Source organism: Onthophagus taurus, chromosome 7 (genome assembly GCF_036711975.1).
Source record: "Onthophagus taurus isolate NC chromosome 7, IU_Otau_3.0, whole genome shotgun sequence".
Taxonomy (NCBI): Eukaryota; Metazoa; Arthropoda; class Insecta; order Coleoptera; family Scarabaeidae; genus Onthophagus; species Onthophagus taurus.
The window spans coordinates 23,023,746-23,161,031 of record NC_091972.1 but is presented as its reverse complement, the minus strand read 5'-3'; the positions used below and the strand labels follow the sequence as shown (position 1 = coordinate 23,161,031).

At 34.5% G+C, this 137,286-nt stretch overlaps 4 protein-coding genes across 6 annotated transcripts; 1 reads left to right on the top strand and 3 right to left on the bottom strand.

The window, feature by feature from the left end:
• Positions 1–4,781: 4,781 nt before the first annotated feature.
• LOC111425127 (ADP ribosylation factor-like 6) lies at positions 4,782–5,671 on the top strand. The gene is made up of 2 exons (XM_023058908.2): positions 4,782–5,152; positions 5,208–5,671. Exons 1-2 carry the CDS (start codon positions 4,969–4,971, stop codon positions 5,600–5,602), a joined length of 579 nt encoding a protein of 192 aa, XP_022914676.1. The 5' UTR covers positions 4,782–4,968; the 3' UTR covers positions 5,603–5,671.
• Positions 5,672–5,875: 204 nt separating this feature from the next.
• Positions 5,876–22,153, bottom strand: LOC111425119 (uncharacterized). 2 transcript variants are annotated; one of them, XR_011640918.1, is made up of 5 exons: positions 21,745–22,153; positions 21,543–21,688; positions 12,760–21,481; positions 12,575–12,694; positions 5,876–12,521 (listed from the first exon to the last, which is right to left on the bottom strand). XR_011640918.1 is itself a non-coding variant. In XM_023058901.2 (3 exons), exons 1-3 carry the CDS (start codon positions 21,871–21,873, stop codon positions 20,555–20,557), a joined length of 1,176 nt encoding a protein of 391 aa, XP_022914669.1. In that variant the 5' UTR covers positions 21,874–22,135; the 3' UTR covers positions 20,472–20,554. The 2 variants fall into 2 exon arrangements, 1 of the variants encoding a protein (XP_022914669.1); XM_023058901.2 differs by lacking the exons at positions 5,876–12,521; positions 12,575–12,694 and having other exon boundaries at positions 20,472–21,481; positions 21,569–21,688; positions 21,745–22,135.
• Positions 22,154–52,675: 30,522 nt separating this feature from the next.
• LOC111425110 (uncharacterized) lies at positions 52,676–64,750 on the bottom strand. 2 transcript variants are annotated; one of them, XM_023058890.2, is made up of 3 exons: positions 64,596–64,750; positions 55,496–55,606; positions 52,676–55,433 (listed from the first exon to the last, which is right to left on the bottom strand). In XM_023058890.2, the coding sequence occupies exons 1-3, from the start codon at positions 64,713–64,715 to the stop codon at positions 53,004–53,006; spliced, it is 2,661 nt and encodes an 886-aa protein (XP_022914658.2). In that variant the 5' UTR covers positions 64,716–64,750; the 3' UTR covers positions 52,676–53,003. The 2 variants fall into 2 exon arrangements, with proteins under 2 accessions (XP_022914658.2, XP_022914659.2); XM_023058891.2 differs by lacking the exon at positions 64,596–64,750 and adding an exon at positions 59,986–60,120.
• An 18,662-nt stretch (positions 64,751–83,412) lies between these two features.
• Positions 83,413–136,969, bottom strand: LOC111425103 (uncharacterized). Its single transcript, XM_023058880.2, has 4 exons — positions 136,713–136,969; positions 116,162–116,272; positions 85,535–86,489; positions 83,413–85,440 (listed from the first exon to the last, which is right to left on the bottom strand). Exons 1-4 carry the CDS (start codon positions 136,836–136,838, stop codon positions 83,498–83,500), a joined length of 3,135 nt encoding a protein of 1,044 aa, XP_022914648.2. The 5' UTR covers positions 136,839–136,969; the 3' UTR covers positions 83,413–83,497.
• Positions 136,970–137,286: the final 317 nt, after the last annotated feature.

Below are 137,286 nucleotides of genomic sequence, written 5' to 3'. Positions count from 1 at the left end.
GAAATAAATCAAATTTTACAAATTATCGACCAATTGCACTAATGCACTAATTGCAATAGTTTTTGAAAAGCTTGTCCTAAAAAGACTGAGATTACATTACCAAGAACCAAATACTTAACTAGTCCCAAAACGGTTGTATAAAAGGCAGATCTGCAATTTTCCAGTTATTAGAACGAATTCAAACTGGAATTAATAACAACGATCTTAACAGTTGTACAGGGTTAGTCGGGGAGGTATGGATGATTTGAAACAACAGTTACACACTCATATTTCAACGAAACTCAAATTTTATTTTTTCAATGTGTAGCTTGAATGTTGCCATTAGAAAAATTAAAGAATTTCTTGTGTTATTGTTTCACTTAGGGCTTGAAGTGTACGTGGTTTGTTTATGTATACTCGTGCTTTGAGGTAGCCCCATAAAAAAAGTCACAAGGTGACAGGACTCCGGTGACCGATAAGGCCACTCCACATCTTCACGCAATGAAATGAGGCGTCCAAGGAAGGTCTGCCTTAAAAAGTTCATAGCTGCTCTCGATGTATGGCATGTCGCCCCATCTTGTTGAAACCATACAGTATTGAGGTTATTACTCGACTACGTCTCCATCGTTACTAATAACTAAATGGCTCTTTATCCACCAAGGTTCTCCCCACCCTGCGTGGCGCCACGTTCAAATCATCCATACCTCCCTGTCTTAAGGGGCCTGTCCACGGTCATGCATGCATGACGAGCATCGCAAGCTATCATGCAAGATTGACCGTGGATGGGGCTGCATAGACGGTTTCTTTGGTATAAGAAACGGCATGAACAGCATGCATGATGGCCATGCTTGACCGTGGATAAGCCCCTTAACCCTATATAATGATGGACGTAATTAAAGCATTTGACAGTGTCCACCATGACATCTTATTGAAGAAATTGCAACTTATAGAAATACGTGGACTAGGAATACGTAGACTGAAACCCAGAGATTCATGTAAACCAGCTTTTGAACATTATAAGATCTTAATATTACCATCTTTATTAATTTTAGAAACGGCTAGGTATATTTGTAAAAAATTACTGTTCATTCTTCTCCAAATACGAGGAGAAACACTGGTATTTAACGCGAGGCGTTGAGCGGTCTACCTAGTAGCACCGAAAACGGAATATGGTAAAATACAAGCAAGCGTAATTCACTTTTGTGTTAAGGTTAACATTCCAAATGAATTAAAAATAAAACTGGCTATCTGCATCAAAAAATACCTTAAGAGATGTTAACATAAAAACTTATATTCGGTAAACGATCTTTTTAGCGAAAAATTGTGAAATCTTTGTAAAACATACAATGTATCTTTTTTTTGTGACGTTTTCTGTGCATTGGGCATTTATGGAAATAAATATTATTATTATTTATAGATATTAGCACGTCCTGTTTGCCTACTTGAGGAAGATTGTCCCATTCATGAATAAAGGCCAATCAAAGTTCATCACATGTTATGGTACATCGTCTTACACGTCTTTTCAGTTGGTCCCAAATATGCTCAATAGGACTAAAATCCGGGCTATGAGCAGGCCAGTAAGTATATTTCAGGAATACCAACTTCTTCAAAGTACTGCGTCAAATCCACCATAAGGCATCATGCTCTTCTGTGATCTCTACGTCTTTTGTGAGGTGTAGTAAGCAAACGTCCTGGAGATGAATTGCAAGCTGTTAAATCATTTTCCCTTACCCGTGACCTTCGTCGAACAGTGGTCGCTCCTTTTGCTTGTCAAAAGCTGGTTTGCGTTCGATCTCCCAATACAGAAATTGTGACAAAGATCTTTTCTGGCAGTTATTTTTTTTAGCACCTGTACCGGACCGTCGCTGATAAGAATCTGTTGCAAGAAACCATTCTTCTTTGCACACTTAAACGACTAACATTTAATTGTTTTTTCACATCTCATTGATAAGACATAACCTCTAAGTAAACCAAAACCATGTGCTTCGTATCGCTGTAATATGCCATTTGTCATGACACCTCCACAATCTTCATAATGAATATAAAACTTATCGATAGCACTCATTCTTTAATATAGAAATATGAATCTGAAGATTCAAGGTTCAAGAAACATAACAATGGAATAGGAGAAGCTAAATCACTGCAAAAATACTTATGCCGGGAAGTGAAGTCAAGGTTTCTGTGCTGTAATATGGAAAAGATCGTTATTTAACTTTAGGGGTAACACCACTGTAACCGACTGCAAATGACGCCTCTTTTTATAATTGTATTTAACGAGTTACACAACATAATTAAATTTCGGTGTTGCTCATCTTATTAATACAGGTTTAGTGCATTAAAAAATATGGTAACAATAAAATGTTGAATATGGCGGATTCTTCAGCAGTTGACGGAAATGCTGCATTTGAGACCGCAGCCACTGGCTAGCAGTATAACTGCCATAAATTTTTGTCTGGAACAAAACAGTTTTTCTAATATTTTCTTAAGACTAATATCTGCGGAAGTACTACGTAGTCGTTTTTTAAAATGTTGAATTTTAACAATTTTATAGGATTATTAAGACTAAGGTCTGCATTTTTGCTTAAATAATGAAACAAAGTTGGCAGTAGCTTTAACAAATTTTTAATTTATCGAAAAAATCCTACGTACTTCGCTAGAGAAAGGCATTTTACATTTTCTGTTCAAACAAGAAATCATTCGTTTAAAAATTGTTTGAGTTATGCTGCTAGCCAATTTGAAAATCATAGTTTTGAGAAAAACGCATTTAAAGTTTTAATAGTGAATATCTCTAGATTTAGAGCGAAAATCTTTTAGTAATGATGAATCTGCTATCCCAGGACCATAAAGCTGCCCTTCAACATTGCGGATGTCATCTTCTTCTTGTTTTGAGGATTTTATTCTCAAACGAGCTTCTTTTGCTTAGACAGTAAGTGAGCGTTGATAACTTTATACGTTATTCATCGGCTTCTATCCAAAAATGGTAAGTTACTACCTATAGTGATGCCTAAAACTTGCATTATATGCATAACAGTGATCATTTCGTCGTTAAATTGTCTCACAACAATATGCGAGCAAATGTCCAAAATCTTTTTGCCACTAGAAGAACTTTTAAATGTAATTGCTCAGACAGTTGCGTTAAAACTGTCATTACTGTTCTGAGTAAATCCACCCAGCAACGATTTAATAATTCAATTTTGAGATCATTATATAGAGGTTTAAGCTCTTCGAAAATTACCAGTAGCATCGATGATTTGTGCTTATATTCCGCCAGTTGGTTTTTTGATTTCGCAACCTGTCAACTACAGAACTACGCTACGAATCGGCACCGCTCGGACACCTTTCATGTTGTGGCTGTTCGTTTGTGGATGTTTGATGGTAAAGGATGGCCCATATTGCCTCTTTCATTTTTTCGATGGAAACGGAGTTTCTTCTAATTGCTAGCCCGTAATAAATTGTCAATTTATCGATTTATTTTTCAGTCAGTTTTCTCTTTCCTCCCAAACTTTTTCCTAGAAACTAACCCGTAGAGCGACGAAAAACTTCTTTTTCTCCACGACCCATCTCCGGAAACAGTTTCACATTCGGCATCGCTTAATCTTTTTTCTTCTTGTACTACTAGTCTAATGGCTATGATTTACTGACAAATAAGACCAATGTTTATGTTTCACCCAAAACATGCCTGCCTATAGACTTCCACAAAGAAAGAGAGAACTGCATCACAGGGAAAGAAATACAACAGTACAAACGTAAACACAATATTCCAACGATATAGCTATCGCGTATGTGCGTAGGACGCTTAATTAAAAAAACAATTGATATCTGTATAAAATCTTTCGGAGGCGATTTTTAAGACCTTAAAGAGTATTTTAAAAGCAAAAAATAACAATCCATATAGTGAACATTTTACAGTGGTGTTACCCCTTAAGAACGAAAACATCGAGGCCGTACAAAACAATTATAATACAGTGAGTTCGTAACGTCATGGTGCACTTTTGACTGGTCACAGAAAAGCAACAAAGCAAGATAGAAATGTGAAATCTTCACCAAATAAAAGAAAACGTCTACAAGTTTTCGTAGTATGATGTGGAAGGGTGTGCGCGCACATATGTTGTAAAACCACGAACTGCGCAGCAGCGGACCAGCCCACGTCAGTCGAGATGATGTATAGAGAAAGGTTGAATGGCTTGCTAAATTCGAATACGTGGCCAAAGTGCAACGTGATAACCATGGTTAATAACCATGGATGATAACCACGGAGAAGGTAGAACGAGAAATTGGATAGGCCATGCAGGAAGGAAAAGGCAAACACGTAGTGTACCAGAAGCAAAGAGTTAAGTTATTATTATAGTTATCAGTTATAGCATATCATAATATGCGACGGAGAACATTTGAAGAATTGTTAACAACTTGGAGTGTTGCCTTTGGTCAGTATTTTCATGTCGTCTGTCAGCACGGAGTCAATAGCTTCTCGACGTCTATGTTGAAGACAGCATCCTTTGTCAATATGGAATTTGCTCGGTTTGATTTCGATCAACACGTTTTCGTTTCCCAAAACAAATTCTATATCGAATGTATATTCTTGTGACAGCACACAGTTTGGCTTTTACGATTTCTAAGCATTTGCTTAGATTTTTGACACCAGGTTTGTACCCTTATCCAAATCTGTTATTATTTTTTTGAATTAATACAACGGTTTTGGGTACAATTTTTTATTAGATAAACTTGCTTCAAATAAGTATAAAGAATAAATCCATCTCGAAATTGGCATTTTTTAAGCGTTGGCATTAAAATTTTGTTGTAATCGGTTTCACAATATTTATATTTTCTTTTTAATTAAAAGTCCAAAAGATTTCTTTTTTATTATGAATGACATATTAAATCCTGCTTGTTTATAATTCTTTCGATTGGTAACCAACACGATACCCGTGGGTATTGATTATTTCAGTACCTGCATCTCCAAGTTGTAGACTATACAAACATGCAGCAGACATGGGTCTGTTTCAGAAGCTCGCTTTTTTCTTGGGTATTAAGAAGAAGGAGGTGAATGTGGTTGTGATCGGATTGAATAATAGTGGTAAAAGTACGGTTATTAATCATTTTAAAAATGAAGAGGAACGAATCGACAAAATGGAAATTGTGCCAACTGTTGGGTTCAGCGTTGAACGTTTTCAGAGTAAGTCAATAATTGTATTAAATACCTTTCGTTACTAAACACAAACATTTTTTAGATCAAAACTTAGCTTTCACTGCATTTGATATGTCCGGTCACGGTCGATACAGAGATTTATGGGAGCATTATTACAAAGACTGTCACGGAATAATATTTGTGGTGGATAGCAGCGATCGAATGAGATTGGTTGTTGTAAAAGATGAGTTGGATTTGCTTCTGTCACATCCGGACGTATGCAACAAGAAAATTCCCGTTTTATTTTTTGCTAATAAGATGGATTGTAAGGACTCTTTGAGCAGCGTAAAAATTGCCGCTGCTTTGGGAATGGATAAAATTATGGATAAACCTTGGCACATCTCAGCTAGTAATGCTTTAACGGGGGAAGGATTACAGGAAGGTGTTGAATGGTTAACACAACAGATCAGAGAATACATTAATAACAGAAGTCCTTAACAGAAATGTAATATTAAAAGGGACAAAAATGTTGTTTGATTTGAATAAAATAAATTGAATATGTTTTTTTCTACTTTTTTAATTATTTTTCTGAAGCTATCATGAATTATAAATATTTTTCTTGCTTTTTACATTCATACACAGTCTGTTTGCGATTGTGATCACAGATTTCTTCAACCTTGCGTTGGTAGTGCCTCCAGTCAAAAGCAACGAAACAAAGAAAGTAATTCGATATCTTGAAAAGGCTTTTAAGTAAGATTCAAAGACTTCATATTTCATATTATTCTTTATTCTATAAGGTACAAACAGCGTATAATACATCGTCACAAAACAAAGAAAATAAATTACAATTCAAAATTTATAAAAAAATCATTAATAGAATAAAATTCTCCTTCCTGTAAAATTTCTTTCACCGTGGCTTTAAACATTCTGGAATTCATTTCCCTTATCTCCAATGGTAATGCATCATATAATTTCACCTCTGTAAAATTGAAAGATTTTTGTGTTCTTGTTGTCGGATGGTACGGAATCGCCAAATCTCCTCTTTGACGCGTACTATAATCATGCTTGTCTGAGTTTATGGAAAATTCTTCTTGATATTAATGAACGTGTTTAACACAAGCAAGTATGAAGTAGTTAGCAAAGTTTTCGGCACCGTAAAAAAATGGGATACTTTCTTCATTTAACTCACTATAAAAAGATAACCGCGAATCCGAAAATTTTCAAATTAACATATGTTACGTAGACATGTTCAGTAATTACAACAAACTTTACCGCAATTTTTTTATCGAGTGAGCTGTTGCGAAGATATCGATCTCTAAAGTGAGGGCCCTGACTTTTGGCACGGAGAGTAGGAGAATATGATAAATCACGAATTCAAGAACAGAAAACTATGTCCTATCCCTAACACCAAAGTCATTACGGAAATCCAGTAAAGATATGGCAAAGAACAACCCCAACCATTTCCTTTACTCCATGATCAGCGGATGTTGAAGAAAACACACTGTATCTGCATACACATTTAAATCTGCACATGTGCCCAGAACAGCACCTTGAGAGAAGAGGTATTACCGAACTACAACCGATACTACTCTAAATCCTATCTGTCCATACAATTCTAGTAGCGATAAATTTACAGATTATCTGGTATTATCTGCGTTTTATAACTACACCTTTCCCTCGCTTTACACGAGTTTAGTCGCTGAGTGTATAGAAGATATAGAAGAGAGGTTACAGAGGGGACAGAACCGGGGAGTAGTGGTGGGGGCGGAAAAGATACATTAGCATATGCACATGGTGGTAGGTGGTGGTGACAACAGAGGCCAAAGAGTTAAAAGGGATGATGAGCTCGATAGAGATATATTTTCAGAGGAAGGGTTTGGAGGTGAATGTTGAAAAGACGAAAAGTGTAAAATACTACAAGGGCGGTAGACGGAAAAGGGAGAAGATAATGGGAGGAGGGATCATATTATTAGGCAGAGATTTGGAAAGGCAAGTCGATTATTGGAGCAGACCCAGTAAACAAGAAACATCTGTGCAATATTTGAATTTTAATGTACAGTGAATTAAATGAAACATCTTAGAACTACGTTTCATATACGTGACAGATACGATTTTTACGAAACGTATCTAAAGATATGTATCGAATACATTTCAGTAGTAATATTTATGAAATATCATTAAAATATGTAGCAGAAGCATTTCATTTGAAACATTTCTCTACAAATGTATCTGAAACATGTCTGGAATATCTTCATCGCGGTCAGCGTCTTGTTCTATTGTGTATTTTGTTCTGTTCTCAGTTCGAATCGTTCAAATGTTGGTTTAAAATGGCGCAAGTTTTGTATAAGTAAAGTATAAGAAAGTATAAGTAATAGTATAATAGTATAAGTATAAGTATTAGGATATGGAGCTGGATGGAAACGAATATTTGGAAAAGATTTGTGCAGGCCGAAAATAATGTGTGATGATTGGTGAGGAGTGTGATAATGTATAGAGCGGAAATATGAGGGTGGACGGAACACAAGATGGTGGAGGAGATCCAGGAGAGATATTGGAAGTTGATCCTGGGGTTGAGCAGGGAGACTCCGGAATATGTAGTGAGAGAGGAGTTGAAGCTGAAGAAGATGAAGGTGGAAATAGGCGGCAGGGCGATAAAGTACGAGGATGGGCTGGAGCAGAGTAGCGAGTTTAAGTTATGGGTAACAAGCAAGAAGGGAAAATAACACCAGAATAGCGCACTCAACAGAGGAAGTACAAAGAAGGGGGAGCGCAGGGTCAATACTGTGGAAGGAGTTGGAGAGTACAGATAGAGATGTGGCTGTTATCTTTGAGTTTTAAATTAATAAACAAAAAGAAGTAGGTTAAATGATTTTTAGGTTAAAATGACAGGTTGACAAAAGATAGAACTGGCACTATACGTTAAGTAGACAATACATATAAGGTCAAATTAGTGACAGTATCGGAAGGGCCTGGTAGTACGAAGTAAAATGATGTTCGAGTTATTAGTCAGTTGAGTCCGTGATTAATAACCGTTGTGTAACTTTAAACTAAATAATGTGATTTGAGAGGAGGAGGAGAGGGTATTAAGGTGAAGTTGTATTTTATGTTTAGTTTTAGTTATTGTAGGCTATTGTATTGTATACTGAAAGAACAATAAATGATATTATACACATTTACACAATTATTACATGAAAACGAAAATAAATTTCGAAAGGCAAAATTGCATGCACTTGCTGCATCTGAAACTCTTCAAGTTAGGAGCTTCAGTGTTTTGGACTGTTTTAGAAGGCCATCATATCAGTTTAGAAAAACGTAAACTCATTCTAACTAAAACACGTTTAGGCTATATTTTGATGCCTGCAAATAATACAAAGACTACATCAAGCAATCTATGTTCCTTATTACATCAGATACATGCATTTTGTTAACAAGAAGAAGTGGCAGCAATCGACAACGCTTCCACGATGGAAGCTGAATGCGAAAAGGTATTCAATGACACAACAACAGGAGATATGAACGAACGTTTTGTGGAAAAATACCATTCTTAGAAAAATTAGCAGGAAATTCACGATCAGATTAACGAAATGTCAACTTCGAAAAACGATTAAGACAAAATTCAGTATTAGCACAACGATACACAGCGTTTATGAACTAATATAAAGCACGTTTGCTACTTACCTCACCACGCAGTAGTAAAGTTTAACTACCAAATTAAGAATTAAAAAGAATTATTTGATGAGTCTGCAACAACAAATACTGGCCTTAGCTTGAACGACGTACAATTGAAGAAGGAATTGTACAAAGAGAAATCTTTGATATTTTAATTCGATTACGGAAGCATCGATATGTAATCAGCAGATATTGAAAAAATGTACAGGCAAGTGTTAATCAAGCCCACACCACGTAAATAACGGCGAATATTTTTGCAAAACGACGAAGAATTAGCAGAACTATGTCGTATTTCTGCTTACATTGTAAGATTCGTGCATAATTGTAAATTTCCAAAAGGGAAACGTGTAGATCAGATAACATTAGATGACATCAAGGTCGCAAGTACTCTATTGAGAATAAGCCAAGAAGAAGCTTTCAGAAATGTGACAGATTTATTACATATTAATAAGCATAAACCATAAAAAATAGATATTTGAACTATTTTTGTGCTAGTACGTGTACTGTTTAGAAGTTTGGTGAAATGGCTCCAACAAGCTCCGGTGAAAAGGATATCATGTGCGCTATTACCACAAACAATCATTTTATTAAATTTAATGTTATTATTATTATTATTGCTGCCGGGCCGAGGAGAGCGGCCCCTCTCGTTACCGCGACCTATAAGATCTATTGTAACTTTAGCCCTCCAAAGGTTTAGGGCAAATGTAGGTCCTTGATGAACCTTAGTATTGTCCAGAGGTCTTGAACCTTTATGTCGGTAGGTAACAGGGGAGTTTTACCGAAAATGTTGTGTCTTAGAAGGCCTCTGGCTACCCAATTGCACAGTATATGTTCAGCAGTTTCTGAATCGTCGTTGCATAGTCAACAAGTTTGATCCTCAGCTTGTCCAATGTAGAAGAGATGGTATTTTAGGGGCGCATGGCCGGTCAGGTAGCCTGAGAGCGTTCTTAGATCCTCTTTGCTGAGGCATAAAACCTCTTTGGTTTTGTTTTGCGACGGAGTTATCATACTCTTCGCTTGTCTGTGACCTGGAAGTTCTTTCCAGCGTAAGGCTATCTTTGAAACCTCCCAGTTGTTGATTAATTGGTTTAGGTGGCTTTTTTGTAGTCCACAACCAGGTTGGGGTCCAATGAAGAGCGTGTTCGCTGCCTCTTTGGCCAGCTTGTCCGAGTTCTCATTGCCCTTAATGTTGCTGTTTGTGGCTATTTGGTTCACTGATGCCCATGCCGTCGGTGTACCAGGCTAGGGCTCCTCTTTTTAGTTAAGGCCCTCCCTTCGCCCAATCATCCCTGCTTCTAAATATGCCCTTATACGGCTGGTTGAAATTGTATTTTGTCGGTATGAGGTCCGTTTTAATTTCAATCAGGTGATTTAGACATGGGTCCTTGAGGATTTCAAGGTGTCTTGAGACCGAGTAGGGCTTCCAAAGCAGCCGTCGGACAGGATCTCATTGTACCCGTTATGTTAAGACATACTAACCGCTGGATTTGTGCCAGCTGTTGTTGTGCTGTCTTATATTTTATTTTTGGCCAGCATACCAATGAGGCGTAGGCGACCATGGGTTTGATTATTGCTATGTAGGCCCAATGAGCCATTCGTGGTTTGAGACCCCAGTTCTTTAATAGGAGCCTGCGGCAGATCTGGTTTGCTATGATGGCCTTTTTCCTCACCTTATCTAAGTGTGAGTTCCAGTTTAGTTTACTGTCAAGTATTACCCCTAGGTATTTAGCTTCTGTTTTGAGGTTAATAGTTCTGCTTTCAATGGAGAGTGCTTGTATTTGTAGCATCCTTCTCCGAGTGGAAGGGACTATTTCGATTTTATTGGAATTGATGCTGAGCCCATTGCTTCTACACCAAGTACTGGTGAGTAGTAGGGCTTTCTGCATTAGCTGAGTTATGATTGAATCATATTTACCTCGGATTGTGATTACCAGGTCATCAGCATACCCTTGTATCTTAAATCTGTTTTTAGTTAGGGTGTTCATCAAGTCATCAACTACCAGGCACCATAATAGAGGTGATAGCACTCCCCCTTGGGGACATCCTCTTAACGCCTTTGTAGTCATCGACTCGTCTCCCAGACTGGCTGTGATCTGCCGACTTTTCAACATGGCTATACACCACTTGGTTGTCGATGGATTTTACGTTTAGAGCCTTCTCTATGGATTCATATGAGGTGTTATCAAACGCACCCTCTATGTCTATGAAAGCACATAGGGTTATCTCTTTGGTTGCAATTGCCTCCTCTAAAGTGGTAAGTCTGGTAAGCATGTTGGCTAAGGTGGAGTGGATTAGTGATAAGCACTCCATTCCTAAGGTATTGATCGATTACCTTTTCCATTCCTTTGAGGAGAAATGAAGTTAGGCTAATTGGTCTGTATGCCTTGGGGTCCGCGTTTGAATGCCTACCACCTTTAGCTATGAAGACCACCTTTACTTTTCTCCATAGAGTGGGTATATAGCTAAAACTATAGCTAGCTACATATAGGGATATTATTACTGGGAGGTGTTCTAAGCCTTTTTGCAGAAAAATAGGCAGAATTCCATCTCCTCCAGGCGATTTTAGGGGCTTGAAATTAGAAATGGCCCACCTTACTCTGTTGGGTGTGAAAACGTTCCCAGCTATGCTGCGAACATCTGCGAATAAATTTAATGTTATTACTATAGGTACAGGGTGTTAATGAACAACGTGCAGATATTTCAGGAGGCAGTAGTACTCGACAAAATAGTAGAAAAATGCTAATAAACATGTAGTCAAAAATGCGTCATTACAGGGTGGTTACTTGTACATTTTCTAAGGTTATTTTCCTCAGGTGTCTTGAAAACGGTGGCAGATAGGAGAATAACGCATCAGACCAAAAAGTTAAAGAAAAGCATAGGGAGTTTAAATACGATATTAAAATTTATACAGGATCTTCAAAGAAAAACTTGCGGATGGTATAATAATCAGGAACACGTAAAAATGGGACACCACTAGTAGTGTGGCTGACGATTTTGTCATATTATTGTAGAGATTCCTAAACATTAGTAAGTAGAAATTTTAATTAGAATGTTAACATTATTTAACCATGAAAAATAAAATGAACATAACATGATATAACTATTGCAAACACAAAATAATGTTATAATATTAACATAATATTTTAACAATGCAATGACATAATTAAAAATTGAGATCACTATTGCTTCTTCAACGATGAATCAAAGTCTTTATCATCTTTTTGTTCTTCATAAATATGTACTTGAAAGCTCACATTACTAACATATCCATTAAATTGCACTAATTAAATGTTGAGTATTTGAATTGCACTGGTACATGTGTTCAAAATTATTGCAATATGATTTTATCTTTTTTCGAGTAACTATAATGAATATTTTTAATGTACTTAAATTTTTTTTTCTGTTTTGTTTATTCTTAAGAAGATTTTGTAGCTTAATATTATGTAAAAATAATGCTTTTAAATTTGTCTAATTGAATTGTTTTTGACTATGTACTTATACTTATTGAGTTCACTAGTTATTGATATTTCCAATTTGAGTCCAACACCACTACAGGGTTAATATTGGCAAACACTTGCTTAGGTGGTCCACAAACCAGATCCACATGTGGTTTAGTAGTATTCAGTACACTTGGCTGACTATGCTTTGGATCTTGCTTCTTGTTCGTATTGCTTAATGGTACTTGAATATTTAAATTAGTTTGTTTATTATTGATCAGTAAATTGGAATTTGCTGAAATTTCTTGTTGCTAAAAAGTATATATTAATAATGTATAATCATTTGATGTAAAATAATTAGTACATCAAAATTTTTAAGGGCTCTTTCAGTAGCTTGTGCCTGTTTCCGAAACTCAAATATTCTCAAACACACATCACAACACGGTTTACATACATATTTTGGAAATTTATCCTCAAATAATATCTGCAAATAATATTAAAAATTACCAGAAAATCTTTATTGTAATCAAAATGATAATATAGACTTACATTTGTACCAGTACACTGCAATATGCAGGTTCTCAAGTGATTAATGCCAGCGCATGATGTTTTCGAATAAAAAACGTCTATCAAATGATTTGGGTTTAAACACAAACGGCACACCTTCAAATTGCTCATTTTGGGGTGAATAATTTGTATAAGATGTGAAGTAGTTACGATCTATATTTTGAGGTTAGACTTGACAAACTGTAAAATGGCCGGTATTCATTTGTTTAAACAAAATAGCAATTAAGACAGCATTATACAAATAAATTAACCCTTTATAGGGCAGATAATGAAAAATAAAAAAGTTTGCTTTTTTTTACATAAACCTTATTATTGGAGTCTTATAACAATACAATTAAAGAAAAAAGAAGGAAAAAAAACTCTAACATATTTTTTATCAGCAGGTTGATATTTCGACCAGTGACCTACTAGGAAGAAGACTGCAGGTATTTGAATACCGGTCGAAATATCAACCAAAATTTCTCAACATAAGACAACATAAAATTTGAAAACTGTTTTTAGAATTTTTCATCTCGGTGCTACACAATGCACATCTCCGAGAAGTCGTGTTAGTTGGTAAGTGTTCGCCAACATTATTCATTCTTATAGTATTTTCCACAGTCATCGATCTTCCATCGACTTTTTTCATTTTGTTTTTGCCAACAACTAACCATGATCCCCGTAATTTTTTTGTTGTAAACTGTCCAATTAGTTGATTTGCGAGTATACTTCTAAATATTAGATGTTATTTTGCTTTAAATTTAGGTTGACTGGTAGAAGCCCCATGTTAATATAAAATGTAAGAGTTTACAATACTGGCATCGACTATATAATAAAATAATTTTAGCCACCATTTTCGTGATTTCCAGGCTATACTGTAACATGAGTGGAGTTGATCAAATCGATCAACTCCACCCATGTGTTGATTGTAATCGTCAACACTTTTAGGGCATTGAACAGTGACTTTGACACCTTCCTTTGTCATTCTGTTGACATGTGATTTTTCAAGAGCCGAATGTATCGTAGAGGCGACCAATACACATTTTGTTCCCCTGTCTTTCCATTTGTTGACAGTTATATTGCTGGTGCCAACAGTATCAAATTCACCTGATCGGAGACTTTTGTCTGGCACTAAGTGTTCTTTCGGAAAGTTTTTTCTATTTGACCTCAGCGTTCCGCATCCGAACAGTTTTCTGTCAAGAAGCTTTGATAATAATGAGAAACTCGTAAAAAAATTGTCAAAATAAATGCAATAGAATTTGTTTTCGAAGGGCTCAATTCTAGTAGTTTTCTCGCCCAAGGAGCCCTCTTCGTTGCATTCCTTCTTGCCTTCATATACTGAGAAATACAGTAAATATCCAGTCTGTGAACAAGCCCCTACCTTGATTCCTCTTTTAAGTTGGAGATTGTTGTAATAAACTCCTGGACAAAATTAACGCACCACTTACATTTTTCCAGTATTTTTTAATCAACTCTTTTTTTACACGATTTTCAAATAACACGGTTCATCAATGCATTCTTTTACAGGAATTTTTTGTTATAGCACGAATCCCAAAAAACATTTTTTAATTCTACTTTTGATAGCGTCTTACAGAAACTTATGTATACAGTAACAAAATACAATGGGGGAATACCATGGTCAGAAGTCGGTCGGTTTATGCCTACATGTTTATAACTTGGGCTACTACGGGGAATACCAGAATTTTATGATCACTTTTTTTCTTTATCTCGCTGTGCTTCAACTTGAACACAGGATTTCGTTATTCAGTACTTATTTTGTGTTAAGAGTGGTCAGTTTGTGAGACGTAATAAATAATCTCGATAAAGTTCTAAAAGTGGATGTTTAAATTAAAGTTTTTTTAATTCGATGGTGAAATTTCCGGTGTATTATATGTAATGATGATAACTCTTTGCTACTAAAAAAGGTAATATTGTGTTAGATTGTCGCTTTAGAAAAATTCTTATTATAAAAATTCCTTATTGTTTAATAAAATGCCTAAACAACAACTTCCGAAGAGACAAGCAATTTCCTTAAAAACTAAAATAAAAATCTTAGACTGTCTAAAGAAAGGCGAAGGTCGCACATCTGTTGGCAAAGCTTTTGGTTTAAACGAAGCGACTATAAGAACAATTAGAAAAAATGAGAATTCCATTCGACAATCCGTAATTTCGGGATCGAAAGTAAGCTCCAAAACATCATCTTATAGTCGAAATCCTATCTGAGAGAAAACGGAAAAACACATGGTGTTTTGAATAGAAGATTTACAGTCAAAAAGAATACCTATTGATGGGAAATACATAAAAGAAAAAGCACTTAGAATATATAACCAACTTCAGGAATTGGAACCATCAACAAGTCTTCAGGCAACGAAGAAACTGGCATTTAATGCAAGTGAGGGATGGCTGACAGGTTTTATAAAAAGACACACATTTCACAATGTAAAAATAAAGGGAGAAGTAGCATCAGCAGACGAAAATGCTGCAAAAACCTTTCCGGATAAACTAGCAAAAATCGTTGAAGAGGGCGGTTATACTCTAGAACAAATATTTAATGCCAACGAAACGGGATTGTTTTGGAAGAAAATGCCCGAAAGGACTTACATAGCAAAATCTGAAAAATCAGCTGGCGGTTTTAAAGCGGCCAAAAATCGAGTGACGTTCTTGTTATGTAGTAACGCATATGGTGATGAAATGTTAAAGCCTTTGTTAATCAACAAATTTCTTATGCCACGAGCATTAAGAGGTAAGAACATTAAACAACTTCATGGCGAATAAAAAGACATGGATGACGACTGATCTGTTTACAAATTGGTTCAACAACTGCTTTGTTCCTGAAGTCCAGAAATATATGGAAGAAAAAGGTTTGTAATTCAAAATACTTTTGCTCGTTGATAATACGCCCAGCCACCCAGTGTTGGATCATCCAAATATTCAATTGCTATTTTTACTGCCTAATACTACCTCTACATAAATCAAACGTTTAAATATATTTTAGATTCAGTGGAAGAAACAAATTTGACTGTTTTGGAAGCATGGAGAAAGTTTACGATTATGAATTGCATTACACTTGCTTCTGTTGCCATTAAACAATTGCGCCAATCAACCTTAAATGCTTGTTGGAAAAAAATATTGCCAGCATGCGTCAAAAGTGGAAGTTTTGTAGTAGAAAAATCAGCAGTGTGTTCTGAAATTATAACTCTATCAAATACAATTGGTGGCAACGGTTTTAACAACATTCAAACGGCTGATATTGATGAATTGATGCAAGAAAGCCCTTTGGATGAAGATGATTTGATCGAATTTATGACAATTTGTGAAAATAAAGAAATCGATAATGACAAGGTAGAAGATGAAGTTCAGCTATTAACGGCTGATTTAATTCACGATGGCTTGAAATTTGCAACAATATTTTCTTACTCATGATCCTGACATGGAGCGTGCATTGAAATTTCAACGCAGTCTTAAGTTATGTGTAGCTGGATATGAAGAATTATATAAGCATATTGAGAAACCAAAAAAACAGCAGCTAATAACCGACTTCACAACAACAAAAAAACACAACAGAGACCGTTAATAACGAACGAAATTCTTCATTTGAATTAAATCCGACAGTTGTGCTAGACATATCCGACATATCTACTGATGATGCTGATAACGCTTTTGGTCAAGTCCGTAATAAACGTGCACGTTTGTTATCAAGTAGCGATGAAGACTTGCGAAATTGATTTTTATTTCTAATTTTAGTTTACATTTTATTGTTATGTTGGAGTTTTGACTGTACACTATTTTTTTTAAACTAATAAATAGCTTTTCTTTTATAAATATATAATATACATTTTATTATAACTTTTTTTACACGATTTTCTTTTGCACGGTTTTCTAAGGAACGTATCTACCGTGTAAAAAAAGAGTTGGGTGTAATGATACGTTGTAATTTACTAGCTTTACTGCTGGTAGGCTATGGATCTTCTTTGACATTTAAAACAAATATTGACAAAGAATAGTTTTTAAGGTTGTTTTTACGGTATAAACCGTAGTTAAAATCGCTTTTGATTAAAACTCTCTAGTTAGGCAATTTTTCTGTAAGAGTGAAGCTTTTGCGTGTGATTGATTTTGACATACATGTTTACAGTTTCATCTACCTATTTTACCGGAAGCTGTTGCAACTATAGACTCGATTAAAAGCGATTTCACTGCTTTTCAAACGCAGATATATGCCAATTTGGAGAGAATTTCACGAGTTTTGGTGGATCATGATAAGCGGGTCGATAATTTGGAAGAAGTCGATGAAATTGTTTGTTGCTTCATAGGATCACGGAGAAAAGCGACGAATCTGATCACGATTTAGAAGCTAATGTGCTGCAAACTTTTTCAAAATTGAGGATTCCTGATTGGATTCCAACGATGTCCATCATCGATAGATGTCATAGGCTGGGTCGTTTTGATAAGGGATCGACAAGGAGCCGACCTATCATCATTAAGTTTGTTTCCTACTGGGATAGAGCGTTGGTATGGAGACACAAAAAAAATTTTAAAGGTAGTAACATTCTCATTACCGCGTCGCTATCAAAGCGACGGCTGGATGTTTTCAAGGAAGCAGGTATTACTTTTGGAAAGGAATAGATACGTCGTTTAGTATCGAGCAACTTTGGATAAATAGTTTGTTGCGGTGGTGTAGATCTTTTTGTTGGTTGCGTGTATAAACCGCCTAACTTTAGTTACGTAAATTTTCTCAATGAATTTTAAAATTCTATTACAAATTATTTAAGTATGTCGGATAAAATTGTTTGTTGTGGCGATTTCAATATTAACTTATTAAATTTCGAAAAAAGTGATACCACTGATTTTTTGTCTCTGATGGATTCATTGAGTGGAACCCAGCTCATTGATGCACCTACAAGGACGGCGAGGAACTGCATATCATTAATAGACCTAATTATTACTTTTGATGAGTCTTTAATTCTGAGTAGTGGAGTTATTGGCTGTGACGTTTCCGATCACTTCATGGTGTACTGTGTGATGAATGTGAATGTTCCTAAGAGTGTTCCACTTTATTGTTCAAATTTTTCGCTATTTGCATATTGTTTCAGCTTCACTATGCCATTCTCGCAAATTATAAAGTGGTGATATTTAGTTATACCTTTCAAGCAAGTAAAATATTCTTTTAAATATGATATCCAGTCGTACCATGTTACTTGTTTAGCCGAAACTGGCTTGTTATGGCCGCTGGGGAACGAATCGGTGACACATCTCATCAAATCTCTATACGTATCGATATTACTTCGAGCGTATTTACATTTAAGATGCCAAAATACATATCTGGTGAAAATTTAGTATGGCCCGTGAGAAGGAAATTGTATAAAATAGACTTCTCCATTCCACGAGCCACAATAGGTATGCCAGTACCATATTATTTTTATTTTGTCCCACGCAATTGTCGGCGAATAGAACGAGATTATCACTTCTAACCGAATTTTCTAAATAATGATGAAAGCTACTAACGACACAGTTAGGAACTTTTCCAATGTCATCGTCTTCATCTATGAGATAATTGTACTGCTTTTTCATTGACGATACCAAATACAGCACATTTTCTCAGCTCCTTGAAGTACTGGGTAATGTACTGTTTGGGCAAAGTCGAATGATAGTACTTGAGTTGGATCTTCAGTGGCTCACCATGTTTGATAACAAGTTCGTTGATTCTTAGCTTTTTCAATGTGATCGCAGCAACTGCTTTTTCATTGCATAATATCGCAGAGATCATCCGCAGGTTTCATGACCGTTACGTACGGTATGTACTTTATCCAAATTCTACTAAAAGATTTGTAGCTTAATAACATTACGTTCGTTTGAATTGAGCGAAGAGATAAAGAGTCTATAAATTGATGATTGGTTCTCGTTTGATGAGAGTTTCAATACCCGAAAATCTTTAAAATTCGGAAGTCGACCAGGCAGAGGAATTGCCATTCGTTCTCCAGTCGCTTTTATGAAGTCAACTAACTTTTGTATCACTTCGGGCTTAAGAACTGCTGGATTCGTACATGGCTTATTTGTCAAAGCATGTATCCTCGGAGTCACGCCTTTACTATTGAAATACTTCAATAAATTTTCAAACCGACGTTTACCGCAATCGTAAATAAATAGAAACAGCTGTCGGCAAATAGGTATTTTGAAATACATGAACAGTACCTTACTTTTTGAGACTTCAGATTCTTTCCTTACTCCATACTTCTTTCGCCCAGATAATTCAGAATACACCTTTTCTAACTCCTTCTTCAATATTCCTGCTTCTATTTTACTCAGAATGACCAAGTCTTGATCTCTTTTGGTTAGCTCTAAAAATTCCAATCTGGATGGCTCAATCATTTCACGAGGAATTTTAGAAATACATTTTCGGGTACAACAACGATTTTCATTAAAGAATTGGGAAATATTATTGTATTCCTTAACATTAGATGGTCCTAGCTCATCTCCTTCGATGTCGACATCAATATCCCCTTTGGAAATAGAATCATCATTCTTATCGAAATACATTTCGTTAGCAATTTTTAATTCGTAACTATTACGCTAACGAATAATCTAACATTGAATACTTGTGTAAAAAACTAACGCGCAGTTACTACAAACTTCAACGGTATTTATCTCGAAAATAAATTTTCGCACATAAACCCCCTTTCCGTAGTCCAGGTCACATATAAAGATAAATTTCTGGAGCAATGTGCAGCCTTGTCATAGTTAATCATATGAATGCATTTTTTTTTAACGTTCAGAGCAAGAGAGAGAGAAATATTCAAGAAATTGTATTGTCGTTGTGGTAAGACAATATATTGTACTACAATCGTGTCTAATACGCGTTTATGATGAGCAGCTCCGTGTGCAGAAGGTCTTTGGTGAACGAAATCGCGACGCTGCGTCGTCATTTGCAGATTTTCATTTAGAAATACGTGAAATGCACTGAAGCATACGCTTTCTTACAATGGCGTCTAATACGCGTCTATGACGAGCAGCTCCGTGTACAGAAGGCCTTAGGTTCATTTTTGGAATCCGGAAGTATGACAGAATCTCACAAAAACTTAAAGATGTTGAGTGGCACAGAATGGATACCCGTCGGGAGTTGCACAGTTTGCTTTTGTTTCATAAAATCGTCACAACACATATACCGACATACTTGTACGAGAAAATTACTTTTAAAAGGGCAAACAATGCTCTACCAAAATACAGAACCTCTTTGTTTCACAGATCACATATATAAGTCAAATGGAACGTTACCGTCTATGATCAAAAAACTAAATATCAATAATTTAAAAAAAACGCTATATTTATAAAGATAAATTTCTGGAGCAATGTGCAGCCTTGTCATAGTTAATCATATGAATGCATTTTTTTTAACGTTCAGAGCAAGAGAACGTTGGGACGCGTCTAGTCTTAATTAATATTAAGTTTATGTTTGTGGTAAGGTTGGCTGAACAGATTTTATCTGGAGCCCGCCTATTGCACAATGCCATTTTTTTCTTTTCGTTTTTTTGTATTGTTAGGTACTATTTTTTGATTTTTTGTTGTTTCAACATTCTAGTATACTCTATATCTACAGTATAGATACAATTTTTGTTATTATTATATATTTTTTTTTCTGTTGTATTCAATGTATGTGCAATAAAGACATTTATTATTATTATTATTGTTGTTTGTTCTCTTTACTCTGGAAATAAAGGCAGTTTATTATTATTATTATATATTTTAAAACTATTTGAACACATAAACACCTTATTTCCTTAACATAATACTGCACACGAGTTATTTACTTTAAAGAGTTTTTATGAAGATCAATAACGTTACATCCAATCCATGTATAATTCAACGGTGAATCTAAATCTTCATCTTTTTTTCGACTTTTAAAAACATGTACCTGAGGAATTTCATCATAACTATATTCTATAGGTATATGAAATATTGATAATTGCCATAACAGATTTTCAAGTACAAAGCATTTATCTGTTTTTTTCACTATAATATTGGCACTGAAATCTGTATTCACACATTTCGTAGCGTGATTTTTAGCGTTTTTGGAGTACCCATCATAAATGTTTTTAATATAATTAAATTCATACGAATGAAAAAACATGTTATACGTGAAAACATTTACTTTTGAAGTCTGAAACGCTGTCGCCGACTTATCATCGTCTTTTAATTTATTTAATACTGAAATTGATTTTGAACGTTTACGTGGTTGTTGCGTTGTAGTTCGGAGTGAAGTTTTCCGTTTTTTTTTACACGTCAAATAGTTTTCATCTTCATCACAGATATTATCAATCTTATTATAATTATTTACGCAGCTTCTTCGAGTTTTAATATTGCATAATTCGGAAGTAGTATTAGTTTTTAAATGAAGCAAAGAAGATTCAGAATCCAATTGGTTTTCGGATGCATCAGATTCAACATCGGAATATTCATAAATCCAAAATGTGTCCAACGTCACCACAGGATTCAAATCATCCTTTAACACTTCATTTGGTAAAATGATATTCTTATGTGCTTTTACAATATTCGTTACACTTGGATGAACTGCGTAATCATTATTTGGTAATTTGATACTTGTGTCTTGTTTTTCGCTGAATGATGTGGTTAATCGTACTTCAATGTTTGAATTTTTAATCAAGAGGCGGTTTAAATCTGTTATTTGGATTACATCTACTGGAAAGTTGTAGCTTACGGATATTTGTATTTGCTGAAAAATATGTATTATTACTGTATAAGTTCTAAATGACAGTTTTAGAATAGTAATTAACTTAATCAACAGCTTAAAAATAATTACTTCAAATTTATTGAGGGCTTTTTCGGTGGCTAGTGCTTGTTTTCGAAACTGATATAATCTCAAACTCAGATCGCAACATGATTTACACACATACTTTGGAATGCTGTCTTCAAATAATATCTGAAAATAACATTAAATTTAAATTTCGCATAAAATTGTTCAGTGTATAGACTTACATTTATACCAGTGCATAGTAATATGCAGGTTCTAAGGTGATTCACCCCAGCGCACGACGTTTTTGAATAAAAAACGTCTATTAAATTATTAGGGTTTAAACACAAACGGCACACCTTCAATTTGATCATTATGGGGGCAGGAGCAATGTAATGTAAGACATAAATATAATTGTAAATTCGTATGCTATGTAAAATAATTATGATAAAAACTTTGAGGTTAAGACTAAACGGTTCGCTTGGGTTCGAATATAAAATGGCCGAATATAAATTTTAATATCTTTATTCTCTATATAGAATTAATTTCTCGTACAGGTAAAGTAAGCTTTAAAAACAGCTTTATTATTAAACTACACTAAATAAAAAGTTAACCTTTATCATTATTTATGTATGTATGTCATACAAAAAGTGATCTTTTTTGTAAAAATTCGTGTAATTAATTTTCAATTCTTTAATATTGTGTTTAGATAATCGGGTAATGATAAATATCAATCATTAATACAATGTTTAAAAGTAAAAAGACATTGAATTAATTTAGACAAAAAAATGCAATGTTGCCGGTTATTGGTAAGCTTGTCAAATTTTAAGGTTAAATGTCAAAACAATAGAGGTTATGTGCTGGGATATGTTAATTATTAATTTTTGTAATTCGCGATGGTAATGAAAGCTATAACAGTACTCAAACGGGTGCTGTAATGAGAGTATGTAACATTTTATGCAACCAGTTCAAGTTGGTGGCATTAGGTCATTAATTTTTCTAGTTGTCAATGTGACAATTTTTGTCTTTGGATGTTTCAATATGTTCTTATAGTAGACGCCACGAGAGCTGGCAGTAAATCATCGTTTTCCGTTCTTACAAATGCCATACGTAGTAAATTAAAATTCACAAACCGCTAAAGAGTATGATGTGTTAGAAAGAGATAGCATTAGTTTAATATGTCTGCTGTACAATTCAAATAGCCACGTCGAAAAAGTATGTCTGTTCTTTTAAGGGATGTCACTCTATAATTATAACCTGAAATTGAAACGTCTTCTGAGCGTTGTCATAAATTTGTTGACATTTTTAAAAGCCGAAAATATGTTTTCTTTGAAAGGAAAATCATTAAATAAAAAATCTATGATGATGTTTATGAATGTTTTAAATTATTTTCGGCATACATAGGCGAATGAAGGAGAAACTAGAAACTTAGAGAAAAGTGCTACTGCTTGCGGAATTTCCGTAAGAACCACTTATCGAATCAAAAATCGAGTTGAAACCGCATCATTAGAAGGAACCTCTGCATCCTCACCCCAAAAAACACGTAATAGGCAAAAAGTAAGGTCGACTGATATTGATGACTTTGTGAAAGACCCCATACGTCGTAAAATTTATACAAACCACAATAAACTACTTCCTGTTACTGTAAAATGTCTCAAAGAGGAGCTTCGTGAAAACAATGTCTTCAGTTATTCAGCTACTAGCCTAAGACGGTGCTTGAAGTCTATAGGATTTACATATACCATTGACAATAATAGAAGAGGTTTGATGGAGCAACCGCATATTATGTCTTCACGTGCAAAATTTTTGAGACTATATATGGAAAATAAGACTTCTTGCTGAAGGTTCAGCAAGAAGAAGTTGGCATGATGACAATAAAGAATCTATTAGAAGAAAAAATATTAGTGAAGGAAAAAGATATATTGTTCTGCATGCTGGTAGCAGCGAAAGATTTATTGAAGGAGCAAATTTATTGTTTGTACCTACTTCAAAAAAAAAAAGTTGATTATCATGATAACATGAACGCTAATTTATTTAAAAAATAATTTACAGAACAATTGCTGCCAAACTTAGAAAATCTTAGTATAATTATCCTTGATAATGTATCTTATCATCCAAAATTAATCCAAAGAATACCCGCTACTACATGGCGCAAGGAGGAACTTCAAAGTTTTTTAAAAGCTAACAACATTGCATATAATTCTAATATGCTTAAAATGGAACTATATGCGTTAGCTAAAGATGCCCAAGTTACCCAAACGTATGAAATTGATGAATTGGCGAATGAGTGGGGCCATAAAGTGTTTTGATTGCCACCTTATCATTGCCAATTCAATCCTACTGAATTAGTTTGGGCAAAATGTAAACTTTTTTACAACCAGCATAGTGATAGCGATGGATATGGTGATGATAAGGTTTTGGCAATGTGGTCAGAGGCTTTGTCACGCGTAAACGCAGAGGAATGGCGTCATTACATTAATCACGTTGAGAAAGAAATGGAGTCTTTCTGAGTATTAGAAATCATCTGGAAAGAGTGCAGGCGCCATTAATTATTAATTTAAATCAGGAGAGCAGTGATGATGAAGAGGATGATATGGACTAATTATAAATATTAAATAAAAATTATTAAATATTAAATATGAAGTAAATATTAAATTAATTTATTAAATATTAATTATTATTAAATAAATTAATAATTACATAAACTTTATTATAAATTAATATAAACGCTTTTTCGCTGGTTAACCTCTCCTATCTTTGACAATGTTTGACATATAACCTCTATTACTAACATAACCTACATTCAAATGTATGTGGTGAAATAATCTAAGTCGTACGTCCATATCTTGATTCATACGATTTTTAAACGTCAAGTCACTGCCAGCTCTCGGGGTTTCTACTATAGCATCGAATACAAGGTCCACAATGATGAAGACATTGAACTCTGAGCAATTTCTCTTATTTTGGGAGGTGAATATCAAAAATTTCTTTCAGGTGAATACATTTTGTGTTTTAACAATTTCTAATAGTCAATTCAAATTTCTATTTTCAAGTGTTACGTTGTTACCAACTGCTACATACCTATTTCCCTACATCGTCAAAATTTATTTTATTTTTGTTCAAAAAAAAAGGATAAAAACGCGAATTACAAAAAATAGCATAAAAAACACGTTTCATAAGACTTAAGCACTCATTCATTAAAAAACTCGTGGCTTAGCCACGCGTTTTTCAACTGGAATTCGTGCATTTCAAACATGTCTTACGAAACTAGTTTTTAATATACTATTTTGTAATTCGCGACGGTAACGAAAGCTCTAACAGTATTCAAACGGGTGCTGTAATGAGACTCCTTACAGCATCCGATGCTGTAATGAGATTTTAGTAACATTTTATGCAACCAGTTCAAGTTGGTGACAGTAGGTCATTAATTTTTCTAGTTGTCAATGTGACAATTTTTGTCTTTGGATGTTTCAATATGTTCTTAGCATCGAATACAAGGTCCACAATGATGAAGACATTGAACTCTGAGCAATTTCTCTTATTTTGGGAGGTGTATATCAAAAATTTCTTTCAGGTGAATACATTTTGTGTTTTGACAATTTCTAATTGCCAATTCAAATTTCTATTTTCAAGTGTTGCGTTGTTACCAACTGCTACATACCTATTTCCCTACATCGTCAAAATTTATTTTATTTTTGTTAAAAAAAAAGGATAAAAACGCGAATTACAAAAAATAGCATAAAAAACACGTTTCACTCGTTTTTCAACTGGAATTCGTGCATTTCAAGCATGTCTTACGAAACTTGTTTTTTAATATACTATTTTGGCATTTATTGGAGATGACGCGTTTGGATTACGAGAAATAGTATATTACAGTATAAGTGAGGAAACAATGATTTTTCATTAACGCGTATGTTGGATTTCAAAAAGAAAGACATACAAATTAGTGGAAAATGTAAGTTTCCCCACGTGTGCTGTATAGTGTTTTGTTCAATCCTACTATTTAAAGAAAACCCGTCTTAAAATTCGATAATTCCCGAGTAATTTCATGTCAATATGGCGGCGACAACAGTTTTTGACATTATCATTGATTGTCATGCTCTTAATTGATGCCCATTATGTATGGAATATAGTATACAGTATGTCCCCGGATCGAGTTACAAAGAGGAAAAAAATTTTTTTTACCGATTTTTCAAACTTATCTCAGCATAAATAATGCGTCGCATATGTTCAAACTACTAAATCGCATGAGTTTTATACTCTAACTATAAAAGTTAACTAATTATTCCAATTTTGTTGTAAAAATTGGACTTTTTTCTAAATTGAAAATTTTTCAAGTTCAATTTATGATATGTAACCATAGAAACCATAAAAGTTACAACTTATGTTGGTGAGATTAAGTCTTTTCATGCGATGTTAACCGTGAAAGAAAGAATTTATTTAGTACTGTGCTATGGAACTAGTGAATCATGTTTTCGTGTAGTTATACAAAAATTCCAGCAAAAATATCCAGACACAAAAATATCTCATGTTGGGGCTCGCAAACTTATGAAAAAATTTTTGGAAACGGGTTCTGTGTTATCCATCAAGAGGCAAACAAAGAGACTAAATAAGGAAGACGCTGATTTTCAGATAGTTTTTCAACAAATGACATTGTTTCTTCCCAGCATTGTCGTTATTGCAGCGATGTAAATCCAATTACCCTTAAATTTTATACGGTCAATGTACTTTCAGCAAGACAGTTGCTCAGCTTACCATTCACACATTGTGCCAAATGGTTAAATTTACAATTTCGTCAAAAATGGATTGAACGAAATAGTCCTATTTGATGACCAGCACGTAGTCCTGATCTTACAATTATGGATTTTTATTTTTGGGGACGATTGAAACAAATTGTTTACAGTGAACCATTACAAGATGATGCAGAATTATTAAAACTAAGAATAATTAATGCGATAGAATCTCTACCACTGGCGGAAATTCATAATTCTTATAAAGAATTTAGAACTCGTCTTCAAATGTGTGCCGAATTAGGAGGGCATTTGGTTGAATGAGGATTTGTTCACTTACAAATAAATAATATTTATTACTCACAGTTATTACATAAATTTACATTTAATAGTATATTATTCAACAAGCGTATAATGGCGGCTGTTACCCACGAAGATGAAGTAGATAGCACTTTTTCTTTTGTATTGTTGCTCGTTTCAATAAATTAAGTCTGTTCTGATTAGGCTAAAAATGCGTTACGTAATGAAACCAGTGCGGTAATGAACTTCATTACGTAACTCAAATCACCTCAAATGAGTGCGCTAATGATGACTTATCCAAGCAGTCGTAGATAAATTTAATTTATGGTAATAATATGAGATCTCGGGTATCTAGATCAATGTTATTGATTTATTTTTATTAATAAACAATTTTAACATTTTTTTCAAAAATGTTCTAATGTAGGGGTACAAAAATTTTACGCCATCGTAAAGAGAAAAGTAATCTCTATCAAATGAGCCTAACGAAAGAATACATTGCCATTTAAAAAAATGTAAGTATTATTCGTTACTCATTTGTTTTCTGAATTAAAAACAATTGAATGCAATCTTATTATGGCAAATAAAATACCACAAAATGATGATTCTGCAAGAACTTAGTGAACAGGACTGGGAAAATCGCAGAGCATGTTCCAACGATATTCTTCAAAACGTCCCACAAAATGCTCTTTTGGTAATGAGTGACGAAGCTCATTTCCATTTGTCTGGCTGTGTGAACAAGCAGAATTTTCACTCCACAGCCCACGTGTTACCGTTTGGTGTGCTGTTGGATCTTTTGGCGTTTGGGGACCCTATTTTTTTGAAGAGAGAGGCGTAACGGTTACCGTAACTGCCGATCGATATGCCGACATGCTACGCAATTTTTTGGAACCAAAACATAGAGAATTTGAACATCCGGATGTGTGGTTTCAACAGGATGGAGCTACGGCTCATACGGCAAAAAGAACAAAGGACGTTTTAAGGGAAATGTTTCCAGGACACGTAATCTCGTTACGTGGAGACGTTGGGTGGCCTGCGCGTTCACCCGATCTTGTCCCATGCGACTTTTTCCTTTGGGGCTACCTGAAAGCGAAGGTTTTTCAACACCATCCCCGAACCATTGATGAATTGAAAGCAGCAATACGCCAAGAAATTACAGGAATATCGCCTCAAATTACTGCTCGAGTGATGGAAATTTTCAGAAATCAGATTCGCATGTGTATCGAAAAAAATGGTCACCACTTGGACTCTGTAATTTTCAAAACTTAATAAAAACAAATGGCATAGCATACATTTTCAGTTAATAAATAAAAAATTTAAATAGCATTTACAATGGCGTTTTTATTAAAGATTAAAATGTGGGAGATCATTCTGCCGTACCCAGTAGAAGGTTGGAAGAGTGTAGAATTTTTGTTTCTACTCCAGATACTGCCTGGAAAATTTGCGATCTGATAAAGGGGAGACACTTGGTACGTGGAAATGAAAAAGTTATATAGGGCGTCGTCCGTGTATTGGAGCATTTTCCTCCAATAGTTTTTTCCTATCTTCCGCTCGTTGTCGTGCCCTTTCTTCTCGCTGTAGTACTGTTTTTTTTTCTTTTTCCGCGGTGTATGTGCTGTTAAATATGGAGTCGGAGGTGATAATACAGTTGCACGCTTCCTTTTCCATCACCATTGTCTCCAATAGAACATAGGGGTTACTCAACTACAGTTCTTTCACCATCGATTGAAACTTTTCCATTACAATCCATTTGAGTGAATTGAATGGGACGGCGCAAATTCATCACACGACTCTCGTCTGCACGAACACGTGCGACGCAGTTGCAGTGACACAATTTTTCGCGCAGCACGTGCCACTTGTTAGTTTAGTTGTGTAATGATACCGGACGAATCGATACTAGAACCATCAAGGAGTGAAAATTTGGAAAGTCAGGACGAGGGATCTGCTCATAGTGAAAACGCAGAGTTCACTCAACTGGATTGTAATGGAAAAGTTTTAATCGATGGTGAAAGAACTGTCGTTGAGCAACCCCTAGTTTCTATTGGAGACAATGGTGATGCAAAAGGAAGCGTGCAACTGTATCATTACTTCCGATTCCAAATTTAACAGCACAGACCCCGCTGAAAAAAAAACACGGTACTATCGACATCTATGATCTTATGAGTCCATTGATTCAACAGCGAGAAGATAGGAGGAAGGAGGTAGGAAAATTATTGGAGGAAAACGCAAGTACGGACATAACTTTTTCATTTCTATGTACTAAGTAACAAAACGAATGTCTCACGTTTATCAGCATAAGGTCAGATGACAAGTTTTCCAAGCAGTGTCTCGAACAGAAGCAGAAATTATACATCCTTCCAGCCGGCCATCTTCTAGGTGCTCTTTCAAGACTCAACTAACACTACTTTCCATACCCCCGATCCAACCACCTCACAGCCGCAAACTTCATCTTTTATACCAATTCACCATACCTCAGATAGAGCAGGAGCCTCATGTTCTTCCAGTGACCTCTACTGAACCCAAGAGTTTGAGTGCGATAAGTAACACTATATTTCAAATACTCCAAGTTTTTCTTCAGTCCCTATTGGCTTTTGAGCATTACATTCATCTCCATCTGTCCATCTGTCCCAAATTCGTTGTCCGCATAGGCTATCTCCGAAACTAAAAGAGATAGACAAAAAATAGCTTACATGTCATGATCTCGTTTTTCTAGCTCGAGATACTGCTAATGCCGAAAACTCGAAACAGCTATCGCCTTTTGTTTTCGCCCTATCGGCAAAAACTGAAAAATTTCAAAAACGATGGCTAATTCCGATGGCAGTGACAACGATTTCAGTACAAAACAAATACCAATAACATCAAAACGATTTCGTTCGACATTCAATCGACAATATGATTCTTCATATATTCAATTTGGTTTCGCAGTCTTGAATGATGAAGGAGTACCAAAACCGCAATGCGTTGTGTGTAGTACCGTTGTGTCCAACGATGCAATGAAACTATCAAAACTAAAAAGGCACGTGAGTAGCAAACATAAAGAACTGCTTTTTTAGTTCCCACACATAAATATTGCTGCACTGCGAGCTTCTTACAAAGTTGTTCTTCAAACTGCTAAAGCCATACACAATAGATAATGGACTAGTAGCCGGCTGTATTAAGGATGTTTGCTTCGAAATGCTGGGAGCGCAGCTCGAAAGAAAGTGGCACAAGTACCACTCTCAAATGGCCCATAGCTTGTCGAATTCACGACCACACTCATGATATTGAAGATTAGTTAATTGAACAAATAAAAGCATCAAAATATTTTGGTTTGTAACTTGACGAATCTACAGATCTTGCTGGTGGGGCGATTTTTTTGGTGTGAGATTTGAGCATTCGGTGATCTGCAAGAAGAGTTCTTTTTCGGTTTCACTGCCAACAAAAACCATTAGTTCAGAAATACTCAAAGCTGTGACAGATTACGTAGTTAATAATTGTGGATTGGACCTCAAATTTTGTGTAGATGTATTTTCTGATGGAGCTGCTGCAATGATGGGACGACATTCTGGGGTAGTTACACAGATTAAACAGCTTGCATCTTTATGCAAGTCGACACACTGTTTCATTCACCGAGAAAATCTGGCAACAGAAAAAATATCCCCAGAATTAAACAAATGCTTTGAACTCACGGTTATTTGCATTATTATGTGATGAAATGGGAGCTGATCATAAGCAGCTCTTGTTACATGCTGAAGTGCGTTGGTTGTCCAAAGGAACAGTCGTTTCAAGCGAGTTCTTTGGAGATTTGGCTGACATCTTTAATGATCTTAATACCTCGATGCAAGGAAGGATGGTTTCCTGTTTTACCATTGCAGACAGAAAAAGGATGGTAGGAAATCCTTTCATTGCAATTTACGGGTTGTCATAGAAAATAAATTGTTGGAGCTCGCAGCTGACGAAGGCGTAAACGCAAGCTTCCAAGATGATAATAAATCGCTTGCATCTTTTTGGATACAAGTTAAAACAGAATATCCTGAGCTCGCAAACTATGAAGAAACTCTTAATGAGTGTAATTAAAACAAAAAATGGAAATAGTAGGAGCATTCATAATACATTTCGCGTGGCGATAAAAGTAAGCAGGCTTATCTTTCCCATTAAGTTTTTGTTAATAACATTATCATTATTATTACATTTATAAATAAAATACTAATTTTGCTGTCATTTTTTGATTTATTATTATGCATAAAAATTGGGTTCGTTTAAAGTTCACTGCAACTGAATACGATACCGGTCCGGAACATATTGGGACAAAAAAAATGCCGGTCCGCTACATTAGATAGTTTGAGAAGCACTGGTATAGAGTATGCTATGATTACGTTTACTCATGTTTTGATTGTAAGGGCCGGGCCGGGTGTACAATATGCTGATGAACTTCCCGATAGCGTTATGTGGCCGATAAGTTAGTTTGTACTGTGTTACAATGTATATACGGATGTTTTTGTCGGGGAGATTATCGGCAGGATAACTTATCGGGTAGTCAGAGGTGCCGATAAGACAGTTATCCGCCAGATATCTGTTGTTACCAAGGTTTAGAAGAAGAAGTTAAAGTAAGAAGTTTGGTTAGTTTGTTGTTATGGAAGGGAAAAAAATAAACGTGCTACTAATTATACTCAAGAGGAGTGTTGGCGATTAATTGAAATAGTAAAATATCTACCTAGTATTATAGAAAATAAAAAAACAGATGCGGTCACTTAGAACAAGAAGGTAAGTAAGCTTTATTAACCAATATACCTACTTGATAATTACTCTCCTGCCCAATTAAAGAAAAACCAAACATCCGGCTTTGCAAACCAGAAGAGGAAAAAGAGCTAGTAAAAATATAAATCTTTCTGCTGCTGGGCAAAAAATTCAGCCTTAGCTAGACGCTAAAGCTGATCTAACAAATTTAAAAATGAATTACTACAAAAAGAATTCGATGCTAAACAACAACGCAAAAAAGAGCTGCAAGAACAACAATGTCAAATTAACAAATAACTAATAGAAATAAATAACCTGACTATTAAGAAAACTTTACTAGAAATACAAAAGATTTTGAATATTTAAAGTAAATTATTTCAGCTTTATCAGTTTAATTATAATTATGAAACCCAAAATACAAATTAAATAAATAAGGAATAAAAACCTCTTACTTGCTTTTATTATATTTTATTTTCTTCGAAACTAATTTCGAAGTACAAACCTCATCTTCAGTCGAACTAAAAGAAATCAAAATATCGATTATAAACTTAATTGTTACAAATATGTTAAAATGAATACAAATAATATATTTATAATCTACTAACTGATTTTCTAAATATACTCACAGTCAACATTTTTGAAACTATAAAAGTTTTCGAAACAATAATGAAATTATGTTGAAAATCTAAATTTCACTATTTAAGATATTAAAACACATTAAAATTATATCACTGCAAATAAAATAAAACAGGTACTCTTCTGGAATACGTTGTATAAACTAAAGCGACAAGACCAAAACAAGAAAACACGCCCACAAATAAAAACTAGGGTCTCAACGTAAAATCTTTTAGAAAGGTAAAAATAGGTTTTTTAAACAATTCAAGCTGATCATTTAGAGGATTAATGTTACTATCTTTTTTATGTTTCATGTTTTCCAGGATTTTGAGAAGATCCATTTTAAAACCGTTCTCATATTTATGAAGTAATTTTGTTTCTTTATAGTTGATATTATGTTCTGTTTCTATATGATGTTTAAAAAATTTAAATTGCTTTTTATATTATGTTCTCTGACCCGAGCTTCCAGTCTTCGACCCGTCTGTCCTATGTACAGTGAGTTACAATTTTCGCATCCGATGCTATATACCCCATATTCCTTCATTATGTCTTTGTCGTGTTTGTGATAATTTGACAAGTCTTAAAATGGTGTTATTATTTGAAAATGCTAACGAAATTCCATATTTAGAAAAATATGTTGTGCCTTTAAAGTGATGTCGTTAAACGCTATGTGCCTATAATTATTTTGCTGTTTTTCTCTAACAAACAATGGATCCTGAGCTTTAGTGTAGCATGCTGTGCACACGACATGTACAAACAAAACCACGTTACCATATAAAATTATTATTATTATTGATTATTATAGAATTATTATTATCAATCAATTTCAAATTATTATTAATCAAATTATAATCTAGACACAGAATAGTTACCAACTCACACTTACCGTTTTGTCGTCCCCGACGTTTAGACGTGCACAAACACAACATCGCAAAAAAATAATTCGAACAGATGGTGGCATTAGGAATCTGCCGACCCACTTCTTCTTCTACAGCGTCGTCTCTTCACATGGTTCCTAAAGATGGTCCCACACGACTGGTGTACTTGGTAAATATCCGTCTACTCGGATACACTTGCGTAGCGCCTGGGAGCTCACATCGTTATAGGTATTTTTTATGTTACACGTGAATTAACAATGTAAGGCCAATGTTTACACAAATATTTGCCTACTTGCGTACTTGCCAATTACACCAGTCCTGTGGGACCACCTTAAGAAAGATTCCAACGATTGGAGACCATGTGGAGACTACCGACAACTCAACAACAGTACCAGATCGTTATCCTCTTCCGCACATTCAAGATTTTAACTTACATTTACACAATTGCAAGAATTTTTCAAAATTATATCTGGTAAGAGCTTATCACCAAATTCCTGTAGAAGAAGACGATATTCCTAAAACGGCTATCACTACACCGTTTGGTCTGTTCGAATTCACGAGAATGCCTTTCGGTTTACGTAATGCGGCACAAACCTTTCAAAGATTCATAAACGAAGTACTTTCTGGCTTAAATTTCCTATTCGTATATCCAGATTATATTCTAGTAGTCAGTCGTAATGAAGAAGAACATTATCTTCATTTACAACAATTGTTTGAGAGGTTAAGGTCTTATAATATCAATATATAACCAACAAAATGTGTTTTTGGAGTTACAGATTTAAATTTCCTAAGTCATCAAATTTCTGCTGATTTCCAAAACCAACCACACTAAAACAATTACAGCGATTCTTAGGAATGATAAATTTTTAACATTTTAGTGTTTTTGATAAATGATGTAAAGGAGCATCATTTATCAAAAACACTTTATTCACAAAAACTTAAATCAATCACTTGCTGGACACACCATCACGACATTTCTTTCACTACAGCCAAAGAACTTTTATCAAATTCCGTCACTCATGCACACCCATCACCACAAGCAACTCTTTCACTGACGACAGACGCCTCAAGTAAAAGCATAGGAGCAGTTTTATCATAGACAATAAAACACAACCTTTAGCATTTTTTTTCTCAAAAATTATCTTCAAGCCAAATAGATTATTCAAGTTTTCATAGAGAATTGTTAGCAATTTACACTAGTATCAAATTCTTTAAACATTTTTTACATGGACATCAATTTCTGGTTTACACTGACCACAAACACTAATGACCACAACTTTTTCTAACACAGAAAAAACATCTGATATCACATCAGATATCAGGTACATTACAGGAGAATCAAACATTGTAGCGAACACGTTGTCCAGAACAAATATTGATTCTCTAAACTCACAGTACCCTGACACACAAACCTTAAAAAACGCACAATTTAATGATACAGAATTAACACATTTACTAAACAAACAATACTCAAAGACACAAACTACTAAATATAACCTATCGCAACAAACAACATCACATTCAGATGTAAAGCTTTGGTGCGACATTTCAACAAATAATCCTCGAACATACATACCACAAAAATTTCGTAAAACTATTTTCAACGAATTTCACAACTTAACACCACAATCCTGGTATTTGCGCTACTACACACATCATGAAAACACGATACTTTTGGCCTCACATGACAAAACACATTCAGTTATGGACAAAAACCTGTTTGCGATGTCAACAAACAAAAGTTCACAAACACACAAAATCACCTATTAGTAAAGTTCCGATACCAAAATTAAGATTCGATCATATCCACATTGATTTGGTGGGTCCTCTCACTTCGTCCCTTGGCTGCACATATCTGCTCACCGTAATAGATCGTTTCACGCGTTGGCCAGAAGCTTTTCCTCTCAAAGATATTAGTTCTAGTTCTATTGCGGATACTTTGTTTCGGCATTATTTCAGCCGATTAGGCATTCCTAGCACTATAACCCATGATCAGGGACGAAAATTCGAATCAAAACTCTTTTCAAAATTTCACACCCTTCTAGGAACACGTCAAATTCATACATCCATCTTCCATCCCCAAAGCAACGGAATTTTAGAAACTGCCAGAGAAAACTCTAAGCAACTTAGAAACTCCCTTGGTTCTCTTAGGCCTCAAATCATCTCTTAAGGAAGACCTAGGTTGTTCATCTTCCGAACTTGTATACGGTCAACCACTTAGGGTGCCAGGAGATTTTTTTGTTAATATTCAACACCCTTTGGAATCTGATCCATTGCTATCTAATTTACGAGAAATATTCTCTTGTTTGAAACCAGTAAACACAGTCTTTCATTCAAAACAAAACCATTTATTCATTTCAAAATTTGCAAATGTAGCATGCTGTGCACACGACATGTACAAACAAAACCACGTTATCATATAAAATTATTATTATACCAATTAATTTCAAATTATTATTAATCAATTTATTATAATCAATCGTTCGTTCATATGACCAATCAATTCAAATTATAATCATTCATTTAACGTGTACCGTTCATTTATTGATTCAAATATAATTTAAAATGAGGTAAAAATTAAAAGTGCTCTTTCTCAGTTTTCTAATAAATATACTTAGTACCGGTTTCGATAATTACTTATCATCATCAGCTAAATAGTCAAATAAAAATAAAAGTCACAATATAAAATGATTTAAAAACTAAAATAACGAGAAATGAAGATGTAAAGTGGACGACACTGAACAACACTACAGGTTAAAAAAAAAAACATTTTTTATTTTATTATCGAAACCGGTACTAAGTATATTTATTAGAAAACTGAGAAAGAGCTCTTTTAATTTTTACCTCATTTTAAATCATACACCTCAGTGATTATGGATTTACTAGAATCAAATATAATTATTAACAAATAAATTATATTATTATTATGTATATTGTGGACTTCATACCCACATTTAGAAAACAACCTGCAAATGATATTTTTAGGAAAGTCATTGTTATGGGTTAATACAATTAATTTCTTCTATCTTGTTCTTTTGTGTTAATGGGTAGCTGAAAACTCTATTAATTAAAAATCTAAAGTTAGCTAGTTTTTGGGACAAAGGGTGTTCTGAATTATATGGTATGGTGGTGGCAACAGCTGAAGTTTTTCTAAAAATACCATATTCAATTAAATGATCTTTGGTTCTCGTTAAGCTCAAGTCCAAGAAATTTAGTTTTCCTTTTTCTTCTATTTCCAATGTGTATTTAAGATTGTTTTGTAAACCATTGATGTAATTGTGGAAGTTATGTAAAGATTCCGCATTCCCTTTCCATACACAAAAGACATCATCCACATACCTACCCCAACAGCCAATATTGTTTACGTAAGGATTTGCTTCGTTCATGATGAAATGCCTTTCAATGTGATCCAAAAATATATCCGCCAGCAATCTAGATAACGGCATACCCATGGGTAAACCTTCAGAAATCAAATAAAATTCTCCTTCAAAGCTACATTGATTTTGTTTTACTATGTGCTTAAGAATGTATTTCAAATGTTTTACATTATTTTTGTTGTCAAAATGTGAATCAAACATTTTTGAAATTATTTCAAGAGTATATTCAACTGGGACATTTGGATAGAGGTTTGTTACATCAAACGATATTAAGAGGCAATTGTCAATATTGATATTTCTGGTCTAATTTATAAATTGATTTGAATTGCTTATGGAGTAAGAAGGTACAAAATCAATGCTATTAAATATATTTTTCATGAATTTGACTAGACCTGGAATCGATAAGTTCCTAAACGAGGTGATAGGCCTGATGGGCATCTGGTTCAGTGTAGTAATATACTAATATCTTTAACTTCAGTCTCCCAAAGTTGATATCACATAATGGGTCACTCAGTTTTCAAATAAATTTTATTTTAATTTTTGTAGATTCAATAAGTTACGTTCACAAAATAATCACATATACAGTTTTTCATCTTCTCTTATTTTTTTTCTTTACTGATTATTCTTACGGATAAATTCTTGATTTAATTCATAAAATAAAGAAAAATCACATTTTAACCATAAAACTAGTAAGTCAACTTTTACATTACCTATAAGCAGTGATGGGCGCTGGGTAAATACCTGACGGGTAGGTATTTAGAAAATGGGTATTTATCCGGGTATTTACCCCGGCCCAGGGTAAATACCCAAACGGTACGTATAAAAGTAATACAAGTAAAAATATATCAGACTCCGAAAAAATGAAGAGGAAGATGATGAAATGGACGTTGAAGACGAGGAATTATCAACGATCGAAGACGTCATCAGATGAATCTGTCGTAATTTAGATTAGATCAAGTTATTATGATTATTATCATCAAGCCATTGTTAGACATAGGTTTCCCCTATTCTGTTCCATTCGATTCTATTCTGCGCTGTCTGAATCCAATTGTTGAGCTTTGCCACAATGTTGACCACATCATTTGCACCAGTTCTTCTTCATAGGTCTTCATTTCGGTCTTTGCGTTACTTTTAACCTCCTGGCAGTGGCTACCGTTAATGTTAACGTTTCGGAGCCTTATGTCATAAGCGGAAACACGCATTGATTGAAAGCCTTTCTTTTCAAATATACCGCTCTTGAAGATGTCTCTAAGTTTCCTGTAGGCTGTTCAGTTCGCTTGTTTGATTATCTCTCGATACACGAACCTCATGGCCAAGATACACATCTGTCAACCCTCTCAATTTCATTATTATTTCAACATTGTATCGCTTTATTTTACTCACAATCAGCACTTTACTATTTCTACTCTCTTCAGTATTTTTATGCAATTTTACCGTCATTGTAGCATTCTTGTAGATGTTATAAACAAGTTTGGTGTATCGATAATCGACTCTGCATTCTTGAAGTGCTTGCAAAACTGCCAACAACTCAATTTAAATTAAATTTTATAAATACCTCTAAATACCCATCTTGGGTAAATACCCCCGGGTATATATCCAGGAAATTTACCCTTGAAAATAAATACCCGGGTATTTAACAACACTGCCTATAAGACACGTGCTCTAACTCCATTTCCTTTGTTTTTCAGAATTTTATTTATCATAAAATAAGGAATTATTCTAAATATAACATGCTCTTCAAGCCATCAAACTTTTTAAATGCTAACGAAGAAAAATATAAATTAATTAACTTTCTACTTTTATACTGGTTTATTTTTAAATTCGGCTTGACAAGTTTTGACTTACGTCATCTTCAGAAGCGTCGATATTATTTGAAGAATTTCCAATACTTTTTGTCACAAATCAATGATGGATATACATTATAAATTAAAGTTTTGTATAAAAATGATTAAAATTTAAAATATTAACACAATAAAATTTGTGGTAAAAATAAAACGTACGGACATTACAAGTAAATGAAGTAAAAATGTACTTCAAAACATTAATTTATAATGTATATCTAGCATTGATTTGTGACAAAAAGTATTGGAGATTCTTCACATGTTAACAGTTCACGTTCGTTTTTTAAACACTGGTTTTTGAATTAACGACGCTTCTGAAGATAACGTAAGTCGAAACTTGTCAAGTCGAATTTAAGAATAAACCAGTATAAAAGTACAAAATTAATTAATTTATATTTTTCTTCGTTACCATTTAATATAATACTGGTAAAATGGATACACAATTAACATTGATCATTTTATGAAACTTTTTCAATTTTAAGAAAATTTTTCAAATACAAGAAAAACTAGTAAACGAATACGCTTAAATTGTTAATGAACCTTGCGAATTTTAATCATATGAATCAGTTCCTCTGAGATCTGACGGTGAGCTGTTTCTTTTTATTTCTTTTAATTATTTAAATGTTAGCTTTTACTCCTTAATTCCTTTATTGTTTTTACTCTTTAGTTAATTTGTTAAATCTATTTAATGATGTCATGGTATTTTCAGTCGTGCCTAAAGAAGGAAAGAAACTTCTGAAACATATCTAGCACTGAAAATAAATAAAATTGCTTCATCGTTAAACATAGTTTAATTATTTAATTAATGTCTGGTTTATGTAATTTTGGGAGGGAGTTTAACTTCGGTATGCTGGAGTTCATATTCAAAAACGTGGACGTGTAGAAGCTTCTATTTGAATTATTTTTCAGATATGGGGTGTGTTCAACTAAGGTTTCCTTAATTAACATTCATTAATTACTTCTTTTGTACTTTTAAGTATTTTCTCTAATGGGTCTAACACCATTTACTGTATTAGTTTTCTTTTTATGGATTTTATGTTCTTCCAATCATTGTTCTTATTTTTATTCTTACTGCTCCTCTTTATGTTTTTCATAAATTTGTTTTTGTTAAAATGAATTCTGTCAAATTTTTAAATTGTGTTACTTTAATGTGACACTTTAATGTAACAACTTGTTCTGTTGTTCTTATTTTATTATATTCTTTTTTCTTTAAATTTTCAAATTTTCTGTCTTTCTTCTGTTTTCTCTTTTTTGTATCCCTGCTTCATTTTTTGCTTGCATTATAATTTCCTCAACTTCCAAGTGATCAAAATTGGTTACGAAGATCTCTGCTTTTTACCGAGATTTTCATAAATGTTATTTAAATTCGTAAAGTGCCGTCTCTTTTCATCTTTCATTATTTTATTTTGCGTATAGTTCTGTGTTGAGCTTTTTTTGCATCTTATTTTTGCGAAGTTTGGTGTCACTTCTTCTTTAAGACATTTATTTATTAAATTATTGTGGTTTTTGGTTATTTCGAGTTTCTTGTATAGTTTTTTAAATCCTTGGATTAACTTAGAGGTGTGATTAATGCAATTGATGGGTACTTGTGGGTGTAATGGGCACGTTTCCACCCGGAAACAAAAAAGATGGAAGGTGCTGTAAGGTTGTATCGTTTCGAAAAGGCAACTTTTTTGCATATTTAAAGTTACAAATCCATCGAATCCACCTGGCGTCATGCGAAGAGTATGCGTCATGCCAGATATGTATATTTTCCACAAATCGTGCACAGCGAAGAAGCTTGATAAGGCGGCGGAATTTTATCGAATAGCTGCGATTATGTAAGTACGACCCAAGGTTTATAGAACATAAGGTTACCTCATTCCCTATGCCTCTATAGTATCGATTATTACCCCGCAAATTGACGTCACTGGTTCGATACAGTCAGAATAAATGATAGCCTATACGTGCCTATACTGTGGTACAGTCTATATAAAATATTTAAACCTCGCATCGTGTTGTGTTGTTCATAGAACCAGCTACGTCACTGACCCACCTTGCCTCTCAGAGGAGGAGAATCGGTATTGGGTAACCTTATGTTCTATAGACCTTGAGTACGACCCTATGAAGCCAGCTGAGCAACGGGACCTGGAGGAAATCGCAAATGAGTATCCATCCGATAACGAACCGTCTATATATATTCGTCTACTCGGATACACTTGCGTAGCGTCTGGGAGCTCACCTTGTTATAGGTATTTTTTATGTTACACGTGAACAATGTAAGGCCAATGTTTACATAAATATTTGCCTACTTGCGTACTTGCCAATTACACCAGTCGTGTGGGACCACCTTAAGAACAGAATAAACAATAGTCATCAATTGTAAAAACAGATTGAGTTCCTATAAATAGTTATTCTTATTTTTATAGCTGGTGTTTATATTTGACTCACACCCTTCTCCATATCTAATCCGACATTTGGGAAATTTTCGCAAGTTTAAATGTAAATTAACCTAAGTCAAAATCTAATTTCTACACAAAATTCTTATTTGGGCGATATTACATCGATAAAAGCAAGATTGGCAATTTTTAAGCAACATAATTTATATTATGTTCAGTCTTTATGTGGTGCTTAGAAATATTGGAATTTTCTTTAGTTTTATGTTTACGAATTCTAGTTTTCAGCCTCCTCCACATTTGTCCGATAGCAACAAACTTGTATCCGTAATTTTTTATCTACTTTCTTAGCTGATATCTTTCTTATTATTAGAGATAATTCGAGATAATAATTAGAGATTCTTTCTCTATCTAAAACCGGTCTTTGTCTGTCGATAAGTTAATACTAAGATCAATCTATACTTAAACTACAAAGCGGTGGCTCTGTACTTAGATTAAATAGCTTAAAATTACCAAACTTCAAGCCTTTGTGCAATTGTTATCAAACCGAATTTTAAAAAACTATTATCACACTCGGAAAGAGCGCTCTTTAAATTTATTATATCTTAACTCGGGTTTTCGTTGGTAAATGGGTCTATCGGCGTCATGCTTAAATCGCCCTTAATATATGTACATCCCTACACACAAAAACGCTTAATTGCTATTCCTTTAAACAAGTTTCTTATTTGATATTGGGAAAACTATAGAAGTATAGATCTATCTTATCTACAATTTGCTGCTCTTTCTAATGGTGTATAACAAGCGGCTATCGCTGCTTGGTTATAGAGTTCTTTCCTGGTGATATAAGAAAGTTATTGATCCCAACAATGTTTAAAAGTAGCTAAAACGTGTGAATTTGGTAATTTTTTGACCAAAAACCTCCTTGTGTAAGTCTATAACTTCATGATATTGATATACTTCTATAATTTTGCTCATATCAAATATGTAAGAAAGTTGTTTAGAGGTAGAGCAATTAAACGTTTCTGTATATAGAGATGTATATTAAAGGTGATTTAACCATGATGCTAATTGATATTGACCAACAAAAACCCGGATTAAGATATTTGAAGGAGCGTTCTTTCTGATTGTGAACACAGTTTTTTAAAATTCGCACAACAATTGTGCAAAACAATTGCACAAGGGCTTGAAGTTTGGTAATATTAAGCTATTTTACGTACAGAGCGGTGTTCTTCATCTTTTATTGATTTTAATATTAACATATCGTCAAACGAGGACCGACGATTTCATAAAGAAAGAATCAAGCTTTCATATGGTGCATTTAGTGATAAGAAAGATATCAACTAATAAAATAGATAGGAAATTGCAGATAAAAATTTGTTGTTGGAAGGTTTGGTACTATCGTTGCTATCGTCACATCGTCAATCGGGCATTTCCACTTTCGTATTGGCCAAAGATTAAGCTTTCGAATGAGACATTGTTTATCGAAATCGGTTCACTGGTTCTCATGTTATAATTAAAATACTATACATGTAAAATTCTGTTTAATTGGGGGCTAACTTCACATAGGGGTCATTATGAATAATTATGTTGTAATCTCAACAAGTTTAGTGAAAATAACTTTTTATTTAGTGCGTGGGTATAAATTAAACAATTTGAGGTTAGGATTTAATACGAGAAAATACATGGTTAACATTGCTTGTGTTGTCAGTTGTAATTGTCATTTGGTTAAATACACAGTTTGTTGCTATCGTCACACGGGCTATTTATTTATTTTTATTTTGTAACCATGTCTTTTTTAATAACTATTTTAATTTAACTAAACTACTATTAAATAAGCTACTATACTTATTTATCATTTATATTTACAACATAAAGATTGCAAAGAGCTTTCAGTCATTTGACAGATCAATTGATACACAATCCATTAACACAAAGTCTATTAATACACATTTGGTAGAAACAATTCTATCTAACGCCATTTAATTGTCGTTCTGCATCGATAGCCTAAGAAACAAGGTTTTCATCGGAAAATATGTTGTAATCTCAACAAGTTTAGTGAAAATAACTTTTATTTTGTGCGTGGGTATAAATTAAACAATTTCAGGTTAGAATTTAATACGAAAATGCAATTTTAACATTGCTTTTAACTTCCAAAAAGAAACGTCAAATCGCAACTTTAAAGTGATTTTTCGGTAAGTACTACACTTTTCCGCACTTTTTTTTTATCATTAACACATCTTTTGAGTCATTTCCTACCGATTAAAAAAAAAACCATCGATTTTTAAGAGGGACAGCTAATCTTAATATATGCCATTTTTGTAATGAATTTGATGGATTCTATGCAAATATCCCTTTAAATATAAATGTATCACTTATCAAACTTCCAGTAAGGACAAGACAGTTAGAATTCCAGTTAATCAGAGGCAAGTTCAGTTTTTGCTTACTCGCAGACAATTGATATAAAACGTAGAGACACCTAACGCTTTAGTAACTGTAAACAATTATGAATGCATAATTGAGTTGGCAAATTTTAACAAATTCCCGGTAAAACTCTCTTGTGAACCTTTAGAATTAGACGAAATACAAGAACCTTATGAAGATAGTTCAAAATTAACACCCCAAGAAATAATCAAAATTCAAAGAAAAAATATTAATTAAAAATTAAGATTAGACCATTTAAGTAACGAAGAACCAAATCTAATTAAAAATTTATTACATAATGAACAAATTCTTCTCACGATTCAATCAAATATTAAACATAGTATAAAAACTACAGATAATATTCCAATTTGTCAAAAACATTATAGACAACCATTTAATCAAAAACAATAAACTAAAAAAAAATTAAAAAACTTCTTTCACAAAAAATCATCCAAGAAAGTGAATATGGGCTTCTGCCATATCACTACTTAGTAACAAAATGGTCATTCGAACATTTCGAATGGTAAAATTGTAAAATTAATTATTCAAGAAAGTTGTGAAATAATTGGTTTGCCAGTTGAATTTGTATTGTTATTGTATTCAAAAACTAAAATTAGAGAAAAATGTAACAAGATTTCACTCGGATATTACATAACTTAAATTTGAGACATAGAATATATCATATATGAGAAAATGTATTGTATATAATACAAAATGGTTTTGACACATAAAGATCATCATTTTCTTCATTTATGACGTAAGTTATATAATTTTTATAACGAAATTAGATTTTGATGTGATTTCCTTTTTATTTTCCGCTTGCAAAGATTTTGGTTGATGATGACCTTTATGTGCCGAAACCGGTTCCAATAAATATTAAAATATAAGCAAGTAATAAGTTTTTTATATTTTTATATGTTTATAGGAAGAATATTTTACTTGTTTTGGTATTCAGCATTAATAATATTAGATTGTATTACATTCTTCTTGTCATTGGTGCAAGTAAAACCAGTGGTAGCTTTGCTGCCTATTCTGCTCTTGCACCTATTGAGCCGTATTTCTTTACAAATTTCTTAGTTTAATTTATTTTCTTCTTTTTAAGTTTCTTTTATTGTTAAGTTATAATTATTAATGTTTAGATATTACTTTTTCTTTTTTCTTCTGCATCAGAAACTTTAATAATATTCCTTTTAAATTTTTAGTTGTACCACAATTAACAAATAATGTAACTATTCGTGAAAATCCAGAAATTGTATTACAAAATTTAACTTATATTAACAAAGATGACATTGAACAATTAGAAAATGTAAATTATAAAAATACAACAAATTCAATAATACTGTATATCATAATTGTTTGTGTCATAATTATTCGAGTAATAGTAAAGACAATAATAATGAAGACAAGAGAAAATCGAAGAAAGAAGATTGTTTAAATCCAGGAGGATCTTTCGACAAAGTATCCAATATAGAAAACTGCTGAAACAGTCGTTTACGAATAGAATGATAAGGAAAGCGTATATAAAGCGTCGCAGACGTTAACTTAATTAATAATAGAAGAATTATTGTGTTAGAGTGAACATCTGTCTGTTTAAAATAAAATAAATTAATTCTTTTTAAAAATCCAACTTTGATTTGCGAAACGAAAACTAGTGCTTTATTGAAGATCAGTTGTGCTAGATCAGTTTAGTAGCCATTTAAAAAATTCTGTGAAAGAAAAATTGAGACAGAGAAATACAGAGCTTGCTGTTATTCCGGGAGGATTTACTTCACAATTGCAACTTCTTGATGTCTCGATAAATAAACTAGTTAAAGTGTACAGGTGTCCCGTTAAGGGTACGGAGCTGCTGTATCTCGACAACGCACAGTGGGGCGAAACGCTATTTTGCTGGCCAAAACCTATTTTATCAAACATTTTCATATCAAGGGGGAAGTGATAATTATCGGTACTAAAAAGAGTGACAATTTTAGTACACAGGTCAAACTAAACCGCTGCAAAAGACGCTGTTAAAGTCGAGAGTTACGCGCGAAAATTTCGCTCCGATCGGCACAACGTTCTAAGGATCTGAAATTACGTCTCTATTGGTGTGAAAGTGATATGTGAATTTGAATATTATATTCTAAATTGGTATTGTTTTGTGATTTCTAAAATACATAGGTAGGTTATTACTAAATTTATAAACATTGTTTGTTACAAAAATTATCAATTTTATCGACGTTGCTTGTTTTCGTTGAAACAACTAATGTGACAGTTTGATAGACAAAACGTCAACGGCTTGTTTTCTTTTGTTTCCACGCCTAACTGATGAACTTAGGTTTTGATAGCGCTTACCGTTCTCCTGAAGTAGCAATGAGAAACTTTGTCATAAAATGTATGAGAAAATAGGAAACGTGGGCAAGTGACACATCACCATAATCCTTATAAGATAAGCTTTCATTTGAGATACCACGCCATGGGTCATTCCATTTAAAATTTTTGGGGAGGTATTCGTGGGGGCGAAGTAAACGCCAAAAGTGTGAATCATAGGTTAAACCGTTTCTCCCCTGGAATATAAGTTGACCTTTTTTCGGAACATTTTCAATTTCCTTCTGGTTTCAGAAATATCTTAGGCGGATCGTTTTCAAAAACTCACCCAGTATTTAAAAGTTATTGAGTTTTGGCCAGCAAAACAGCGTTTCGTCGTTTCTTCGTGTATGAAAAGTCCGGAGTAAAGGTCAGAACGTTCCTTTTAATTGCTGTAAGAAAGAATTCAATTTTGTTAACATACTTTTTTTTTGTATTATATAAATTAGAATTTTTTTTTATACTTACCATTTCAATTTAATTAACTTCACTTACTCCGTAAACAATTTTTCCGGAACTCAATTTCAAACTCAATCATTTTGTTATTGTTAAATTTTTTTTTGTTGTTAATTTTGATTTTTGTCATTTAATTATGTTTTTGTAAAGATAGATCAGTCTATTAGGGGAGTTTTCATTTTAATTTTGAATACGTTTGATTTTAATTTTCTTTTCCGTTCACCTGATCGAGCGCTCGTGTCATTCGAGAACGTGTCGCGATCAATACTTAGTTTAATTTTTTACTTCTTTGATTACCTTTTTTTGTTTCATTTTGCTTTTTACTACCCCTAATCATTCGGGACTATTTCTTTTTTTTTGTCGAATTATTTTCGATATTCTCTTTTGGTTTATTTTTATATTTACATTTTTTTTTTGTTTACCATTTATTTTTTTAATAAATTTATTTCTTTGGTATATGATTTTGCCGATTTCTTATGTTGTGTTATATGTTGGTGTTGTTGAACCTTTTTCTTTCCAACCCTCTTCGCAGTTAGAGCGATCTGCAACTGAAACTGCGTGGCGCCTTATAAATTCAGACCCACCCCATCTTCACTGCGAAGCCGAGGTGTTGCAGATCTGTGCACTTATCTTTAAGGGTTTGATTGTGTTGTCGTTTCTTTTTGTAGAGAAGTCGTCACACGCCCCACTGTGCAACGGTAAGGCCTACAGGTTTGGGAAAAAAATCCTTATAGGCAAAGTGGGCAAGAGAAATAGCTGGAAATTGTTTTGAAATTTGTAATTCGATCGCTAGGGGGCGAAACTTCCATAGACGGAGAGGCCAATGCGTTTTCAAATGTTTATTTCTCTTGCCCAAGCCTCTAGGCCTTACCGTTGTCGAGATACAGCCGCTCCGTATCCTTAACGGAACATCCTGTATATGACAGAGGAATGGAACAAATGGATGATGGATGAAACCTAACGGTGAATTCACGCCGATGAGAGTTTCAAAATGTCCTAAACAATCAAACAAGTGTGTCAGTGGATAAAACAGTCGTGGTCTAGATTGAGAGAAGACAGTACTGTTAAATGTTTTAAGAAATTCGGCATCAGTAACGTTCTCGATGGCAATGAAGACCATCTTATATATAATAATAATGAATTTTATTGAATTAAATAAACTTAATTACAATGTATAAATAAAATATGTAAGGCAGGGTCCAGATGGAGATCATCTCTTCCCTTTCGATTCCACCCATTCCACACTTAACCTAACAGCTTGCAACTCTACTTTGTATTTGTAGCTGTGTTCACCTGGATCGCACACTCTCTCACCACAACCCCCCAGGACAACGCCATCGCAGCGAAGATTCATGTCTTTTCTTTATACCCACCTGTATACACTTCCATAATATCTTCTCCCTTCAGTCTTTACTACACACCTCGTTTTCCCATTTCTCTCCCTTAGATTCAAGCATAATCTGTGCCTCCGTCGGCGCCGTCAGATAACCCTTAAGGTCTTTGCCCACTACACCGTTCCATACTAGGACCGTAACAGGAACGTGTCAAGCACGTAAGAAAATGTTCCGAACACTACTATGCCCACTGCAACGGACCAACTGCGTTCTATTCTCGTATGAAACGCGTATTATGCCCGTGTATGCAAACTGTAGATGCTCCGTTCGGATCCCGTTTAGTGCAGCACCAGATCTATTAGTTGTTGTAGGTTGTTGCTGTTGCGCATACCTGATAGTATTAAAAAAACGACGGTATGGCTATTAGAAAGTTATCTATCAGACAAATGGCAATGATTGCCACTATTTTGGACGAGGAAGAAGAAGTAACGCAAAAACAGCGACACGGTACTGGATTCATGATGCTCTAAAAGAATGAAAAGCTGAGGACATTATTTAGACGCTTAATTGATGATTAAGAAAAATTTTTCAGTACTTTCGAATGTCATCATTTCAAATTTCCTTCCAGGCTCTCTCTTTCCTTTGAGTATCCATATATTTTGGATGTTGAAGGTTCACACTTGCTGCAGTGTTCTAACGCGAAAGGAATAGTAAAACAGATGTTTGCTGTTCGGGGTGCAAATGCAGAGCAAACACGGAGCAAACGCGGAGCATATGCGGTAACCACGCGGTTGGGCCGCCTATGCATATTGGTGCGTGCCATGCACAGAACGTTTCGACACCTGCAAAATATTCCTCCCTGGGAATTGCTGTCGGGCCGGGCATGGCACGGTACGGTGTTGGTCGGTGCCGGAACGGTGTAGTGGGTATTGCCTCATAGTAATTCATACAAAGAATATTTTTTTGCATGTGTCGATACGGTTACGGTCATGCTATGATACGGTGTAGTGGGCAAAGACCTTTAGTTGTTTACAGCGGGAAAGGTCTCTGCGCCGCATTGAAACCCTTGTTTGTCGTCAGACTCTCATACATATGACACTCATCACTACTAGTATCTTCGTTCTACCAGTTATACCCCAATCCTTCTTGGTAGTTATCGCAAAATTTCAATTTTCCTCTAACATACCGTACCTTGTGCTCCTCCGCCCATTTCTAACAAACCCACCACACATTCTTCCATTTTCTCTCAATATTCTTTATCGAAACATTAGACGGAAGGATTACCTGATCATCGGCATATGCTTGTACCAGATCTACCCCCACTTCTAACACATCCCTCACCTTCGCAAATCATTCGCTCATAGCACAAATCCACAAGACTGGATCGGACTAGAGTCCTGCGAACTTCCTCGCTCGTATTGTATCCTACCTCTTCACACTCCATAGTTCGGTTAATTAAAAAAGTATTTATCGCACATATAAGATACCTTGATCACTCCATTGTGAGTCTTAATTTCCCTACCAATTCATTCAATGTCTGTACTGTACTTCTTCCTCTCCTGAACCCAAACTGGCCTTCACACCGCATATACCTTTCCACATATACTAACAACCAACCAAGATAATAGTTATCTAAAACTGTAATTACCTAAACCTTCCGATAACAATCGGTTCCAAGAGAGAACGCCACACGCCTTGAAAAAATCCGCAGGATGAATCCGTCATTACTTCACCATGTAGGATGAGCATTATTGACAATGATTGAAAAGCGTCGAAGGATAAACATAATCGCTTTCGTCTGGGTAAACAGGTTACATGATAAATTTTTAAGAACCTCCTCCAGTTAATTAATCTCCTTGGTGGTGGGGAGAGGGTAGTTACACATCATTAGTGAATATATCTGCTATACATGTTCTAACACGACATTACATCGTGGGACGTCAGACAGAAAGCATGACAAATTTTTTAATAAGCTCCTCTCCTTGAAACCTCCTCCTTAAGATAACATGAACTCCTCCAGTTAATAAACCTCCTCCTCATACTCAAGGTCAATGCTATTGTTACTAGGTGGGAATTAAAATTGTCAAATATTGTAAAATTTCAGTAAAATTATTAAAGAATATTATGCAAAAACAATTTCAAAATTGCTTACGTTAGTAGGCGTTATCTTATCATAACCGCATACCAAGGTTATTTGCGTTTCAGTAAAATTATTAAAGAATGTTATGCAAAAACAATTCCGAAGTTGCTTACGTTAGTTGGCGTTATCTTATCATAACCGCATAACTCTCTTCGAAGCAATCCCCCCAAAAAAATTTGCCGATTCAAGAACCTCCTCTTCGAACCGGCGCGGCGTTCTAGGACAAGATTCTTGAATCGACAAATACCTACTACTATCCGGCTAAGCCGCGAAGAAAATTTCTCTATCAAACCCAAAGTAAAACTGCGTTAAACTATCCCAACCCACGCGAGTGATCCCTACCCGTCAAGAATATTGAATAACGTGAATAGAATGTTCAATTATAGGTTGAGTTGAAAAAAGAAAACAATTGAACGTGCGTTTGGGATGAGTGTGAGAAGTTCGCTATTTTGAATGGTACAATTCGCATTCGAGAAATTAAGGCTGTGAAATTCGTCATCCAAGCAGCTTGGGTTCTCCACAATTTTGTGGGAAAACGAGGACTTCCCTACATGCCAGGTGATACAACTGCTGCGGTAGATGACCACGTGATGGTGAAGCTTCTACCACAGCATTTGACCATACATAATAACTCTCGTGCAGCAGATCTCAGAAGTTATTAGCCAACTATTTCCTTAACTCGTAAGCTTCACTGGCCTGGCAGTGGAAATACGCAACATGAAGTTACAAGTGTAATACCTACCTTTCACTTAATTACGTAATAGGTATGAAGACACAGTTTTGTATTTATTAAATAAAAATAAACAATACACCTGTCAATTTTACTATGTTGCCGACCTCGACCCACACCTTCTTTGTTTAATATGTTTGATATTTGACATGAACAAAAGGTTGAGTTATTGGCTATTCATCCTACTGGATCATTTGGAACTGGAAACTCAAATCACTAGGCGATCTAACATGCGAGTTGACTGGTGACTGATTAAAAACCTATTTCCGTGAATCACAGACGAGTCCGCCATCAGTAGCGTTGTGGGTGGCGTCTGATTTGATTACATAAGAAGTAAACTTAAACTAAATTGGTTAGTAATTCGCATCACTGCTCAGTTCCTTTACAGTAGCTCCATGTGCAAACGACCCAAGAGGTACCAGGTAATAAATGACGCTAATATACTTAAAAAAGAAAAATATACCGTTACAAATATAAATCTTATATGTCTTCTTTACCACGATAGCAAGCATTGTAAATGCACAGTATTTTGTTTGGTGGGATCAAATAACGCTTATCTATCATCGCGTGTATTATAGATTATCTCTTTCAGAATCACCTTTAAGTTGAGCTACGTCACTTTTAAGAGCCAATATACTATACCGTAGCCATTGGGATTTTTGTTTTCTACAAAATTCATGGATATATACACGGTCCGGCAGTGACAAGGAAAGATTTAAAGTAGGGCTTGTAGCGCGCCGCGAAGTGATGGGGAACAAAGTAGCCAACTTGCCAAGACCTGCATAGTTTGCCATTTAGTTTACAATGGAGCGTTGGACGGGTGAGCATCGCGGTTACGCAGTTAAAGCCTATTTTCAAAACGGTAAACATATTTTTTTGAAAATGAGACTGAAAATGCCGTTATTATGAAATTCCCGTTAATTCTGTACGATACGTTGCAATGATTCAGAATTATCTCACACCACAACTTGAAGGCCTTCCAGGGAATGAAGACACACTTTTTCAACAAGTCACACTACAAGAATTTCAATGAATGCTGTAATTGCTTTGAAACGGCGATATCAGTTGGCCTCCTCGGTCTCCCGACCTAACCCCCTGCGACTTCTTTCTTGCAGAGCTTCTTTATGTAAAACTTTCAGACACGACTCCAAGAATGCATAAATTGTAACGGAGGACATTTGGCAGATGTAGTATTCAAAAAATAATTTTTTTGACTTTGTAAACCAAATGGCAAGTCATGCAGGTCTTGGCAAGTCGGCTACTTTCTTCCCCATCACTTCGCGGCGTGCTGCAAACCCTACCTTATATCTTTCCTTTTCACTGCCGAACCCTGTATAATACTACTATTTGTTGCCCCAGCAAGCTCCCTATCAACTCTTTCGTTTTATTCGACAATTATGGGGCATTCACTTAAATACAATATGTCTGCCGAATTCTAAAACTACGTGGATCAGTTCTTTATTTGTATTTACTGGGACATTAGGATCCTACTTCTGCAGTATCAAGATTTTTATATAAGAGGTTGTCTCGGTTCCTACGCCGCAATACTTTAATTTTAGTTTGTGGGCGAGGGGCAAGAGTGGGAGTGTTTCGTGACGTAAGTGACGGCGTATTGCGCGCGCAACTTCAAGGCCAGGTGGATGTTCCGACTAGTATTAACACAAATCTATTATTACTTTAGTTTCCATCAATTTTATGATAAGTGAATTTATACCAAAAATTAAGTTGTGTTATTTTCCGTTTTAATAACGCAGTTAATTATATACTATACCAAATATATTAAAGTAATTCAATTAATTTATTTAAAAAATTTGAATTATTTCCTGCCAATGACGTAATGCGTAGCCAAGCTCTATAGAACATAAGGTTACCCAATGCCGATTCTCTGAGGGGCAAGGTGGGTCACTGGCGTAGCTGGTTCTATGAACAACACAACACGATGCGAGGTTTAAATATTTTATATAGACTGTACCACAGTATAGGCTATCTTTTACTCTGACTGTGGCGAACCAGTGACGTCAATCTGCGGGGTAAGAGTCGATACTACAGAGGCATAGGGAATTAGGTAACCTTATGTTCTATAGACCTTGATGCCTAGCATGGTTGCGTATAAACCTAGACCTCTTATATAAAAACATTGCTGCAGTACCACTACGATATGTCCTACCTACTAGGTAAACTCATTTCATTATACAGCGTTCATAGAACACTACAGGATATTGTAAATATACGTTTTATTAATAATGAGCTGAACATCCTCTCCCTCGCTTTTAGTGGCAAAGATTTTAGCAGATGGTCAATTTTTTCTTGATGTAGTGTCTCTCAAAGAACTTGTAATTGCTGTGGAGTCCCTCTATGCTTTATTTCATCATGCTGTATTTGTCCATAGCAAAAGATTGGGGACCCATGACAAGAGATTCTTCAACTCTGCAAAACTGAACATCATTTTTCCGAACTAATAACTGAAAAAACAGAAAAAATAGAATGATATTGTGTTCTATCACCTCATGCAGATATAGCCGGGCGTTTATATAGTCTCCGAAGAAGTCCATACGACGTCTATTCTCATAAGTTGTAGCACTCCCTAATCCCTACATACATATCCAAACAGAATCATAATTTCAACACTACCCTATATCACTGTAATTTTCAGTGTAGTCGCAACCTACACCACTCCAGCGTGACGCGTGCGACACGCCGCGTAATGTTTGGAGACACCCTTAATCCGTTACTGCAACACAAGTTATAGCCTATATGATTTCAATGTGAAAGCTCTATGGCTGCGATACACTATTCGTAGAGTTACAGGATTTCAGAATCGGTCTCTTGTTGCCATAACTCAAAGACGGCGAATTCATGCTGGATAACTGCGCATGATGCATAAATGCGCTTAATTGGCGATTAAAAAACAACACAGGAAAAATTAAAAAACACTGTTTTATTAGTATCACTTTACCAACTCACTATTTACCAGGATTTCCATCAAATCATGTCAATCATCATAACGTCTAAAAAGGACTGTAGATCTTATTAATTTTATTTAACCAAAGGAGTAACAAAATAATTATCATTAACAGAATTGCTTATAACTAACTTTATCTTACACTAAGTTAGTGAACAGTCCAAAACTTCCCATTTTGGAAATGACAAATCTGTTGTATTTACAATACTAAAGATACACAATTTAAAGCTTAATATATCTAACTTAACATTGACTGTCTTAAGCGCTAAGTCTTCAAATCATGGATTTATTATTTCAGTTCCCACGGTGCTTTAACCCTTAAATAGCTTGATTTTCCTTCAGGAATGGTAGGTATTGGTTCGACATGCTTAGAGCTAGCATTACTAAGACTTGCAGGTTTTATATTCGCATGATTATTAACTGGACTTGCTAAGTTTTGATCTGTAATGTTTTTAGAACTACTTTTCTTTTGTACAGGTGACTTAGCTGGAGTATTTGGAACGGATGATCTCATAACAGTAAAACGGGGAGGTTGTGCTGATACGGAATTGGGCATAACAGTCACATTTTGATTAGGCAAATCATTACGCTTTGAAGGTCTAAATATTGCCTGATTTGCTGAAGTAAAGGTTATAGTTTGGTTTGGTATAGTATGACTAATAGTACTTAATACGGTAGGATTCCGATTGGAAGGGACAGTTTGTACATTTGACGTTGTAAACGAAGGATTTGTCGATAATATGTAACCATCACGAGTTCGTATTAATGTTTGAGGAAATATTAAAGGAATTTGCTGAACTGGCATTATTGAAGGATTCAGGTTTGCTGTTAAAGTATGCGTTTGTGGTATGTTGGTGTGAGTTACGATGGGAGTAACTAACTGCGGATGTTGATTTGAACTTATATCTGTAATTTGGCTTGATCTTGGCCTTATTTGGTTGTTTGCGGTATGTAACACAGGGGTTATATTTGAGTTTGTTATCTGTATTTGAAAATGATTATCCGATAAAGTTGTTGGTCGCTGTAATTGCTGATATGTATTTAATGTATTCAATATGATTGGTGAAGTATTTGGAGTAATTGTTGATCTCGCCTGTATATCCAGCGTTTCCTTTAACATTTGATTCGTTTTGACATTCTGATTTGTTAGTAAGGATGGCTTAGGAACAATTTGTCGTCCATCAACTGTTTTGGTAGATACAATTTCGCACGACGTTCTGTTGATGGGGTAGCCCGTCCAATCACTTATTCCAGGGGTTGGAACCGATTCCTCCGATGCACTGTTTATTTCTACTTTCATAGAATCTCCGGACGTTAAATTAACGGAAATACGATAATGTTTAAGTACTAGATACATGTTTGACAATGTAGCTTGGCCTTTTCCCATTCTTACTGTATACAAATCAATATCTTCCTGACATCCTGTTGTTTTATAGAAAGAAGGAACGGCGTTGTGATATTTTTGGTATAATGCACGTATATGTTTGTGCTCGGCCGCAGTCATTAGTTGTGGATCTTGATTAGTTATTCGCTGTTCATCTTCATCGGATATATAAAATACGTCAAAGGCGCTGTCTGATGTTACATTTAATACATTTTCAACCATATCATCACACCTCTTCAAGCACAATATCGGTTGATTTCTTATTATTGTTCTGTGACATCTAGCCCTCATATGAGAAGTAAGAGAGATTTGTGATCTAAATATTTTCTTACAAACTATACATGTCTTATGCATACGTTGTCTATGACACTTAAGATTACGTTTTTTGTCGAACATCTTGTTGCAAGTGTTACACGCGTAAGTCGCCTGTTCTTCAACAGTTTCTAATAAACTGTATTCAAAATAATCAGGAACGTAATCTTCATCTGAATCGTTCGTCTCATCTTCAGTAACCGATGGTGATTTATCATTGTTATGTGAAGAATTTATTAAGTTTTCATCACTAACTAGAGAGTTTTCTGTCAAACTGTTATCTAATTGTTGTTCTTGAGGTACTTGCAATGTTGGATTAGTCGCGATGTTATCATGGCAAGCTATCACATTTGGGATAGTAGTATCACATTTACTGTTTGATTCATGAGGTATGTGTTCACTAGATCTACTAACATCACTAACATTACTTTCATTATTAGCTATATTGGAGGTTGAAGGTGTTGCTATATCTGTAATCAGTTTGATTTTCTTAGTACAGTGAGGTTCCTCTGTCAGATTTCTTTTAATGCTTCCACTTGATAGCATAGCTTTAACAAGTTCCGGATACCAAATCCCCGAACTCCGAATTTTTTCTTGAATATTTGTGTTGTTTACGATTTGTTTTGTTATTTGCGGAATTTCCTTTTCTACTAATTTATTATTTCCAACTAGATTTTCGCTACTGCTTTCATCAACAGTATTAATGATATCGTCTTGTAAAGACACATTTTTTAAATCTGATTTAGCAATCTTCAAGTTCGAAATATGGACTTTAGGATCACAGTTCGTCGATATTAGATTAGATGGAAGAATAGTTTTTGGATGCAGCTTCATCAATTTGAAAATTGATGGATGAATTACATATTGCTTGTGTTCTTCGGGAGTTCGTACCGATGTTACCGCATCGCTACATCCCAACTGAATTTTAATGTTCGGTTTCTTTACTAAAAAGTCGTTTACGGTCAATATGGTAGAATGTTTAGGATCTTCGCTAGCCTTATTATGTGATTGATGCAATAAGTTCTGTTCAACGAAAATAAAGTCAATTTGTGTATCATCAAAATTATGTTTCAGTTTAATGTTACCTTTAACGCTATATCGTTGGCCATAGCGTTCTTTCTAAATTGGAAGATTTTTATCGAAATTTGGCAGCAACTGTTGCATATATATTTTGTTATTTTATCGGTGGCCAAAATCTGAAATTTAAAGAAAACGTTGTATTGTAGGTGTTAGATTTATATTGTAAAATTTGATATATTATTATAATAATAAAGTGGGGGAAATGAAAAATATGAAATCATACAAACTTAAAAGTAACGTTCGTTATTATTTAGCCGCACTGTTAAAAGTTACGGAATCATAGTCGAAAAGCTACGTCAATGTTATAGGCATATCCTAATAACTAATGGCATAAGCACTGTCTATACCAATGAACGGGTGCAACATCTCCTAAGTAATTGATATGGTAATTGATTGCATATCTAACATCAAGTGTTGCATACGCAATCTTCAAGATCAATGGGTACAAAGATAGTGCCTCAGCCGCAAGCGGCCTCGGTTAATATTGTGTATCGTGGCAGAGAGGTGTCTTCGATGAGACATATTAGTCAGTTTCGACGTGGAATAACATTTTACCAAAGTACCGGGGAAGGTCTCCGACGAAAACTTATACTAGAAGTATTAGCTAGGTAAATCCCAGAACTTCTAAAGACTGTCTTGCTATCCCCTTATTTAAGCTGGATTGGACTGCCGTTATCACCAATCATCGCCAACTTTTACATGGAACTGTTTGAATAAGCTTCATAGCCAGTCTTTGAAAACCAGAATAGCCTACGATACGTGTACATTTCAACAGTCAGCATTCACCTTCCTCAATGAATCAGTAACCACGACCAACAATGGACAATTCAAACACGGTGTATACCGAACGAAAACACGCACTAACAGGTACCTATAACTTTGATATAATAGAAGAGTGGTTATATTATGTCGAAGGGTATCCAACAGGCTAACAAGAAGAAGAAGCTACAAACAATAGATACTTTCCTTTGTTTCACACGTAACGGAACGGATAGCCAGACGATTAAAAAAGGACGACATAATGGTGACTCATGGGACAGTCCAAGGTCTACAGAACATAAGGTTACCCAATACCGATTCTCCTCCTCTGAGAGGCAAGGTGGGTCAGTGACGTACCTGGTTCTATGAACAACACAACACGATGTGAGGTTTAAATATTTTATATAGACTATACCACAGTATAGGCACGTATAGGCTATCTTTTATTCTGACTGTATCGAACCAGTGACGTCAATTTGCGGGGTAATAATCGATTCTACAGACGCATAGGGAATTAGGTAACCTTATGTTCTATAAACCTTGGGACAGTCGGCAAACTACGCAAGCGCATTGCCAATAGCTACGGCAAACCCATGCGACGACCATCCTCTTGAATACACACTTCAAGTTTGTGGCAGAAGTTACCCGCGATCTTTTAAATACCCCCATAGGAAAAAAATCACAGCTGGACCATCCAAGGACTTTGTTGACACGATCTTGGGGGTCAGGTCACGTCACCAAAACGAAAAATGAAGAGTTCAGGGAACTTCCTCGTCACTATTCCCACAGAAGCCTTGGCAGTGTGCGCACCATATAGAAAATAAATAGTTCCTATATTTAGTGGATGTCTTTCAAGTTCTGGTCTGTCATACGCCCAGTAGGGAGAGATTTCTCGCGGATATTGCTTGAATTATCAAGGGCCAATAGCAACAATTGTTTTTGTCTACCAAACCATTCAAATGGAAATGAGCTTTATCGGTCCTTATCAGTACTTCCTTTGGATTTTTTTAAAGCAACATTTAAGCACAATGTCAGGACTTCACTATGCGTATATGCCGACCTTGTGTGTATGCACGTATTAAATGTGCAGTTTAATGTGTCCCTCACATTCAATTGCCGTACCACCAGCATTTTGTAAAATCTTTTAACAGATGTTCAACAGATATCTTACAAGTTGGAGATCTTACCTGATATTGGCACTACTTCTAAGGTCAGGGGACTGTTTGTTTACAATATTTCTTGTTAATTTCAAACACTCAACCTATCGCAGTATGATATTGTGGTTTAAGGCTAAGTTCACATGTGAAGCACAAAAACGCGCGTTGACGCGCGATAGAATTTTGAAAGTGTTCAAATGCCGAAGCGCTAACGTGAGCTTCACATTTGAGAATGGTTGTAGAAGAAGCTGAACTGTATATGGATGTCACGTAAAACTCAAAGCGCGCGCTAACGCGCGTGTGTTAATTTTTACGTTGCAGCGCTGTGAACGCGCGCTCATATGAACGATTGTATTTAAATACATTGAAATCAAAGAGCGGGCTTACAAATCGCGCTTCAGAATATTGTCATGTGAACGGGGCCTGAGACAGCACCATTCCGATCGATATTAAAATGACGAGGAAAGATCCGCTGAGTTATAATCATCCACGACTCCATGATAACTATGAAGTTGTATAGTAGCTGTTTTAAAAACACCCGCTTTCCATTTGTTACCTTGTGCTATATGGGGCAAGCTGGACGGAACTTCGAAAGTCGTATAAAGAAACACATCACTTGCCAGGGGTAGCTACTATCCCCAGAGGATAACTAAAACGCCATAGGAACTGAGCCGGACCTGAAAGATTTTACTGGATTCTATGGAGGATTCCCCCACTCCACACCGAACTCGGCAATTGCGGTATAATAATTAGTAACTGTAATAATAAGATCCGCTGTGTTATAATCGACTCCATAGACATCCTATGGACTGCTGAGAACTATGAGAACTATGCGGCTGTGTAGTAGCTGTTCTAAAAACGCTTTGGATATGTTACCCTGTGCTATGTGGGGCAAGCTGGGTGGAACTTCGAAAGTCCTATAAAGGAACACTAAAGGGACATCAGATACCATAATATAGATTGTTATAAGACAAAAATATGAGGAGTAGCCACTATCACCAGAGGATGACCAGAAAGGCCGTAGGAGCTGAGCCGAACCTGAAAGACTTTATTTCATTCTATGGAGGATTCCTACTTCACACCGAACGCAGCAATTAGCGAATAATAGTTAGTTGCCAAGGTTTATATTAAGAGGTTGTCTAGGTTTATAAGCAACCATACTGTGCATTACGTCATTGGCGGCAAATAATTAAAAATTTTTAAATAAAGTAATTCAATTACTTTCAACATATATTTAGTATGGTATAATTAGCTGCGTTAGGAAAACGGATAAATAATTCAACTTAATTTTTGATATAAATTCACTTATATATTAATTGACAGAAACTAAAGTAGTAATAGATTTATGTTACTAAACTAATGAGACTAGGGAAGACACTTCAACTCTCACTAAACAAAAAGCACGGAACATTCACATGGCCTTGAGGTTGCGCGCGCAACTCGCCGCCACTTACGTCACGAAACACTCCTGCTCTTGCCCTTCGCCCACAAACTAAAATCAAAGTATTACAGCATACCAACCTAGACAACCTGTTGTATAAAAACCTTGATTAGTTACTAGATATTGTCCAGTTCCCAGAGACTTTGTCACTATTGAACTAGTTTCTGACGAAGGTTGCAATATAGTATCCGAAACATCAGTGTTTTAACAGATGCACGGCATAACCCGGAAGTTTAAAACGTATTGAAATGGTCCATACGTATTTCTCCATGACGTCAGGTTCAACGCTAGCATCAAAAAACGATGGTAATTTACAATATTGCTGCTTGGGTGCGCGATTCAAAGATCCGCTGTTATAATTAGGGTACGGAACTGTTGTAACAAAACGATACGATTTCCCCCCCTCCACTTGTTCTCAGTGGCGTCCTAGAAAACAAGTCGGAGGCGAGTTGACTTGACACCACCACCGTTTTGTTACAAAAGTTCGGTGCCCTAGTTACAATATTATAATAATATAACACAGCGGATCTTTGAATCGCGTACCCGGGCAGCCATATTGTAAATTAAAATCGTTTTTTGATGTTTGCATTGAACCTGACATCACTGAGAAATACGTATGGACCATTTCAATACGTTGTAAACTTCCGGGTTATGCCGTGACCTCGCCTACGACGATAGCGTCAAGTCAACTCACTTCCGACTTGTTTTCTACGGCACCACTGAGAATAAGTGGAGGGGGGAAATCGTATCGTTTTGTTACAAATGTTCCGTACCGTAGATATAATTATCCATGACACCACGGTCATGTGTAGTAACTGTTCTAAAAACATCCGCTTTCCATATCTGACCTTGTACTATGTGGGGAAAGCTGGACGGAACTTCGAAAGTCGTATAAAGGAACACAAAAGGGACATCAGATACCATAAAATAGTAAATAATTCATACCGTTAAACAATTCATAATGTGAAACTCAATATATTTTTTTTAAATAAATAAATCGTCGAGGAACATATTAAATAACTACGCATGCGCCCGTCGAAATGTCCAAAAAGATTTTATACGGATGGCGCAACGTGTTGAACTCGTAGAAAGTAATACCTGTTCTTCGAATCCATGAAATTAACCAAAAACTACTTACGTTGACCCCCGAACATAACCAAATGTACGTCCGCAACTGTGCTAAATTAATTAACTCCTTGCTGAAAACGTCCAGGACATTTTCCCGGCTTAAACACAAGCGGCAATACATGTCAGCCATTTCAGGCGTTGCCACTCACAAGACTATCTTCTTTGTTACTGAAGCCGTGCACAAATCGGCTGACCTCGCTCGATTCTCGCACCACGTGACCGATTCGGGTGGGGGGACCCACCACCGACCTGTTTTCCCTGTTTTCTAGCAAGATCCGTTGAGTATTGGTTACAAGGTTAACCAACTCGAACAAATTGACGTTGGCGGGGTGAGGTGGGAAACGTGACGTCATTGGAGGAAAAATATAACATAGTATGATATTTAATATGATTATTTAATATAATATAATATTTATGTTAATAATTATTTAAAAATTAAACAAGTGTTATTAAACTCAAGAAATAAAGAGTTTGTGTTGGTTTACGTACATAAATGAAAATAGAAATGACAATTCTTCTAATGACGTCACAGCAAGGCCTTTGCGGAGGGGATACGTTCATAACAACAGCGTTCATAGGGAGTTGGATAACCTTATACAGTATATTTACTCAACGGAGCTTGGTTTTCTAGGACGTCACTGAGAAGTCCTAACTACGCAGGTGTGTACTAGCTGTTCTAAAAATATTCGCTTTCCATATCTTACCTTGTACTATGTGAAGTAAGCTGAACGGAACTTCGAAAGTCGTACAAAGGAACGCAAAAGGGACATCAGATACCATAAAATAGATTATTATAAGACAAAAATACTTGCCAGGAGTAACCACTATCACCAGAGGATGGCAAAAAGGCCATAGGAGTCGAGCCAAACCTAAAAGATTTTACTGGATTTTATGGAGGATTCCCACTTCACATTCAACGCGGCAATTAGCGAATAGTAATTAGTTACCACATATTGTCCAGTTCCCAGAGACTTAGTCACTTTTGGATTTGTTTCTGAAGAAGGTTGGAATATGGTATCCGAAACGCCAGTGTTTTAATAGATGCATGGCATAACCCGGTAGTTTAAAACGTTTTGAAATGGTCCAAATGGATTTCTCAATGATGTCAGGTTCAACGCAAGCATCAAAAAACTTCAAAGATTCAAAGATCCGCTGTGTTATAAATTATACCACCCGTAAGGGTCCGGCCCTTAGAATCAAAACATGAGTAAACGTAATCATTAGGGCACGGAACTTTTGTAACAAAACGATACGATTCCTCCCCTCCACTTGCTCTCAGTGGCGTCCTAGAAAACAAGTCAGAAGCGAGTTGACTTAACACCACCGATGAAGTTTCGTACCCTAATTATAATTATCCATGACACCATAGTCATCTAACTACGCAGGTGTGTAGTAGCTGTTCTAAAAACATCCGCTTTCCATATCTTACCTTGTACTATGTGGGGTAAGCTGGACGGAACTTCAAAAGTCGTATAAAGGAACACAAAAGGGACATCAGTAGGGCACGGAACTTTTGTAACAGAACGATACGATTTCCCCCTTCCACTTGTTCTCAGTGGCACCCTAAAAAACAAGAGGGGGGAAATCGTATCGTTTTGTTACAAATGTTCCGTGTCCTAGTCAGAGCCGGATCAAACGTTTTGTGGGCCCGAGGCGCTCTATATTTTTGAGCCCCAAAAAAAGTTACTTGAAATATTTTTTAGCAATGTTAAGAGATAAAACGTTTATATGTTTAATTTCTTGATTTTCTTATCGGACGAAAGCCTATGCAATATCCGGGCCCCTGTAGGCACGCGCCTCAAGCGCCTACTGGTTAATATAGCCCTGGTCCTAGTTATAATAATTATAACTAATGGATAATTATTATCCATGACACCATAGTCATTCAACTACGCAGGTGTGTGGTAGCCGTCCTAAAAACATCCGCTTTCCATATCTTACCTTGTACTATGTGCGGTAAGCTGGATGGAACTTTGAAAGACATATAAAGGAAAACAAAATGGATATCAGATACCATAAAATAGATTATTATAAGACAAAAATTCGAGAGGACGACGAAAATGCCATAGGAGTTGAGGAAAACTTGAAAGATCTTACTGGATTCTATGGAGGATTCCCACTTCGCATTCAACGCGGCAATTAGCGAATTAGTTACTACATATTGTGCATTTCCCAGAGACTTAGTCACTTTTGAACTTATTTCTGAAGAAGGTTGCAATATGGCATCTGAAACGTCAGTGTTTTAATAGATGCATAGCACACCCGGAAGATTAAAACGTTTTGATATGGTACAAACGTATTTCTCAATGATGTCAGGTTCAACGCAAGCATCAAAAAACGATTTTAATTTACAATACGGCTACCTGGATGCGCGATTCAAAGATCCGCTGTCTTATAAATTATGGCAAGAAACTTTTGTAACAAAACGATACGATTCCCCCCCCCCCATGTTCTCAATGGCGTCCTAGAAAACCAGTCAGAGGCGAGTTGACTTGACACCACCGACTGGTTTTCTAGGACGCCACTGAGAACAAGTGGAGGGGGGAAATCGTATAGTTTTGTTACAAAAGTTCCGTGTCCTAGTTATAATTATCCATGACACCATAGTCATCCAACTATGCAGGTGTGTAGTAGTTGTTCTAAAAACATCCGCCTTCCATATCTTACCTTGTACTATCTGGGGTAAACTGAACGGAACTTCGAAAGTCGTATAAAGGAACACAAAAGGGATATCAGTAAGGCACGGAATTTTTGTAACAAAACGATACGATTTCCCCCTTCCATTTGTCCTCAGTGGCGTCCTAGAAAACAAGTCGGTGGCGTCAAGTCAACTCGCCACTGAGAAGAAGTGGAGGGGGGAAATCGTACAGTTTTGTTACAAATGGTCCGTACCCTAGTTATAATTATCTATGACACCATAGTCATGTGTAGTAGCTGTTCTAAAAACAGCCGCTTTCCATATCTTACCTTGTACTATGTGAGGTAAGCTGGATGGAACTTTGAAAGACATATAAAGGAACACAAAATGGATATCAGATACCATAAAATAGATTATTATAAGACAAAATTCTTGCCAGGAGTAGCCACTATCAGCAGAGGATGACGAAAATGCCATAGGAGTTGAGAAAACTTGAAAGATTTTACTGGATTCTATGGAGGATTTCCACTTCGCATTCAACGCGGCGATTAGCGAATTAGTTACTACATATTGTGCATTTCCCAGAGACTTAGTCATTTTTGAACTTGTTTCTGAAGAAGGTTGCAATATGGTATCTGAAACGTCAGTGTTTTAATAGATGCAAGGCACACCGGGAAGTTTAAAACTTTTTGATATGATCCAAACGTATTTCTCAACGATGTCAGGTTCAGCGCAAGCATCAAAAAACGGCTTTAATTTACAATATCGCTGCCAGGACGCGCGACTCAACTGCGCATACGGTCCCGTCAAGGTCAATGTTGTTTACTGCACATATACCAGATTACACTGATTTTGTATGTGAAAAGAACTACTTCGATAACGGGAAATACCCAGAGAAGGAATCAGAATAGAAGCTGTGTTAGACCAGTGACATGATTATCAAGTGGACTGAGCGTTCCGCATAGTTCCCAGGGAAAAGAGTGATGCCAATAGGTTAGGCAACCAACAGTGACCATTGTAGGCAAAAGCGACCGGCCACACGGGAAGGTTAATGCTATTGCGGGGTTAATGCTATTCTACTATGCAATTTTCTGACCTGCTGTACCTTTGTCAGTGGCAAAGTACCTGTTTATAAACAAGTTCAAAATTTCGACAAAAATCTTTTTTTTTTATAATAACATTCTAATAATGTCATTTTAGATGACTTGTCTTATTATACTATTTTAGTAAGAACGCTTTCCTATGGCGCTGTCCGGCTTTTGCCTACAATGGCAAATGTTGGTTGCATACCCTACTGGCATCACTTTATTCGGCGCACTCGTAGTCCAGTTGATAACCATGTCACTGTGTTAGACTGATAACGGGAGAATTATGTACTAACTTTAAGTTGTCGAGACTTTATAAATTTATATGAACCAGTAAATGCTGATACTTTAGAGTAAATAACGACGAAAAATGACAATTAATACTGTGATAAAATTAATAAAAATAATAATAATGAATGAGTATGCAACCCAAATACCAGCATTCTGACGTCATCACTCGTCGTAACGTGCCTCAGCGAAAAATAGATGTTACAAAATTATTGAAAGATAGCAATCTATGTAGTAAGATGATACATGTAATTTAAGGACATATGTGTATTTACGTTCTATGTATAAGGAGGTAAGATTTCGTGATGTTTCTAAATTGAATTAGTAGACAAGTAATATTGACGGCAACCATCAAATCAATATCGAAGTATCTAAGAAATATATTAGAAAAGACCCCAAACATAAAAAATTGATACTGTTAAACAATTCATAATGTGAAACTCAATATATTTTTTTAAAATAAATAAATCGTGGAACAACATATTAAATAACTACGCATGCGCCTGTCGAAATGAGAAAAGAAATTTTATACAGATGGCGCGACGTGTTGACGTCGTAGAAAGTGACATCCGTCCTTCATATCCATTAAATTAACCAAAAACTACTTACGTTGACCCCAGAACATAACCAAATGTACGTCCGCAACTGCTCTGAATTAATTAACTCCTTGCTGAAAACGTCCAGGACATTTTCCCGGCTTAAACACAAGCGACAATACATGTCAGCCATTACGAACGTTGCCACTCACGAGACTATTTTGTTTGTTACTGAAGCCGTGCACCAATCGGCTGACCTCGCTCGATTCTCGCACCACGTGACCGGTTTGGGTGGGGGAACCCACCACCACAGCTGACTGATATGAATGTCCGGTATATGCGTAGTATTCCAACAACAACTTGATTAAAAAAGGTAAAGTTATCCTTAATAATATATTAGAATGTTATAAACATGCTAATAATAAATGATAAATAATTAATATTATCATCGGCCACTAAATTTTTAGTTTTAAATTTCGCGCTGAAATGAAATGCGCCATCTTCTCTATATCTTTGTAATAACTATGATAAGACAGTAACGACTAGATTTTAGCTACTCATTTATATGCCCTATTGATATTAAAGAAACCGGTGTTATAGTACTCAGCATTAAAGATTGTAGCCTACAATTATTATAATTAACAAAATTTAATTTAATTCATCGTTTAATAGCGTAATTCAATCTAACTTGTGTATTGTATTTTTAAAATAACCTTCAACTCAGCTAAATTTTTCATTTTAGCTTGATTGTGAGGTTAGAAAGTGATTGCTAGGTTATAAATAGATTCTATAAGGAGCCGTTGACTTCGGTTGCATAGTTGTGGTCCTCGATTAATAGATGGCGCTAATATATTTAAGTTTTACAGAATTTGAAAATAAATAAATAAATAATAAATTGAAACAATTGTAACTTAAGAAAGTTAAATTAATATTTTGTGTATTATTTTTGTACCATTTATGTTTATTTTTGTGAAATAATAAAAAACAGATGTATTTAAACAACTTTGTTATCTTCATTCGCTTTTCTGCTTACACTGCAAATTCACTCAAATTACTTTCAACATACTTTATTTTTTTTGTCAAGATCACATTTTTAGAGTTTATGTTGGTATTATCTAAATTTCTTTAAAAGTTTGTTTTTTTTTATTTTTAGTAACATTTTCAGTAACTATAACTTATATTATAGATAATTGATAATTAATCACGTTGTCCATGTTGCAAGTTATCTATTAATTAAATAAATAAGGAATAAAAACCTCTTACTTGCTTTTATTATATTTTATTCGAAACTAGTTTCGAAGTACAAACCTCATCTTCAGTCGAAGTACAAAGAAATCAAATAATGATTATAAACAAAATTGTTACAAACATGTTAAAATGGCCACAAATAATTACTAATTTCTAAATACTCACAGTCAAAATTTTACTATAAAAGTTTTCGAAACATCAATACTCTATTTAAGACAGGGCCGGCGCTAGCAAATGAAGCGCCAGGGTGCGGGAACAATTTTAATTTAAAAAAATTAAAAAATGCATTTTAATTAAAAAATATATATAATCAAAGAAATATAAATAAACTTAAAAAAGACTGGAATAATCATAATCCATACTTCAGCAATAGTTTAAGAATTATACTGGTGAAAAACCAAACTTAAGGGAATAGTCGGGAATACTCTGGTCAGAAGGTTAATTTGTAAGAAAACGTCTGAAATTGCAATAGTTATAAACTAGACTTCAGCAAAAAACAGGAATTACATTGTTCAAAGTCCACATGAAGTCTGAAATTACTGTTGAGAGAAAACAAAAAATTGATTATAAACCAAACATGATTTTTCATGGCAATACTTATGTGTTCAATAAAAGAATGCGAAGAATATGAACAAGAAACCAATGGACTTGTCTTGTTATTGCACAGGACAGGAAATCACCAATACGGAAACTTTGCTAATGCAGGATAAGCACAAAAGCAAAGTAACAGCTGCAGAAATGAGGTACCGGGTGGTACAAGATCCGTATAGATAATAAGAGGCTCCCAAAAAGATGATGATAGACACCCAGAAGAAGTAGCTGTCAGTGTCAAGAACAAAACATACATAACGTTGGCAGAAGACCAGATACTGCTTCTAAAAAACTAAATACTGCTTTCTGAAGACTAGATACTGCTCTGGAAGATTAAATACTGCTTTCTGAAGACTAGATACTGCTAACAGGTCTAAATACTGCAAAAGAAAGATAAAATATTTTGGAGAAAACATACATAACTTTGGCAGAAGAATAGATACTGCTTCTAGAAGACTAAATACTGCTTTCTGAAGACTAGATACTGCCGACAGGTCTAAATACAGCGTCTGGAACACTAAATACTGCTTTCTAAAGACTAAAATTACTTTGTGGAGACTAAATACTGCTTTCTGAAGACTAGCTACTGCTGACAGGTCTAAATACTGCAAAAGAATGATAAGATATTGGAGAAAACATTAAAAAAGCGCCGGCGCCCCCTTTTAGGTGGCGCCCGGGTGCAGTACACCCCTTGCACCCCTCGGTAGCGCCGCCTCTGATTTAAGATAGTTTTAAGATTTCTTTCGAGGTACAAACCTCATCTTCAGTCGAACTATAAACAAATCAAATAACGGTTATAAACAAAATTGTTACAAACATATTAAAATGACCACAAATAATATATTTATAATCTATTGAACTAATTTTCTAAATACTCACAGTCAAAATTTTACTATAAAAGTTTTCGAAACATCAATACTCTATTTAAGATACCAAAACACGTTAAAAACTATGTCACTTCAAACAATAAAACATGCACTCTTCTGGACCGCGTTTTACAAACTAAAAAAATTAAAAAGACAAGATCAAAACAAGACACGCCCACAAATAAAAACTAGGGTTTCAACGTAAAATCTTTTAAAAAAGTAAAAATAGAGAAGACATTAAGAAAATTAATGTTATTGTCTTTTTTATGTTTCATAATTTCCAGGATTTCGAGAAGATCCATTTTAAAACTCTTCTCATATTTATGAAGTAATTTTGTTTCTTTATAGTTGATATTATGTCTTGTTTCCATATGATGTTTAAAAACATTTGAATTGCTCCTTGTCTTATGTTGCCTGACCCGAGTTTCCAGCCTTCGACCTGTCTGTCCTATGTACAGTGAGTTCCAATTTTCACATCCAATGCTATACACACCGCTTTCTTTCATTATAATCTTTATCGTTTTTGATGATAATTTGACAGAAGTCTTAAAATGGTGTTGCTATTTGAAAATGCTAATGAATTCCATATTTAGAAAAAATATGTTGTGCCTTTAAAGTGATGTCATTAAATGTTATGTGCCTATATTTATTTTGCTGCAATTCTCTAATAAACAATGGATCCTTTTGTTTTTGAGCTTTAGAAAACAACCGTTGCGGGCTAATTCAAAAAATGTTTTTCTTAAGTGAATAAAATGCATCTAAAACACGCATGCAATACAACGTTTTATCCACAATCACACTTATTTAGAATCAGAATCGTCAAAATTTCATCTGATGTTATCAAAAAATGATTTGACATTTCACTCTGACAGCGGCTGTCACCTCAAAAATCATTGCAATTAACTAAAAAAACATGGGGAGGTGTTGAATTGTTGCTATTTATTTTCGATTGTTTATCGACTCCATTTGTAACATATTTGTAATAGTGTGAAAGTTGTAAAGGTTGTAAAGGTAAAGTTGGTGAAAAATGGAAGAAAGTGGTTATGTTGCCAAGATAATTATTGAGGAAGCTGAAGATGCAACTGTCCAATTATTGCCTGCAAAGTCCAGGGAACATTACGAAAAAGTATTTTCCGAGTTTAATGAATGGAAAGAAAAACGGGGGATAATAACAATAAAAATCAAAGAATGAAATGTCTATTAACATAAATGTTAATGTTAATATAAATAATAAATAGGATGTGATTGATTTAAGATTGTATTTTTCATTATTCCACTAGTGGATAAAGTGGTACTTTATACGGTTCATTAGTGTGGATGAAACTTCAATTATAAGGTGATTGTGGATAATAGTTATTTATATTACAAGTGGGCTAGAAATATAATTACTGTACGAGTGTGAAGAATTGCACGACGAGGTCTAAGACCGAGTCGTGTAGTCACACGAGTACTGTAATTATGTTCTAGCCCACGTGTGATATACAACATTTTATCTACGACTGCTAAAAATTACTTAAAAATCAATTTCTTTAAAAAAGTCTATTTTAACATTTATAAAAATATTTTGAAATGATTGTTGACAATTTTGAATTAAGGTCAGTTTTAATAACATGTTTACTCATCTGGAATAAGTGTTTTGAAATGTAAACACATAACAATTAATGTTTATAATAAATAGTATTGTTTCTCTTTAAATAGGTAGCATTCTTTCTTTTGTATTATTGCTCGTTTCAATAAATTAAGTCTGTTCTGATTGGGCTAAAAATGCGTTACGTAATGAAACCAATGCGGTAATGAACTTCATTACGTAACAAATCACCTCAAATGAGTGTGGTAATGATGACTTATCCAAGCAGTCGTAGATAATAGTATATTATTCAACAAGCGTATAATGGCGGCTGTTACCCACGAAGATGAAGTTGCAACACGAGCGAGCGAAGCGAGCGAGTGTTGTAATCTTAGTGGGTAACATCCATTATACGCAAGTTGAATACTATACTTTATCTACAACTATTCAATTTTGAAAAAAAAAAATCAAAAAAGGGAAAAAAAATAAACTTGATAGACATTTCAGACATAACCTCAATATAAGCAAGCTGTCATTTCTGTTAATATTTTATTTTTTGATTAGTAGGCCGTGTCAGAACTGTGGAATAATGGCTTCATTATTTAACACTTTGTCAGTCATGAGTAATGCGTGTCATTACCCGTCAAAAATCAAATGTATAACGAATAGATAATTCAATAGTTGTAGATAAAATAAATTATTCATTCTGATTAAAAAACTAAATACAAGTCATTCAAAAGTAGTGTCCCAAACGAAAAGCCCATGTAGAAAATGATTTTAAAGCAAAACGAAAAAATACATTTTTTCCGTTCGACCTCCGTTTACATTTTATTCGGTCTCAAAAACTCTATTATTACAAACCTAAAATTTGGTAAAAATACATCGTAATACAAATGAAACTATGACAACCATTCGATTTGACTTTTTGAACGATTTTTCCGCTTGTCGGAACTTTATTTCGTATATGTTAGAAGCGAATATCTCGAAAATAAAGGTGGATGAGAAAAAAATGTATTCTTTAGATTCGCTTTAAAATGACTTTTCCACAAGAGGTTTTCGTTTGGAACACTACTTTTGAATTACTTTGTAGATACATCTGATACATACATACATTTTCTTGTCTTTTAAAATGTGAGCCACAGTGAGTGGATTTCTAATAATATGTAATAGTTTAATAATATGATATGAATGTTGTAAGTGAATTTTATCAACTTTGCATAATGCTGGCAAATCAATTTTGTTTTCATACAAAATAATACTATAATTATAATCATAATAGAAACCTTTTATTTTGTACCAGGAGGTGTAAACATAATTTTTAAGTTCAATATCAAAGTTGACTAAAGAATTAATAGTAGTAAAATCTATATCATATACTTTTCCATGTTCTACAACACCATTTAACCCCTGTTGACACATAAATCTGTAGCAACATTTAAGTTGTGCTCTCACTGCCAAAGAATACGGTACATTTTTCTTTCAACGTAACTTTCTGGAATTAAATCATGGACAATAAATTTAAAATTTCTTACAAAACATAACATTTCAGCCGCTGAAAATATTTAATAACCTTTATTTATATCCTATATTTGATATCCTTATATGTGGAGGAATCTGTTTCGTATCGTTCATAGGAAAAATATTGCACACGTGAATTTAATAGATCAAGTGAAAAATATTTATCTTCAAGAAATTTAGTTAGTATCAGTGCCATATCATATCTAAATACCCCTTCAAATGCATTATATTACTATACAAATTATTATAAACATGAAAATTGTTCAATTGATGCCAATGCATTTTTCTTTTACACCTAATTTTTGTTGTAAATGCACGTTATAATCTTGTTCCACCCTTATACACGGTAAAAAATAATCCCGGTTTAAAATTTTAGAGTACAGATTAAAAATATAGTGTTTTTTTAGAGTAAATTTTATTCTATTATTTACTCTACTTATGGATAAACTGTATTAGGGATAATTTTTTCAATATACTCTAATAGATTAAAGATTCCTGTTGTAGATTTACGTTAAACATGCTAGAGTTAAAATTTAACTGTTAACAGTGTTGAAAGTTACTCTAAATCGAGAAAAGCCCTAACAAGTTCACAATCTTTCTTGCTTGAACACGTGTTGATGTGAAAACAAGGCAAGGTATGTGGATATCTTAAATGCATTCAAAGTGCAATTTCCTATTGAAGAAGACTTAAATATTATAGATTTAAATCTTCTGATGTATAATAATATTTACCGCAAACGCAATTAGAGGCTGATGTTTATCTGGTATTAAAATATGAATTTGTATTTTAGTTTAAGTTTTTGTGTTAATAGTTTAAGTGTTTTGCATTAAAAATGACACCTGCATATGTATATTTTGTTTTATAATTTCAGTATGTTTACTTAAATATAGCGACTTACTATATCTTAAGATAGCATAACTGCAATTATTTATTTGATTGTTTTATTTTTACAATAATAAACCTATTTTGTGGACACTGTCTATTTTCTTATAACTCTATTTAGAATATACCTAAATCTAATTTTGAGTATATTGCAAAATCTACGTAGATTGTAGCATACTATTAAGAATATACCAAACACTAATTTCGAGAGCATTATAAAATCTGTATAGATTATAATTTCAACTCTACTGAGATTTAATATGTAATCTGTGTTCACTCATCGTAGAGTTAATAATTCATTTTACCATAGATTCATTTAATCCCTAAAATTTGCTCTAACAACCGATTGAAATATTTACTCGAAAAATGAATGGACCTCCTGGAAACATGTTAGATTTAAAATAGAGTTATTTATGTATTTTTTACCGTGTACGATCTACATTCTCATGTGTTTGATTTTCGGTGACATGTTTAGGTACAGTACAAAATCTGCAGTAATTTGTTGCAGAGAAACTTTCACATAAACCCAATATAGAATGTAAACCTAAGTTGTCACCTAGAAGCGACACAAGTATGAAATACACTGTTCTTGTTTCTTCTTTAATATTAATGCCAAGACCATCACTTTCTAAGATCATTATTTTATGCAGTAGAAATGCAAATGTGCGCTCATTTCCACATAAAATTCTATCGTCGCTATAGAAAATTGAAGCCAAAAATAAATTATCAAGTCTATTAATAAATGATGCAATAGTAGTACACAGCTTCTATTTTATAAATGCTGGCTTTACTTCCTAAAAGGTTTCCCGGTTGGAAGTCATCAAAATGACGGGTACAACGGAAGACCACAAGTATTATACAGAATGATTCTCAACCTATACGCACAACTGAGGGATTTATTCCTCTGGACAAATAATGACTAATAGATGAAAAAAATTATAGTAAGTTTTTTAGTTTCCTAGATATCCGATATACTCGGCAACATCTAGATAATATGTTTCCTGGAAGATAGATAGGTCGAGATGGTCCAATCCACAGTGATCGCCCAGCTGATTTTTAATTTTCGGGTCACTTAAAAAGCATAGTGTGAGCCACGGAATTTAATACTGACCAAATTTTGCAAAATCAGATACATGCTGCGGCCCAGACAATCCGCCAACAACCTGGTTTAGGCCGCGCTAGTGGGTGATCGTGGATTCGGGGAGCTTGCTGTGATGTTATTTTAAAATATTGCATGTATTCTTGATTTGAAAGTAAATATCACGGATATCTATGAAACAGAGAATATTTTACTACAAATTTTTTCGCCTATTAGTCATTATTCATCATGAGGAGTAAATTCCCAGGTTTATGCGTATAAGTTGAGAATCACACTGTTTTAAACATAAAATTGAATTCCATGTAAGTTCCAGAAAATTCAGTAATATACACCTGTAATATAAACTTAGACGGGTTAAATAAAAAGACAAAGAAAAGTTTAGTACCGTTTGTAAGAGCCAAAAACCCGAGTGCGCATAGTGAAACTCTGCCAAAACCAAATTCTCCTGACCAATTAATACAATCCAGTGAAAGTGTAAAAAAACTTATAAGAGTAAAAGTGAAAGTGGAGAAATGTCATCCAGCAGCGACTGCCAATAAATTTTAATTACTTGATATGCTTTATGTTTAACATTTAAAATAGGTAAAATAATATTGATTTCAGTGAATTTAATGTTTATACTTAGTGCCTGGAATAGTTAAAACACCTCTTTATTAAAAAAAATTGCTTGCGACGGTAATGGAAGCAAAGTACTCAAACGGGTGCTGTAACATTTTATGTTGGTGACATTGGTGATATTTCTGTAATCTTCTTCTCTTCCCACCACGCCTTAAATTTAGTGTACTGTTGTTCGTAACTTTCGTGGGACTTCTCTGGAAGAAGTGTTTTAATAGAACTATGAGCAATTTCTCTTATTTCGGGAGGTATACATGAAACATTTATTTCATGTGAACACATTTTGTGTTTTGACAATTTCTAATTGTCAACTCAAATTTCTATTTTCAAGTGTTACAAAGAATTGCATAAAAATACGTTTCATAAGACTTAAAGCACTCACTTGTTAAAAAACTCGAAAAAATCTAATTTTGTTGAGTTCTTTTGGCTGTATCAAAATAACGGAGGATCCGATTAATATCATCAATACCTCAAAATGTTCGTCTGGATCTCCACTTTCATGTCCATATAGCTACAGAAGCATACTATGCAAAATAAAAAATATACTGAACTTCGAAAATCGTTATGTTTTTTAATTTACGATTTTCCATATTTTTGGGGATATCTCGAAAACTGAATGTGATGGCGAAAAACTGAAAAGAGTTTCAGAATCAGCTTAAGTTTCTACGTTATAAAAAAAATATCACAGTCTTCGATATTTTTCTTGTAAACTTACTTTCTTAATAACGAAAGTTCAAACGTTACGGTGACACAAATTTGAGAGTTATAGAAACAAAAACGATCAAAAAATCAAGAACCAATGGAAGCCAATTGATCAGGTCATTTTACCTGAACCATGTGCTTCTCAAATAATTAATTTCGGAGAAGTATCATATAGAAAAGCAAAAAATTACACCAAAGTGGACCTACTTTTTGTGGTACTAAAAGGTCCATAATGACCTTTGAACAAAGTGATTGTCTATGATGTTTCAGGTAGATATAATCTTAATCACTTAGCGTCGACCATAAGCGACTTTAGCTTAATTAGTCTAAGGATCCAAAGAGCGGTGAAAGTATAAATGAAAGAAGAGAAGATTTAGAAAAATTGACTTATGTATTCCGCTCATAACACTTAATTTATCTTTGAACAACGTACTGGACGTTGGCTCGGTTTCCGCATACTCCCTTACTTGCATTGTCCCTACTGTTCATGTGTTGCCACTGAATTGCCGTTCCAAAACACGTGAGCGCTACGAACATTGCTGCGGGCAACGGCCACCCGTGCGATTGGTCGATCGCAAAGCCAGAGCACATATTTCATGTATTGGATAAGTTTTTTAAAGAAAAAGAAATACCTCTGAGTAATATCTTACCAGTAGCCACAGATGGTGTTGTAGCGGTGGTAGGGTGCTACAGGGGTTTTCTTGCATATTTAAAATAGGAGGTACCGAATGTATTCACAGTACACTGTATCATCCATCGTCAGCATCTAGTTGGCAAAATTTAAGTAAACGCCTACATAATTCATTACAATATGTAATTAAAGCTATCAACACAATAAGAAGCAAATCATTGAATGATAGATTATTTAAACAGCGTTGTATTGAAAACAATGAAGAATTTAATCATTTGCTGCTCCATACAGAAGTTCGTTGGTTGTCAAAGATCTAAAAGTGTGATGGTGATGAACTGAATTTAATAAAAACAAAATCGGTTATTTCTGCATTTGTGACAAAACTTCTTTTGTACAAACGAAATTTCGGACGAGGTTCCCAAATTTGTCAGAAGCAGAAAAAAAGATGAAGACATACTTTCTTATTGCGAGCACTTGGATGCTCTCCATTCAGATTTTAATCAACGATTTGATGATATTTTTAAAATGAATATACATGATTGGATTTTGGATCCTTTTTCAAGTGCAAACACAGAAGAATCTCCACAGTTACAAGAAGAACTGATGGAAGTAACTACAAATTTAAATTTAAAACTGACTACCAACAATTCTGGCTGTAAAAGGAGATCCCTACGGCTTATCCTGAAATATGGCCTGTAATTCAAACGTTCTTAATTGCATTTCCTTCATCATATTTAGTGTAACGTGGATTCAGTGCGGTAATCAATTTATTAACAACAACAAAAAACGATTGCAAACAGTCAATCGCGGTGATTTAAGATTACTGCTAACGAAAATAGAGTCGAGGATTACTAAATTGGTAGCTGCATAGCAGGTTCATCCTTCTCATTAAGATGATTTCGAAACTCGAATTTCGAGTTTTAACTTTTTTGTATTACCTTTCTATTCTGATTGTGAGTTCAATAAATAGTTTCATAATTTCAAACTGCAAACTTTCTAATTTACATCTTTCTTTACTACATTTTACGATAAAAGGTTAATTTTAATAAAAACGAAAATTTAAACAAGATTAATTTTTCCAGGGGGCGAGCTGAGTAATATTTTTTAAATCACTCATTCTCGGCCGCAAGCTACCTCGGCTTAATTAGTTAAAAGATCTATAACAGCGAATCGCAATCATTAGGTCGCGAAGGGTTAAGAAATGGGTCGCATAAATATCTATTATCATCATATAATACTTATTTAATAATAGATTTAACTTCTTATGGGTCACATTAAGATGTTATTGATATTTTTGGGTCGCTACTTAAAACAGTTTGCGGAACGCTGATCTATAAGATAGGCAAAATTATTCATTTTACCAGTATATATTATGTATTAAATTTAAATAAAAATGGCGAACTGGGTTTTATGAAACATGAAGATGAACTCGAGTTCTATGTTCAATTATCATTAGACATAGTCTCTGAGGATGCCATTATAGGCGAAACTACTATCCGTGCCAAACGTCAAGACCCCTAACTTTAGAGATCGATATCTTCGCAACCGCTCGATAAAAAAAGTTGCGGAAAAGTTTATAATTACTGAAAATTTTAGGATCCGCGGTTTTCTTTTTATTGCGAGTTAAATTAAAAAAGTCCCTGATTTTTTACGGTGCCGGCTACTTTATCCACTTTGCGATTTTTTTTTCAAAAACTATCTGACGAAAAAATTTCAATTTTGAACAGGTGGCAGGCTGATGTGTTCTTAATGAAGGGCATATTTTGTTTTATCGATATTCTATAGAGTTTCGCGGAAAATCGCGAAAATAGCAAGACGCCGTTTTGTCGAAAACGGCTGGGTAGATTTCATCGCGGATTATCAATTGATATTTAATAAGTTTTGATAGTTGCGGTCAGAAAAGCGTGTTTAATCTTGTAAGGTATTGGCGACTGGCCGGAGCATCGTCGACACGAGTCGGTTATTTCAAGTTAGTGTAGTTCATAGTACTGAGCGCAGTTCCCATAGATCTCTAAATTCTCCCAGATCCGATAGAACAATTATGTGGTTTACTTACCTTACTTCACACAGTTTCAAATGCTTCGATAGCACCGTGCTAATACGGTGCAACAAAGCAAAAAGTTTGGTTGGTTGGTATATTAATTATACTTTTTTGGTTTTACAGTACCACTACATTTATTTACTGCAAGTAATTTATATACTGGAAGTAGTTTTAAGCTATTTAGAGTACATTTATTTACTCTAAATAACTAAAATAATTGGAGTACTTAAACGAGTAATTATTTTGTACTGGACACTTGAAATTTTAGTTTCAAGTAAAATTACTTATTACTCCAAGTACTTTTAAAAATACTTGTTACTTATTACTTGGAGTAAAAATAATTTATAGCGCTACTTGTACTGGTTACTGAGAGTACTTTTCCTTTGTACTTGGAACAGCTCTGGTTCTAGACAGTACGTCGCGCCTTTATCTTACCTATATAAAGAAGTAAGGCGCGACGTGCTGTCTCTGGAACACACACCAGGACCATCTTTTCCGATTGGGCGAAACCCTTCTCTCCCCGCATGGCTTATTTCTGTTCCTTTTTAATTTGTAATTTGCTTAAATCGGTCTAATATAATTACAGAGACATAACTTTGAAAAACTGATACCAATATTTTGGTTAAAACCGCATTGAAATCCACCCAGCCGTTTTCGACATAACGACGTCCAACTAAATCACGATTTTCCGAGAAACTATATGGAACATCGAAAAAATAAAGTATGTCCCTTATTAAGAACACATTAGACTACCACCTGTTCAAAATTGAATTTTTTTTCGTACGATAGTTTTTGAGAAAAACAAACATATGTATGTTAACATATGTTAAGTAGAAATGCTCAATGATTACAACAAACTTTGTCGCAATTTTTTTTATCGAGGGTTGCGAATATATCGATCTCTAAAATGAGGGACCTTGACTTTGGGCATCGATAGTAGTAGTGATATTGCAATACCGCTATACCGAAATACCGGTATTTTTTACTATTTTGCAATTTCGTAATACCGGTATTTACTAAGGTAAAATACCAGTATTTTCGGTATTAGCTATAAATATTTTTTTTAATTTTTTATTGAAAAGTTTAACTTTTCTTTGTGTGCGTAATGTCAAAGCCTACATTTAACTTCACATTTAATCTTGTCGTAGTGAAATTTGTTCGTAGAATTTTAAATATTTAAACATTTGGATATATTTTTAATTGCTGTTGGTAAGTTCTTTTTTCGCAAATAGGTAACTACCTACACTATGTATTATACGTTTTATTGTTTAAAATATTTATACTTGTAATTTTGTTTATGTTCCGATTTATTATTTATCCATAATGAATAATAATGATTTCAAAGAACATAAAAAATCTGCCGATAATACTTCGGTTTGGTTTTACTATTGATATGATGAAAAAAATATGGTGGCAAGGTGCAAAACATGTTCAAGGATTATTAAAGTTTTTGGGGGAAGTACAAGCGGACTACATACACATTTAAAAACACAACATGATGTTAATTTATTGAAAAGAAAAAAATCTGAGGCAAATTGTATGAGTACAAATTCTAACTCACCTAAAAATGATACTACTAAACCTAAGACATCACAAATTACAGATTTTTTTTAAGAGAAAAAATGATTGTTTCGATGAAGTATTATCTAGAATAACAGCATTAGATGGTTTACCGTTCAGTTCAGAGTGTTCTGTACTTCAATTGAATTGAGAAAGTCATTAATTGCAAGAGGTTTCAAAAATATACCAAAATCTGTTAATACTATAAGAAGAACTGTTACAAACTACAGTAAGAGAAAAGAATTAACAGCACTAAAATTAAATGGTAAAAACTTTTACCTCACATTTAATGAATGGAGAAGTGTACGAAATATTTCCTTCTATATTCTAAAATTGGTATTGTTTTGTGAATTCTAAAATACGTAGGTTATTAATAAATTTATAAACATTGTTTGTTACAAAAATTATCAATTTTATAGACGTTGCTTGTTTTCCATCTATTGTTGTTTAGCTACACCGCAAAAAGAAAAGTTAAATAAAAACATTTCGGTTTACGTATAAATACGAGTGTAAATACCGTGGCAATTAGTAGTAATACTTCTATTCAGTTGCTAAATACTGCACAATGTCTCAGTTTGTTATAAAAATCAAAGAATTATGCCTAGAGATTATTGAACATGGCAAACACATTTCTTCTGCTCGTACTTATATCGCAGTACGTTTTAATTTATCTGAAGAAGATCTCAATTGTGTTGTTCAAAATATGCAACGTCTGCTGCCGTCTGTCAAAATTAAATGGTCTACATCTCATAGAATGAAAGAACGTTTTTTAGAGTAAAATTCTGAATGGTTAAATAAAGATTTCGTCGTGAATCTAAAAGAGGAAAATCTACGATCTACGTCTGCAATAATCTCAAAAAAGGCCGTCCGTGTAAAACATTTAATGATTCCAGTGAAAGGACAAAGTGAAGAAATTCAACTCGCTTGCTGCAGACTGAAGGTTTGGACCAATTACGTCATGCATTTTTGCAAGGACTACGAGCAGAAGGCCAAATTAAGAACGCAAATATTTTTGAAAGTATAAACAATACATCAACGGAACAGCAAGATTTGGTTTATCGCGTATTATTCCAAAATGAAGGTATCGAAAGTCCATTGAGTAAAGAAAATTCGTTGGCTCTAATGGCAGGTATAGGACTATCTAGGTATCAGTATAATATATTACGATCATACGCTGCAATACAAGGATGTAAATTATTACCTAGTTATTACCAAGTTCAGATCGCAAAGAAAGATTGTTACCCAGATCCTCCATCGAAAACTATCACACCAGTAAGCGCCAGTATAACATTACAAAGTTTACTTGACCACACCACCAAGAGACTTTTTAAAACACAATCAGAAGAAGTGTTAAAATATCTTACGATAACTGATCTCATATTAATGTGTAAGTGGGAATGTGATGAGTGCCAAAGCCAATATAAACAGATTCTGCCAGGTGAAACAAATCAAATAACCGATTCTCATTTCTTAATTTCATCATTAGTCCCTTTGCGTATAACAGACAAAAGATCCACAATAATAGTATGGCATAACCCAACTCCTTCTTCGACTCGATTCTGTAGACCAATATCTATAGAGTTTGCAAAAGAAACTGCGGAAAGAACCCTATGTCTAACTTCAAATATAGAATCCCAAATTGATAAGTTAGCGCCAACACTTATATTGGTAGGTGTTAAGCAATTTAGTGTAAACTACCAATTATTTTTTACAATGATCGATGGAAAAGTATGTAGCACCTTAACAGACACACTCCTTCTACATCTACTTGTATGGTATGCTTTGCCAAACCAACGGAAATGAATAATCTGGAGAAGGTAACAACAAGACCATCTCGGGAAGATACTTATAAATTTGGTCTCTCAACTTTACACGGTTGGATCAGATTTATGGAGTTGGTTCTTCATATCTCGTACAATCTTTCATTTAAAAAATGGTCTGCTATTGATCCTTTACATAAGATTGAAAAAGAGACTAAGAAAAAACAAGTACAAGATCGATTTAGAGATGAAGGTACTGGAAACTCCAACGATGGTAACACTGCTAGAAGATTCTTTTCTAATCCTGCTTGCACAGCAGATGTTACAGGAGTAGATGAGGATTTAATTAAACGGTTTTCCATAATTCTTCAAACATTAGCCAGCGGAAGAGCCATAGATGCCAAAAAGTTTGGGGAATACGCATATAAAACAGCAGAACTGTATGTAGAGCTATATAAACGGTACTACATGCCTGCTTCAGCACACAAAATACTTATTCACGGTGAAAGCACCATACAATATGCTGTATTACCAATAGGACAAATTTCAGAAGATGCATAAGAATATAAAGATTATAAAAAATACCAGTTACATAACGCTCGGAAATGTTCAAGGATTGCCACCAACCAAGATGTTTTCAATACGTTTCTATACACCTCTGATCCTTATATATCATCAATTAGACATGTTGTAGAAAAAAGTAAGTTAGACTTAAATTCAGAAGCCATTGATTTGCTAAAATAAATATTTATTAACTTTCCCTTATAAGTGTAAGCATTATTTCGTGTAGTTTTTTTTCTTAACAATAAATCTATATTTAAATATCATGTGTCTTACTTTAGAAGAAAAATTGTGACTAACTTATGACTTCACTGCAAAGTATACATAAAATTCTAGGATAATGATTATACCGTTTATATTATTTATTGGAACTTCACAAGGTTGCTATTAGGCGAATGGGACAACATCTTAACTAACACTTTTAAACATACTATAAGAGAACTAAATGTCGTTAGAATCGATGAGGTAATTTTTAAATAAAAGCAAAAAGGGGTAGTTTACCCCATGCAACCCTGTGGCACATGTGTGATACATCAATGGAAAGCTCTTTAAAAATGAATATCAGTTTATATGAGTTTTGGCCAGCAAAACAGCGTTTCGCCCCACTGTGCGCTGTTATAATACAACCAGTTTCAGGTTGATATTATATTAGCTTTATACCAATAACCGGCCCGACTCGTCGTGGACTCGTCAAATCCAATCGCACATTTTAAATAATGCACTTAAATCTGCATAAATGTGCGAGTACACTTTTAACGAGTACACGACGCGTCGGACCGCTTCGCACTTGTTGGAACATAGCTATTAATCTCGGCCGCAATCGACCGATTGGTCAAAGGATCTATAGCCTTATTTGATAAAGCCAAGGTCGCTTGCGACCGAGGCGCTACAATATAAGGACATGTTTCGAGTTTTATTTATTTATTTATTACATATTCGGGATGCATACAGGAAGAATATCCCAACAAAGCATCCTCATAATAACGAAAGTTAATATATAAAATTGTAATATAAACTAAAATAAATACAATAATAAAGCGATCAACAAAATATTCGCTATACGTTAGTTAATACACATTCTCTACAAGAGTGTAAAGAAACGTCAAAGAGAGATACATGGTTGAAGGTTATAGGAATTAAGAATTCGAACTGATAAAAATTCGTGAAATGCTTACTGACCCTGATAACAAACCCCAAGTTACGTAAAGCTTTCCTCGCCATAAATTGAATATGAAGATGAAATCGCAACTTGGAATCCAATATGATGCCAAGTAAATGTAACTTTTTGCATTTGTCATAGTTTAGTTTTTGCATTTGTCATAAAGTTTGTTGAGGCGACAGCACTCCTCCCTCGTTAACCTCCCTCGGCGGTTAAGATCCTCCTGTAGTCTAAGGCAATCCAGTTTAGACCCGATCCTTGTGAATATTTTATTATCGTCGGCATAGAGTAAAAACTTAGCAAATTTAAAACAAGAAGAAATATCGTTTATGTACATTATAAATAGTAAAGGTCCAAGATGACGGCCCTGAGGCACACCGGATGTGATAGGTCTGTAACCAGATACAAAGCTACCAATCCTGACCCTCTGGCTTCTGTTAGATGAATACGACAGAATCCAATGAACTAGACCATCGGGAATATCAAAGGAGAAAAGTTTCTGTACAAGAATAGTATGATCGATTTTATCGAAGGCTTTGGAATAGTCGGTGTAGATTGCGTCAATCTGAGTATCCTCGTTTAAAGCAGAATGAATAAAGTTTACAGAGGACAATAAATTAGACTCCACCGATCGCCCAGACAGGAAACCATGTTATTCATTGATTATAGAGTAAGAAATAGAGAAACTAAGATATTCGTGGATAATTTTTGCAAAAACCTTGGGGATAGCTGAAAGGATAGAAATAGGACAGTAATTGGATACCAACTGTTTATCACCAGATTTAAATATTGAAATAACGAAACATACTTGGGGAAACATCTTCAAGTAAGGACTTCGAAAAAATACGAAACAGTGGCGTAGACAGCTCAGTAGCAAACTCTTTTTAGAATAAAATTAGAATACCATTCGGACCAGGTCTAGAAGACTGGTCAAGATGTAACAAAACATTATAAATTGCGTTAGCGGAAAACCACGGCAAAACCCCAGACCCATGGTCAACCACTGAGCTGTCGATTGTGCCTTCTACAAAAACAGACGAGAAGTAATCCGAGAAAGCACAAGAGATTGCAGGACACTAGTGCTGGCATGTCGGATAAGGAACCCTTTTTGCTATTAACAAACGACCATATCTTCTTTGGTTTCCCCAACACATCTGCCTGAATGGAACTCAGATAAGCTCTGTAATCAGTAGCTATCATTTTTTTAGATCTACGACGCAAAATTGAAAAAGATAGATAATCACAGTTCCGCCCACCGGATTTTTTGTGAAATTGTAGCTTTTCTTTAATAATACGAATGGTAGAACGGTTATGTCAACAAGGGAATCGTTGTTTAGCTAAAATTCGTTCGTTAATATAACTGAGCCTCGACAGCAAGCGACCTCGGCTTAATTAGTGAAAGAATCGACATTTCAGTCTCATAAAGCCAAGGCCGCTTGCGGTCGAGGCACTGCCAATTAACCAATGGTAATTGGATAACTATCATTCCAAATTTGTAAGTGAAGCAAAAAAAATTGTGTTAACATTAATAAGTTATAGAGATTATAATGGTGTGTGCAAGCAGTTGAAGCATATTGACTCGATGGAAAACAGTTAATTATTCTACAGACCTTGAGACAATGTTTCATTTCTTTATTAACCTTCTTTTAACAGAATTTCAATAAAAAAAATACATTTAAGTAGACATTAGATATATGTAGATTAAGCAAACAAGTTTTATTTATAAATAAGTTGAAACGAGCCTCTACCGCCATCTTCTTTCCAATGTCCGAACTAAAATCGGACTTTCTAAATGTTAAAATTCCCTTCATCTAACAGAAATTGGTAGGGTTATTAATGTATAAATAAATACTCAGTTTTTAATCTTAATTTTAATTCATAACGCCCATAAATATGTACAGAACAAATGTATAAAATATAAATTACTCCTTTATACTTATCTCTTTATTACAAAATCTAAGTCTTGGGTATAATATTATGTATTACTACGAGATGTAATACTTATAATACGAAGAAGTCTATAGAATACAAAGAAAAACTAAAAATAAATATTACAACTAATGAAAACATAAATTATCACATTCAATGACTGAATTTAATAATCCCTCACGTAGGTTTTAATTCTCGAATGTAAATTTTTCAGTAAGACATATTAAATTCCCTCCATTCTTTTACTACCTAAACATTTCCCAAGGTTGTTTAACATGTAGTTTACTTTCGGTGTCTTGACTAATTGGCTCAGGTTGATAGGGACTATTAAAATCCATCGCAGGTTGTGTTTGCGAATTATAAGAGGAATATTGATTTTGATACGACGGTTGGTACATATTATAATTATTGTAATTGTTATTATAAGGCCTATGATACATGTTGTTAGGAAGAAAATTATTAGTAAAAGAATTTCCCGGAACTAACGTATTAGATGGTATAGGAGGGTTGATTATATTTGGAACTGGTTGATTTAATCTAGGGTGATACATAGGCATTTGTGCTCTTCCTCTGTATTGTACTTGACGATAAGGTTGGGTCGTTGGAAACCTGTTTCTTACTGCGGGCTGGTTTGTTGCTTGGCTCATTGGCTTGTAGTATTGTTGAGGTAAACTATGGTATTGTAAGGGATGTTGTTCAGAATATGATAAGTTAGGTTGAACTGTGTTTGTGTATACATTGGAAGTATTATAAATGGGATCTTCCGTAACTCCCATTTGCGAGTAATTGTGATCCTCCAATTCCTGTTCATCTTTAACCTCAACACCCGTAGAAAAATCTTCGTTCGATGATGGTGCTTGATCCGAGGTGATATATTCTTCTTCTTCGGGTTGCAATTCTTCTTTAACTATAATCGGTCGTGGATACGCTTTTGGTTTATTAGTCATTGTGGTTGGTTTTGACAAATTATTAGTAGGTTTAGGTGTATTATCAGTTGATTCGTTATTAAAAGATTTTAATTGATTTGCGTTCGTTTGGTTTTGTTTCCGATAATTTGGTTCAATGCTAATCTCACTTGAAATATTTTGCAACATGTTTCGAATCGCGGTGTTTGGCCTTGGGGGGTAACTAATATCCAAGTTATTTTGTATGGGACCGCTTTGTTTCATATGTGCCTCTGGCGTTATTGATTCGGTTTGATTATTTGGGTCTTTGTTTTGTTTCAAAACGTGAAGTTTAAAGTTATCACAAACAGCTTTTGAAATATTGGCAGATTCAAGCGGGTTTGGTTTGGTTGGCTTACGATTGTAAGTCCTTCGAATATAGCACCTAGGATTATTTGATTCAGATTCATTTCCCTGTTGTTCAGTAATGTTCCGCGAATTTTTCGATTTTTCATTGAGAAGAACATTTAATATTATGGGACTCGTTGTGTGTTTTTGAGAATCGGTCTCTTCAGAATTAATTTTTGTGTTTGTTGTGTGAATATTGTTTTTGGGAGCACTAGGTGCATGAGTCGCTATGTATTTAATTTTTAGATTTGGTACATTTTGGTTAGGTCCAGAAGGTCCAATGGCTTTTTGTGGTTGCCTAAATGGTTGTCTTAATACGTTGGGACCTACTCTAGCGCTATCATGCATGTTACCAAAACTATGCACTGGATAATTCGGTCTAATTTGTGGTTGCAATCCATCTGCGGGCATAACTCGATATAATGACTTTCTCACTCCTGTGTTTAGTGGCACCATTGGTGGAAGCATTGAAGTTAATATATTGTTTTGCAAGTTGTTTTGAGGTAATATTTTAGTAGGTAAATGATTACGAAACCTTCTATTTTTGTCAAAAATGTCGATTACGTTCATAGCCGTCCACAAATCGCGAACTTTCTTATCCTTAGCTGGTTTTGCAAACGACACATATGCGGACTGCAGTTTATCGGTAACGAAATGAATTGGAATGTCAAACAATTTGAGGTCTGTGTACGCATCATCTAAAACTATATTATTTAATTGAGGATGAGATGTATCGGTTTGCAAACGCTTTGTTTGTACGGATAAATTCTTGTAAACGGGGGAGTTATCTATATGAGAAAATTTAATGAAAATCTTGCGGATTTCGTATTTTTCAACTTTAGTAATCGTTCCGTTATGACTTAAATGATGTTTGACTAATAGTTTGTTGATTAATTCTGCAAAATGATAAAAAACACATTAATTTAAAAATGATTACACATAAAGGCAGAACTTTGTAGCAACATGCAGAAACGAAACTTAGTAACTTACTAGGATTATTATAAACACCACTAGCTATATCTTGAAAATATTTGTCAAAAGCTGATTGATAAGTTCGTATTAATTCCACATCGTCATCTACGCGCACCACAGACACAGAAAGTTTCTGATTGATTATGTTATTGTAGCAAACATTAACCAAGTGCTCTTGTAACACTTCGTGAGATTCAAATCCTTTCGTACAAAAACCACATCGAAAATGCACTCTTTGATGCGCCTTAAGTTGTGAATTTCCCCAAAAATATCGATCACAAAATGCACAATATTTTGAATAAGGTTCGTTATTATATTTTTGATCAACGCTCTGTTTCTCTACTAGTTTATCTGGAATTGCTTCGATTTCGTCTTGAGTTTGATTTTTTCGTCTTTGTGGTCGAATTCGTTTCCAGTCTGAGGTATTTTCTTGTTCTTTTTCTTCTTCTTCTTCTTCCTCAAACTCTTGTACATCTTCTTCGTTGTCAGTGTCATTGCCACTGTAGTCATCGTCGATATAATACTTATTAGATTTATTTCTTTTGGAAATTGGCTCAGAATCGGACTCGGATTCGCTTAAGAAACGAGATTCAAACATTTTATGCGCTCGAACCGACCTATACTTTCTCTTTAACGTTGCAATAGGAGTGTCATCGTCATCGCTTTCTAAGCGTATTTGGTTCTCTGAATCCTCATTGTTATCTTCCTCCAGTTCATTGTCAGAAGATGGCCCGCTTTCTGTTGTTTGTGTCAAAATATGTTTTGGTATTCTAATTTTTAACGTCCTAACTTTTTCACAGTTATTTTCAATTGGATCAGTTTCTGTTGCAACATCGATTAAAATAGGTTTTGGATTTTCAATTATAGAACTTGATAAACTATCTTCTATTAATCTTTCATAAATAGATTCATTTAGATTTTGTATACTTTCTTTACAGAAGGAGGTTGTGTCAGAATCTTGATTTATTAATTTCTGAAACAAAAAAAAATACAAAATAAGAAATTTAAAGATAATTATTTTGATAAATCATAGCATAGAAAGTTTACATATTTCCCTAGTAACTGTATTTAAGTTAGTTAAGGTTTTCAAAGATCAGTTTCAGTTCAGTGTTCACCTGCAACTGATAATGACAAGCAGCCTTGGCTTTATGAAGTAAGGTTATTGATCATTTCACCACTTTTGCCGATGTCGCTTACGGCCAAGGCATTACCAGGTGAAGGTGTAAATCTTTTGATTAATTATGCTTTTTATTACAGCTATGCTTCATGCATATCAGCATTACTACATTCGTTTCAATATGCATACAAAATTTGAATATTTTAGGTTAAAGTCCTCATACTCTGTATTCATTAATAAGGTACGTTGCATTTACATTAAACTTCAATTTAAATAAATATAATTTTTCAGATACGCTTAGAACGGCAGAATTAGCAGCTGTCACAATATGGTATGAAAGCTTTCATAGTATGGTAAATTAAGTGTAGCTTAACATGTTAACTGCCACCATAACATAAATTCTAAATTTTTTTTCTGTACATAAATCCATTCTTAGTGTGAAGCGAATATGATTCACGTGGGCTGCTAGACAAAGCCAAATTTTCTAAGAACATGTGACTATTTCAGTGATATGGGTGAATACGAAAAAGAACAGGGAAGACTACAGCGTTTTATGGATGAACTCTTATCAGACAAACAGAATAAACAGTATGTACTGAGTGAAGCTGGGCGTTTATCATCTTCAGATAGTATAAAACCAATCTCGAGAAACACGATAGCAGGTCAGCAGGTCACGAGAAGTTGCAAAGGAACTGACAGAACTAAAGTTTGCTATAAGTGTGAAAAGGAAGGCAACACATTTAAAGAGTGTAATAACGAAGAAGAATGCCCCTTGTGTAATAAATCTGGTCACAAAGCGGGTTCTGGGAAATGTGAACTGTTTAAAAAAGAACTAGCTTCGGCGAGAAAAGCAACACGAAAAGAAAGGCAAAAGACAAAGAAGAAAAGATGCAAACTGGTAATTAAAGAAGGTCTCCAAAAGATAGCACAACTTAACTTTAATAGAGTGTATGAGGCACATGAGTTAATGAAAAAATATATGGAAGAGGAAGATGTTGTGGTAGTTATCGGCTGTGAACCAAATAAAAGATACGCAAAAGCGCTTTCATGTGACAGTAACTGTGATACTTTTATAGATATACAAAGAAATACTACTGTGATAGATACATTTATAGGAAGGGGTTTTGTATGTGTTGAATGTTGTGTTTGTATCTCCTGTTATTTCTCGCCCACCCGAGATGTGGCTGCTGTATAATATGGAATTAGTAATTAAATATAAAACGAAAAAAATAGTGGTGGGTGGTGATTTGAACGCTAAATGTGTTATGGATTGGGTCACCAATAGCAAACCAACGAGGGAAAGTACTTGAGGAATGGTTTATGGCCAACAACTTTACAGCAGCAACAGATGGCGTGGTTTGCAACATAAGAAACTGGCATGTGGAAGATAGCACAGAAAATCTTAGCGACCACCACATAATTATATTCGAAATGGCTAGCATGTTGCCCGAAACGAATGTGGATACGAAGCAGGAGGGGTGGAGAGTTTCCCTGCCTACTCTTGAAAGATACTCGGAGAGCTGTAAAGACCTGTTTGCAGCTGATGTAAACACAAATGCGGAGGAAATCGCAGAGGACATTAAGAGATTATGCAACGAAACGTTTAAGAAAGGCAGTGGTAATCGAGTCCATAAAGGGCTGTACTGGTGGAATGGAGATATAGCGGTCCAAAAATCGGAATGCAACAAGCTTAGAAGGCGATTAACAAGAATAAGAGAGAGAAATGTAAGAGATGGTGAGGTGGATGAGATGGCGAAAGGACACAAGGAGAAAAGGAAAAAGCTCAAAAAACTTATAGCGGAAAGCAAAGAAAAAATGGAGAGATCTATGTCAAGAACTTCATGAGGATGATATATAGGGGAAAGCTTATCTCATAACTATCAGACAGAACTAACCAAGAACAAATCAAAAAATTGTTTCCTACACAGTTAGATTAAGTGGAATAGAAGAGAATTGCAAATGTCCAATTATTTAAAATGGAAGATCTGGAGGAGGCAATAGGAAAGATTCGGAGAAAGAAGGCACCCGAACCGGATAACATTACACCGGAAATATTAATTGAGAGCGTAATTGGGAATAAGACAACCTTCCTAAGCATTTTTAATAATTACTTGAAAGAGGGAATATTTCCCAAGATCTGGAAGACCGTGAAACTGGTGTTATTCAAAAGCCAAAGGACGACGTAGAGGGAAATCCGACTTATCGACCAATATGCCTGAAAATACAATGGCTAAGCTGATGGAAGTGTTGATTAGAGAGACTCTGAACAGAGAAATAGAAGATCGACAAATAATTAGTGAAAACCAATTCGGCTTCCGCTCGGGCAGGTCGACGATAAACGCTATCCAGAAAGTGCAAAGTGTGGCAGAAAAGATCAGGAACTATGCGCTATGATCCTGTTAGATATCGAAAACGCCTTTAACTCTGTTCCCTGGGCGGGCATAATGGCGATGCTAGAAAGAGGAAATGTCAGCGACTATCTGATAAGGATAATACGGTCATACCTCTCAGAACGAACGATTATAACCTCAAACGGTCAGATGCATGACATAACCAGTATAGTGCCTCAGGGGTCAATTCTTGGGCCAACACTATGGAACGTCTTCTACGACGAAATACTAAGAGAGGAAATGGAAAAGGGAGTGGTTTTGGTAGCATACGCAGATGACCTCGCCATAATTATAACTGGCAAAACCAAACAAGAAGTAGAGGACAAGGCTGGCTATGCGGTAGGAAAGGTGATGAGAAGGCTTCAAAACATGGGTATTAAGGTGGCTGCTTCAAAAACCGAGGTGGTTGTCCTACAAGGGCGAAGCAAGGCTCCTAAAATGGAGATTCTTGTTAAGTATCTGGAGGTTTATTTAAATAAAGATCTAAAAATGACTGCGCATATAAAAAGAATAACGGAGAAGGCTGTAAAAATGAACAACATATTACGGAGAATTATGCCCAATATTGGTGGGCCCGTCGGAAGTAAACGTAAACTATTAGGTAGCACTGTTATTTCAGCAGTTATGTATGCGGCGCCAACTTGGAGTAAAGAGCGTAGAGGTGATAGCCGGCATGCCGCCGATGGACCTGCTAGTGGAAGAAAGAGAGTACATCTATAAGAATGGTAAGGAGAGCAGGGAGAAGAAGAAGCAAGGAGAAACTTAATAAAGAAATGGCAACTGAGGTGGGAATGCTCTGATGGATGGACTAGAATCATGATTCCAAATGTCGAGATGTGGTTAAATAGAAAATGGGGTGAATTTGACCATTACATGACGCAGGCTCTGAGCGGTCACGGTATATATGGGAAGTACCTATATAACATTGGGAAAGCATTAATAGACGACAACATACAATTTTTTATTACCCAATGTTTGAAGTAGAAAGAACAAGATGCTCTCAAAAAATTCGCAGACTGACGAAAGAAAACTTCAATCAATTAATGATGGAAAGTAAAGAGAATTGGGAAGAAATACAAGAATTTATTGTATCTGGCTTCAAAATTAAACAAGAAGAAGAGTTTAAGAGAGAAAGGTTAGAAACAACGAATTAGGGCTAACCACAGCAGAGCCAAGGAGAGGACTTTTGAGGGGAGTAGACTTCCTCTCAACCAGGTATGACAACAGAATGAATTATTTCATAAAATTTAAAGTGTATCTTTTAATGCATATAATGCCCGGTGAACGAGGTAAATGGATAAAGACACACTGGAACGGATACCTGTTGACGAGAGAAGGAAGAAGAAGTGAGGAGGAACCACCCACTTCATTCATGTATATAATTAAAATAACTCTATTCTAAAATTAAAGAGATGTATTTTATTGTATTTCAAAATGCCTCTAAATCATGGACGAAGAGGGAGAGGAACGAGAAAGTGAAGAAGAAGAAACCCCGAAGAAATGCCCTGATGGGCGGTTCCGGGGTATGGAATGAGGGGGAGTTTTAGTGGGTAGCTGGGGCTTCGATAGCAGTCCCACACTCTCGGCCGAAGTGCGATTTTCCAGCTAGACCATCTTCAGGCGCCAACAGTATGCCGGAGTGCGTAACGCATTTTCCCCTCCTCAGCGCCAAAAAAAATTCGAACAACTATTGAGAATGTTGTAAATCATGTTCGAATACATAACTCTTCAGACGAGGTAAACATGGCCGGAAGGTATTTGAAGGAATTACTATATGAGAGAAAATGCAGGTGTATCTGCTGAGCTTTATGAGAGTATTATTGAACAATCCTGGGTTGATTTTTCAATTTGTTCATGGATGATCTTATGGAACTCATGGTGAACAAAGTAAATCGTTATGCTCCTCAGAAATTCGCTGAAAATCGTCGCCCTTCTGCTTGGATAACCAAATGGAAGAACACTAATCATCAGGAAATGAAAGTGTTCATTGGATTGCAGCTTTGGTCTGTTTCGTTTGCTTCATATATCCAGTTATTGGTATAAAAAAACAATATATGCAAATAAAATTAGTAATGTCATGTCACGAAATTGTTTCGAGTTGCTATTAGCAAACTGACAGTTTTGCAATACTGAAAATACAGATACTTCTGATAGACTATATAAACTTCGGCCAGTAATTCAATCCTTGACAACTAATTTAGCTATTACATTCCTAAAGAACAGATATGAAAGTTTAGTATTATTTCGTAGCCGACTAATATTCCGCCAGTACATAAAGAACAAGAGACATAAATTCGAGGTCAAACTGCTCAAACTGTGTACGAGAGCTGGCTACACTTTTGACTTCCGCCTTTACTGTGGGAAAGAACAAAATTCCAACGAAAATGTTCCCACTGCTGTTGTTATGAAATTGTATGACTCACTTCTGGATTACGGTAGAACAGTCTATGTTGACAATTATTATACGAGTGTGGATCTAGCGCATAAGTTGCTGGATAGAAACACACATCTAATTAAGAAATCATACAAAAACGTCTAAAAAAAAGGTGTAAGTGTTTTGACGCAGACAAATACCGGAATTGTAGTTACGAAGTGGCACAACAAACGCGATGTTATAACCCTTTCTGCAAAGCATGTTGACCGTCTGATTACAGTCAAGTCTGGATGGAGTTCCGAAGTAGATAAGCCAGATGTTGTCGTGGATTATAATAAATCCAAAGCTTTTATTGACTTATTAAGTGTCACGTGGTACAGGAAAATCGTGGTTGAACTGCTTCTAGGATCTAACTGCGGCTAAAAATTTATCAATCACTGACTTTAAGGAGCTGCAGAAGTACTCTTAGATATGTCCAATAAATATCAAGAGGATCAATTTGAGAAGTTAAAAAACCATCAATTAGGTGATGTGGGTACATCCAACAGACGAAGATATAGTGTGTTCTATAGCAAAATAGCAGCAGAAAGTGGAAGAGCTGTCGCAGTCAAAAAAAAACACCACACTCTAAATGGAAATGTGACCAGTGCGAAAAACATTACTGCATGATATTTTGTTTATTTATTTTATTTCAACTGTTTGGGATACAGACAGGGAGACACCATAATAGTATTCACTAAATAATACAAAAGACTATAATACAAAAAGCAAAAGAAAACTTCGAATAACATTAATTATACAACCATACGCAGTTGAGATTAAATTAAAAAGGAAAACGAGAAAAATAAATAAACAATAATACTAATTCCCAACTACATACTAAGTACTAAATAATAAAACAATATGATACTATACGTAATAATAAACTTAAAAGTAAACACCAAGGTCGTAGTCGAATCAAAACTGAACTGCTATTGACAAATTGTAACTTTATTAAGACTTTATGAAACGATGCAAATGATAAATTAAAAATGTCATAGTTTGAACAGTGACGATTATAAGTTGACATCATTCGCGGTAGCGCAGAGTTATAATACGCGTTTGTTGAGAAACCGGGTAGTCGAAACAAACATTGATCTCGTGTGGGATACTTCGGAACAACAAATGAAATTTGTCCCACAAATTCGGGCGAGTCAACCGATCCACTGATCATTTTAAACAGAAATAACACATCAATTTTGCTCGTATATACATACAGTATGATAGGCTGAATTTGTGAGCGAAGTATCGTACGAATCTTGTCTATAAAGCCTCAATGCGGCCAACATTCGTAGTATACACAGGGTTCCAGACAACCGAAGCGTAATCACGAACACTGTTAATGTAAGCCATGAATACAGTTTTAATGCAATGAAGATCAGTAAAAGGTCTTGATATTCTAATGATGAATCCTAAGTGCCTGTTAGCTTTACGGAGTAACTCCTCAACATGGTTATTGAAAAGTAATTTTAAATTCAGGACAACGCCAAGATCCTTCACCTCCGACAATGCTTTCAAAGGGCCCGGTCCAAGCCTATAAGTGAAATTCACTGGGTATCTTTTTCTGCTAAATGCTATTTGATTGCATTTGTCATAATTTAAGTAAAGGAAATTTTGTATGCAATATATATGTAATCTGTCTAGATCAGTTTGTAACCTTGCACACTCCGAAGTTTATTGAACCTTTGAGAATACTTTACAATCATCAGCGTAAAGCAGAAAAGCACTATGGTGGAAGCACTCATAGATATCATTAATATAAGCTATAAATAAGATCGGTCCCAAGTGACTACCCTGTGGCACACCAGAGGTAACTAAAGTAAAGTTAGATACATAATTATTCATTTTTACAACTTGGTATCTATCCAAAATGTATGATGCTACCCACGAAAGAAAACTGGACGTCACCTGGGAATTATCATTCAAACAAGATTGAATGTAATTTGTGTAGGATAACAGATTAGTCTCTGTAGATCGGCCACGAAGAAAGCCGATCCGAAGAAATTATATAAAGTTTCATAAACGATTTACTCATATTACGCCTTTGACAGTATCGAAAGAATGGAAATAGGGCGATAATTAGAAACAAGGTTCCTACTTCCTGACTTGTAGATTTGAAGAATAAACGCTTTTTTCCACTCCGCTGGGAAAACTGAATAGGCCAGTGAACGACAGAAGATAGTATATAGTGGCTTAGCTAGTTCAGGGACACACCTATTAGCAAGGGATCGCTGCACATCTTCAACTGAAAACCAAGGGTGAAAGTTATTATTCATTCTGTAGAAGTTTACCATCAATGAAAACTGAGCTGAAAAACTGAGAAAATAACTCGGCAATTTGATGTTCACCAAGCGCATAATTGTCATTGTGAATCATACGGGCCGGCAAACTATTGTCTCGGCGCTTTTTATTTTTAGCGTAGGACCAAAGGTGTGAAGGACAGTCAATCAAATTGGATTGCATGTTGACTAAGTATGTTTTATAATTACTAGAGATTAATGCCTTGGATCTTCTATGTAAGATTTTGAAGGAAAGAAAATCCGAGACGTTACTATATCTTTTCAATTTTTTATGACATTTTATTTTTTATATGCTTGATTGTGTTCTAAAGCAGTGAATTATTTTTCTTTTCACTTTCTTATGTTATTCTAAAGCTATAGATTACTTTTCATTTTGTGTTGTGAAACTAAAATAAATATTTCAGTTTACATTTGTTGTTTTACTGAAACGCGCGAGGAGAAACGTAGCAGAGACGCACCTTCGTATTCTGCAACACAATAACTTTTCATTGGGCTAAGCACGGGATTTAGTGCACCAGGTCATATTAAGGGCTTATTAAGTTATTATTAATTAAGTTATTATTAGTGAAACGCGGCTGTATCAGGCAAATAAAATGGTAAAACAGTCCGTGAAGCATACATGATTCACATGGCTCCAGCGGATAGTAGTTGTGTAAAGCATACGTGCTTCACGTGACAGTTAACGTGTTAAATTAAGTTTCTTATGCGAGACTCAGCAGCCTCGCTACCTAATCGGCGGCGTAGATTGAAAGTTAGCTGCTTCTGCTCTAGGTTTCAAAATATATAACTTTTTTTAAGCTTTCTGCATTGTTGTTTCCTTAATCTCTGTTCAAGCATTTCGCACTATTAATACAATCTAAAATGTGGAAACTCTTCTAAAACCCAAAAAAATAATAAAGAATGCGACCTTTGCCGACTTAATAACTTGAGTAATCAGTGTAAATAATTTAGTAAATCCAGCAGATGTTCTGTTTCGTGCAATTTCATTTTTAGAAATTTAGTACTAAAGTCTTGCCGAGGCTTCATTATTTATTAAATATCTTATAACTTAATAATCACTTACTGTGATTGTTTGGAAATAGGATAAATTTATATCGTCACAGCTTAAAATGCAGCAAATTTAATGTAAATTTAAAGTGTGACAAAGCAGCTGTTTTTATTTTTAAAACCCAACTCTCAAAAACTAATTGAGATATCGTTATGAAATAAAAAGCAGTTTAAAGCAAATTAAATGAAGATTTAATACACCATAAATAATTCCATAATCATCGTTGTTATGATTTCTTAAATCCAACTCTGCATATTTGATTGTTATAAATTTATATTTCATATAAATTTTAAAACATCGTATCTTCACATGAATGAAGATATCGTCATGATATAAAAAAAATTTTAAAGCAAATTTTCTTATTTTCCATAAACATCATTGTTATGATTTTTTAACCATTCGTTCAAATCACCTCCAAAAAGGAAAAGTCTCAAAGCGATCTCCAGTTGCTTCTCCATTCATCTTGATATTACAGGAGATAACTAAGAGCACTTTTATTGTTATGTTGATAAATTAAGTAAGTCCACAATGATCTCGCAGAATTGATATTGGTAGAAAATTGGTAAAGTTGAGGTAAACTCTTCTGGAAAAGTATCGTAACACCCGTGCGACGATAGCAACAAACCTCCCAGCAACAAACTTTAACCGTAATTTCTTATCTACTTTCTTAGCTGATATCTTCCTTATTATTAGAGATAGCGAAAAACTAAATGCACCGCTTGAAAGCTTAAATCGTTCTCTAACTAGAACCGGGTTTTCGTCTGCCGATAATATTTAAGATCAATAAAAAATGAAGAACACCGCTCTGTACTTAAAATAGCTCAAAATTACCAAACTTCAAGACCTTGTGCAATTGTTATAAAAGTTATAAAAGCGAATTTTAAAAAACTGTTATCACAGTCAGAAAGAGCGCTGCTTAAACTATATTAATCCGTGTTTTTGTCGATCAATATCTATCGGCGTCATGCTTAATCACCCTTAATATACATCCCTACACCCAGAAACGCTTAAATACTCTTCGTCTAAACAACTTTCTTATCTGATAGGGGGAAAACTATAGAAGTATATGTATCTTATCGAAAATTCTACTGGTGTATAACACGCGGCGATCACGCGCTTGCATTACTGCATTTTTGGCCAAAAACTGTTAAATTCATACGTTTTAACTATTTTTAAACCTTGTTCAAAACGATAAATTTCTTATATGACCAGGAGAAAACTCTAGAACTAACACGTTTTGCGCCAAAAACTACTAACGTTGTGGATTTTTCTGTTTCTAGTTAAGTTCCATTTGTGATAGGGTCTGTCACGACGACCTGCGTCAATATCATTATGAACGGTTTATGGAAAAAACCTTAAAATGGGTCTAAAGATTTCAATTTTGTGCAACTTTTGGTGTAGATGTCAAATTTTTTCCGCATTTTTTACCCTTTAATAGTTAGTGGCTTTTATAGAGACCACTTGTCAGTAAGGTCAAATAGCTGCATTACCACAACTAAATCTAAAGAGTTAAAAAATAATTTGCTTGTTAAACGGTTTAACGAGTTATGACGTTATTGATATTTTTTCAAATGGCAATCATTTTTATTACGGAATATGAAAGAAAATTTTTTCTGAATCTAGTACAGTCAATATTAATATTGGTTATATAAGAAAATTTTCGAGAAATATTACTTTAAACTTTAATTACTTTAAATTTATATAAATGATAAAAACAGCAATAGCCATGAGTAACTATGGTAACCAATTATTTTAAACAATTCCCTGAGTGTTAAAAACTGATTTAGTAGCTTCTTGAAGTGTGATGGCGCGCCATTTTGTTGGAATAACTGCCGTTGGAATTGAGTTGGGTCAGTAGTGGGATGGAAGGAATGACATAGTTTTTAAAGAATTTAAATATCTTTTTCCAATTTCCTCAAATCTTTTGCGGATATTGGGTGTACGACTTTCTTGGTTAATTTGGATTGAGGTAACCCAATACCGACAATTTTGTCTATGACTTGTCCACTCAATGTTCCCTTGTCGGAAAAAATTTTGTTTTTGACAAAGCGTTAGGTGGAGTTTTTGATCGCAAAAAGTGTTGGTTATACGCAAGGTCTATAGAACATAAGGTTACCCAATGCCGATTCTTCTCCTCTGAGGGGCAAGGTGGGGTCAGTGACGTAGCTGGTTCTATGAACAACACAACACGATGCGAGGTTTAAATATTTTATATAGACTGTACCACAGTATAGGCTAACTTTTACTCTGACTGTATCGAACCAGTGACGTCAATCTGCGGGGTAATAATCGATACTACAGAGGCATAGGGAATTAGGTAACTTTATATATTACTTCTATAGACCTTGGGTTATACGCAGTGATGGGCGCTGGGTAAATACCCGGCGGGTAGGTATTTCTAAAATGGGTATTCTAAATCCGGGTATTTACCCCGGTTCCAGTAAAAATATATCGGATTCCAAAAAAATAAAGAGGAAGATGATGAAATGGACGTTGAAGACGAGGAATTATCAACAATCCAAGACGTATTATCATCAGAAGTATCTGTCAATTTAAATTAGATCAGGTTATTATGATTATTATCATCAAGCAGCCCTCTGCGTCCATTGTTGGACATAGACCTCCCCTATTTTGTTCCATTCGATTCTATTCTGTGTTGTCTGAATCCAATTGTTGGTAATTTTTTTGACGTCTACTTCGTCTGTTCGCTTGCGGTCTCCACTCAAGCAACCGTTTGGTCCACTGCTCATTCTTCATTCGCGCGACATAACCCGCCCAGTTCCACTTAAGCTATGCCACAATCAATTAACCACATCATTTACGCCAGTTCTTCTTTATAGGTCTTTATTTCGTATGTAGTCCCTCAGAGTTACACCCAAGATCGACCTCTCGCTCTATCTTTGCGTTACTAGGACTCTCCTGGCAGTGGCTACCGTTAATGTTAAAGTTTCGGAGCCATATGTCATAACCGGAAAAACGCATTGATTGAAAGCCTTTCTTGGCCTTTTTTCTTGAAGATGCCTCTAAGTTTCCCGTAGGCTGTTCATACGAGTGTGATCCTTCTATTTAGTTCGTTTAGTTGATTATCTCTTGATACACGAACCTCAGAGCCAAGATATACATAGCTGTCAACCCCTCAATCTCATTATCCCCAATGTTGATATTAGAGTTGCGAAAAGATTTATCATAAATTTTGATTTCTCCTCGTTGATATTTAGCCCGATTCTTGCACACGCCTCCTTTAAGTCGTTCAGTATTAGTTTAATCTCTCCAAGGCTATCCGAAATAAAAACTATATCGTCCGCGTAGCGCAAATTATTTAGGCATTTGCCATCAATGTTTATGCCTTTTTGGGTCCAATCCAGTTGTTTAAATGCACTTCTCTAGGACTGTGATGAACAATTTGGGTTCAACACTGTATCGCCTTGTTTTACTCACAATCAGTACTTTACTACTTCTACTCTTTTCAGTACTTTCATGAAATTTTACCGTCATTGTAGCATTCTTGTAGATGTTATAAATAAGTTTGGTATATCGATAATCGACTCTGCATTCTTGAAGTGCTTGCAAAACTGCCATCAACACAATTTAAATTAAATTTTATAAATACTTCTAAATACCCATCTTGGGTAAATACCCCCGGGTATATATCCAGGAAATGTACCCTATAAAATAAATACCCGGTAATAAATACCAGCTATTTAACAACACTGGTTATACGGTAGGATTAGTAGGTGCGGCGATCGGACCAAAAAAGTAACTATTATCTTTTGCAATATTTCGAAACTTTATTGTTTCTTTTACAGGCAATTACCAAAAAACAACGAAGTTACTAACAATTTTAGAGTTTGTTTTTTCTTGTGTTTGTTGTACCAAAAAAGTAACTAAATTATTACTTGCAATATTTCGAAACTTTATTGTTTCTTCTACAGGCAATTACTAAAAAACAACGAAGTTACTAACAAGAAAAAACAAACTCTAAAATTGTTAGTAACTTCGTTGTTTTTTTGGGGTCTGATCGCCGCACCTACTAATCCTACCGTATAACCAACAGTTTTTGACAAAGTCTACGTCATTGTTGCAAAAACTACGATTCTTTGCTCATGAACGAGGTTTACTTTAAAGAAATGATATTTTGCGGGTTTTAAAATTTTGTGAACCGATGATTTACTAATGTCCAAATTAGACCCAATACCCCTTACAGTAACATGAGAGTTTTCTTGCCCAGCCAAAACCTCGCTTTGTTGAATCTCCGTCAACTACTTACTAAATCAGTTTTTGACACTTAGGAAATTGTTTAAAATAATTGGTTACTATAGCTACTCATGGCTACTGCTATTTTTATCATGTCATAAATTTAAAGTAATTGTTCTCGAACATTTTCTTATGTAACGAATATTAATATTGACTACTGTACTAGATTCAGAAAAAAATCCTCGTTCATATTCCGTAATATATGTAATAATATCTTTATTTAAGCTATCGACCTGGTATCGGGTCTTTCCGCTTACTGTGGACAATAAATAATAATGTATATAACTTAACATTTATAATAATTATGTTTAACGCTTCAATAGTTCGTACGGTGAAAAAGGTCCTCCTTTATGCCGATCGGATTTGACACAGTTGATCCAGGGTGACGGGCGACGAGTATAGTTTTCTTTATAAATTCTGTCTTCAATCTCTTGTGTCGTTCGCAAATTGGTTGGATTTTAGTCCTTGAGTATAAAACCTCGTTACGTATATTATGGAGAGGATTGTTTGGGTGTCTGACTTTTGTAAACATCTTCTTTCAGCTTTCTGCATTATAGTCTTGGTTGAGTTTGGTGAGCATAGTGTTGCTATATGTCCGTTATCTAGCAGCGGTCGACATATACTTTTATAAATCACATCGCGGGTTACGGGTGACAGCAATGGTTTTCTCCCTGTAAATTCGCGCTATTTCGACCAGTCCCTACAGTTTGAGCAGGCTGAGGTCTTGAGAACTCTGGGAGCGGTTAACTCTCCTGTTCTCATTAAAAACTGCTGTGAATCTCTTAGTGAGCCTGTAATAATTTTATACAATAGATCTTTAAGAGAGTGCCTATATTCAAATCTGACAGTAGACGTTCCGTCAAAAATTACAGGCTCATTTCTCTACTGCCTATATTCGGTAAAGTTCCTCAGGGAAGCATCCTTAGCCCCTTGCTCTTCAATATTTACATTTATAATATTTTTCATTGTTTTAAACATTCAAACTGTTTAATATATGCAGACGATTTAAAAATTTTCTGCCGTGTATCTGGCCCTAAGGATTGTTCTGCTCTTCAGCGCGATCTCCTCGACCTTGCTCAATATTGTCTGACAAATTTTATTAACCTAAATTTTAGTAAATGTAGTAATGTGTTACCATCACATTTACAAAAAAAGCTAATCCCATACGTTTTGGTTACTTTATTGGTGAGGAATTGTTGCAGAGAGTCACGTCTATAAAAGATCTGGGGGTGACCTTTGATGGTAAACGTTTATTTTAATGAGCACGTCGACTCACCATTGTTGACCGTTGGTGGTCAACAAGGCTTCTCGCATGATTGGATTTGTCATGAGATCAGCGACTGATTTCACTGATATCAGTTCCATAAAAACTCTCTATTTTGCGTATGTATTCAGCGTTTTAAATTATTGTTCTGTCGTCTGGAATCCTAAATATGACATGTACGTGAAAAGATTAGAACTAGTCCAAAAGAGATTCCTTCGATTCTTATGTCGGAAGTCTCATATCACCTATGTTGTCTACGACTCGGCGTGCCAATCCTTTCGGTTTCTACGACTGACTCAGCGACCTTTTGCTAGTGACGTATTGCTATTCTATAAATTAATTCATAATATTTATAATTTGACTTCGCTTACGTCTCTAGTGAATTTGTATGTTCCGCCCAGAACGTTGAGATATGATTTTTTGTTTTTCACTCCTACAACCCGCACTAATGCTTATCAACATTCCCCATTGCTGCGTGCTCTCTTTTTTTATTTGAAAGGTCTACTCTCTGTCAACATTTCTGTAGGTGCCTTCCCCATTTTGCCATTCCATTCTGCTGATAACCAAATCATCCAGGTATTGGGACACTATGCGGGCTGTATGGGAGCGTGCATGAACAAGAAGATGTCACCAATAAATGAGCCGAAAGAAACACGTGTTCAGCAAATTTTTTTTCAATATACTCATCCGCGTTTAGATTGCCGTTGATAAAGCAAAGCTCCGTATGTGCTTCGAAGCACATTCCCCCAAAACTATTACAGAGACCACCCCCTGGTATTGTACTCTTTCAGAGAAGTTGCACTGAGCATAACGCTCTCGTGCTCTTCTCCAAACTCTCTATCGACCGTCTGGAGAGTACAAACCGAACCTCGACTTGTCTGAGAACTCGTCGAAGATCACTGAACATGATCTCGTGCAAATTGTAATCAAGCAACATGATGTTCTCGCAGCAACTGTGGTCCAGTTGCTGGTCTCTGTAATCTCAACCCCGCTTCTTCAAATCTCTTTCTTACTGTGCGTGAGTGAGTTCATCCGACGCATTTGCTCCATACGATTACTTATCTCAACTGCTATGATATGTCGATTCTGTAACACAATATATCCATCATCACGGGGTTGTGTGGTGCGTCTTCTTCCTGACCCAAGTTGTCTGATGAAGGTGCCAGTCTGCCGAAATCTTTGAATGGCGCGAGAAACTGTACTCTGTATCGTCCATCTTCCACCAAAGCCACTGCCTGAGCAACTTCTACAAGACTTAAAGGCAGTTGTCTTGTTTAGCCAGCGTGTACGACGGTAACGAAAATAACGTCACTCAAATATTTTCGTTCATTTTCATGACTTGCTTTAATTTCTAATGGCGCTGTCGAACAAGCTGCGTTATCTTTTAGAGCTTGTAACTTTGGTGTTAACAACAATAGAAACTTGAACAAAAAACAGAAGTGATCAGAACAGACGAGACTACAAGCCCCTTACGATTCAAAGTGTAGGAAGAAAACACGCATTAGCGTTATTCACCATTACTGAAATTAAAGAGCACCAAAATGGGGAAGGCGCCTACAGAAATATTGGCAAAGGGTAGACCTTCAGAATAAAAAAAACCTTATTCAAATCGAGGAATACGTTCAAAAGTTATTCCAATTTGAAACCGGTCATGATTTTAGGTCATGCGTTTTTTATGCCGCTGAGTGTAGTTCTAGAGTTTTCTCCTGGTCATATAAGAAAGTTATCGACCCGAACAAGGTTTAAAAACGGCTAAAACATATGAATTTAGCAGTTTTTGGCCAAAAATGTATTTGTGCAAGCGCGTGATCGAAGATCAGGAAATTTTCGATAAGATAGATATAGTTCTAGAGTTTTCCCCCTATCAAATAAGAAAGTTGTTTAGAGGAAGAGTATTTAAGCGTTTCTGCGTGTAGGGATGGATATTAAGGGTGATTTAAGCATGAAACCGATAGCTATTGACCGACGAAAACCCGGATTAAGATAGTTTACCCAATTTTAGATAGAGAAAGATTCAAGCTTTCAAGTGGTGCAGTTCTTCGCTATCTCTAATAATAAGGAAGATATCAGCTAAGAAATTACGGGTAAAAATTTGTTGCTATCGTCGCACGGGTTTTGTATGCTGTATATTTGCTGTAAATTATTTTTCTCAACCGACATAAGGCAACAACATTAGACCAGTTTCCCCGAGGGAAAAGTGCGTTATTCTATAACGGTGGCGGTCGTCATAGCAACGGAGTGGAAATTACTGTTACATTGTAAACTCCATTCTTGCGAAAAATTCGAGGAAATTTAAAAAAATAATAAATGCTTTAGCCGTATTTCCATAACTATGGTTTTATTCAATATTAATAATTCTACCTTAATTTAATGCATAGGTCGATTCTTCATACACGATCCTTGTTGGCGGCTAGATTACACGAACAGATGGCTAAGTCATGCTTCTCTTACTCGTATCTTCTGTCTCTTTCTACAAGTTTACCTGTTCCACAACGACACATGTAGCAAACCGTGCGAAATTAGAATGTCACCTTCATTGACAGTTTTTCCTCAAGATATTTTTTTAATATAATATTACTCAGACTTTACAATATCATGATATGTAACAAATCAAAATTGAGTGCTAATCATTGACTAAATGGTAAATTAATATGACTCCAGGCTAGAGGCAATCCATGAAAGTATCTAGTAAAGAGAGAAAGATTCCAAAGCGCTTTATCTCTTACTAACACAAGCAAAAATTCGTAAGCAAAGGTGAACGACCCAAGCTTTGTTAATATCGTGAACATTGCTGAGACGTGGGTGGCGGGGACGGGTGTCTAGACGCATTCCGCAAGATGGTACGTGGCACCAGACGTGCTAGCATCTTATCACTTAACTTGAGTTATTTATGTAATTTATCAATAAATATTTGCTATGTTTTAATGATAAGAATATTGCAATGTGCGTCACAAATATTTATAATTATTAATTAATGCTAAATAAAAATGTAAACTCATCCCTGCAAATATTGTTAAATTATGTTATTTAACTTGTTAACTACTCAGATATCAACTTGACACATTTCATACGCTTGACCAGCGTCTTGATAAGCAAACAAATTCCATATGATAACGTAGATGATAGCTCGACACTCTGAATGCACACAGAATTTAATTACAATCTTATCATTTGAGAAATAAACGGGTATTTATAAATCACATAAACAACTCACGATAAGAGATAAAAGCGGCGCGACCGGCGCCATATCCATTTTCCGGAACGGATGTCGTAATCGTTGACAATAGGAGAGGATGAAACCTCGAGGGTTAACCTTAGGTTATGAAGTTGTGGATGTGCTGGAGAGAGATAGATCACCTCAGGGTCCATCTCTCTACTTTATCGACGAAACACACCAAGATAAACTAGCTAGGATATGTTTTGTGAAAACGCTAAAAGTGTTTTTGTCACAAAAATGGTTTAATTTCTCATCAAAAAGGTATACTTTTAAGAACTATTTGTTTACCACAAGTGATTTAAGTGGAATATTAGCTCCTAAATAGGTGTTCGCATTCATAACATTACAATGAAGGTTGATCGTGAATATCATGTTGAAAGTTTTGAGATACCTGTATCTTAAAGTCTTTGATATTTCGATCATAGATTCTTACTAGAGAAACTAGACACTACAGAGTAAGAAGAGTCTCTAAAACTAATGGAAAATTACCTGTTCAATCTTATTGGATAATGTTGTAACATTAGCGATGAGTATAATCGCAATATGATCTGATAATCATAAATTTATTTTGTTGATGGCATCCCACTGTTATGTTTTAATGGGAACTTGACCAGTTAAAGTGTGATATGGCAAAAGCTAAAGATTAGTTTAAACAATCTCGGTTGTAGATTTTGCCTACAACATTGTAACTATAATTAATTAAAACATCGTATCTCAAGAACTACTTGAGATATCATCGTGAAATATGAAACATTAAAATTTTGTTAAAATTTGATGGAGATTTAATGTGCCATAAATAATTTCTCATTTTCTATAAACATGGTTGTCATGATTTTTAAACCCAACTCTGCATGTTTGATTGTTAAAATTTTAAAAGATCGTATCTCAAGACCGAATTGAGATATAACATGAAAATAGAGAACATTTATAGCAAAATTTTATGAAGATATAATGTGTCATAAATAATTTATTATATTCCATAAAGATCGTTGTTATGATTTCCTTAATCATACTCTGCATGTTTAATTGATAGAGTTTTAAAATATAAATTTTAAAAGATCGTATCGTACGAATTGAGATATCATCATGAAATAAAGAACATTTTGAAGCAAATTTGATGAAGATTTAATGTATCATAAATAATTACTTGTTATAAAAACATCGTTGTTATGATTCTATAAATCCAACTCCGTATGTTTGATTATAATAGAGAGCAGATAAAACTTCTCTTGGAAGATTCCCATAAAATTTATGACTGTTTTAACGATATCAACGTAATCTTTTTTGCCGACACCTTTCCGAGACGTGAACAACGTTCTGCGATAACATTATCTATCTATCTAGGAATAGGCTCTGTGTTAATGAGGCAAACAAATTGCGCAAACTGACGTTGCACAACAGGTTATTGTGCAAACAAGATTACCCATACATTATACACAATTTTATACAAACTTCATACAAACCCCATACACAATGTATTGGTTGCGCAAATAATTTCAAACAATTTTGCATTTCCGCTACCAGTTGCGCAACGCATTAACCAACACCACACAATTTTCGCAAAACAGTGATTGTTGCGCAATTTGTTTGCCGATTATACGATACAAAAACTTAATTTCGCTCTACGCCGTGACATAGGTATTAACCCAATTAAATATTTGCTTTATGTTTGGTCACATTATTAATAAATTGCATACTTATTTATTAAATTACATAACGTATATTGCATTCTTGAAGTTGAGTAACATATATTGCAGCGCCTCGGCCACAAGTGACCTTAATAACATAACATCACACATTCATAGTATTAATTAAGCCGAGGTCGCTTGCGGTCCAGGCAGATCTCCAATTAGTATAATATCCATACAGGAGATAAAGAGTTAAAGATAAATAGTTAATAGTTAACTATTACCATAAAGGAGTTTAAGTGTAGAGTAAGTACGTTAAATAAGGAAAGAAATATATGAAAAGAGAAAGGAAAGGAAAGAAATATATACCTGTCTGTAAATATAGATTTGTACCTATTAATCTTAAGGCAAAGATTCTAAGCAGAAAGCTGTTGGTTAATACCAAATGAATCATAGAGCGTCGTCATATTTTATGCCATTTGTAAGCTTCTATTTTTTTACGGCTGATTTTTTAAAAATAATTTACATTAAACCATTTTTTTTTGAATTTGAAGGCAAGTGCAACTACGTGGCTAGATTGTGGTGTTTATGAGATAAATATATGCATATTTTAGAAGTGACTCTGACGTCATAAGTACCATTCACCACTTCGCTTGCAAGCACCTTCAAATTTTTGCAAGCGCTGGCCGTTGATGAACGCGGCCAACTATCTCTCCCTCTTCCCATATTCTTCTTCTATTATCTGCTTTAATGTGTCAGGAAAACCATCGGCACTTGCAGCTTCTTAACTCTGTACAATATTGTGCCAGTCGCAACTCTCTTTTTAAACGACTAAGCAACTTAAAAAGATTTCATCTTTTGCATCGTCAACAGCTTTAGTTAAGAATTCTTATAGAGTGAAACAGCTAGAAATATTATGATGACCAGTCAAAGAATAACGAATACGTTGCTAGTTTCGTATCTCCGAATTTAAGTAAGGTGGAATATTACTGGGTTTGATTTCTCCTGATTTTGTTAAATAGTGTGTTTCTAAATTAAAGTCCCTAGGCACCGATAGTAAACTCTAAACGGTTAGCAAATCCCAGGTTACCTGCTTGAGTGACGTTACACATAGTAACGTAGTTACACATAGTAGTATCCCACCGTGCGATGTTATATTTACCTCTGTCTTTGAGGAGACTTAAATTAGAACTTCAATAAATTATTATGAAATTCTCAACAAATTTAATACGAATTATAAGCTTTTCAAGAAAATAAACGGTTATTTATGTATCTTTTCTCAAAAAAAGTCGCATTAAATCGAGATTTCAATAAATCATTATGAAATTATCAGTATATCTGTTCAAATTATAGGATTTCCAACGAAAGAAACGATACATTAAAATACATTATTAAATTTTTAAAGATATTAAGATATTCTCTCATTTTTCATCCTTAAAGATTGGCATTCCTCTGAGCGAACACTCCAAGCATTTAATTCGCCTTGCAACAGCTTCGAGGCAAAAATTATACCAATTATTGCCATACTATTTTTTCCATAATCTCTATTATTTTCAAACTGTATGCACAGCGTGCAATTTGCAGGATTTAGTATTGTTCGTTTTATGTCGCCATAAAAAAATTTCGTCAAACCCTTGAGTCAATCAACACTGTTATGATTTTTTAAATCCAACTCTGCATGTTTATCTGATCTCAAGAATGAATTGAGATATCAGCATGAAATAAAGAACATTTTAAAGCAAATTTGTTGAAGATTTAATGCGACATAGACAATTTCTTATTGTTTCAAAAACGTCGTAGTTACGATTTTAAACCCAACTCTGCATGTTTAGTTGTTATAGTTACATTTGAAATATAGAATTTTAAAAGATCGTATTTCAAGAAGGAATTGAGATATCATCATGAAAGAAAGAAAAAAATCGTAAACATTGTTGTTATGATTTTTTTAAATGCAACTCTGCATGTTTGATTGTAATAGAGAGTAGATAGAAACTTCTCTCGGAGGGATCCAATAAAATGTATAATTGTTTTAACTAGTGATGGAACGCATAGTGATTTTGCGAAAAGCCGGCTACCGGATATTCGGCATCCCCTTCGACCGGATGTCCGGTTATGCGGCATATCTATCCGGCCATTATGGTTATAATTTCTGGTGCATTTCTGAAGTGATACCCTACATTACCACATTATTGTGATATTTGAATAAAAATAAAATTAATAAGAAAGCTGATAAGATATGTCAACTTATTTGGATCCAAGATACAAAATGAACTGTTTTGATGTTGGTTTAACTAACGAAGCAACTCTAGAAAGAGAATACTTTAATTAAGAATTGGCGATATTTCCACAAGGATCCTTCAAGAAATGAATTTTATAGCGAATTTTGAAAGTTATCGATGAAAATTGCAACATCGAAAATTTTACCAAAACTTCAAATATTGTTTTCTCAAAACCTAAAAGTTATTTTTCAAAACGTGTTGGTTCATTGGAAAGAGGACACTTTTATTAACACTCTGGGAAATTTTCACACTCATATTCCAAGAACTGAATTTTATATGAATTTTTAAAACTTAATCGGCGAAAATTGCAAAATTCGAAAAAATTTTCGATTATTTCAAAAATTTATTTCTCAAGAACTAAAAGTGATTTTCCAAAACGGCTTTTTGCATTAAAAAGAGAATACTTTAATTAATAATTGGTGATTTATCCACCAGGATACTTCAAGAAATGAATTTTATAGCGAATTTTGAAAGTTATCGATGAAAATTGCAACATCGAAAATTTTATCAAAACTTCAAATATTGTTTTCTCAAAAACTAAAAGTTATTTTTCAAAACGTGTTGGTTCATTGGAAAAAGGACACTTTTATTAACACTTTGGGAAATTTTCATACTCATATTCCAAAAACCGGATTTTATACGAATTTTTAAAACTTAATAGGCAAAAATTGCAAAATTCGAAAAAATTTCAAAAATTTATTTCTCAAGAACTAAAAGTGATTTTTCAAAACGGCTTTTTGCATTAAAAAGAGGATACTTTAATTAATAATAGAAAGTGATAACAACGACAGTTCTGTTAGTAATGAATATGACGATGAATTACAAGCGAAGAGAAGAAAACTAGACGAAACTGCAACAAGAGATTTTATATATCGTATTGGGATTGTTACAATGAAGTTGCTAATGACAAACCTGATATAAAGTTGTATTCAAGGAAAAAAGTCCTATTGGGGTTGAACTTGATTATTATCTGCAGTGTCCAACACCTAAAAGAGATACTAATTCCTGTGAATGGTGGAGTAGTTAGAAATAGATTTTTAATATCCGGTCAAAGCCGGATATTTGGTAACTATCCGGTATCCGGCCGGATTTAAAAAAATGGCCGGATAGGACGTGTTACAACTAACCGTAATTTTGGTAAATTAGTACCAACGTAATCTTTTTGACACCTTCCGGAGACTTGAACAGCGTTCTGAGATAACAATATCTATCTATCTAGGAATAGGATCTGTGTTACTGAGCTATGACGCAAAAGCTTAATTTCGCTCTCAAGCGCCGTGACACAGATACCCAATTAAATATTTGCTTTTATATTTACATTTGACCACCTTACTAATAAATTGCATATTTATTTATTAAATTAAACAACGTTTATTGCATTCTTCATTTCTATTAAGCCGACTTCGTTTGCGAACGAGGCAATACTCCATTTGATATCATATCGATTCAATATTGAAGTTGAATAACATGTATCATATCCGCCCTCATTGGCCGCATAAGCTTGGTAACATAACATCAAACATTTATCGTATTAACTAAGACGAGGTTGCTTGCGGCCGAAATAGCTCTCCAATTTGTATAATTTTGATACAGTAGATAAGTAGTTAATAGTTAACTATAATCATAAAGGAGTCTAAATGTATGGTAAGTACGTTGAATAAGAAAAGAGATATGACCTGAATATTAATATAGATTTCTACGTATTACTCTTAAGGCAAAGATTCTAAGCAGAAAGCTGTTAGTTAATATCAAATGAATTACAGAGCGTCGCCATATTGTATGCCATTTATATGACCATAATAAATTTACATTAAACATTTTTCTTGATTTTGAAGAGCAACTACGTAGCTAGATTGTGGTGTTTATGAGATAAAGTTCTCATCACGTGTATGCATATTTTAAAAGTGACTCTGACGTCATAAGGGCCATTCACCAACTTCGTTTGTAAGCAGCCTCAAATTTTTGCAAGCGCTGGACGTTGATGAACGTGGCCAACGATCTCTCCCGTCTCCCACCTTCTCGCTAATAGCTAGACATGCAAGTATTAAGCCTTATTGTAGATATCAATAAAGGCTTTAATTTACAATATTCATTAGTCTTCTATTAACTTCTTTAATGTGTCAGAAAAACCAGAGACAGAGAGTTTATCGGCACTTGCAGCTTCTTAACTTTGTACCATATCGTGCCGTGCCAGTCGCATCTTTTTTTTAACGACTAAACAAACCTCATCTTTTGCATCGTCAACAGCTTGTTCTTTTACTTAAGAATTCTCATAGAGTGAAAGAGGTAGGAATTTTATGATGACGCGTTAAAGAGTAACGAATACGTTGGTACGTATCTCCGAATTTACGAAAAGTTCTTGGAAAATGTTACTAAATCGCTGAACATATTTAGCAATCCATCGAATTCAACGAGTCTCTGTCCATAGAAGCTTGGAAAGCACGGGAAGAAATGTTAAAACAATCTTAAAAATGCCCTTAAGGATTTTCATTCCTTTCTCGTTTTTCGATAAGCGAGCATTTCAAGCACTTAATTCGCCTCTCTCAGCTTAGAAGCAGAAATTGTAAAAAGTTATTCCCAACTATTTTTCCCATAATCTCCATTACTTTCAAACTGTATGTTGTCTAAATATCAGTGACATCATTTTTTTATAATCCATACATTCTTTTTCTGGACGATATTTGTTTAACATTATTCAAACAAAAAGTACTTCTCTGGTATTGAAAGAAATTGTAAGAAAAAATATCAAAAATAAAATATATCTGATATGATTTTTTTAGAATACACATTTTGTTGATGCCGGAAAGTATTGAAGTAAGAAATTTGAAACCGTAACGTCTTTCTAGTTGTGCAGGTAGCATCCTTCTAACGGTCTTCCTGTTGCTAAGTTACACAGCGTGTAATGGGCAGGATTTTGTTTAGTTCGCTTTATGAAAAAAAATTTCATCAAACCCTTGAGGATATGATTTTTAAGCTTATATTTCGTTTCTAAAGTCTTTTAACAATTGTTACTTCAAATAGTTAAAGAATAATAAATTAATGTTTAATATGAAGAGGAAATTCGAACTTAATTAGAGATTTACTTAATTTTTTTAAGTGTCAAAAATAGTTAAAAATCACCAATGAAAACCAAAATCATGGAAATACAACAAAAACAACATTAAATTTTAAATCCCCACCTCAAATAAAATAAAATGTAGTCCGCATCTGTAAGTTTATTATGGACGCATATCTCCGCTCGCTGACAAACAAAGAAGTATAGGGATCCTTTGGAGTTCTTGGCGCCCAAGGTCTTTTAACTAACATCGTTTCCTCATCAGGGTGGGGTAAAAGCGTGTGACGTCAATAGATTGTCGCAACTCACAATCAGCTATGGAGAAAACTTGCTTGAAGGAACATTTAACTTGAAACCTTTTCACATCCTTATTATTAATACGTATAAGTTCTTAAATTACAATATAAATACATTAGCCCTTCTAAAATAATGGCGTGCCAAAACACTTCTAAAATGTTAGAAAGTTAAAGCAAGGTTCCAAAATGTATCTATATAATTGCAAGTAAAAAATAAAATCAACTCGGCAAATAGAAGGTAGAATTGTTATTAAATGTGATGGGGGAAGAACGTGGAAACGTGCGTAATGCTTTTGGCAGAAGATCAAAGAAAATAATACAATACAGTAGTACAAAAACTACAGAATTATTTGAGTCTTAAAATAAATATTATTTATGCACGTTCATTTTACAGCAGAACTTATAGGTTGTGCCTGGTAGGCGAACATTTTGATCATTATGTGCTAACTTGATGAAACTTGTTAAAACGTGTCTTTGAGAGAAATGAAACTTTACAAATTTGTAATTATTTACTGATAAATTAGTCTCTTTGATATTAAATCAAGTTGAGAGCATCTACCGACTAAGCAGAATATTTATCTACTGTTGAGTCTAATCTGCTCAGCTTTCTGTCTAACATGCTTTAAGTTTAATCTACCATCAAGGTAGAGACCGAGATATTTTGTTGATTTTGCTTGACGAAAATTGGTGGACAATATATAGCACTGATAATAACAACGCAATAAAGGAACCTGGCAAATACCAGACACAAACAGGATGAATCAAATCGATCATGTCCTTATATCTGCAAGAAAAAGATCATCAATTATTGATGTACGAACAAGAAGAGGTGCAAAGAATAGCTAATATAGGAGCAAATGGAGGTAAGAGAAGAATTAAATGAGACACCGAAAAACTAAAAGATACAAGAAGAAATACAAGAACAATACAAACAAGATATCTCTATCAAAATGGAAGCCATAAACATAAATAATAGCAGCGATAAAGACGAAAGTTGGGCAAAATTAGCAAAAAGAGTAACAGAAACCGCAGATATAATAGTAGGCATGGGTGTTATTAAATAAAACAAAGACTGGTTCGATGAGGAGTGTGCAACAATAATGAAAGAAAAGAATGAACTGCGAACCAAATAGCTACAATGAAATATGAAAGCGAATAGAGAAGTCTAAAACTCAAAAAGAAAACAGCAACAAGGAAAAACGAAAAGAGTTGCAATGAAGGAGAGATTCCTAGAAATAGAAGAGGAGTACATAAACAAAAACACCATAAATATATTTCAACGAATTAAAAGGGAAGCAAAACAATATCAACCCAAATTGAATGTGGATGGTGACAGAAACAGACTTATACTGCCGGAGGAAACTGTGAATATCCAGATCAATGACGATGAAAAATATCACTGGACAAGACTCGAAACGCCAACAGCTGAGGAAGTGAAGCCAGCAATAATGAAGTCGAAAAATAACAGATCCCCTGGTAAAGATAATATCACCATCAGTTAATTAAATCACAATACGGGACGACCTAGAATGAGATGGATAGACGGTGTGACTCAATGTTTTTATATTCGAGGTTGCTTAGGTTTATACGCCACCATACTGCACATTACGTCATTGGCGCAAAACAATACCCGGAAATAATTCAAATTTTTAAAATAAAGTAATTCAATTACTTTCAACATATATTTATTATGGTACATAATTAACAACTTTAGGAAAACGGAAAATAATTGAACTCAATTTTTAATAATTCACTTATCATAAAATAATTGACGGAAACTAAAGTAGTATCTTTATGTTAATACTAGTGAAGACACTTCAACTCCCACTAAAGAAAACGCACGTAACATCCACATAGCCTAAGTAGAGGTTGCGAGCGCAATCCGCCGCCACTTACGTCACGAAACACTCCCGCTATTGCCCCTCGCCCACAAACTAAAATCAAAGCATTTTAGCATAGGAACTTACACAACTTCTTATAGGAAAACCTTGGGTGTGGCTAACGACATAAAGAAGCTGCGCGTTCAAAATTGGAGAGTGACAGTACTTAATAGAGTGGAGTGGAGGCAGATTGTTCAAAAGGTCAAACCTCACCAAGCGATGTAGCGCCACAGGATGATGATGAATAACAATGCTATTTTTGAACAAATTTACCTTTCCGTTTTTGACATTTAGAGACTTATACCCTTATTACAGATACTTATATCACAACGTTCCTAATTTTGTTAACAAAAATTTCAGGGTTCTCTGTTCTTTTAAATAATCCACTTATTATTTATCAGTATAAGTGATCAACCATTTTGCAAAAATCTCTGTGCCAGTATAGGGGTACTTCTATGAACAATTTTTGTTTGCGCCAACTATTTTCCTCTTTCTGTAAACATTTTCTTTATCAATGTCAGTATTTTAGAGTTTTTACACAAACCTCTGTGTAACTTTTGGTGTTTTCCACAACATTGATACTTTTGCGAACATTCTTTATCACTACCAATTTCTGACAACTTGATATTTTTATCCTGCAGAAATTTTTGCCAGTATTCTCTAACAGAATTTTGCCTTTTTTGTACTAACTTCTACGTCAATGTTAGTGTTCTTGTATCTTAAAATTGTATATAAATTAGGTTCTAGCTCTTACTCATAACTAATTGAGACAAAAAAATTTAATTAAGTATTATCCAAAAAAGTTTTATAATTAAGTGGGCCACCTAATTAACCAAGCTTGGGATTTAGCACGTTTTAGTGATGGAACGGATAGTGATTTTGCGAATAGCCGGATACCGGATATTCAGCATCCCCTTCGGCCGGATATCCGGCATATCTATCCGGCCATTATGGTTATAATTTCTGATGCATTTTTGACGTGATACCCTCAGAACTAAAAGTGATTTTTCAAAACGGCTTGTTGCATTAAAAAGAGGATACTGTAATTAATAATTGGTGATATTTCCAGAAGGATCCTTCGAGAAATTAATTTTGTAGCGAATTTTGAAAGTTATCGATGAAAATTTCCAACATCGAAAATTTTATCAAAACCTCAAATATTGTTTTCTCAAAAACTAAAAGTTATTTTTCAAAACAGATTGGTTCATTGGGAAGAGGACACTTTTATTAACATTTTTGGAAATTTTCATACTAATATTCCAAGAAATGGATTTTATACGAATTTTTAAAACTTATTCGGCGAAAATTGCAAAATTCGAAAAAATTGTCGATTATTTCAAAAATTTATTTCTCAAGAACTAAAAGCGATTTTTCAAAACGGCTTTTTGCATTAAAAAGAGGATACTATAATTAATAATAGGTGATATTTCCAGAAGGGTCCTTCAAGAAATTAATTTTATAGCGAATTTTGAAATTGTAGCATCGAATATTTTATCAAAACCTCAAATATTGTTCTCTAAAAAACTAAAAGTTATTTTTCAGAACGGATTGGTTCATTGGAAAGAGAACACTTTTATTAATACTTTGGGAAAGTTTCATACTCATATTCCAAGAACTGGATTTTATACGAACTTTTAAAACTTAATCGGCGAAAATTGCAAAATTCGACAAAATTGTCGATTATTTCAAAAATTTATTTCTCAAGAACTAAAAGTGATTTAATTAATAATTAGGGATACTTTAATTAATAATCGAAAGTGATAACAGCGACAGTTCTGTTAGTAATGAATGTGATGATGAATTACAAGCGAAGAGAAGAAAACTAGATGACACTGCAACAAGAGATTTTATATATCTTATTGGGATTGTTACAATGAGGTTGCTAATGACAAACCTGATATAAATAAAGTTGTATTAAATGAAAAAATTCCTATTGGGGTTGAACTTGATTATTATTTGCAGAGATACTAATTTCTGCGAATGGTGGAGTACTAAGTAATAGGTTTTTAATATCCGGCTAAAGCCGGATATTTGGTGACTATCCACTATCCTCGATAGGACGGTTACCGGATAGTTGCCGGATATCCGTTCCACCACTAGCACCTTTATACTCAATTAATAAAAGCCATACAAATTATAGTCGAATTCATTTCGATATTAGTTGATTCAATTTGAAGCTATTTTTATATCATAAAGTGATGCTAAATTTTGGAATGTCTTAGGCATTGGTTATCCAAAATTTTAATGCGTAAGTTCAAACGAAAGTTTTTTAGTGACATAAAAAAAGTAACTTAAAAGTTAAAATCGTAGTATTGAAAATTTTCTCGGCGATCTATAATTTGATCTACAAATTGAAACCATTTAATAGTTACTAAAAATTATGTGATCTCCTTTCATTTAGATTTTTCATAAATAAAAATTATGAATACAGTTATTCAAGAGCATACAAAATATTAAAATTCACCTCGATACATTTTAATTTGTCACTAACATAAGATGGTCTTGGATGTGATTGGTATCATCCCAGACCGTGTTACACTGCACCAATTTATGCGTTGCGCGGAGAAGTGCGCGCGCACTCTCCGTAGTTAATAACCTTGTTTATATACACTAATAATAGTGAGCCAACTGAAGCAAGCGAATGCGAGGTACTTTGGTAGCGTTTTTATACGTAGGAATTGACTTTCTTAATGAAAGCCACACTAAGATAAATCCGCTAGATGGCGCTGTAATTAGTGTCATTTCATTAATATAAATGAATTTGTTTTATACTTATTTTATAGTATGTATATATATATTTGCTTTGATAGTCTGTGATTCAATTAAGTCAGAACTAACAAAATTGCAAAAAAAAACGTCAGAATGGTTAGTCAATTCTAGGGTGTGCCTTCCCAGTATTGCCAACTGTTCAAACGTTGTTGCCAAAGAGTCCTTGACCTCGTAACGAACGACAGACTTGGATCCAGTAGCTTGCCTGCCTGGGCCAAAACCTGGGATCGCATCAGGCCTTGGCACCAGCGAGCTTCAAATGTTCGTTGCTAGGGTGATGGGGGAATAGCGTGGGGGGGTTGGGAGAGAGGGTTAGCGCTGAGCCCGAGCTCGTCGCTTGCGGAATACCGACCCATGCAGGCGAGTAGGGTGCTCGGAGAGTTGTGTGGCGGTGGATAGATTTCTTAAAGGAGAACTGCCGTTAGCGAACAATCTATGTATGAACCGGACGGGAACATCGCTTTAACGTATCACGAACGACGCCGACGTCCTAGAATACAGATTGTCTATCCTGCTTCACTTCAGCGCGTTTGCACGAGACGTTTCTAAACATAAATTATGCGTTGGAGTATTTTTTTTAACACGAAGAATATTAAAAATAACCTTTTATAATTCATATTACACCTTGTTAGTATGCTGCAGAGAATGTTGTACGACTAACTAGAATTTAATTACCGGAATTGAATCGAGCGAGCTAAGCTCACCTAGCATAGAGCTTCAATTGTTAGCACTTACCTTTAGGGATTTATCGTTGGCCACGGCAGCTCGTCGAAATTTATATAGATCGATCACCAGAGAGCTGCAACTATTGCAGATTAATTTAGAAACTTGGTCGGTTGCTTCTATCTGCAATAAAGAAAAATTTATAGTGGTATAATAAAATTCTTTATTAAATACTAGTTATATCTGATACCTAATTCAGTACTAAATAACACATTAGCTAAAACACACGTTTGTGACGTGAGAAGGGAAAATGTATCAGCTAGTTATAATTAAAAGAGATTATTATAAATTTGTTATTAATTTACTTTCTCTTTACTTAACGCGTTAATTCAAAATCATATTTTACCTTCTCAAATATTCTTGAATACCAATTAATAGAAGCCTTTTTTATGCCAAATCATAGAATCACTCTCTTAATTTTCTTCGAGTGTACTCATTAACAGTTTTGACATTTGAACAGTAACCTCATATACGCGTTTAAATATAATACCCTATGATTCATAACCAAGAAATACAGTTTCTTAGTTGCGATTTATCGGAGAGTAGCCATCGAAAAATTGCCGATCTTACCACGTAATCCTTTGCCTACTTTTCGCCTATCTTATAAGTAACGTGAAGACAGTTTAGTTATAAGCTGGATTATTAGATCGCATCCTAAGAAGTTTCTTAGGGAATAATTTTTGGGGGGATACAAAAATAAATTAATCCAAAGGATGATCCCAATTATAATGTTAATTTGGAGATTTTGAGAAACCTTTTATAACTTACAACTCTCCGACTATCAAGTAGATGCAATAAGTCTTAAAATAAGTTACGCAATAAGTCTGAGTCACTCGCGAACAAAGACTGTTTACCTAACATATTCGAAGCGACCAGCCTGGATAAATTACAATGATTACAATATACAGATATTTTGAATTTCTTCAAAACACCTTTCTGCCTTTAAACATAATTTTATGTGAAGTTTTACTATTAAAATTCATACATAGTAGATAAAGGCGGAACTCTTCAAGCAATTGTGAAAAATAAAACAAAAATCCAGAAGTTGAAAAACGTGAAAACGGGAGAATTCCAGAACATTGATTGTCATAAATGGAAAAAGAGGAAAAAACCAGATCTTCTGGACACTCCCCAAAGAGGTGGTACGAAAACTGACGTGTTGAAGCAAGATAGGGCTGAGTCCTGTTATATGGGTCATGTTATATGAGGAAGAAAAGGCAGAAAAACACCCCATTCTCGATGAATACTATTTTTTTTATCAACTATTTTTTTGCTGGTGTTTGTAGGATTTGAAGTATTTTATTTTCCTAGCAAAAAATCTTTTCTGTCTGTGGTACTGGAATTAGCCGAAGATATTTACAAAAAGCTACAGATAATGGAAAATTAATAGTTTTTTTACTATTCAAATTCTAGAAGTTATTGTAAGTAAAAATGAGAATAGTACTGGTCTAAGAAGGATTTGAGGATCAAATATGACTAATGAAAAATTTCCCAAAGTTTTTATTCACACATTTTAGTTGTCTGTGGAGATGGTTAAGAACTCGTACTTTAACTGTATGACCCACATCTGCGAATGGATTAACATAGGAAGTATAAAACAGAAACTGCAGGTACGTTGTACCAGTTCTCATTATCATTCGTTTCAATAGACTGAAAAATATGCCCAGGAATGTTAACACGAAATTATCAAAAGTTACTATCATGGTGAAATCAAAAACTTTAGTATTTTGGGACATCATAATTAAATGGCAGACGCAACAAATACTTAAGCATTTACATTGTTGTCATAATTTGAATAATTATCGTTCGATAAAATTTGGAACGGAGAATCTCTGACTTCTGGTTAAACAGGAGAAGTCAGAGATTCTCCGTTCTGAGTTAAGTCGAGATCTTTTGGAGTTTCAATATAAGTTGACCAATTTTAGCCTAATGAATGGCGTTCTTCAGCTAAATTTAGAACGAAAAATAATGTTCCATAGTTTATCGTGCACAAAGTATCCTTCCACTCCTTGTTCTCCCATGGTTTTCAAGATATCGACAGATATTCTATATATTCCGAGTGATTTATGAATTCTTGTGTAAGGATAAAATAGTATTAAATGAACATTTATCCAACACTGTATGTTGGATATTTGTTTTAGTCGGTTTAACATTTTATTTAGACATAGTCATCAAAACTAGTAGCAGTAAGCGAAACGAACAGAAAGGTTTTTTCTTTACGTGGTATAAGAGAGAGAACTGATATAGCCGTCCTGCAGACCTATAAACAGAGGTAATGCCATCGTGGTGATTAATGGAGAAGAGTTCGAGAACAAGATAAATACTCTATTGCATTCAGATACCTACAGAAGAATTAAAAAGGATCCCGCGGATAAAATTGTTAGAACGAACTTAGCAAATTATGTAGATATAATCGGTTTTGATTCAGAAAGAGAATATAAATTATCTGGTCCGCGTAGACGGTTGTTAGGCCACTGGACCCCAATGAATACATATTCTTGAGACGTTTATGATGTTACAACCTGTACCCGTAGGGCCGATACCGCTACCTCGCAGACCCCTCGCAATCGAGGTCATAAGCAGTGGCCATAGCTTTCCTCCGAGATGGCCGCCACATAATGTAACGTTCAAAATGCGCAACCGCGAATTCGGGTCTTGGTTCAAACTTCGTTTACACATGTGTTATTAACGCACCCTTTAAGGGGCGGGATATACTACGTATATATGAGGCATAAAAGTGCCTTTTTTATAATAGTGTTCGAAGTGAGATTAAATAGAATAACTAAAATAGTATGGAATTAAATTGGATAAAACTTTGGGTTGGATCTCAAAATAATTTAACTGAATCATCAAATAACCGCATTAAGCATAAAGTTAATCATCAACATTTCTCTTCGAAGATTAGTAATGTAATAAGTAAAATAAATTTAACTCATTTAGTGCTTTGTCCTTTAAAATTGACGGCTCATTTACTCACTTACGTTACTAAAGAAATTTTTTCGATGTATAAAATGTTTATAGGATGTGTTTTTGGTAAATTGCAAATCTTTCAATTAGAGTAAAATCGAGTAATGTTCCATAACATTCACAATAAAAATTTATTATACTTGACGATGTTAACAAAACTACACTCTATAATATCCAGGAAAGAAGCTTTTGGTTATAGCATAGCATATTATCTACTTAGTAGATAAGTATTAGTTAACTATTAGTTAACGATGTTGGAAGTAATTCAGATAGTGACCCTATCTGAATATAATTTAAGATATGGAATCTGATTTCGAGGAAGTGACGTTCCCTTGCAGTATATAAATTTTTCAATAGGACAGAAAGTACCATGTCTTCAAATTTCCAGTATCGAGGAATCGACACATATTGTATTTCACTGATAAAGTTACACTGACCAGATCTTAAAAGCTAGCTCCTCGAAAGACAGACAGTAGAACTCGAATACAACTTCTTAGTAATTTTCTGGAGTCTATCAATTCAAAAACCAGAATTAAATTCTGTATATCTTTATGATACATTTTTGACCATACAAATAGACGCATAAGGTTGCCATAGGTTTCCAGGCGAATACTCCATTAGCATTCAATTAGCAAAATAATTGATGAAAATGAAATGTCATTTAACGGGGGCAATAAAAATCAATAAAAAGGGATAATAATAAATCGGTTACTTGTAAAAGAGAGAAGACAATGTTACTGTTCTGCAAAGATAAAAGGGACGCTGCTGGTTTTATTACAAGTTGGAGCAAATTGCACTACGACACATGAGCTGATCAATACGCTGTCTGTCAACTGTTTTTCAAGGATTATTTATATTATACAAAAATGTAAAACATAAAAAACCTAAAATCAAAAAATCCCTTATTATATTTGAAATAGGTGAAGCCATTGGTTAACCAACTGGTAGGTGATTTTCTAGAAGACCGTTCAAGATCATTTCACATCAGCATCTAAGAGAAGACTTGACAAAAAGCAGCATACAATGAGAAAGGAAAAAATACGCTGTTCCATTCTTGCTAATCAGTTATATTTGTGTACTTCTAAGATTGTTTAGAAATCATTTTCTTCGAGGTGCTTATGAAATGGTGCTTGCGCGATGAATTAACGTAGCACTATCGATTGTAGTTGCTACACTATCTGATGAGACATAAGCAGAAATAACGTAAAACTTCAAGTAGTTGAAGTTTTCAGTCAACTATCTAGATACAAAATAAAATAAATTTAAAGCATCTATGCTATCTATGCCTTTCAATTAATCTATAATTCTATTTGATTTAAAATCATTGGATGAAGCAAACTTTCTGTATAAGATAATTGTATAAATTTTCTTTTTAATCTACCTCGTTGGTTGATTGTGCCAAATAAAAGCGAGACCATTGTGCTGTATTGCTGCAGCAAGGCTATGTACCTGTATGTATATATAGATATGGTGAGAGGTAACAATAACCCCTGCGGGCATCCGCAACTCATTGTCCGTGGTCTCGAGTAAAACTCACCAACCACAACTGTTTATTGCCTATCAATAAGAAAATTAAAAAGTTAACGAGTTCTCAGAATTGTGATCCAACTGCGTGGTGAAAAATTGCTAAATATACAACATAGTTAATACGATCTTTAAAGTAGGTTTTACAATTATCTAAAATGGTGAGTCATAAGTGAGTAAAAAAAAATAATATGCAAGCCAGCTTCGACGTGGAAACACTCTTCAAAGTGCCGATAAAGGTCTACAATGAAAATACATCCCAGACGGTCTGCCGAAGTATCGATCTATTCCAGCTGGAAAGGCCAGCTTCACGAGTAGAACGAGGGGGCAACCATGGGAACGCCTTATCATCGGTTATTGGTTATTTCTGTATGGAGTTATTCGAGGAAGCCTCACTAATGAACAGTCCCGAGGCACAGAAGTTATTTGTATGTTCATGGTTGATGTCATTTGGAACGCGAAAACAACATGTTCATGAATACGGACGTCAAAACTGTTTCAGATTTGATTCAACATATATCTAAACAAATCAACAGAGACCACACCGGTGTAAACTATATGACGTACTACATATAGCAAAAGATAAACTTTCTCCGTTAAAAGGAATTGCAAATTGTGATAATTACTATGGCCTACATAGTGGCCTGAATAGAGTTCGAAGACGCCACAATATTCACCTAGCTACTACGACTAGACGATAGTCAAGAATCAATAAAGATTTATTGCCACAAAAATTATGTCAACATGGCAAAATTATCAGCTCTAGCTGATAACCCAAAAATCATACTAATCTTGATAAAAATGTCCTCCCATAACACACTGAACGCTTCAATTAGCAAATGGTAATTAATTAATTAACTAGCTACGTATATATTATAAACTTTCTACCGATTTCATCATTACAGCGTTGTTTCTACAGAATCTTTCAACATGTTTCGAAACACAAATATTATTTTAATAAATGTATAATTTACGACTTTTTAAAATTGTGCCTGTTATATATGTATTAAAATCCCGATTGATGAATCCGATGCCACGCAATCTTCTTCAGAAACAATTTCAAAAGTTTGAAACTGTCAAACAGTATTTTAATAGACATAAGAAGTGTCTAGTTTTAATTACGAACTTTTCTGTTAATTCATTTAGATACATTTAATTTAGTAATTACATTTACAACCAGAACTTGGATGAAACCTAACTAGCTATTCAATGAACTTTCCTATCTGTTATCTCTAACGTTTGGGAGTCTCAGCAACCTTTGGCAAAAGTACTTTTGAATTCGTTTATAACACTTTTGGGTAAAACATTTTATCATATCTTGATCTTAGCCTGAACTACAATTATTTCACCGCGAGGGAGTTATTTCACAAACTTTTCCTCGCAGCCAATTCCGATTATCGATTTAACGTTCACAAGTTACCGCTTGTTGGTATACTTGTACTCGTTCGATTAGGTCTGGGGTTCCTCGCAATGACCCCCTTAGTTGAAATGTCAAATTAAAAATGGAACAAATCTAATTTCTGGATTTCATTAAATCATAATGGAAATCCAGCGGAAATTGGAATGGATTGAACCCCAACAAAACTTATTGTAATTTGAATTTTATTAAACTTAGTGCCATAAACTAGAGATGTTATAAACAAGTATTATAATTATATTATAAACTAGTAGGAAATAATTTTCCTGTTCCTAAAAAGTAATAGCTCCCAGTACCTTTTACAACTGTTCCTACTGATATAGCATACATTCCCATAATGTGAAAATAAGATGATTTCTTATTAAAAAGAATTATAACCTAAGTACTAAAACTGATGGAGAAAGACGTTGTGAATAAAAAATATTCATAATGCATCAACAAATCATAATCCATACTTATTTAGATGAGGGAGTTTGATCCATGTTTTACCAGTTATTTTCTATAATATAAATTCAATAAAAACAATACTTTTTTGGTCTTTTTTTTAAGACAATAAATAAAAAAAGACCAGAAGAAGTATTAAACTAAAATTAGAACTAAAACTAGAACTAACACTAGAAACTTTCGGGTTTTGCCGTGCGTCTTTTAATAAAAGGTTTGACGTTTCGGATGCCATGTTGCAACCTTCTTCAGAAACTGGTTCGAAGTGACTTCAAGAACCAGTCTTTCGGCAAAACCCGAAAGTTTCTAGTGTTAGTTCTAGTTTTAGTTCTAATTTTAGTTTAATTCACACCGGCCGTGAAAGCCTTCGTACTTATACAGAAGAAGTATTGTTTTTATTGAATTTATACCATACTTATTTCACATTTATCTATCACCAATTTCTAGTAATGTAGCATAAAGGTGAGTTTAGGCATGCATGGATTTAGTGGCGCCAGTAGTTGCGCCAGTTCTATTTGCACGCCAGTAAAGGATTACACTTCATGTGCCAAAACAAAAATAAGTGACACGCCAGTTTCATTTTTAGAGTGAATTGCACTGTGCGGAATATAAAAAAATGAAAATCTAACTAAAAACTGGCGTGCAAATGTGCAAGCATTTGTTTATACGCGCAAATTTTGTTTTGCTGCACGTATATGTCATCACTGGCGCCAGTAATTTCAGAAGGGTGCAGACTTTTCCGATCTATGCATGCATGATTTTAACTTGCATGCCTGTTGATGTCTACACATGAAATTTAATTTTACTGGCGTGCCAGTTTTTATTGGTGCCACTAAATCCATGCATGTCTAAACCCACCTTAAATCACAAAATGTCAAACTTGGACGATTGTTCTTAATAAAATCTACTATGTATAACGTAAGTACTAAAACTGATAGAGAAAGACGTTGCGAATAAAAAATATTCCTAATGCATCAAGAAATCATAATCCATACTTATTTCATAGTTATTTATCACCAGTTTCTAGTGATGTAGCATAAACCACAAAATGTCAAAATTGGACGATTATTCTTAATAAAATGTACTATGTATAACGTAAGTACTAAAACTGATGCAGAAAGACGTTATGAATAAAAAATATTCCTAATGCATCAAGAAATCATAATTCATTCTTATGTCATATTTATCTATCACCAGTTTCTAGTGATGTAGCATAAATCACAAAATATCAAAATTGAACGATTGTTCATAATAAAATGTACTATGTATAACGTAAGTACTAAAACTGATGCAGAAAGACGTTATGAATAAAAAATATTCCTTATGCATCAAGAAATCATAATTCATACTTATTTCATATTTATCTATCACCAGTTTCTAGTGATGTAGCAGAAATCACAAAATGTCAAAATTGGACGATTGTTCTTAATAAAATGTACTATGTATAACGTAAGTACTAAAACTAATGCAGAAAGACGTTATGAATAAAAAATATTCGTAATGCATCAAGAAATCATAATTCATACTTATTTCATATTTATCTATCAGCAGTTTCTAGTGATGTAGCATAAATCACAAAATGTCAAAATTAAACGATTTTTCTTAATAAAATCAACTGTAACGTAAGTACTAAAACTGATGGAGAAAGACGTTATGAATAAAAAGTATTCCTAATGCACCAAGAAATTATAATCCATACTTATTTATCTATCACCAGTTTCTAGTAATATAGCATAAAAATTCGTCAAAATTGGTCGATTTTTCTTAATAAAATGAACTATAACGTAAGGACTAAAACTGCGAAAGATATTTCGAATAAAAAATATGCCTAATGCATCATTGCATTAGGAACCGCAATTTCAGAAACCGTAGAAACTGTACAATAGTATACAGAATGTCTATTAAGTTTAGAATATTGAATACCGGTGTCCCGTTAAGGGTACACTGAGGGAAATTATTCTTGACTTTCAAGAAAAATTTATTCTTGAATGTATTTCTTAGAAACAAGTATAAGATACTCTTAAAACAAAAATATTTTTTTGCTTTAAGAATAGAAATATTATCGAATTAAGTATCTCATATTCTTAGTATCGAAGAATATCAATTCTTTGTATCAAAAAATTCATTCCTGCGTCAATAATTTATAATACTCAAATGAAGAATTATACAAGATTGTTGTTACATGAATAAGTTTTTCTAAAAAGAAAGATACGTTATTCTTGACATAAGAAATTTATTCCCGATACGAAAATGGGATTGTTGACGAAACAGTAAGATACTCCTTTCCAAAATGATTGATTTACTTTCACTAAACATTCGTTTTCTTGAGAATCAAGAATATTTGTATACTTGCTTTGAGAATATGTGGTTTTTCTTCACTTAACAAAATGATCTTCTTGTGGATATATAAGAATATGATAAGCTTGTGCCAAGAGTAATAATCTTCGTTCAAGAATATATTTCCCTCAGTGTACGGAGCGGCTGAATCTCGACAACGATAAGGTCTAGAGCAGCGAATCGCAATCTATTATCGTTTCTGATCCTTTACAAGTTTTGTTTTACCTTATTACTAAAAAAAAAGTCTTCCGTTTTTCCTCTCTGAATTCTCTACCTTTTGTTCATTTTCAGTACGAATTTTGGTACATTCGTCCTTCCTCGGTGCTTATGGGTCGCATTCAGATTTTAATGATATTTTTGGGTCGCTTCAAAAAGCTTGCGGAATGCTGGTAGAGGTTTACGTAAAAATCCTTATACGCAAATTGGGCAAGAGAAGTAGCTGGAAACTATTTTGAAGTTCGTAATTCGACTGATAAGGGGTGCAACTGCAATAGAGAAACATAAATTCCCGCTATCTCAGAATGTTAGATGATGAGCTATAACTTTGACATCATTTGATAGCTTGGATAACAGCCCTAGACACGTTTCTAATGACATTTCCTGTTTTGTTATATTTTCCCCGTTTGTTTGTTTTTCTTGACAAGTCAGGTTTTTTAGTGTCTCCATAGATAAAAAACTAAAAAGGTGGATGCAATGTGGGTTTTGCTCGAACCAATAATCCATATTATGCAAGTTTACACCAGCTGCATAATTGAAAGATGCTTCGATAGCATTTCTGATAAAAAGTTTGAATTTGCCCGAATCATATTTAACAGCCAATGCTAATAATTCAGTCTATCATCATAATCGTAATCATAATCATCATAATCGGTATCGGAAAATTATTTTCAAAATTGGTTTCTGAGCGAATTACATAAAAATAAGGCAAAAAAAAAAAAATGTAAAAAAATTGCATATTTTGCATATTTTTACAATTTTTTTGATTGTTGCATAAATTGACCTTTTACTGCATATTTTCGCATATTTTGTCATTTTGCTAGATTTGTTTCTTGTTGCTTAATGAAATATATACAGGGTGATTCATAAGTAATGGGCCAAATTGTAAATGTACGTTCAGGAGGCCAAAATAATAATATTTTCATTAACAATAATGGGTCTTAGTCTGCTCCTTACTGAGATACAGGATGTTAAAGCGAAAAAAATAAAATAGATTTTTGTTAATAGATCAGCTACTTTTCTACATAATGACTCATAGTTGACTTATAGTTTTTGTAAGGGTAAACAATAATGTGTGAGAGGATTTGAGTTAACTCGTAGATGTCGCCACATGCGCCATATGAATTAGATGAAATCAGCTACAAATTTTTTATCGCTCATTATTTTACAACATACTTGTTTAATTTGGATAGCCCCATCATTTCTGTAGAAAAAAGCTATACTTCTTTGATCTTGAAAATATTAACGATTTTCGAGATATTTGAATTTTACTAATTCACTACACTACATTTCACGGTGGTCGACGTAGCATTAATCTGTTAAGACACAAGCATGGCATGGAATGTTGACATTTACCTAACCGTAATTGATAATTGATAACAATATTAAACTGAAACCATAAAAAAATTACGTAATAAAACAATTTATTGTACGCCAGTTAATAAAACGAAATACAACATTAGAACAGACTTGAACTAAGACCACTTACGACAACTGTTATCAAAACCTACATGTTAATGTTGTGCGAAGTTAAATTAAATTTAAGCTTAATTATGAGCTACTGCAAAAGGTTTTCAACATGACCACCACCAGCATTTATACACGCATTTAACCGTTTGGTTAAGGATTGTCTGACTTTAAAAAATGTAGCAGGATTATTTCGTATTGCATAGACCATTGATTTCATGTAACCCCACACATAAAAATCAAGTGGATTAAAATCGGGACTGCGAGGTGGCCACTGAAATTCACTACCACGTCCAATCCAACGGTGAGGGAATGTTTCATTCAGATGTTCGCGCACAGCACGTGAAAAATGTGGAGGAGCACCGTCTTGCATGAACCACATATTTCTTCTTAGTTGTAATGGAAGATCTCCCAAGAGGTCGACTAAGTCATTATTTAAAAAAATTAAATATGACTCTCCATTTAAATTAGGAGGTAATTCAACTGGGCCCAGTAATGTATTGCCTATTACACCGCACCACACATTTATTTTAAACTCGTTCTGGAAATGTCTATCTTTTTTTAAACGAGGGTTTTCGGTTTCCCAGGCATGACTATTTCGCCAATTAAAAACTCCGCGTCTGGTAAAGGTTGCTTCATCCGTGAAAATAATGTTATTTAGGAATGTTGGATTATTATTCAATTTTCCTTTTAGCCACTGACAAAATTGAACTCTGATTCGATAATCTGTTGGAAGTAAATTTTGCACAGGTATAAAATGATAGGGATATAAATTTTCCTTGTGTAAAATTCTAGTCACGGATGGTTGGCTTATTCCAGTTGCTGCAGACAATCGACGAGTGCTTATTTCAAAATTTTGCGCAATTCTTACCAAAATTTCATCTTCTTGCTGCGGAGTGATAATCTTAGGACGTCCTGTATGATATTTTGGACGAAATGAACCTGTTTCACCCAATCGATTATAAATATTTTGAAATATCTTCCGGTTTGGCTGCCTTCTGTAAGGGTACATTTCACGATATTTTCTGGATGCTGCTTGCCCAGAAAAACGTTCTTGTGCGTAAACGCATAACATGTCTCTCATTTCTTCGTTTGAAAAGTGATTATGTCTCGGCATTTTGATTTATGTTAGGACAAGAATGAATCAGTTTACTTAACAATAAAATGTTTTAAACTATTCATTAAACGTAAAAGCTCATTGACGTTTCATAATTCATATGGCGCATGTGGCGACATCTACGAGTTAACTCAAATCCTCTCACACATTATTGTTTACCCTTACAAAAACTATAAGTCAACTATGAGTCATTATGTAGAAAAGTAGCTGATCTATTAACAAAAATCTATTTTATTTTTTTCGCTTTAACATCCTGTATCTCAGTAAGGAGCAGACTAAGACCCATTATTGTTAATGAAAATATTATTATTTTGGCCTCCTGAACGTACATTTACAATTTGGCCCATTACTTATGAATCACCCTGTATAATGACTGCGTGATTTTTAAATATGCGAAGAAACCTTTTAGTTTAAAGCACAATACAGGATATTTTTTGATTGCTGGTTGGTTTCTTGTTTACAACGATTCACAGACGATTAAGGAAATCTCCAACCATAGTTACTGTGGCTGTGTTCAGTGTGAGTGAACATTAATCTACCAATCTATAACAACAATGCCTAAAGTGATATCGTGTCTTGTGTCTCAGTGGATAAAAAGTTATCCCGAACTAAATTTAAATAATGAGGAATTATTTTGTAAAACTTGTGCCAAAGTTGTAAGTATTTTTTTAAAAATTATGTCGTAGCGTTTTAGCCAAAGATTTAAATTAAAAATTAAAGTTTTCAGAGGAGTTGCCAATGGTTTGTTCCGAAATGGTATTTCTCATAGACTTTTACACTAGGAGTTAAAAAAAATGAAAAACTGTTAAATTAAAACTAAATGAAACTATATTAAATTTGGTGTCCCATCTTCTTGAAATATGTTTTTACATATGTTTCTAGACAATGAAAAATACGAATCTGTTTTATAGTGTCAGAATTAAATTTTCATCTGTTAGAGGATCTATGACTAACTTTTTTAATCATTCTTTTTTAAGATGATGTGTGAGAGGAAGAAAATAAATAGAACAACATGTGAAAAGGGCAAAACATATACAAAAATGTGATAGAAATAGATTGATAACTATAAGAAAGGTATATGCTTGCATATTTCCACATATTTTTGCATATTTTTTGCATATTTTGAATAAAAAGCTTGCATATTTATGCGCATATTTCGTATAATTTGACTGCATAAAAATCCGAGCTCTAATTATGACAGAAATGTCGCAAATCAAAAGCGATGCAGTATTATCAAGGCTATCAAGTGATGTTGTCAAAATTATAGCTCATCATTGTCTAGCGGTTGAATTACGATCTTCAAAAAAAAATACCTAAGCTATTTCTTTTGCCCACTTTGCCTATAAGGATTTTTTTCCCAAAAATCTAGGCCTTACCGTTGTCGAGATATAACCGCTTCGTGCCCTTAACGGGACACCGGTATATCTCAGTAAATATCGACTTTATGAAAAAAAATATTTCTATAAAAGTTCTGTTTTATTTATCTCTTAACAATCGAATGTACCTAAGCTATAAATGTGATAGATTCTTGTTTATTTAAATAAATTGGTAGATTGGAAAATTAAAATGGTTCATTTAACAGAAACTGAACGCATAAAAATTGTAATTATGGCCGGTTATAGGCATCGTAAATGAACATAATTAGAGGTATATGAAATTTTTAATGAGCGTTATCCACATCGAAAACCAATCACCCTGTCAGTACTTAGTAAAACTTTGAAACGGTTTAGGAAAACTGGTAATGTTAAAGATCTGCCGAAGACTGGTCCACAGAGATCTGCGACAAATTAAGTTAAAAAGCTCGATGTTTTCATAGAAATCGAAGAATTAATGTTGAAGATTAATGTTTCTAGTGAAATTTTTGAGAAAAATTTTCTGTTATAAGGACACTAAGATTTTATCTTATCGAAAAGAGAAAAAAAATCTCTGTGAAAAGGCTCATTTGATAGAGATGAAATTAAGTGCCATTCGTTACTCATTTGTTTTCTGAAATAAAAACAATTTAATACTGTCTTAAAACAGAATAACAGAATTAAAACAAATAAAATGTTACACAACTTTTATAGAGAAGTTTTTTTATAAAGTCGATATTTACCGAGATATACAGGTGTCCCGTATCTTCCGCATCAGAGCATTATACGATTGAAGGATACATTATTCTGAAGAGATTTTTCTAATAAAAATTTTTCGAAATGTTTATAATAAGCGCACAGGAACTGTTTAAAGTCGTCCAATAGGAGATCGTAAATCCCAGGCAACCCAGTCAATCGGCGATACCTAAGACCGGGTCCGCCGTTCTAATCTCGTTTCGCAAGTGTTTATGTCTCACATATTTATAGCAGGTAACTTATTGAATAATGGTAAATAAAAGACTGAAAAAAATAGTTCATTTTTATTCTCTTAACCTTTAACAATTTTTTCAATCTTTTATTTACCATTATTCAATAAGTTACCTGCTATAAATATATGAGAAATAAACACGTGAGAAACGAGTTTAGAACGGTTGACATGCTGTAGGTGGGGCCGATTGCCTGGGTTTGATTTACGATCTCCTATTGGACGACTTTAAACAGTTTCCGTGCGGTTATCATAAACATTTCGAAAACATTTTATTAAAAAAATCGTTTCAGAATAATGTATATTTCAACCGTATAGTGCTCTGATGCGAAAGATACGGGACACCTGTATACCTACTATATTCCATACATAATGGACACCTGTATAATGTATACATTGTATACTATACTTAACCCGTACCTATATGTAATACTATAGTACAGAAACAAGTTCGAAGTGACCCAAGTCAATGTCTAATTCTTTAGAAGGTTGCAACATGACATCCGAAACGTCAAACACTTTTTCAAAAGACGCACGGTTTAACCCGAAAGTTTCTAGTTCTAGGTCTAGTGTTAGTTCTAGTGATAGTGCTACTATTAGTTCTAGTTTTAGTTTAAATACAAATACTTGCTCCAAAGTAACAGGTACAAGTATCGATTAACCTCTACCACAAATGATCTTTCTACAACAAAATGTAGAAAGTACTTTATATGATATGTAGTGGAACAGCATATTTCACTATCTTTCCATACAGAGAGAAGTAGAAAGAGAAATAAAGCGTTTCTTGAAAGTGTTTTGAGAGTGATTAAATGTGTCCTGTATGATTGTTGGACGATGTTGACCAAGAGAGTGTCCTCAAATAGAGTAAAATTGTAAAGCTTCTATGTTAATTAAAATGTATATTCATCAATAAGCAATGCTTTCTATATATAATCTAATAGTAAATATAATACAAATTTCGTGACCTGAAAAATATTGAAGCTTCAAATTAACTTCCTTCATTTAGGTTTTTATCATGTCTAAAAAGTTAATATATCAATATTCATTCTAAGATTCATTTCATAAATACTGTTCAAAAAAGGATAAAGGTCTATTTAAAGATATACAATTGATGCAATAAATTTAATGTATGTTGATTCATTAGAAAACTTGATCTTTTAAATATGATTAAAATGGTTAAAACATGGTTAACTGAAATAAGGAGCTATTTGAGACAACTATGCAGTTTTTATTTTCTGTCACTGGAGAATTAATGCGCCAATATCTTGTTGATGGGAAGTGTATATAAAACTGCGCTATCCACTGTACTCAGCTTGTATAGAAGCATCACGAAAGAATGACATCGTTTTTTTCACTGGCGAGAGTGAATAAAATAGCTAGAGTGACTTTTATTAAGATATTTCTATAATGTAAGAAGTGTTGTAATTGCCACCACCATTTCAGAAAGAATTCGAACATTTGAACGTTGGCAATTTTATCACTTTACTCCAAACAGTACTGAACAGTAATACTTTACCAAAGAGACATGGGTTGAAACCACTCGACATCTACAACGTGGACGATGCTGAGATTATAACCGTTTAAAAGTCATAAGGACTTTAAGCAAAATGAAGGGATCACTTGTTCTGAAGCACGTATGAGGATCCATTTTTAGCTATCTACACCAAAGTGTTGATATCAACAAGTTAAGTTGGCTGGCTGTTCGAATACAACTTGTGAAGTTTGCTCAATACTTAATCGAATGATCACAAACACAGCATATGCTGCTTTTCCTCGATAACTTTTATTTTGCATGTATCTATTAGCTCATTGATTATCATTTCTACTTAGTAGCCTTAAGCATAATTGTATTTGCCTCGGCATCAATCATGTTTATATCCTTAACAAAAAAGTTGACAATGACAAGAAAACAACAAACCAGGAGGAGAAAGTATTTAAAGCTGGGGTCCTCCACCATCTAACCTGACGCATATTGTTTCTCTAACTTCTATATTTGGAAATGCGCAAACCAAGAAAAGTTTTAGAAACTCCATTTACTAAATCTTATAGAGCTAGTACTTTCCAGCTTGGTAATCAAGCTTATCTTTGTTAGGTAGCCACTTCGATTTCTAGTACAAAGATGGGAACGAAATTTGCAATAATAGACTGAGATGGTCAACTTTCGGTCTTAAGGTCGGTAACTCTTTTTAGTTTATTTTTTAGTTATGGTAGCATATTTGCCTTCTTCTTTCTATTCCAGGATTCCAGGCTCAAATGATGAACCGCAATAAAATGATCAAGTTTTGATTTTGCAATGATATTCAACAAATGTATCGTGGTTAAACTAGACAACTTCCCTCTGATGTTGTAGGATTAGAAATTCATATATGTGTACGTTTTGCGCTGTCGAAAGTGTATAAACCAGAATTTCTTGTTTATTAGATGGAAAGTTATTTGATTACATCACCGTAAATCCGTATTAGTTACTTCTACTTCTGTATAATTTCTTTGATTATTTTTACAACTAACAACGTGTATCCCACTGGATACAATTGCAGAAAGTGCAATACCAAAACGTGCAGTATTTAAACTATCAATCTCAGTAAAAGAAAAAAATTGTTCATAAGAAGAGCTCTTGATAAAGAGGCAATTAAACACAGAACATATTGTTGCACCTCAATCGCAAGCGGCCTCGGCTTTATCAGATGATATCTTCCGACTAATTAAGCAGAGGTCGCTTGCGGCCGAGGCTCAGTGATTAATACTATATCAACCTGAAACTGGTCTTCACATCATATTGTGGTACCTCAGCCGCAAGCTGCCTCGGCTTTACCAGATAAAGTTTTCTGAGTAACTAAGTCGAGGTTGCTTGCGGCCGAGACTATGATTAACAACATATCTGCTTGAACCTGGTTATATCGCAACACCTCAGCCATAAGCGGCCTCGGCTCTGTGATTGACGTTATACACACCAGAAAATGGACATTACAATGTAGCGTCTCAGTCGCAAACGACCTCAGATTTATCAAAGCTTATTGACTAATTAAGCTGAGGGCGCTTGTGGCCGAGACTCAGTGATTAAGGTTATATCAACCTGCAACTGGTCATCATATCGTGGTGCCTAAACTGCAAGCGGTCTCAACTTCACCTGATAGTTTTCTGAGTAATTAGGCCGAGGTCGCTTGCGGCCGAAAATATCAACCTGAAACTGGTCATCATATTGTGGTACCTCAGCCGTAAGCGGGTTCGGCTCAGTGATTGGCGTTATATCCAACAGAAAATGGTCATTACAATGTAGCGTCTTCACCTGATAGTTTTCTGAGTAATTAGGCCGAGGTCGCTTGCGGCCGAATATATCAACCTGAAACTGGTCATCATATTGTGGTACCTCAGCCGCAAGCGGCCTTGGCGTTACCAGATAAAGTTTTCTGAGTAATTAAGCCGAGGTAGCTGGCCGCTAGTAATTCATATTATATCAACCTGCAACTGATGATCATATTGTGGTGCCTCAACCGCAAGCGGCATCAGCTTCACCCGATAAAGTTTTCTGAGTAATTAGGCTGAGGTCGCTTGCGGCCGAGGCTCAATGATTTATACTATATACCACCTAAAACTGATCATCATATTGTGGTACCTAAGCCGCAAGCAGCCTCAGCTTCACCGGATAAAGTTTTCTGAGTAACTAAGCCGAGTGCGCTTGCGGCCGAGGCTGTGATTAACAACATATCTGGTTGAACCTGGTTATATCGCAACACCTCAGCCGTAAGCGGCCTCGGCTCAGTGATTGGCGTTATATCCAACAGAAAATGGTCATTACAATGTAGCGTCTTGGTCGCAAGCGACCTCTGCTTTCATCAAAGCTTATTGACTAATTAAGCTGAGGGCGCTTGTAGCCGAGACTCAGTGATTAAGGTTATATCAACCTGCAACTGGTCATGATATTGTGGTACCTCAGCCGCAAACGGCCTTGGGGTTACCAGATAAAGTTTTCTGAGTAATTAAGCCGAGGTAGCTGGCCGCTAGTAATTAATATTATAACAACCTGCATCATCACATTGTGGTGCATCAACCGCAAGCGGCGTCAGCTTCACCGGATAAAGTTTTCTGAGTAATTAGGCTGAGGTTGATTGCGGCGGAGGCTCAATGATTAATACTGTATCAACCTGAAACTGGTCATCATATTGTGGTGCCTATTACATACCGATACCACCACTGCTTTTCTGGTTCTTTTTTTTGTTCAGACTTCTGTCAGAGTCGTACTGCTAGTGACGTTTACTTTTAGATATTTCAACCGCATGACCTGATCTATGGTACAATGTAAACCGTTAGTTTACTTTTTACACCTCAACATGATGACCAGTTTCAGATTGATGTAGTATTAATCACTGAGCCTTGGCCGCAAGCGACCTCGGCTTAATTATTCAGAAGGCTTCACCTGATAAAGCCGAGGTCGTTTGCGGCTGAGGCTCACTAATTAATGCTATATCAACCTAAAACTGGTCATCATGTTGAGGTGTAAAAAATAAACTAACGGTTTATATTGCACCATAGATCAGGTCATGCGGTTGAAATATCTAACAGTAAACGTCACTAGCAATACGACTCTGAAAGAAGTCTGAACAAAAAAAAGAACCATAAAAGCAGTAGTAGTATCGGTATGTAATATGAAGAAACAAACACTTACAAACAAAAAATATCATACACGCCATTGAAACAACGAAAATGAACACCTTTCGAACTATTTCTTGATTACTTTTTGCTACATCGCCCAAAAAGAGATAACAGCAAAAAATGGTAGACGGTGAGGTTGAGGAGACCATGTTGTGAGTATGCCAGAACACAGATTGCTAAAAAAAACGGCAGAGGGAATACCACATGACATCTGACCTCCTTTAGCGAGCAGGCTTGCAGCAAAGTTTTTATCAAGATTTCAGGAATGTTGTCAATGAAGGTAATTTTCTAGTAATATTTTTTATCTACGACTGCTTGGATAAGTCATCATTACCGCACTCATTTGAGGTGATTTGAGTTACGTAATGAAGTTCATTACCGCACTGGTTTCATTACGTAACGCATTTTTAGCCTAATCAGAACAGACTTAATTTATTGAAACGAGCAACAATACAAAAGCAAAAGTGCTATCTACTTACAGAGAAACAATACTATTTATTATAAACATTAATTGTTATGTTTTTACATTTCAAAACACTTATTCCAGATGAGTAAACATGTTGTTGAAACTGACAATTCAAAATTGTCAACAATCATTTTTGTCATCATCAAATATTTTTCTAAATGTCAAATAGACTTTTTTAAAGAAATTGATTTTTTAGTAATTTTTAGCAGTCGTAGATAAAATGCTGTATATCACACGTGGGCTAGAGCATAATTACAGTACTCGTGTGATTACACGACTCGGTCTACGACCTCGTCGTGCAATTCTCCACACTCGTACTGTTATTATATTTCTAGCCCACTTGTAATAAAAATAACTATTATGTACTTAATCGTCTTGTAATTATGAATTAATAATTATCTAACATTTCCCAAATAGATGGATTGTTGGTCCAGCATAGTTAAATTTTGCAAAGTGCCCTTAAACAGTAATTATCTTGAAAACGGAGAACTTTAGAGAAGACAACTGTTTCAAGTTGTGTGAGTTGTAAAAATTTTAACGATGAAAAAGATATGACTACTTTAAGAGAGTTTTTGAAGGCATAACTATTGGTATTATTATTTATCGTCTTAAAAAATGATAATGTACCAATTTTCATGTTCATAATGTAATTTTAACCTGTATCTGTTATTATTAACAATTGGACTAACATAAATTGGGTTAAGGAAGGGTAAGGAATTCACTGTTTTGTGATCCATTAGTAATGGACCACCTGTATACTCTATGTATTTTGACAATAAATAACCATCTATTACAACTTTAATATACAATGACAGTGTTGCCAAATATATCATTCTTCCTTCAATTGATTCCAGAAAGCATGACACAACACTTTATTGTTAAACTTTTTGCAATACCGAACAAAGAATGTGGCTAAATTGAGCAAGTGATTATAAGAAAATAATCAAAATTAAATGACAAAGTCCCCACAAGTTAGGAACAACATTTTGGGAACCGCTGATAAACTAGGTTGCTATGTAGATTAAGAGCTCAATCATCTTAACAGATTTATCAAACGCGATCAAACCTATATGGACCCACGTGTTATTTTAACAAAATAATAAATGTTGTGCTACTTTATTTTTAACATAACTAATTTCTAAAATCCACATTTTGCTTTGTAGACACCTAAATTGTTTAACATTGCAATTATATTGATTCTAGTTTTCTAATATCAAAAAGGGCATTTTTTAATAGACAAAATTTTTATGATTGTTTAAATAATAGGTGTTATTAATAAATAAATTTATTATTTACAAATTTATTTATAAATAACTTTTATTATTAGCAAAATTATTACGGTTAATATTTTTAAACAAAAACATTAAAATTATTCAACGAAGAAATTCGTTTAACGAAATCAGCTGATTCATTAAAATTCATTTAAGTTATCCGTGGAAAACAAGTGCGCTACCGTCCTATAAAAACGAATGTCAACTGTTTCTTCCCTCTCCATCCCTAAACAAAATAATAACGTCGCCGTTCCGTTACGTAGCACGTGTAGTAATAGTATCGCATTGAAAAAAGCAAAACACAATTCGTCCGAGAAAGAGTATGCGCGATTAAAATTTAAACATAACCTTACCTCAATGCCGGTGCAAAGAACGACGCAAAGCCTTAACTTGTAAGCGTTCGTAAGTTGTTCGTCAAAAACGTCAACCAAGTTCTCATTGCTCAAACACAAACGACACAGCTGATGAATATCCGACATCGTAAACAAAACGTTACGTCACACGTCCGTGCAAATTAATTTTGAATTACCCGCGAATTAATACAATTAAAAAACATTAAATTACAACGAACAGGCCGATGCGAACATCATCGTCTCGTCGAAGTGACTGTACAAGCGAAATTTCAACAAAACAAAATGGTCGGATTTTCTTCGCCAATGGGAACGCTACGAGGTCGTCACGTGTACAAGAGGAGAGAAGGGAGGGCGGTAGCGGATAGGATAGGAGTTCTCTGGTCGATGGTCGACGGGTAGAGGACTGAACATGCAGGCTGGCAACAGCTTGACTACATGCCTGGTCTCTTGTCATTACAGGCTTGGCATGATTACCTTCCATAATACTATAATTAGGTATCTTGCATCACTATCATTGCCCAGCCGTTTCAAATTTTTTTAATTGGATATTTATTTTTAATTTTTTTTTTGATAA

Excerpts from the sequence above, each read along its gene's own strand:
- LOC111425127 (XM_023058908.2), top strand. The coding sequence starts at position 4,969 with ATGGGTCTGTTTCAGAAGCTCGCTTTTTTCTTGGGTATTAAGAAGAAG. Across the intron at positions 5,153-5,207 it reads CAGCGTTGAACGTTTTCAGA|ATCAAAACTTAGCTTTCACT; the intron begins GTAAGTCAATAA and ends AACATTTTTTAG.
- LOC111425119 (XM_023058901.2), bottom strand. The coding sequence starts at position 21,873 with ATGATCAAATTGAAGGTGTGCCGTTTGTGTTTAAACCCTAATAATTTA. Across the intron at positions 21,689-21,744 it reads TACTATGCACTGGTATAAAT|ATATTATTTGAAGACAGCAT; the intron begins GTAAGTCTATAC and ends TGTTATTTTCAG. Across the intron at positions 21,482-21,568 it reads AAGCCCTCAATAAATTTGAA|CAAATACAAATATCCGTAAG; the intron begins GTAATTATTTTT and ends CATATTTTTCAG.
- LOC111425110 (XM_023058890.2), bottom strand. The coding sequence starts at position 64,715 with ATGGCTGACATGTATTGTCGCTTGTGTTTAAGCCGGGAAAATGTCCTG. Across the intron at positions 55,607-64,595 it reads GGTTATGTTCTGGGGTCAAC|ATTTTGGCCACCGATAAAAT; the intron begins GTAAGTAGTTTT and ends TTTAAATTTCAG. Across the intron at positions 55,434-55,495 it reads CCAACGATATAGCGTTAAAG|AACTTATTGCATCAATCACA; the intron begins GTAACATTAAAC and ends TTCGTTGAACAG.
- LOC111425103 (XM_023058880.2), bottom strand. The coding sequence starts at position 136,838 with ATGTCGGATATTCATCAGCTGTGTCGTTTGTGTTTGAGCAATGAGAAC. Across the intron at positions 116,273-136,712 it reads TTCTTTGCACCGGCATTGAG|ATAGAAGCAACCGACCAAGT; the intron begins GTAAGGTTATGT and ends TCTTTATTGCAG. Across the intron at positions 86,490-116,161 it reads CCAACGATAAATCCCTAAAG|AAATTAATAAATCAAGATTC; the intron begins GTAAGTGCTAAC and ends TTTTTGTTTCAG.